We start from the raw sequence: 116,541 nt of genomic DNA, 5'->3' as shown, positions 1-116,541 counted from the left end.
GCGCCTTTCTTCCTAGTGGAGTGCGCCTTTGGCGTAATAGGTAGATCTCTTTTTGCTTTGATATAGCAGGTCTGAATACATTTCACTATCCATCTGGCAATGCCTTGTTTGGATATTGGATTTCCTGCATGAGGTTTTTGGAAGGCTACAAACAATTGTTTTGTTTTGCGAAATTGCTTTGTTCTATCAGTGTAATACATTAGTGCTCTTTTAATGTCTAATGTATGTAAGGCTCTTTCAGCTACTGAGTCTGGTTGTGGAAAAATGACTGGGAGTTCCACTGTTTGGTTTAGGTGGAACGGTGATATAACTTTTGGTAAGAATTTGGGATTTGTACGGAGAACCACTTTATGTTTATGTATTTGTATAAAGGGTTCTTGTATAGTAAATGCTTGTATTTCACTTACTCTTCTAAGAGATGTGATAGCTATTAGGAAGGCTACTTTCCAGGTTAAGTACTGTATCTCACAGGAGTGAATGGGTTCAAATGGTGGACCCATGAGTCGTGTCAATACAATATTGAGGTTCCACGAGGGGACTGGTGGTGTTCTCGGGGGTATGATTCTTTTTAAACCCTCCATAAATGCTTTGATGACTGGAATTCTAAAAAGTGATGTTGAATGTGTAATCTGCAGATAGGCAGATATTGCTGTGAGATGTATTTTGATAGAAGAAAATGCTAGTTTAGATTTTTGTAAGTGTAATAAATAGCTTACAATGTTTTTTGCGGAAGCATATAGTGGTTGAATTTGATTATTATGGCAGTAATAAACAAATCTTTTCCATTTGTTTGCGTAACAATGTCTTGTAGTAGGTTTTCTAGCTTGCTTAATGACCTCCATACATTCTTGTGTAAGGTCTAAATGTCCAAATTCTAAGACTTCAGGAGCCAGATTGCTAGATTGAGCGATGCTGGATTCGGGTGTCTGATCTGTTGTTTGTGTTGAGTTAACAGATCTGGTCTGTTTGGTAGTTTGATATGAGGTACTACTGACAGGTCCAGTAGTGTTGTGTACCACGGTTGGCGAGCCCAGGTTGGTGCTATTAGTATTAGTTTGAGTCTGTTTTGACTCAATTTGTTTACCAGATAAGGAAGGAGTGGGAGAGGGGGAAAAGCGTAAGCAAATATCCCTGACCAACTCATCCATAACGCATTGCCCCTGGACTGAGGGTGTGTATACCTGGACGCAAAGTCTTGGCATTTTGCGTTTTCTTTTGTTGCGAATAGGTCTATTTCCGGTGTTCCCCAGCGTAGAAAGTAGTTTTGTAGTACTTGGGGATGAATCTCCCATTCGTGTGTTTGTCGGTGATCTCGACTGAGATTGTCGGCTAACTGGTTTTGAATCCCTGGGATATACTGTGCTATTAGGCGAATGTGATTGTGAATTGCCCAATGCCAAATCTTTTGTGCTAAGAGACACAGTTGTGATGAGTGTGTCCCTCCTTGTTTGTTTAGGTAATACATTGTTGTCATGCTGTCTGTTTTGACAAGAATGTGTTTGTGGGCTATCAGTGGTTGAAATGCTTTCAATGCTAGAAACACTGCTAATAGTTCTAACTGATTTATGTGCAGTTGTTTTTGGTGAACTTCCCATTGTCCCTGTATACTGTGCTGGTTGAGGTGTGCTCCCCACCCCATCATGGAAGCATCTGTTATGATCACGTATTGTGGCACTGGGTCTTGGAAGGGCCACCCTTGGTTTAAATTTATAGGATTCCACCATTGAAGCGAGAAGTGTGTCTGGTGGTCTATCAGCACTAGATCTTGCAGTTGACCCTGTGCTTGTGTCCATTGTGTTGCTAGGCACTGTTGTAAGGGCCGCATGTGTAGTCTTGCGTTTGGGACAATGGCTATGCATGAAGACATCATGCCTATGAGTTTCATTACAAACCTCACTTGATAGTGTTGGTTTGGGTACATGTTTAAAATTACGTTTTGGAAGGCTTGTACCCTTTGTGGACTTGGAGTGGCAATCCCCTTTTGTGTGTTGATTGTTGCTCCTAAGTATTGTTGTATTTGGCACGGTTGTAGATGTGACTTCTGGTAGTTTAGGGAGAACCCTAGTTTGTGTAGTGTCTCTATGACGTATTGTGTGTGTAGAAGACACTGTTGCTGAGTGCTGGTTTTTATTAACCAGTCGTCTAAGTAAGGGAATACATGTATATGCTGTCTCCTGATGTGAGCAGCTACTACTGCAAGGCATTTTGTAAATACCCTTGGGGCTGTTCTTATGCCGAATGGTAATACTTTGAATTGGTAATGCATGCCTTGGATTACAAACCTTAAGTATTTCCTGTGTGAAGGATGTATGGGTATGTGAAAATAAGCATCCTTGAGATCTAATGTTGACACGTAGTCCTGTTGTTTGAGCAAGGGAATCACGTCTTGAAGAGTCACGATGTGAAAATGATCTGATTTGATGTAATGATTCAGTGTTCTGAGGTCTAATATGGGTCTCAGTGTTTTGTCCTTTTTTGGAATGAGAAAATACAGGGAATAGACACCTGTTCCTTTTTGATGGTTGGGTACTAGTTCTATTGCTTCTTTTTGTAACAATGCTTGGACTTCTAGTTGTAACAGGTTTAAGTGTTGTTTGGACATATTGTGTGGTCTTGGAGGCACATCTGGTGGCAGTTGTAGGAATTCTATGCAATAACCATGATGGATAATGGTTAGGACCCATTTGTCTGTTGTTATGTGTTCCCAGTTGTGGTAATATGTGGTAAGTCTCCCCCCCACTGGTGTTGTGTGGTGGGGGTTTGTGACATTGAAGTCACTGTTTGGTTTGTGGGATTTTTGGGCTCTGGAATTTCCCTCTTGCTTTAGGGAACTGTCCACCTCTATATTGTCCCTGAAACCCTCCTCTTTGATACTGGCCCTGATATGTGGGTCTGACTTGCGAGGTGGAAGGCTCTGTGGTTTGGGCACGAACCCCCCCTCTAAAGTGCGGCTTCCTAAAAGTGCCTCTGCTCTGTGGGGAGTAGAGCGCGCCCATGGCTTTGGCCGTGTCTGTGTCTTTTTTCAGTTTTTCTATTGCCGTATCAACCTCCGGCCCAAACCATTGTTGTTCGTTGAAAGGCATATTCAGCACAGCCTGCTGGATTTCTGGCTTAAATCCGGAGGTCCGTAACCATGTGTGTCTACGAATGGTTACTGCCGTGTTCACTGTCCTTGCCGGCGTGTCTGCTGAGTCCATAGCCGACCTTATTTGGTTGTTAGAGATAGTTTGGCCCTCCTCAACAACCTGTTGGGAACGTTTCTGGAACTCTTTGGGAAGGTGTTGAATGAGATGTTGCATTTCATCCCAATGTGCCCTGTCGTATCGTGCGAGTAGAGCTTGAGAATTGGCAATCCGCCATTGATTGGCTGCCTGTGCTGCCACCCTCTTGCCTGCTGCATCATATTTCCAACTTTCCTTGTTGGGCGGTGGTGCGTCTCCTGAGGTTTGGGAGTTTGCCCTTTTCTGGGCTGCTCCCACTACCACCAAATCAGGAGTTAATTGTTGTGTGATATATACAGGGTCAGTAGGGGGAGGTTTATATTTCTTCTCCACCCTAGGCGTGATGACTCTGCCTTTTATTGGGTCCTGAAACACTTGTTTGGCGTGTTTTAACATGCCTGGCAGCATTGGCAAGCTTTGGTATTGGCTGTGAGTAGATGACAGGGTGTTGAATAAAAAGTCATCCTCAATGGGCTCTGCATGCAATGCTACATTATGGAATGTAGCTGCCCTTGAAACCACTTGCATGTATGCAGTGCTGTCCTCAGTTGGTGACGGCCTTGCCGGGTAGCAATCAGGACTATTGTCTGAGACCGGTGCATCATACAAATCCCATGCATCCGGGTCACCTTGGGTCATCCCTGTGTGTGTCAGTTGCTACCGGGGACAGATGTGGCGAATGTGCTGGCGATTGCTGTGGTGAGAACCGTGGTGGTGTCTTTTCTTTAGCCACTTTCGCTTTTGGCTGCATTTCAATTTCTTGGAATGCGAGCTTGCGCTTCATCTTTATTGGAGGAAGAGTTCGGATTCTCCTCGTGTCTTTTTGTATATGCAACCTCCTTTGGGTATGATCTGGCTCTCCCATGCCCAGTTCTTGTTCAAATCTGTGCCCTTGTAATTGAGTTGAAAGGCCTTGTTCTTCTGTATAGGAGCCTGTTTTCGGCTCCGAGGCCGGATGTTTCGGCACCAAAAATTTTTCAACAGTCTTTTTCGGCTCCGACGAAACCTTTTTGACTTTCGGGGTGCCGAACTCTCGGTGTCGAGTTTGTTCGGAGCCGGTATCTCGACCGGAGTCAGATGTCTTCGGCTGCTGGGAGGCCTTTTTCAGTGCCAATGTTTGGTCACCGTGTTTTCGGGTTAAGCCATGGCCTGTTGACGGTGGCGTCCCCTTGGCCTTCATTATGTTTGAGTGAGTTTTGGCTGGTTTACTCACGGTTTGCTGTGTCTTCTGCTGCTCACTCTCGGACTCGTCCGAGTCCGAATCTCGAATGGAGAATCTCTCCTCTTCTTCGACGTCGATGTGTCCGGCCGGTGTCGACGCCATCTGGAGTCTTCGAGCTCTTCGATCCCACAGTGTTTTCTTGGATCGAAATGCCCGACAGGCCTCGCAAGTATCCTCTTTGTGTTCAGGAGACAAACACAGATTACAGACCAAGTGTTGGTCTGTATAAGGATACTTTGCGTGGCAGTTGGGGCAGAAGCGGAAGGGGGTCCGGTCCATGAGGTTTAAAGATGGACGCGGTCGGGCCGACCAGGCCCCGCTGAGGAGTGGAAGCCCCGAAGGGCTGCCGGAGCGCTTCTTTCTTCGGTGTCGATGTGCTAGCACTAACCCGGTACCGAGAGCAAACAATACCGCAAATTTTCCGATAACCAACTAACTTTTCTGAACTGAAATACGGAGCGAAGAGGAACACGTCCGAACCCGATGGCGGAAAGAAAACAATCTAGGATGGAGTCGACGCCCATGCGCAATGGAGCCGAAAGGGAGGAGTCCCTCGGTCTCGTGACTCGAAAAGACTTCTTCGAAGAAAAACAACTTGTAACACTCCGAGCCCAACACTAGATGGCAGGATAATGCACAGCATGTGTATCTGCAGCTACACATGCCATCGAACATATATATATATATATATATATATATATATATATATATATATATATATATATATATATATAGAGAGAGAGAGAGAGAGAGAGAGAGAGAGAGAGAGAGAGAGAGAGAGAGAGAGAGAGAGAGAGAGAGAGAGAGAGAGAGAGAGAGAGAGAGAGAGAGAGAGAGAGAGAGAGAGAGAGAGAGAGAGAGAGAGATCTGGTGGCAATAGCACCAGAGTAGTCAGAGTTAAGTCAGAGTTCCATAGGAAAGGATTTTTTTGTTTTCTTAACTACTTTGGCCTGTTCTACGAATCTGGTCAAAACTTTCTGAAGCAAAAGCTCATCTACTATGGCTCATTTATTAAAAGCTTTGTGTTGATCTGTCATGCATTTTTTTAAAAACGGGGCACCCTAAAACATTGATTTCCCCTTTTAATTCCGATAGGAACGTTAGCTCTATAATATTGAACTACACCAAATTTGGCACAATAATAGAACCTTACTCAGAAAGCATGCTTTTCATTATTTGGTGTAAATCTGTTTAGTAGTTTTCAAGAAATTTGTGTCTAAAAAGGTGTTTGTAATGAAGGGGTTAATACCATGGAAAATGTAAAGATCCGTGGGACCAGATTTGCTCACGTTTCAAGCAATGCATCACAGCAAAATGTAACTTGCTACGCTGACTTGTCTAAAACAGGGAGAGCAGAAATTCACCATAGCTGCTAAGATATGACCCAGCTCCGCTCCATCCTAGCGCTTTCTTTATAAAGTCACAAAGGACAACACAAGACCTTAGTAAATATGTCTCTGTACCATTGTTTGTCCAGAAATGTTCTGATTGGCCAACAGTTCCAGAACTCAAGGACATGATCCCTGCAACCTGAAAATTAATTAAAATAAAAAATATATGATGGCAGGGAGAGCACACCCAGGAGTCACAAGTCATGTAATATGTGAGGTCATACAAAGTGGATGATGGGGAGGCAAGTTATAGTTAGTTCACTAAACTATAACAGACATGTTTGAGTGGTTTTGGATATTTAACATCACCTTGTGCCTATAATGTCACTTCACACAGTGATGCCATTAATGATGTCATTTCAGATGTCATGAGTGATGTTATCAATGATGTCATCAAACACGTCATAAGTGATTAAATATGTGAGGTCATTAGCAGTGTATGGCGAAGGGGCGAGTAGCAGTTACTTCGCTTAACTAAAACTGGTGAATTTCAGTACTTTGTAGTTTAAAATGTTACATTAAACCTGAAATTTTCACCTAACTAAAGCGTCACTTTAACCTTCTTTCTTTCTGTGAATTTCCAAGTTAAAAAAAAATGTAAAGTAAGATAGTATTACCATACCTGACTGTAATGTCACTTTAATCTATTGTTTGATCAGTCAAATGCTAGGGTGTTTTTAAGTGTAAAAGTAACATTTATTACAGCTGTGTGCGGTGCGGGGTTGGCTGCCAACCCCCTGCCATGCATAACCTTTAACTGTGAGCATCATGGGTTAGTCACAGGGCCAACCACCCGTATGTGTCCAATTCAGCACAGACACACTCCCCCTCCCTCTTTTTTTTAATGGTTATCTGATCTTGCAGGAGCCAGCGTGGGTCCCTGTGCTCCCATGGGCTGCCAGTAGTTTATCATGTTGGTTCCCATGGAGAGATCGGCAGCCCATTTCTTTTTTTAATTTGGACACAGTGGACCCCCGGGGGACCCTCTCCGCAAGATCTAGGGGTCAGGGTACCGTAACCATGCCCTCTTCCTTATAACTTAATATATATATTTTTTTTTCAGGACACGGGACGCAGTCCCCGTGTCCTGTAACGGCAGCTGCAACATTTTTGTTCTCATGTTAGGGCCAGCGGATCAGAGCACGAGCTCCCATAGGACTAGTGGGAGCCTCTCACTCCCACAAGAGCGACATGGCTGACAGGAAAATAGCCCCCTTGGTCAATCAGATCACTCTCTATGTTGTATATCCGCAGAACTCCCATGTACCCAACCATCCAGATGTCTATACACCTTAATTTCTCGTAAACTACTGAATAGATTTACACCAAATCACAAAAGCAGGCTTTCTGGGTAACGATCTAGCTTTCTGACAAATTTGGCGTAATTCAGTTCAGCCGCTTTGGCAGTAGTGCTGTTCAAAAATCCCTATGGAAATTGCATGGGGCAATGTGTTTTGAGATCCCCCCTTTTTCCGAACCACCTGCTTGATGGATCACCCCGAGAGTTTCCAGAAAGGAGGAGAGGTGGATCAACTGTTTTTTTTTTTTAATTTGTCCAAAGGCACCAAAGCTCTTGGCAAACCAAAAAAAAACATTTTCTATGGTAACTAGGTCCTACAAAAACTATACAGTGGTGACCACCACCAACACTGTTTATTATTTTTATATATCTCTATATATATGTATCTATATATATTTCCCAAAAAAAAGCCACAAAGTTCCAATGCTGGCACTCCAAACAACTGATATGTTTATTTAAACCAAACAATCCCTTTCAAATTTCAGATTTGACTACAAAAACAGGGCAACGCGTTTCAACCATTATGTTCTTCTTCATCAGTCCAAAGTAAAATTCAAAATCACCATGGCCCCTCCTCCATTAAGTATATATACCCTTACTCATCAAAGACATAGAAGAAATATTGAATAGATCCTGTGATCATTCACTATTTAGTGCTAGTAAATTTATAAAAGTACATAAAAAATATAACAACAACTAATATCATTCTGTAAATTAATCACAGTCTGTCAACCTAAAAAACATGATAGTGAAATTCCAAAGAAAACAAAACATACACTAATCATACGATGACAGGATTCCCAAATAGAGAACTATAATCTGAATCATGTTATATCAACATTTCCATTCAAATTTCAAATTAAATAACTACATAACAGTATCCCTTTTCCCATGGGAGGGCCAAAGACGTAATGAAAATTAATTTGCTAAAGCCCCAACAACTCAAACAACAATGTCCATTATCTCTTAGACCAAAACAATATGTGCTAGTCAATGTGCACAAAAAGTTCCTCGTCCATATTCAGGCCCCAGGGGTGTCGGCTATTGAGACGAATGATGTATTCGGATTCCAACTTTCTCAATTTTCTCTCTCTGTCACCCCACCCTTGGGGGGGATGGCACCCTGTCTATTCCAAAAAACGTAATTTTGTCGTTCATACCTGCATGTACCAAATTACAATGACGAGCCACCGGATAGGTGACATCATTATTTCTGATGGCTCGGCAATGTTCCATTATCCGTTTCTTCTTTGGAAAGATGGTGCTACCCACATATTGTAACCCACAGGGGCAGGAAATCACATAAATCGCAAAGTCCGAGTTACAGCTAAGGAATTTTTTGATTCTCTCTTTCCTCCCTGTTGGTAGCACATAGTCTTTACGATTCACACTATACCTACAAGCCTTACATTTCGCACATTTGTATAAACCTTGTTGTTTATCTAGGAAAGTCTCTCTCTTTTTGAACGAATAACTGCCTACTAGCATGTCCTGTAAGGAACTGCTTTTTCTATAGGTTATCCTCGGCTGAGGGCTGACCATCTGACCAATCACCTTATCTGCCTTTATCAGAGGCCAATATTTAATCAAAATTTTCCTCACTTCAGACGAATACGCTTTAAAAGTAGTTATAAATCTCAAGTTATTTGTATTGATTACCTTATTTTTTAAAATCAACAAATCATCTCTCTGAACTCCTGCTATCTTACGACATGCATCCTTGATTACTTTATTCGGGTACCCCCTGGATCTGAACCTATGAATCATGATTTCTTGTTCCCTTTCAAACTTTGGGACATACTACAATTCCTTTTCGCTCTAAGTAGTTCCCCATAGGGTATGCTCCATTTCAGACTCGGCGGATGATGACTATCAGCAAGCAAAATGCTGTTTCCCGCCGTACTCTTTCTGAACAATCTAGTATGGAGGGTACCTGATTCCACCCTGATCTCAACATCTAAAAATTCCATAACCTGTCTGAGTCTGAAATGGAGCATACCCTATGGGGAACTAGTTAGAGTGAAAAGGAATTGTAGTACATCTCAAAGTTTCGAAAGGGAACAAGAAATCATGATTCATAGGTTCAGATCCAGGGGGTACCCGAACAAAGTCATCAAGGATGCATGTCGTAAGATAGCGGGAGTTCAGAGAGATCATTTGTTGATTTTAAAAAATAAGGTAACCAATACAAATACCTTGAGATTTATAACTACTTTTAACGCATATTCGTCTAAAGTGAGGAAAATTTTGATTAAATATTGGCATCTGATAAAGGCAGATAAAGTGATTGGTCAGATAGTTAGCCGAGGATAACCTATAGAAAAAGCAGTTCCTTACAGGACATGCTAGTAGGCAGTTATTCGTTTAAAAGGAGAGAGACTTTCCTAGATAAACAACAAGGTTTTTACAAATGTGTGAAATGTAAGGCTTGTAGGCATAGTGTGAATCGTAAAGACTATGTGCTACCAACAGGGAAGAAAGAGAGAATCAAAATATTCCTTAGCTGTAACTCGGACTTTGCGATTTATGTGATTCCCTGCCCCTGTGGGTTACAATATGTGGGTAACACTATCTTACCAATGAAGAAATGGATATTGGAACATTGGCGAGCCATCAGAAATAATGATGTCACCTATCCGGTGGCTCGTCATTGTAATTTGGTACATGCAGGTATAACAGACAAAATGACGTTTTTTGGAATAGACTTGGTGCCATCCACCCCAAGGGGGGGTGACAGAGAGAGGAAATTGAGAAAGTTGGAATCCGAATACATCATTCGTCTCAATAGCTGACACCCCTGGGGCCTGAATAAGGACGAGGAAGTTTTTGTGCACATTGACTAGCACATATTGTTTTGGTCTAAGAGATAATGGACATTGGTTGTTTGAGTTTTTGGGGCTTTAGCAAATTAATTTTCATTACGTCTTTGGCCCTCCCATGGGAAAAGGGATACTGTTATGTAGTTATTTAATTTGAATGGAAATTTTGATAGAGCATGATTCAGATTATAGTTCTCTATTTGGGAATCCTGTCATCGTATGATTAGTGTATGTTTTGTTTTCTTTGGAATTTCACTATCATGTTTTTTAGGTTGACAGATTGTGATTAATTTACAGAATGACATTATTTGTTATTATATTTTTTATGTACTTTTATAAATTTACTAGCACTAAATAGTGAATGATCACAGGATCTATTCAAGATTTCTTCTATGTCTATGACGAGGGAGGGTATATATGCTTAACGGAGGAGGGGCCATGGTGATTTAGAATTTTACTTTGAGCTGATGAAGAAGAACGTAATGGCTGAAACGCGTTGCCCTGTTTTTGTAGTCAAATCTGAAATTTGAAAGGGATTGTTTGGTTTAAATAAACATATCAGTTGTTTGGAGTGCCAGCATTGGAACATTTTTGTTTTTGGAAATATATATATGGATCCTGCGCCCATAATTGTGCACCAACCTCATGAGGCGAGCACAGGACAACAGCAGGAGCTTTTCATATCTATCTATCTATCTATCTATCTATCTATCTATCTATCTATCTATCTATCTATCTATCTATCTATCTATATATATATATATATATATTGATACATATTCCCTTTTTACTCAAGGTATTCTGTTATTTCACAGCTATTCCTAATTGCTAAAGCCCTCACTGCTCATCCAAAGACATGGCTGTTCAGGCATATAACATTAACAACGCTGAATTTATCATTGTAGGTTGCTTGTTACCAGGCTTGAAAATGCAGGACTTGTGACAACGCTCACCAGGCTTCACCTAATACGAAGACATAGGCAACACAAGGCTGTACGCCTTCGACCATAAGCCAATTAGCCAGTCCATCTCAAGCACCAAGACCATCCATAGTTAGGCCCAGTGGTTGAAGGAGCAACGACCCATCAAAGCCATGTCAGATGTGAAAGTTAGGCTTGATGCCATCTGGCTCGATTGGGCTGGAATTCCAGAAATAAACAAGATATTTGCTCTTGGCCTGGTCTAAAGTGCATCTGGCTGAAGCGCATGCCAACGGGCAGACTCCACGTGACCTCGACTGCACATTTCCTTCCAGTGAAGGACTCCGGCATCAGGGGCACCCACTCCAATCTGCACACGGCCCAAAACTGTGCTGCGCTTGTAGATTCGGCCCTGGGAACAAAACAGAGAAATTACTTGCGCTGAACAAGCAAGATATTGCAGATAAGTCAAACATGGCTACTGGCTTCATGTCCTGGAAATCACTTTCAACTGCAACTGCTTTCACAGTCAATATCAACTCCTGTGCTTTGTTTTTTTACATAATATACATGGACTATCATGGAAACTTATGTAAGCGAAAAGGACAGGACTAGCTAAAGGTGACATCCATGACATTCGGAACCCTGGCAGTCATGATAAAGCGTTTCTCATCAGACTTAGGAAAAGATCCTGGTCTCATAATAAAGGGTGGTAACATACTGCCAGGCAGTAAGCCTGGTTTCTGATCCATAGTAGCTATTGCCACTTAGACAAAGGTGGGTTGTATCTCTTGTAGTGCTCTGAGAAAGAATTGGATGGGTAAAAATGCAGAACTGGATAGGTAGAAAAGCTATTTTTACCACTGGCCCAGACATAGATACCTTTTTATGAGTTAGAATTTCAAATATAATGCAAGATTTATTGACTTTGAAGCTTTTTCTGAGTCCATTCTATGCTCAGGTTGCCTGACTGGTATTAGTATAAATTCAACTTTTACTTTTATTTTCTTAGATTGGAAAAATGGAAGAAAATTAAATAGCAAGAATACTCTATTATTCCCTTCCATGTCTTGAATAGAAGTCTGTCCGCTTCGTGACAGTTTCTTGGATTGTAATGGGAGATCGGCCTAGGTGTGGACTAACAATTGTCTGTGCAAAGGGAGTGGTAGTAGACCAAGGACAATAAACCTATTAGAATGGCAGTCTGTTGCAATGAGCCGTCCTTCTGGAAGACAAAGAATACCTGTCACACCAGCACTCACCTGCATCACTGTGAACTCTAAGCAGAGGTGCTGCTCCTGGATGTTCCCCAGTGGCATGTCAAAGAGGAATGGTGAATTCCACACCGGACTGTATCCTGCTGCAGACTTTGTCTCCTTCGTTTCTCGTACCCGGCCATCCTGGTACAGGTTAATGACAACATAGTGATCTGGAAACAGAATCGGGGTTGCAAAAAGAGGACGTAAAAACATAGAAAAGACCAGAAAACACATCATCGCATGATGCCCTGATTCCATACCCAGAGTATCATCTCCTAGCAAGCCTGTCTGTGGGTTGACTTATGGAAAAGTAAACCTTAAACCTCACTCAGTTAAGGTTTGGTTTGAATCTGAACTGGTGACAAAAAGTACAGAAATTAACCATAAAAGTGTGGCCTAAACCAGTAGTCAAATCTTTATTACGAAGATGAACATTTGCTGAAGTACGAATACATTCACAGAAAGAAAAATAAAATGAATGACATTCCAGTACACTATGGCCCATATTTATACTGCAATTGCGCCAAATTTGCATCATTTTATCAACGCAAATGTGGCGCAAACCTAACTCCATATTTATATTTTGATGTTAGAGACGTCTAGCCTCAAAATCTAGGAGTTTGCACCATTTTTTGGATGTGTGCACCGACCTTGCGTCAATGAGATGCAAGGTAGGAGTTCCCATCTAAAAAATGGTGCTATCCTCATAGCCCCATATTTATCCCCCAATGCTAAAATGACACACTGGTGGGAGGAGGTGCTAAATAATGGTAGAAAGCTTACTTTGCACCATTATTTAACGCCTGGGTCAGACCAGGCGTTAGGGGACCTGTGGACCCATTTCCATGGTTAAACGACATGGAATGGGCCCACAGGTGCCCACCCCAAGCCCCAGGAACACCTCCACCAGAGGGACACCGGAGGATAGGGGACCCCATCCCAGGTAAGTAGGGTTAAGTATTTTTTTTCTTTTTTGCCATCGGGGACCCTAACTTGGGGCCCCCTGCATAGCACAGGGTGCAATGGCCATGCCCAGGGGACACTTGTCCCCTGTGCTGGCCATTGGGGTGGTGGTCATGACTCCTGTCTTTCCTAAGATAGGAGTCATGTTTTCGATGGTTGTGCACAAGGAAATTTGGCTAGTCTGGTTAGAGGCATTTTGTTTGCCTCTAACCAGGCTAGCTTCATTTTTTGACACACAACCCCTTCCTTCCTTACCGCCACCCCCACCCAGCTAGCGTCTTTTTTAAAAGATGCTAGCCCAAGTTTAGCGTCGGCTTGCGCCATTCCTTTGATATGGCACCCGGCTGGCACTGTGGAATGGCGCAAGCCGGCACTATACTTTTTGCCGCAAAACTGCGTTTGCGCTGTTTTGTGGCAAAAAGTATAAATCTGGCCCTAGGTCCACAAAAGGATGTCTCTCCCTTGCTGTTTTACACCCTTTGTTTGTCTATCTGACAAAAAGAATTGCCTGCATTCCAAGACTCCATGTGAAGCCACCTGTACAGTGTATTTTATGTACACTACTTTTAAGAGACTAACATCACAAGAGAGAGGAAAATGCATTCCTTTTGGCATACCCATGGGCTTGAGGAGTTAGTCTGTGGAGAAGAGCAGACATGCAGGGGTCTCACTCAGCCAACCTTTGGTGAATTCACAGAATGGGTCAGTATATAGAGCGGCAGAGGTCATAGCAGGGGCTTTTATGGTGGGTCACCCACTTTAGTTCTGAGAAGTCAAGGAACACAACAATATGGTATTTCCAAACTATATGAACTGACTACTCTAATGTAGCAACCATAGTCACCTGCATCACTGTGAACTCTAAGCAGAGGTGCTGCTCCTGGATGTTCCCCAGTGGCATGTCAAAGACCGGACTTTTCTTGCCAATTAAATTGAAAATTAAAAGTAAAACAGTTTTACATAAGCCAGCTGATTCACAGCACCACAGCCGCCATGAGCATTAGCGCGAAGAGACACACAAAAGGAAAAAGAAGTTCGCTTGCAGTCAAACTTATCAGCAAAAGTGCAATTAGCCGTGTAACAGGGACGATAGCCAAGGCCGTAACAAAACCTTCCAAAGGAGGGACAAACGAAAGCATTTAAAAATGTCATTGAAGATTTTTGGAAGGGCAAGCCCATGAACAAGTGGTAGTGATGGGCATGATGTGGGCGCTGTTAAAAGCCCAGATACATTCCAGCACATTTGAAAAGCAGCACTTTGGCGCCACTATGCTCGACCTAAGAATAACAATATTGCATATATATCAATTTAAATTACTATACATTAATTAAATATATATATACATAGATAAAGATCTAGATATAGAAAAATATATTTAAAATATTGTAACAAACATGCTCAATTGGAGGAGGCTTCACTATCATTTGTGCATCACTTAATGATTAAATAGCATGCTTTCAGAATAGCAGAGGTCAAAGCATGCTGTGGTGTAATCTTAAAACATAACAATCACGTCAGTACGAATTTGTACACCACCATCACATAGACAGCAGAGCTGTTGATCATGGCGTAGGCCCACATAAGCCCCAGTTACAATTCTTAATGGGAGACCACCTGATCTTCACAAAAATATCACTTCTCAAGCAATAGCTCTACATAAGGTTGCATTCTTTTAAATGAGGATTTGGACAACAAAGATGTAAACAGTTTCAATTCTGAGCAGGGTTGAATGCCCTGTTTAAAACTCACTTTTCAGTGCCATTTTCAGCAGGACATTAGATCAGCCCTATCAACACTCCTTGGGCATTTCTTAAAGCTGTACAGCATAATAAGAATTCTTTAAAAAGTATGGTTCCAATGACTAGAAAAAAGTTACTTTTTCAGAAACTGCCTCAGTGAACCCACCTTAGCAAAGATGAGGCGAAAATTCCAGTGGATCACAGCAACTTGGGAGGGCCTAAGCCGGAGTGTTTAGTAAATTCAAAAAACATTGTCTGGGTCATTAACCTTTGATAAATGATTTATTAAATTTAAAAGAGGAAGTGAATTGGCTTTACCTAAAGCAAAAAGCATTTGATAAAATCATGTTTACACAATTTTGAAAAAATGCAAGGCATGAAAATTCGAATGCATTTCAGGTTTTATTAACGTATGGTCTGAGTTGGTGTATTTTTTTATAAACTGAAACAAACTGTGATCATATACTTGATAATAATAATTTCACATATGGCCTTCTGTTCCTTATATTTAGATACCTAATGATGCCATTTAGGTTAAGAGAAAATTCCTTACCTTTGGTAAAGCTCTTTCTGGTGTATGCCCTACCTAACCAGAGGTTCTCACCTTTAGAATATTCCCAGGCACTGGAAATTTTCTCAGCATTACACATGCATGCAGGTTGGTGGAACAGTGTAGCTTTGCATTGGCTTTATTCTGCCAAGAAAGTGACAGAGCAGAGCCGCATATAAGTGCCACCCCTGTGCTCAGATGTTCATTTCTCGCTTGGTGATCTTAATGCAGAGGGTTATCCACCTAGATAGAATCCTTTTCTGCACTGTCTTGCAAAAAAACTGACCTTCCACCCAATGGTCTTTGGTGGGATCTAGCCAATTTCTTTCAAGGCATAACGCAGGGCAAAGAATGCTGGAAAATGATGGCTTGTCCAACGTAAAAATGATCATGACTGTTGGCATGGAGGAAGTCTGGGTCCTCAGCACCAGTTTGTCTGGAAAAAGGGTGGAATAGGGCAGTTATATCGAAAAAGCATGGAGTTCACTCATGCAAATGGCTGAAGCGATTGCAATGAGGACGATAGTCATGAGTGTAAGAAGACGCCAGGCACAGATATGTATTGGGTTGAAGGGGGTGCACATGAGGAACAACAGGACACATTTAAAGTCAAAATTCATAACTCAAATATCAGCTTTGAATATATTTTGCAAATGTATCCATTGTTGTCCAAATATCAGCATATGAGTCCTGTAAATACACTCATTTTCATCTTGTATACACGCTTTTCAATTTTAGTATACATATATTAATTCAAAAACTAAGGTGTCCTCATGTGAAAGCACACTCCCAACAGGTTATATAAACGGGAAGAAAAAGCAAAGCCAGCAACTCACAGTGAATTCTTTAAGCAGTTTCATTATTCCAGGCCTTAAGTTGTAAAATCATCTCTGGACATGTGTTTCAAGGTCAATCCTTTCTTCAGCAGAGAAAAATATAAAAGTGTTTCACCCTCGTAGGTGCAGCCAGTGCTGGAGGTGTTCCAGGCATCTCTTTCTTACTGAAAAGACCGGCATGGCTTCAGCTTGTCTAATTACAGACACCTGATTAGTCTCTTTAAATACTAGCCCGCCCCAGTGGGCCTCTCAAGTGAGCAGTGCATGCTGGTTGTGGTGGTTCTGCAATTTTTTCATTTTGCCCCAAGTGGGTTGCTGGAGCCAAATGAAATAATGACCCAAAGTGCAAAACCTTTGTAAGCGAATCCAAAGTAAAATTGTCAGATTTGCTGTGAATAACCCAACCTGATTGCTCTTATGTGACAATCCATTTTTAGTCACACAGACCTGCTTCGATGTGCAGTGGTGCTGCCTTCCCGGCTGGACAGGCCGGTTAATTATCAAAAACAAAGTTGTCCTCATGTGAAAGCGCACTCCCAACAGGTTATATAAACGGGAAGAAAAAGCAAAGCCAGCAACTCACAGTGAATTCTTTAAGCAGTTTCATTATTCCAGGCCTTAAGTTATAAAATCATCTCTGGACACGTGTTTCAAGGTCAATCCTTTCTTCAGCAGAGAAAAATATAAAAGTGTTTCACCCTCGTAGGTGCAGCCAGTGCTGGAGGTGTTCCAGGCATTTCTTTCTTACTGAAAAGACCGGCATGGCTTCAGCTTGTCTAATTACAGGCACCTGATTAGTCTCTTTAAATACTAGTCCGCCCCAGTGGGCCTCTCAAGTGAGCAGTGCATGCTGGTTGTGGTGGTCCTGCAATTTTTTCATTTTGCCCCAAGTGGGTTGCTGGAGCCAAACGAAATAATGAACCAAAGTGCAAAACCTTTGTAGGCGAATCCAAAGTAAAATTGTCAGATTTTCTGTGAATAACCCAACCTGACTGCTCTTATGTGACAATCCATTTTTAGTCACACAGACCTGCTTCGAGTGCAGTGGTGCTGCCTTCCCGGCTGGACAGGCCGGTGAATTATCAAAAACGAAGTTGTCCTCATGTGAAAGCGCACTCCCAACTGGTTATGTAACCGGGAAGAAAAAGCAAGGCCAGCAACTCACAGTGAATTCTTTAAGCAGTTTCATTATTCCAGGCCTTAAGTTATAAAATCATCTCTGGACACGTGTTACAAGGTCAATCCTTTCTTCAGCAGAGAAGCCTGCAGCCTGTGCACTTGCGGTAACCAGTATTCCATCACATTATTTTCCTCTGTATGCATCAGTAGAAAGTTTGTTAGTGCTGTTTTCTCAGCTTTTTCTGAATTAATAAAAGAGAGCTATTATTGTGAGCAAATTACCACGAAGGCTGAGATATAAGGGAATAGTGAGGGAAAAAAGAGGCATCCATTGTGATTTTTAAAAAATATTTCCAGCAACACAAAATGTATGACATCTTGGAGCTTCTATTGGGTGGTACAATTGTTTTCTATGAAATCCCTTGACATAGGTTTTCAGTTGATGCTTGCCCCAGATGTAGCTGACTTCTGCACAGATATGCTGCATTTCACGTATAAAAATACATTCTGATAAAATCAAAAATGTTTTATTTCATACGGTGAGTGAAGTAGGCAGTTCTAAAATAAACTAGTATTAAATAAACATACCTAATATGTATGTGTAAAAGCTTTTTGGGAGTTGATGTCTATCAAGAACTCCCAAAATATATTCAGCTGCTTATGTATGACAAATATTTTACGAACCGATTTAGAGTTTGGTGGACGGGGTTTTACTCCGTCAGGGAGATGGAGTAAAGTACTCCATTGCCCTGATGGAGTCCACACCTGCCAAATTCTGAGATGTCTGCTGGCGAGCGAATATCTCTAGCATTGGTGGAAACCACTGCCACGGTGGTTCCAGTCAATGTATTGTAAGTGGGATTTTGTTTTGGAAAATAAAAAAAACAAAGCACCCCCCCTTCCCATGCAGATGATGCATTATTTCCTTAATAGCTAGAGAAGTGTGGGCAGGGGGAAGGTAAATTATTATAGATGAAGTATGTAGAGGTACGTTGTCTTCCTTCATTGCAGACGATTGAAGGAATGCTAACATACACTGTAAGACGTCTGGATTGTGAGCATTGAGAGGGCTGGAAAACAAACAACTCTGGATTGAAGGGTCAATATAAGATGTGCCAAGCGCACACTCTTTCTACAATCTAATTACCCAATCTGCAAAGTTGGAGAATGATTACTCCTATGTCTGAACAAAAGTCTCACTTTATTGGAACTAACAGAAATGTTTAGGAAAACTCCTGGGAAGCTGTATCTGTTGCAGTATCCCATGAGTAACCCATATTCAGGAATGTACCAAGTATACTTTTCCATTGGGAAAACTAATTTCCCCCTGCCACTACACCCACAGCAATTTTGGGAGTGTTCCCCTTACGTTTCCCACCATGAGCACATATTTACTCCTGCCCTTTTCAGGAATGAACCTCCGTCCATTTTCAGGGAATAGACTTCTTGGAAACGTTTTGTGAAAAGTCAGCAATTTGCGAGTTTGTTGGTGTTCGTTGGTGTTCACTAGCCTTTTGTAATACCTTTTTAGTGGCATTTAACATTAGCATCAACATCAATAGAAAAACAGGAACATCAATAACTCCCCACCCCTAAATATGTAGCCCCCCCTATACTCCACCTCCTCCTGCCCCCCAACAATGTTGCTACCACTGTTTGATGACTCTTTGTACAGGCCTCTTAAGGTCTTCCAGTCTTGAGATGGAATCGCACCATGTTTGTGTAAGCCCATAGAATAATAATCACCCAGTTTAGAGTGATATAGAATCTTTATCATGTGAAGCCTCTTGGGCATGAAAGTTCCTTGTAGTCCATGCTAAAGTAGTCACGAAGCCGGTGCCATTGTTTAGTGAACTTATTTTTTTTGCTGCTCTTGATAGCTTTTCCATTCCAACTGTCCACCACAGTTTTTCAGGCCATTTGTGTTCAGAAGGAAACACCATTTGTCCCCAAATAGATTGAATCATTTCTTGACAGCCATTAATAAATGGGATATGAGCTAGCCAAGGTTGCCATTTAATGGGTGTCTGGCTTGATGGCCTTGTAGTATCACTTCTGGGCACCTAGCCAATTCTGGTCCGTGATCTGCTCAATAGTTGCCACTGTTAATTTCTTTAAGTTTGAAGGGCCAAAGGATGTGTGTCAAGGATCAATGTTTTAAGGGTGTTGTGGTCACACATATCCCTGAGTGTCTTGCAACCCCACTCTAACCAGCTTTGGTAGGAGGCCCTATTGAGTCTGGTAGGAGGCCCTACTCAGTCTGGGAGTAAATGTTGTATTGCCCCAGAGTAGGGCAAAAGGCAGTAAACAGGCTCCTGTTTACTGCAATCTTGTCTCGTACCTCTAGGGTAGCCCTTGTAATTGGGGATTTGTAGAATGTATTGGTATATTGTGCTTTTGTCTGCCAAGGGACCTTCCACAGTGGCCCCGCTGCCACTGTGTGGTCAGTTATACACCATCCTTTGTCAGTCTCCCTTTTTGCCAACGGATTAAATATTACAGGTGGGTAGCAGCAGAAAAGTGAAAAATATTGGGGACTTCCAACCCCCATTTTGCGGTTGCAGGGAGTTGGCCTCTTGCAATTCTCTTTGCTTTGCTCTCCCAGATATGAGTAGCCCATTGCTTGTAAATCATGAATACACTCCCTCGAAATACGAAGGGTTAGTGTTTGGAAAATTCAGTAAGTCCTAAGTAGGATTACTATCTTGTACACCAATATGCTGCCCAAAAGTAATAGAGTCTTGTGCTTCCAGCTGTCCAACCCCAATTGAGGAGATTGATTTCTTTAGTTTTAGGTAGGAGACGGCGAGACTCATGTGGCCCCCATCTCACCGGCATCAACTGCTGCAGTTTTTCGACCATGGGTTTGGGGGCTGATGTATTATGAATCTCCTACTTGGTGACATTGATTTTGAACCCCTGTATCTTCTGATATTCCCTGAGTTCAGCCACAATGTGGGTGAGGAGGGGTGAGGGTCTGTCAACAATATCAGGATATCATCCACAAAGTTAGTTATATGTCCTGTGTGCCAAATGTAATGTCCTTAATTTGTGGGTTGACCTGGATATGTTGGGCCAGATGATCTAGTGTTGGGGCACCCCTGCCTCATACTCCTATTTATGGGCATCCACTGTGAACTTTGGTCTTGACCTGAGCCCTTGGTCTGTGATAGCCTGCCATTAGCCAATTCAGAAAGTTGTCACCCAGTTCCACGGCTTTGTGTCAGTCATAAAATCCTAGTTGACCCTATCAAACTCTTTTTTAGCATCCAGAGTCACCAGAATGAATTGCTGTTCACTAACTTTTGCAGATATAATCCCACCTGAAATGCCCGGAACCCGCTCCTGTCAAGATTTTTCAACCATAGATAAAATTACATAAAAATGGTGTAGTTTCACCTATGAATGCATTTATTTATGGGTACAAATTGTGTGTGTATAAGAAATTTGATCTCAATAATGCACATACGTATCACTTAGGTGCGTAAACAGCTTTGTCAATCAGACCCATGTCCACCTCAGTTCCATTTCATTGTGAATTCAGCGTGAAGCAGTGCCAAACAGCATTAGGGAAGAGGGCCAATATGGAATTAGTCTTCATATGTAAATTATTATTATTATTACCTCAGACAAAATAATTAATTTCAAATATGTTTTAATAAATAGCTGTTGTAGCTCACGGCAAACAGAAGTGGCGGGGCGGCACACGGGGGCTAATAATAAAAAAAACACTTACCTGAACGCCGCGTGCCGCTCTGCTCCTCTGTCTCCTAGCTGTACACACAGGCTCCCAGCCTGCCCTGCAGACAATCCTGACGCTGCTCAAAGCAGCATCAGGATTGGCTGGGAGCGCCCAGCCAGCACACTCCCAGCAGACTGGGAGCCTGTGCAGGCTTTCTCCAGCCCAGCAACACGCATGTGTGTTTGGCCGGCCCGCGATGGCCAGCCAAACACACATGCACTCTGAGGGGGAGTGCTGAGCACTCCTCTTCACTGCTCGTAACCCCTGTGGCACCGCCCTTTTACCAAAAAGGGATAATAACACAGTTTGGTAAAAGGTTTGCAGCTGCCGCTGCTGACGGCTGGGCAACATTCCTCCGCTCTAATGGAGGAGCTGCCTCTGATAAATAGCCTGATAACCAAGAATTACTTCACCCTAAAATGAGGCCACAGAAAGCATTTGGAAAGGCTGTACAAACACTGAAATAACAGAACCAGTTTTTTTTTTATTCAGCCGACACTTAGGCCCAGGTTTATGGGCTTTTGACACAGAGCAGTGCAGCAAGTCACCTTGCTGTGTTGCTCTGCGTCAAAGGGAAGGGGCAGAAATGCACTGTATTGGTGCAATACAGCACGTCCCTGTTCTTCCCCACTGCACTGGTGCCATAGTGGCTACCTGGCGACAACACAAGCTCCCTTGCACCATGTTGCAAGGGTGGGTGTCTGCACTGGAGACAGGATTGTTTTTGTGCGGAAAGGAGCACCGTCCTGTACAAAAACAATCCTGGAAGGCAGCACGCATATAGAAAGAGGAAAAAAGGAGTAGAAATATATTTCTCCTTGTTGTACCTTTTCTGGGGAGGTGTAAGGTTTGACACATCCCCACAAAGTGTGTTTACATGGCCTTGTAAATCTGGGAATGCATCAAAATCCATGGGTGTTGCGTGGGAACACCCACCTCAGCGCTCATGAAACGCCTCACTAACAGAGTACGGCAATGCAGCAATTTGAACTGCCTTGCCTTACTCCATATCTATGAGGCCATGCAAATCCACACAAATTGGCTTGGGGTGCCCTCATAGATGTGGTTGAAAGATTTGTGCTGGTGTTGCATCAGAAAAAGTGATGCAACAGCGGCCCAAACCTCTCATAAATATGCCCCTTAGCATGTAGTCTCAGATGCATCACCAGAAATCTGAAAAGGAAACCTTGTGAAGTTGCTTTTTCCTGTACGCATTCTTGATATCATATATACCATGCTGCTTTTGATTCCCATGCTTAGGTTTGCTGCTTTTATTGTTTGGTTGAATAGCAGAGTAGCCTTCATGTTGTTAAAGCATTTGCCGGTATGTACAAAAGTAATAATCATTAGGCTTTAGATTTGTCAGAGTGTACGCTTCAAATGTCGAAGGGCGTGGCCTAAGATGAAAGCTGGGACAGCATGCAGGCTTGCAGCCTAGAGAATGGGTACTCGCAACCATTTGTCCACAGGCCGCAAAGTGTGATCTGTGGTGTGCCCGAGGGACAAACTGCTGCCAGCATGGTGGGAGTGAAGTTTGTGAGGGGAGGGGCTAAAGTGGGTGTTAACACTAGCTTGGAAGATTCAAGTGTAAAAAGGAAGTAGCTTGATTATTGAGTTAGAATGAAATAGAATTGCACAATGTTAAATGAGAAAACTGGCGATCAATCCTGGATTCCTCACTAGACCAAATTGTGTGATCCTAGACAGTTGTCTAATTTCACTTTGCCTCCTTTTTGTACATTATGACATATAAGAGCACCTTGAAATAAATGAGTTGGTGATATGCTCTTTACAAAACTTCTATTTAATAAATTATAATGTTGTCTACGTATAACAACAACCTAGACCACCCAGAAGGTCCTATGTGACAGCTGACTTTCCTCCTACTTCACTATTGGCCTTGCTGTCAGGGTGGGCAGAGGCATGAATGTGTCTACATTCATTTTTAAAACTATCAGTTTTAAAAATACTTCTGAATGCACTGATATAATCTGTTATACTAAGGTGAAACGCATCTGCATCTTAATGAAATGCACTTTTTTGAACTTCAAATAGTATTCATCTTTTCTTTCCACCTTTCTTGTAAAATGTCTTAAAAAAACAATGCATTCCTAAAGTTAAGTGGTGCAGGGCACCTTATTTGCTTATTCTCTTCTACTTCAGTTAGTTTAACTAAACGCTTGCAGTTTATTTAACATGTTTCTGAATGTGTCTGCTCGATCAAGTAAACACCAGCCAAGTGCAGTCGTTGTGCTGGGGGCCGCATGTGAAGGTACGGAGGGCCGCATGCGACCCCCAGGCCGTACTTTGAGGATCACAGGCCTAGAGGGAACTATAGCTGCAACTATTCAGCAGTTAAAGAGGTACTCAGGTGGTCCTTGGTGCCAACAGAGTGCCACTCCCTGAGGGCCCTGCCACCACTGGTAGTGCCAAACCTATTGCCTCAGTCCACGTTGCCGCCGTAGCCTCCTCTGTTTCTGGCTTCTTTTAGTAAGATGTGCCAGCTCTCCTCACTCCCCACAGCCGAGATGTAGTGGGAAAGAAGAAAAGTCCCAATAAGAGAGTGGAACTTACAGATCCTCCTCACACTACTCAGCCGTGCTCTGTCAATGTGCTTGTGAACGAGCACCATTCGTACCTACTCTGACCTCAGTGCTTAATTTGTGCTTGTTGTTTCCGGTGCTGAGCACCGACACTTATTTTTGAGGGTCGGGCTTATTCTTATGCCTCAAGCATTTGCTGCGACCAAAAGACACATATGTGAAAGACGGAAGAAGGAAAAACTAAAAAGCGTCATAAAGGGAGAAAGTAGAAAGTTGCAGGATGAGCTGAAGGGGCAGGGGTGGCCGTTAATGGATTGAAGAGGCCCGAGGTGGCTTCAGGATTACGCTGCCTCAGTATTTAGTGCTTGCAGATTTAATTACAGCAGCCTCATGTTTAAGAGAAGGGCTTGGAGCATGACCTCCCCATCACACACCCCTGGGTAGCTGCTTTTTCCCATTTGCAGCCATCTCGTGGCCTGTTCTTTGTTTGCACTGTATTGATAAAGATTTTGCTCCTCTCTCACGCCAGGCCTCGGCTGATGCGACGGTGTGCCCAGAAGCAAAAAAAACTGCAGTCTTATGTGCCTCCTCTGAGCCACTGCAAGTGGCAGCCATTTTGTAGGGCCGCTCCGGCATTTCAGTACCACATGTGAAGAGCCTTCTGTTGCCTTCATGTTCTTAAAGCTAGTGCACCCGTTTCAGTTGCTGCAAAAGAAGAACTTGTAAGTATTTAGACAGGACAAAACTGACTGTAACTCCCTTCACAATGATCAGCGATCTAGTGTGGTGGGCACTGGGGTAGCATTTATACAGATGGACGCCTAATGTCACAGCTGCTCTTGTCCAACTGGTGCCCCCACTCCATCTGATGGGTGCTGAAGGTAACCTCGGTGCCACATTACAGAAAGGTATTCTCCTTACATTGATCAGTGCCCTCATTTTCATTCAAGTGCCCAGCAGTGTGCCTGTAGCACAGTGGGGGTCTCTAGTGCTAGTTGGAGGTTGTCTACTCCCCTAAAGTGCCTGACTAGGCCCTCATATTTGTTTCTTCCGTGTACCACTCAATGAAAAATGTGTAACTCCGCAATACTCTTGTGGGCTCTTCCAACATTTAAAATGCTGCAAAGAAGCAAACGGCTGAAAACGGACAACTAAAGGCAACTACGTGCTGAAGGAGCCTAGTCTAAAGCCCCTTCCTGTGTATTATGTTGTTATGAGCTCATGGAGACAGCAAGCTTTCTCTAAGCAGACTTAAACAGGCATTGGCAAAGCCAATTGGCCTCGGCCCTTCGGGATGTAGTGGCATTGTCAATGGTATTGTCTTTTAGACATGTGTTATGGAGTGACTAACGGGTGCATAAGTGACCAACGGGTGACAAAGTGATGATTGAACGGGTAACACCATGGCAAGTTCCCTGCGTTTGATCTTTCAAACCCCACAACAGGCCAGTCTCCTAACCCATGCCATATTTTTCTGTCCTGTGGACTACAAGGTTGCTGGTTTGAATGAAGATAAGTAAGCAAGATGCAGTTGTTTTGACACCAAAACTCTCATCTTCCTGGGGCAGTAAGTTGATCCTGCTGAGCCTGCCATTCTGCGCACCACACACAGATGCTGTCACACAGGTACAGATGGAGAATGGAAGGGACACGAGCAATAGAAAATGACTAGAATGCTGACTTGCACTCAGTTTGAGTCTTTTGTTTCCCTCTATATACTTATATGTACTAGTGCTGTGTGCACACTTGCATCAGGCACTGCAGCTGTATTTTATATATACACACCAAATTTTACTATCTAGTCAGTGAAAGTGGATGATGGAGACGTAATACAAGCCAGAACTCACAACTATAGCCCCAGGCGAATACACAGGAATTATGAAAAAAAATAAAGAAAAACAAAACAGGGCGGTATAAAAAGAATGTTTTCACAGAAAGCCAGCACAATCGAGATGCCTCTTAGTTTCAGGAAAGACACCACTGAACTGTGATGGAGACAGTCATGGGCCTTGGAGAGTAAATGCGGCTGGGTAGGGGCAGCATGGGTGGTTGGCGGTACAAAGGAAGAGCTGGGGGCAGCTGTAAAGATTAACTGAGAAAACAAGCACAGGAGCTGAGGCAACAACAGGGAGTTAGAGGAACAACAGAGGAGCTGGGTGGAATGTGGGCTGTAAAGATTACAAACAAGCAGTGGCAGCAAAATGCCAGCACAATTGATATGAAACCCAACAAAGAAAATAACCTTTGCCAGGCCTCGAAAACCCTAAATAGGATTTAAACATTGGAAATTGTATCCTTTGGCAGAATGCAATAACATGGAATTGTGTGTGAGATGGACGCTTTAATTATGTTGTTTTCATAACTATCCCACTATAGTGATCTGCATTTGCCCACATGCCAATAATTCAGTAATAAATGCAGTTAAACTTGTACAAATGATTCACGCAATAGGTTGAATATGGTTGATTCATTAATGCATGCATGCTTTGTAAACCTTCCAGAAACATCGGTTGACTGAGTAATGGCGCCCACGAAGGCACAACTTGTTTTCATGCATGTCTGTGGACAAAAATATAATGAGGGGCATGTAAAAACCCAACAATACCTCCAGCAATGCATGTGCAGTAAATTGCATCGCGATCCAACAAACCCCATTTCTGCACTTTGGAATTTCCTTAAGGAAAACTAAACAGCACATGTGTCACGAGTAACATAAACATTGGTCATGCAAGTCACAGTGAACACAAGACAATACCTGATAATGTGCCACAGTCGTGAAGCCTCATGTCAGTCTCTGCACTCAACAAAAAAACACACACGCACACTAACACATTTCAGCAATTACACTCCAACCACGGAAGCCGTTCACAGTGAAATAAACAAGTTAAAGGAACTGTGAAAGTGAACGAGAGAGATGAAATGGAGACAGACATGATGCACAGATCCCTTCATCTGACAAGGCACTTCAGAAAGAAGTAGGGTCATATTCTCAAATCCCAAAGAAAGGTCCCTTGCCTCAGTGGGTTTTCTCCTTTTAGGTCTGAATACAATATTGATGAAAATAGACCATTAACTTTAATGCCCTAAGATTTGTAAACATTATGATAAAGCAATGAATAGAGCCATGGTGCATTGTAGAAGACTCCCCGCTGAAAACAAGATAACTATCAAATGAAAACTGTTGGGATATGTGAGAAACCACATTATGCTATGAGACTTTAAGACAGCCCTCTTTAAGCAGTAAAAGCTGATGAAGCAGGCATACGCTAACAAGTCATCAACCTTCATTTAAATTTAAGAATATGAAAGGGCTGAGATCCTGGTTTGCTTGTCTCTGGGATGAAGGATATCACACAGGTTTGAGCAATAGCACAAAAGTCGTGAACAGAGGGACGGCATTAATATCATTTGCTCAGACCTGACACGATTACCACGCCGGGTTCATGCTGATTGCTTAACAGCTTTACAAATGAAAATGTATCATTTAATCAGCTAAACTTGTCACTTTTCCCAGTCTGGTGCACACAGATTAATTTGTGTTTGCAGAAAATAAGACTTACCCTGAGTGTCTGTGAGTCTGGAGAGAGCTGAACAGTCACCAAATACAGACAAACAGTATCTGTCATTTGATCTCGGTCTTTGAATGCACACCAAATGTGACGAGATAAGAATAAGATTTACCGGCCTATTTACAGAAGAGTTCAATGGGAGTGAAAACTGGACACATCGCGTCAATTGGTTTGGTCAGATGCTAAAATGGTGACCATTGGATTGATATAGTACTTGGTCCCTGCTCTCGGGAAGGGCTAAACACAGCAAGAGGCATGACAAATGCCTATTGATGTGCTGGAGCCCACAACGTATTTACAACATGTCTCAAAGAGGCAGCGCAAGCACTGTCTACTTGAGACCTAAAAAGGCCCACTGATTCCTTCATGCCTAGGAATAGCTACATACTTAAAATGTAAGGCCTCTGCCTGCCTATCCACGTGCATGCTTTCCGCTAACCCAATATTCTTAAAATTGCAATTTGCTAATGATCACTTCCTTTGACTCCATGACAGAAGAGACAAAGCTCTTCCCATTTTGGAGTCTTCACCTCTTGAATACAAAATTAAAACAATGATTGAAGATGCTGCAAATGTGCACTGGTTCAAGCAGAATAAGTTACAGAAACCGGGCACATTCATACAAAATGTGCCAAGACACTAAATAGCGCTTCATAGCAAGTTAGCACTATTTGGGCAACTCACATAATGCAGTCCACATTTCCATAGTATGATTACAGGCAGCAAGAGTTTTTCTATGCCGTATTTCTTATTGAAATGTCTAACCCACTCATCAAACTCCTCCCCTGGAAAGATTGGTAAGTGAATTAGGCCCTAGCAGTTTCCCAGGTAATTTCTCTGAGAAAATTAGCTGTGTGCACTTCAGTTGCTGTCAGCAGCGAGGCTACCTGTTGTTGCATTAGAGTGCCTTAAAGATATCCTTAATGCTAACCTACATAGGTTTACCATGATGCATGTGGTATTTTCATAGCCTGAATTTTGCCAATAGGCAGGGGAATCTTATTCATAACCAGAGCCAGTTATTGGATGGGTAGCTGGGTTCTAACAGTAGAGATGGACTGCTACTGTGTATCCCACGACTGTGTCAGAGTTCATTGTATCATGAGATCATCTGCCAAAGTTAAAACAATATGCTGTGTGTGTTTTGCAGGTTGTATGTTTAGCTAGCTCACTCTGTCTCTTCTTTGCGGTTTGTAGTATGTGAAATATAGATTTGTTTTATGCGCACATTCTGGTGTCAGCAAAGTCACGCCATTCTAAAGGAAATATCGCCCGACACTGGTGATCTGACAAGGCTCCAGTAAGCACTACATAAATGTGGCTATACAGTACAATAAAAGAATGGACAAATGGCATGGATTGATGCATTAAAGCAGAGGAATATGTTTACAAACCAAGAGGCAGCCCCCAAAAGCATACCAAAGTATCATCTAAATGTCAGAAACCAATTTCTGGCCGGCGTTTAGCAGGTATGGCATCAAATCCTAACAGATTTTTTGTTCCAGTAGGGCTGATAGATGGAATAGAGGATTTTGCTTTGACTCTACTGGGTGGTTTGCATGATCAGATTTACAATGATACAGACATAGTTGAGTGTTTGAATTTGTAGGACTTGCAGGTAGTCTATCAGTTTCCCCTTTTTGTGAAATTTGACTCCTTATTTATGTCACATTCGCAGAGCAGGACATGTTCATGCTGTGATTTAACCCAGATTTGACTATGGATTTGCAGTCTCTTCGGGATCCCCTTGAAAGCTGCACATTCTGTGCAACTCATACAGAACAACGTGGTGCAATGCAAATTTGAATAAGAGAATTACTATATTGTCTCCACTCTCTTACAAATATTCTGTTGTAAATATAGGTGGGTCATCATCCAGTGAGTTCTCTTTTTTTATCCCTTTGTATAAACCCTACCCTCTTCTGACCTGGGAGTTGATTTGTTTATACAAGGCCTCTCCAATGAGTAGCTTGTGAGCTACTGGTAGCTGTCCATCTACCTGCAAGTAGCTCTCCACCTACCGTAAGTAGTTTTCCTGTGTGCATTCCAGTTTACTAAATGTGAAGCTTGTTGAATTAATATATCAAAAACAGAGTTTTCCTCATGTGAAAGCGCACTCCCAACAGGCTGATAGGAAGAAAGAGAGGGGACCCAGCCTGGAGATATGTGGAATGACTGGAGCTTGTGTTGTTTGTATTGCAAGTACGGAGTTGCCCGGCTATTGCTGGACCAGCATCTCCAAAACACAGAAAAGCACTGTTCCCCCTTTTCTATCCATATGATTGGTCAGTGTTACAAGTGTTTGCACCAGGCATCTACATTACACTTGCTCTGACTGCTTCTACATTTCCTAGTGTGTTATATCTCGCCTGCCAGACAGCACGAGCTGTCTTTTTGCAAAGAATTATTATTGTGGACTTACAGTGGCTTAATGCCTGCCTATTGCTAACCATTGGTTGGCTTTATTGTCAGTCTCATGTGCTCATTTCTGATTCGATTGCTTGCCTTCCTCTTCCTGCATTTGTCCTTCCCCTGGACAATCCCTCTGTAGGATTGACTTGTAGCCTTCCACTGCTCACTTTTAGGGAACTCATTTTTTTCTGTCTGGCTAAGCACTCGAAGAAGGTCCATTTGCTTTTCCAGCCCTGTCCCTCGTGCCCTTTGGCCCCATTTTCTCATACTCGTGTTGCTTTCATGAGCTCCCCCATGTTGCTCTATTCCTTGTGCAATTCTTCTCTAGCCCCTTATGTTGCTCTCTCCCTAGAGATCATCTCCCCTCGCCCACTGTGTTGCTCTTTCCCTCTTGTGCTACTTTTCCTCCCCTAATGGAGTTTTATTTATGTTTTATTCTACCACACCCTCCCTAGTCACATCCCTGCTGGCCCCCCTACCCGCGGTCCTTTTTAAAAAAAATTTTTAGTTTTTTTAGGAGGGTACCCACACCTTTAAAAAAGTGCTTTTGTGCTACCGCAATTTAATTTTTCTTAATTTACAGATTCCTCTTCGGTAAATAAAAAAAATGGCATCTGCACCATTTCGTAGGCACACCTGTACGTGATCAAGCATGCGTACTCCTACCTTTTATATTTCTTCTTTTGCATTTTGACCACACTGCACAGCATCTTTGCATCACTGTACATTATCGCTAAAAGACATTGGCAAACCAATAGGTCCCAAAGACAAGCCTTATTGGCTTTGCCCTTGTCTTATGTTAACCCTATTTTCACCACCCCGCATCTCCCTTCATATGCATTGCCTGCAAAATCAGTGTGATTGCCTCGTTCAGTTTAAAGAGTCTGATGGATTGAGCTTAATGGCTGCATCGTGAAGCCCTCATATGAGCACTCCTTCCCAGAACAAAGCTGAGACCAGCCAGCATATTTCACCAGGCACTCTAAGAAAGCACAAGCTGCAGAGGACATTCAAGCTACTCTATCAAGGCTCACAGGTCCGAGGCATATCATACTGACTCAATGAGATCCAGTTTCGTTTATTAATCGGGCCACTAGATGCCTCTTACAAAACTTATATATCAACTGTTTTCTCTTTTGAGGAGAGAGTTCTTTGGACAGTAGTGTCTAAGTTATACTATTGGCACAGATGTATTTCCTTTCAAGTTCCTCTACTCAGAATCAAGATATCTCTCACACCACACATGGACATAAAAGTAAAAGTATCATAAGTTTCCCAGATATATATATATATGGAAAATGTCACTTACCCAGTGTACATCTGTTCGTGGCATGAGACGCTGCAGATTCACATGCTGTGCATATCCCGCCATCTAGTGTTGGGCTCGGAGTGTTACAAGTTGTTTTTCTTCGAAGAAGTCTTTTTGAGTCACGAGATCGAGGGACTCCTCCCATTTCAGCTCCATTGCGCATGGGCGTCGACTCCATCTTAGATTGTTTTCCCCGCAGAGGGTGAGGTAGGAGTTGCGTATATAGTAATAGTGCCCATGCAATGGAGTAAGTATGTATGTACATAATGTGATTAAAAGTGTTATATTTACAAATTTACAAATGTCCAAGTTTATTTTTATCAACTTATAACGGCTACAGGCTCCCGGGGAGGTGGGAGGGCGCATGTGAATCTGCAGCGTCTCATGCCACGAACAGATGTACACTGGGTAAGTGACATTTTCCGTTCGATGGCATGTGTAGCTGCAGATACACATGCTGTGCATAGACTAGTAAGCAGTTATCTCCCCAAAAGCGGTGGTTTAGCCTGTAGGAGTTAAAGTTGTTTGAAATAATGTTCTTAATACTGCTTGTCCTACTGTGGCTTGTTGTGTTGTTAACACATCCACGCAGTAATGTTTAGTGAATGTATGAGGCGTAGACCATGTGGCTGCCTTACAGATTTCTGTCATTGGTATATTTCCTAGAAAGGCCATGGTGGCGCCTTTCTTTCTAGTGGAGTGTGCCTTCGGTGTAATAGGCAGTTCTCTCTTTGCTTTTATATAACAGGTTTGAATACACTTAACTATCCATCTGGCAATGCCTTGTTTGGATATTGGATTCCCTGCATGAGGTTTTTGGAAGGCTACAAACAATTGTTTTGTTTTGCAAATTTGTTTGGTTCTATCAATGTAATACATTAGTGCTCTTTTTATGTCTAATGTATGTAATGCTCTTTCAGCTACAGAGTCTGGTTCTGGAAAGAACACTGGGAGTTCCACTGTTTGATTTAAGTGGAACGGTGATATGACTTTTGGCAAACATTTGGGATTTGTGCGTAGAACCACTTTATGTTTGTGTATTTGTATAAAGGGTTCTTGTATGGTAAAGGCTTGTATTTCACTTACTCTTCTGAGAGATGTGATAGCTATTAGGAAGGCTACTTTCCAGGTTAAGTATTGTATCTCACAAGAGTGCATGGGTTCAAATGGTGGGCCCATGAGTCGTGTTAACACAATATTGAGGTTCCACAAAGGAACTGGTGGTGTTCTTGGTGGAATGATCCTTTTTAGACCCACCATAAATGCTTTTATGACTGGGATTCTGAATAGTGAAGTTGAATGTGTAATTTGCAGATAGGCAGAAATTGCTGTGAGATGTATTTTAATGGATGAAAAAGCTAACTTAGACTTTTGTAAGTGTAGTAAGTAGCTTACAATGTTTTTCGCGGATGCATGTAATGGTTGAATTTGATTATTATGACAGTAATAAACAAATCTTTTCCGTTTATTTGCGTAGCAATGTCTTGTAGTAGGTTTTCTAGCCTGTTTGATGACCTCCATACATTCTTGTGTAAGGTCTAGATGTCCGAACTCTAAGACTTCAGATTGCTAGATTGAGCGATGCTGGATTCGGGTGTCTGATCTGTTGTTTGTGTTGAGTTAACAGATCTGGTCTGTTTGGTAGTTTGATATGAGGCACTACTGACAGGTCTAGTAGTGTTGTGTACCAAGGCTGTCATGCCCAAGTTGGTGCTATTAGTATTAGTTTGAACTTGTTTTGACTCAATTTGTTTACGACATACGGAAGGAGTGGGAGAGGGGGAAAAGCGTAAGCAAATATCCCTGACCAACTCATCCATAACGCATTGCCCTTGGAGTGAGGCTGTGGGTACCTGGATGCGAAGTTCTGGCATTTTGCGTTTTCATTTGTTGCGAATAGGTCTATTTGCGGTGTTCCCCAGGTTTGGAAGTAGGTTTGTAGTATCTGGGGATGAATTTCCCATTCGTGGACCTGTTGGTGATCCCGACTGAGATTGTCGGCTAACTGGTTTTGAATTCCTGGTATGTATTGCGCTATTAGGCGAATGTGATTGTGAATCGCCCAATGCCAAATCTTTTGTGCTAAGAGACACAACTGTGTTGAGTGTGTCCCTCCCTGTTTGTTTAGGTAATACATTGTTGTCATGTTGTCTGTTTTGACAAGAATGTGTTTGTGGGCTATTAGTGGTTGAAATGCTTTCAACGCTAGAAACACTGCTAGTAGTTCTAACGGATTTATATGAAGTTGTTTCTGCTGAGTGTCCCATTGTCCCAGGATGCTGTGTTGGTTGAGGTGTGCTCCCCACCCTACCATGGAAGCATCTGTTGTGATCACGTATTGAGGCACTGGGTCTTGGAAAGGCCGCCCTTGGTTTAAATTTATAGGATTCCACCATTGAAGCGAGGTGTATGTTTGGCGGTCTATCAACACTAGATCTTGAAGTTGACCCTGTGCTTGTGACCATTGTGTTGCTAGGCACTGTTGTAAGGGCCGCATGTGTAATTTTGCGTTTGGGACAATGGCTATGCATGAGGACATCATCCCTAGTAGTTTCATCACTAATTTTACCTGAAACCTTTGGTTTGGGTGCATGCATTTCATTACGTTTTGGAATGCTTGTACCCTTTGTGGACTTGGAGTGGCAATCCCTTTGTTTGTGTTGATTGTTGCTCCTAAGTATTGTTGTATTTGACACAGCTGTAAGTGTGATTTTTGGTAGTTTAGTGAGAACCCTAGTTTGTGAAGGGTTTCTATGACGTATTTTGTGTGTTGAAGACACTGTTCCTGCGTGTTGGTTTTGATTAACCAATCGTCTAGATACGGGAATACGTGTATGTGCTGTCTTCTGATATGGACTGCTACTACTGCAAGGCATTTTGTAAATACCCTTGGTGCTGTTGTTATCCCGAATGGTAACACTTTGAATTGGTAATGTACCCCTTGGATTACAAACCTTAAGTATTTTCTGTGTGAAGGATGTATGGGTATATGGAAGTACGTATCCTTGAGATCTAATGTTAACATGTAGTCTTGTTGTTTGAGCAAGGGGATTACGTCTTGAAGTGTCACCATGTGAAAGTGATCTGATTTGATGTAAAGATTTAGTGTTCTGAGATCTAAGATGGGTCTCAGAGTTTTGTCCTTTTGGGGTATTAGAAAATACAGGGAATAAACACCTGTTCCTTTTTGATGATTGGGTACCAGTTCTATTGCATCTTTTTGCAACAACGCTTGGACTTCTAGTTGTAATAGATCCAAGTGCTGTTTGGACAAATTGTGTGTTCTTGGAGGCACATTTGGTGGTAATTGTAGGAATTCTATGCAATAACCATGTTGGATAATGGCTAGGACCCATGAGTCTGTTGTTATTTCTTCCCAGTTTTGGTAAAAATCTGTGAGTCTCCCCCCCACTGGTGTTATGTGTTGGGGATTTGTGACACTGAAGTCACTGTTTATTTTGAGGTGTTTTTGGGCTTTGGAACTTTCCTCTAGTTTTAGGGAACTGTCCACCTCTATATTGTCCCCGAAAACCTCCTCTCTGATACTGGCTGTGGTATGTGGGTCTGGATTGTGAAGTTGAGGGTTCTGTGCTTTGGGCCCGAAACCCCCCTCTAAATTGTGTCTTCCTAAATGTGCCTCTGCTCTGTGGGGAGTAGAGCGCGCCCATGGCTTTGGCCGTATCTGTGTCTTTTTTCAGCTTTTCTATAGCTGTGTCCACCTCCGGCCCAAACAACTGCTGTCCATTAAAAGGCATATTAAGCACAGCCTGTTGGATTTCGGGCTTAAATCCGGAGGTGCGTAACCATGCATGTCTTCGAATGGTGACTGCTGTATTCACAGTTCTTGCGGCTGTGTCCGCTGCATCCATTGCCGATCGTATCTGGTTGTTCGAGATATTTTGGCCCTCTTCCACCACTTGTTGTGCACGCTTTTGGAACTCTTTGGGCAGATGTTCTATAAAGTGCTGCATTTCATCCCAATGAGCCCTGTCATATCTTGCCAATAAAGCCTGTGAATTGACAATGCGCCATTGATTGGCTGCCTGTGCTGCAATTCTTTTCCCCACTGCATCAAACTTTCGACTTGCTTTGTCGGGTGGTGGTGCATCCCCAGAAGTCTGTGAGTTTGCCCTTTTGCGTGCTGTGCCTACTACCACTGAGTTAGGTGTTAGTTGTTGCGTGATGTACACAGGGTCTGTAGGGGGAGGCTTGTACTTTTTTTTCACCCTAGGTGTAATGGCTCTGCATTTGACGGGGTCTTGAAACACTTGTTTTGCGTGTTTTAACATCCCTGGTAACATCGGCAGACTCTGGTACTGGCTGTGTGTTGACGACAAAGTATTAAATAGAAAGTCATCTTCAATAGGTTCAGCATGCAGTGCTACATTGTGAAAAGTAGCCGCTCTGGACACCACCTGCATGTAAGCAGTACTGTCTTCAGGTGGTGACGGCCTTGCTGGGTAGCAGTCTGGGCTATTGTCAGATACTGGTGCATCATATAGATCCCATGCATCTGGGTCATCCTGGGTCATCCCTGTGTGCGTTGGAGATTGCATCATAGGGGGTGTTGTAATTGGTGACAGTTGCGGTGAGTGGTGTGATGATGGTTGTGGCGAAGAGTGGGGTGGAGTTACTGCTTTTGCCACTTTTGCTTGTGGTTGTCTTTCTTTGTCTTGGATAGCAAGCTTCCTTTTCATCCTTATAGGAGGGAGAGTTCTTATTTTCCCTGTATCCTTTTGAATATGGAGCCTTCTTTGTGTATAATCTGGCTCCCCTGCTTCTAGCTCTTGTCCAAATTTGTGGCCTTGTAGTTGTTCTGAAAGGCCTTGTTCTTCGGAGTAGGAGCTTGTTTTAGGCTCCGAAGCTGGGTGTTTCGGTACCAAAACTTTTTCTACCGTCTTTTATGGCTCCGAAGCCACTTTTTTAGGTTTTGGTGTGCCGATCTCTCGGTGCCGACTTATCTCGGAGCCGGTCTCTCGATGTCGAGTCTGGTCTGAGCCATGTTCTCAGAGTATGCTCTGTGCCGGGATCTCGACCGGAGTCGGATGACTTCGACACGTGTGTGCCCTTTTTCGGTGCCGATGGATGGTCACCGATTTTACGGGTTAAGCCATGGCCTGCTGGCGGTGGCGTCCCCTGGGCCTTCATGATTTTTGCGTGAGTTTTGGCCGGGGCTGGTTTACTCACGGTTTTAGGCACCTGCTCTGTTTCGGTCTCGTCCGAGTCCGAGTCAGCGATGGAGAAAGTCTCCTCTTCCTCGACATCGTGGTGTCCTGACGGCGCCAACGCCATTTGAAGCCTTCGTGCTCTCCGGTCCCGTAGCGTTTTCTTCGACCGAAATGCCCGACAGGCCTCGCAGGTATCCTCTTTGTGTTCGGGGGACAAACACAAATTACAGACCAGATGTTGATCTGTGTAAGGATACTTGTTGTGGCATTCGGGGCAGAAGCGGAATGGGGTCCGTTCCATTAGCCTTGAAGACGCACGTGGTCAGGCCGACAAGGCCCCGCTGGGGAATATAAGCCCCGAAGGGCTACCGGAGCTCTTCTTGATTCGGTGTCAATCTGCGTTAACTAACCCGATACCGAACGCCAACAATACCGTTGAATTTTTCAGAGATTTAACTAACTTTCCGAACCGAAACACGGAGCGAAGAGGAACACGTCCGAACCCGATAGCGGAAAGGAAACAATCTAAGATGGAGTCGACGCCCATGCGCAATGGAGCTGAAATGGGAGGAGTCCCTCGATCTCGTGACTCGAAAAGACTTCTTCGAAGAAAAACAACTTGTAACACTCCGAGCCCAACATTAGATGGCGGGATATGCACAGCATGTGTATCTTCAGCTACACATGCCATCGAACATATATATATATATACACCCACTTAGTGGTGGTTGCCACTAGGTAGCTATAGTTAGGACCATGTTTTCATAGAAAAAGTGATTTTTGACTTGCCTATGTCTTTGGCATTGTTTGACGAATCTTCAGGAAATGTTCCCCAAAAAGTGGCCTGGTGATTCTTGGTGTGCATGGGAAGTTTCGGAGTGATCCGTCAAGCGGCGGCCAAGAAAAAGTGGGCTCAAAAAACTTTGCATTTCCCCTGTTAATCCCCATAGGATCTGTCAACATGTCTACAGCCCGAAAGGCTGGGCGGAATTACAGCAAATCTGGCAGAAAGCTATCTGTTGGTACGCAGATTGTGCTTTTTCTTAATTGGTGTAAATCCGTTCAGTAGTTTTTGAGAAATTTAGGGATATTCAAATTTGTATCTCTCTGGCCGCGAAGTATTCGCGAACAAAGACGCCCTCGTGCAGGGAAATGCACAGCTCTGATTGGCCGCCAGTGTAATAAAAGGAGTCAGGGTAGAAACACCCTGATGCCTTAGCTCTGATGGGAAGGACACCCCAAAGCAAAATTTTAGTAAAATATTTATTTTCTGCGAATTCGCAAGATTTGCGAACTTCCTTCAAATTTTCTTTAAAAAAACCAGCACGGGCTACTGTGCTTGCTTTTTTAAAACCCCTGGGTTGGCCACGTCCCGGAGGCATTAACATTTTGTGTGGGGGGACTTCTGGGCTCCTCCACAGCCCCAGGGATCAACACCTCCGTGGAGCTTTCATTTTTTTCAGATGCGGGGGGCTGTGACCCCCCATGCCCTGGGGACAACCATCCCCCTGGGGCTTCTATTAAACTATATGCAGGGGCAGCAGCCCCCCACCCCAGGGATCCCCACCCCCAGGGCTTTGTTTAAAATATATGTGGGGGCCCCTCACTCCCCTTACTCTGGGGATCAGCACCCCCTGGGCAAAGACAAAAAAATAGTGAAGGGCGTCTGTTTCGGACCCTGTACTGCCATTTGGCTTAGTTTTGTTTTGACCAATGACTTTGTGTTTCACCACTGCGCATATTAGTTGCTCAATGTTCACCAGTAGCACATGGTATGTTTTGTTCAGTTTAGCCGCCTATGGGCTTTGACATGGCATTAGCCATTGCTTTCTGTATTCAGTTTAGCCGCCTATGGGCTTTGACATTGCATTAGTCATTACATTCTGTATTCTGCCTATTGGCTTTGACATGCTGTATCCAGTCTAGCCGCCTATTGACTTTGACATTGCATTCCGATTGACTTTGACATGATGTATTCAGTTTAGCTGCCTATTGACTTTGACATGCTATTAGATATTCTGCCTATTGGCTTTGACATGATATTATATATTGCATTTTGTATTCAGCTTAACTGCCTATTGGCTTTGACATGATATTATACATTACATTTTGTATTCAGCTCCGCTGCCTATTAGCTTTGACATGATATTATACATTGCATTTTATATTCAGCTCAGCTGCCTATTGGCTTTGACATGATATTATACATTGCATTTTGTATTCAGCTCAGCTGCCTATGGGCTTTGACATGATATAAGACATTGCATTTTGTATTCAGCTTACATGCTTATTGGCTTTGACATGACACTAGACATTGCATTTGATATTTAGGTTAGCTGCCTATTGCCTTTAACATGACATTGCATTTGATATCTAGGTTAGCTGCCTATTGCCTTTAACGTGGAGTTAGACATTGCAGTTGAGAATCCAAGCTGTATTTTTCCAAGCTGTGTTTTTGCACCAGAGAACCAAGATGTTTTTCTCACAGTAGACTAGACCTGATAAGAGAGGGTACATGGGTGTTGTTTTTCTTCGCTTGAGCTTGGGAACAGGAGTAGTCTTGGAGACCTGGCCAGTCTCCAAAAGGCTTGCTCAGTTTCCCAGGTCTGAGAGGAGGGGGCACACCTTTGTAACGAATGTAACAGGCTGCAGAGAGTCAGATTCGAATCTGCCGGACCTCGTGCTGGAGCTTGGCGCCAGCTGCCAGCAATCCCGTGTGGGTAGATGAATCTCTTTCTCGCGGCTGACAGGGGTCATCAGCTTGCAGACCTTAGAAAGATGAAGCTGTAAATAGTTTCCCACACAGTGAAGTATTTGTTTTGCTTTGCATTCAATATCTTATAAATATAACCTGCTGTGTATATTGCAAACTGATATATTTTGTTTGATTAACGCGGGCTTGAAAGCTACTAATTCGTCATACATAAAAATTGTCGTTGGGGAAGAATTAACAACAAGAAAAGTCTTCTTTGAACTCAGAAGTGCATTTCTGGTGTTTTATGTATGTGCTTAAAAACTAGATAAGAGGAAAGCACTACAATTGGTACCAGAAGTGGGGTGTCGGTCATTAAGAGGTGATTAAGAGGGTGTTGACGAGTTGGTAGATTTCTAAGTGCACACTTTAAAAGTGTAATTGTTTTTGTTGTTTGGAGAATTACAGAAATTGTTTTTTTTTTGGAGAATCACAGTAGCACGGCAGACCATGTCTGAGAATGCATGTGTTGTTAAACTGCCCGATGGTGCTAAGAAAAACTGTGAATTGTTTTTTGTCTGGAGAATCACAGTAGCACGGCAGACCATGTCTGAGAATGCATGTGTTGGTAAACTGCCCGATGGTGCTCGGAAAAACTGTGAATTGTTTTCTGTTTGGGGAATTACAGATAGTGTTTTGAGAAATAATTTCTGTTGTACATATGTAGAAAAAGTGTCTTTTGGAAGTAATGATGACAGAAAGGTCTGGATACCTTTATCTGCTTACAGAGAAATGCAGGAGAAATGTAGGAAGTTGGAACATGAAAATAGGAATTTACGTGAGCAAATTAGCCCGACTGAAAGTTATAAAAAGGCTGTTTTAGAAGAATCTTTCTTGTCCCATTCCAGTAATGAGGGGGTTAAGACAGCTCCGAGCTGCACTGAGTTTTCGTGTGAGCCAGGGTTTTTGGCAGCCAAAATGCATTCCTTAACTGATAACATGGACGAGAGAGACCAGAATGTGATTTACGAGTTACCGTTGCAAAATGCACAAGTAAAACCAAAGATTTTAGAGCAAGAGCCGACTTTCATTAGCTTGTTTTATTTTTGGAAAAAGAATAGCCCTCATTTGAGAGAAATCCTAACACTTTTGTATATGGTCACTGTGAAAAATTATATGCAGTTGCGCGCTTGTGATTTGGCAAATGAAATAATGCAGACTTTAGGTTTCTGCGCAGTGCAAGAAGGAAATACTTATGTACATGTAATTCAAGAACAAGGGAAGAAAATAGTGCCCCTAGCTAGAATCATACAATGGATCTGGTACTTGCAAGACAGGGCTAGAGTACCACAGGTAAAAGAGTTACCAATGAAGTTGAGTGCACCATTTGAACTCGTGTCCACTGAAGATAAAAAGCATGTTTGTTTTACTAATGATTCATTGACTGAAATGTTGTTTTCTGGCACAGGAGAAGGAATGGAGTTGTATAATGTGTGTCAGATTTTAAAGCAAGAGCTACGTGAGATGTGTCATTTTTACGCTGATTTTTGGTTCATTGCTAATGTTTTACCACCTAACTGGTTCAATTACCTTGCAGATGTTAATGAGAAAAATTCAGAGAGAGAAGTGTTCACCCAGAATTCTGCCTTAGTGGGGATGGCTAAGTGGGTGCCCCAGAAATGTGAACAGCTGAGAGAAAAAGCCACTTACAGGTGGGCAGAGATGAGAGAGATGCATATTCCCCTAGATTTGATAAAAACTGTGCAGCACGCACAAAAGCAATCTGTCATGCAAGCAGTCACAGAGCAGTTGGGGAGAGGAAAGTTACCAGGACAGAAATGGCAAATTGATCAGGTTTTAGGGAGAGTGATTGCTGCAAATTACCAAGGAAAAATCGAAATTATGCTGATACCTAGAAAAGAATCTGATTCATTCAAACAAATTGGAGACAGAATGGCCCAAATTGGCAAAAGTGCAGTGAATGGAGGTTTGGTAAAGAAGGAGTCTGCCCCAGCCCTTCTGACAGTGCAAGAAAAGGGAAGCTGTGGTGCAGCAGATAAAAACCTCAGTGCTGGTGTGTGGGTTGAAGACCCAAGTGACCCTCCAGAACCTGCAGAAAATATAACAAAGGGCCTCAAAAACGTCCTGCTGATAATAAAACAGGGAAAGAAAGAGGAAGGGTGCAGTTTAAATGAAAAATGTTATTTGCAAGAAAAGTCATACTTGTTTCTTTTGCAGATCCGACCACGTTTCGCCACTGTCCCTGAGTGTGCTGTGTGGTTCCCCTTCCGGTGTGTGCGTGTGGGGTCGGGGAAGGGACCGAATCCCCAACCTGAACCTGGCTGAGTAAAGTGCCAGCACCATGGATCCATTTTGCGCAAACTGCGCCTTCAGTTCAAGTTCAACTTGTTTGATTGCATTCTTCCACTGGAACTAAGCTGTGTGTTTTTTTTTTTTCCCTCTCGTATGGAACTCTGACTTTTGCTTATCTTCCAGCAAACCTTTCAGGTGGACCGTGCCCCTCTACATGAGTAGAACTCATGCCACATCAAATTGCTAACACTGTTGAATTAGAGACTCATTCAGAGTATAAAAATTGCCCAGTCTTTTCTATGTAGATGTATCTGATGTGAAAGGTTATGAGATCAATGTGTTAATTCACTTCTATTGCTTTACAGGGATTGCTTTGATCATTCAAATCTGATTTGCTGATAATGTTTTTTTTGTGCTGATGTTTTTTTTGTTTTTGTTTGAAACAAGAGATATGTGAAACAAAAATGCATTGGTCAAAGGGCGGAATGTACTGCCATTTGGCTTAGTTTTGTTTTGACCAATGACTTTGTGTTTCACCACTGTGCATATTAGTTGCTCAATGTTCACCAGTAGCACATGGTATGTTTTGTTCAGTTTAGCCGCCTATGGGCTTTGACATGGCATTAGCCATTGCTTTCTGTATTCAGTTTAGCCGCCTATGGGCTTTGACATTGCATTAGTCATTACATTCTGTATTCTGCCTATTGGCTTTGACATGCTGTATCCAGTCTAGCCGCCTATTGGCTTTGACATTGCATTCCGATTGACTTTGACATGATGTATTCAGTTTAGCTGCCTATTGACTTTGACATGCTATTAGATATTCTGCCTATTGGCTTTGACATGATATTATATATTGCATTTTGTATTCAGCTTAACTGCCTATTGGCTTTGACATGATATTATACATTACATTTTGTATTCAGCTCCGCTGCCTATTGGCTTTGACATGATATTATACATTGCATTTTATATTCAGCTCAGCTGCCTATTGGCTTTGACATGATATTATACATTGCATTTTGTATTCAGCTCAGCTGCCTATGGGCTTTGACATGATATAAGACATTGCATTTTGTATTCAGCTTAGATGCTTATTGGCTTTGACATGACACTAGACATTGCATTTGATATTTAGGTTAGCTGCCTATTGCCTTTAACATGACATTGCATTTGATATCTAGGTTAGCTGCCTATTGCCTTTAACGTGGAGTTAGACATTGCAGTTGAGAATCCAAGCTGTATTTTTCCAAGCTGTGTTTTTGCACCAGAGAACCAAGATGTTTTTCTCACAGTAGACTAGACCTGATAAGAGAGGGTACATGGGTGTTGTTTTTCTTCGATTGAGCTTGGGAACAGGAGTAGTCTTGGAGACCTGGCCAGTCTCCAAAAGGCTTGCTCAGTTTCCCAGGTCTGAGAGGAGGGGGCACACCTTTGTAACGAATGTAACAGGCTGCAGAGAGTCAGATTCGAATCTGCCGGACCTCGTGCTGGAGCTTGGCGCCAGCTGCCAGCAATCCCGTGTGGGTAGATGAATCTCTTTCTCGCGGCTGACAGGGGTCATCAGCTTGCAGACCTTAGAAAGATGAAGCTGTAAATAGTTTCCCACACGGTGAAGTATTTGTTTTGCTTTGCATTCAATATCTTATAAATATAACCTGCTGTGTATATTGCAAACTGATATATTTTGTTTGATTAACGCGGGCTTGAAAGCTACTAATTCGTCATACATAAAAATTGTGGTTGGGGAAGAATTAACAACAAGAAAAGTCTTCTTTGAACTCAGAAGTGCATTTCTGGTGTTTTATGTATGTGCTTAAAAACTAGATAAGAGGAAAGCACTACAATTGGTACCAGAAGTGGGGTGTCGGTCATTAAGAGGTGATTAAGAGGGTGTTGACGAGTTGGTAGATTTCTAAGTGCACACTTTAAAAGTGTAATTGTTTTTGTTGTTTGGAGAATTACAGAAATTGTTTTTTTTTTGGAGAATCACAGTAGCACGGCAGACCATGTCTGAGAATGCATGTGTTGTTAAACTGCCCGATGGTGCTAAGAAAAACTGTGAATTGTTTTTTGTCTGGAGAATCACAGTAGCACGGCAGACCATGTCTGAGAATGCATGTGTTGGTAAACTGCCCAATGGTGCTCGGAAAAACTGTGAATTGTTTTCTGTTTGGGGAATTACAGATAGTGTTTTGAGAAATAATTTCTGTTGTACATATGTAGAAAAAGTGTCTTTTGGAAGTAATGATGACAGAAAGGTCTGGATACCTTTATCTGCTTACAGAGAAATGCAGGAGAAATGTAGGAAGTTGGAACATGAAAATAGGAATTTACGTGAGCAAATTAGCCCGACTGAAAGTTATAAAAAGGCTGTTTTAGAAGAATCTTTCTTGTCCCATTCCAGTAATGAGGGGGTTAAGACAGCTCCGAGCTGCACTGAGTTTTCGTGTGAGCCAGGGTTTTTGGCAGCCAAAATGCATTCCTTAACTGATAACATGGACGAGAGAGACCAGAATGTGATTTACGAGTTACCGTTGCAAAATGCACAAGTAAAACCAAAGATTTTAGAGCAAGAGCCGACTTTCATTAGCTTGTTTGATTTTTGGAAAAAGAATAGCCCTCATTTGAGAGAAATCCTAACACTTTTGTATATGGTCACTGTGAAAAATTATATGCAGTTGCGCGCTTGTGATTTGGCAAATGAAATAATGCAGACTTTAGGTTTCTGCGCAGTGCAAGAAGGAAATACTTATGTACATGTAATTCAAGAACAAGGGAAGAAAATAGTGCCCCTAGCTAGAATCATACAATGGATCTGGTACTTGCAAGACAGGGCTAGAGTACCACAGGTAAAAGAGTTACCAATGAAGTTGAGTGCACCATTTGAACTCGTGTCCACTGAAGATAAAAAGCATGTTTGTTTTACTAATGATTCATTGACTGAAATGTTGTTTTCTGGCACAGGAGAAGGAATGGAGTTGTATAATGTGTGTCAGATTTTAAAGCAAGAGCTACGTGAGATGTGTCATTTTTACGCTGATTTTTGGTTCATTGCTAATGTTTTACCACCTAACTGGTTCAATTACCTTGCAGATGTTAATGAGAAAAATTCAGAGAGAGAAGTGTTCACCCAGAATTCTGCCTTAGTGGGGATGGCTAAGTGGGTGCCCCAGAAATGTGAACAGCTGAGAGAAAAAGCCACTTACAGGTGGGCAGAGATGAGAGAGATGCACATTCCCCTAGATTTGATAAAAACTGTGCAGCACGCACAAAAGCAATCTGTCATGCAAGCAGTCACAGAGCAGTTGGGGAGAGGAAAGTTACCAGGACAGAAATGGCAAATTGATCAGGTTTTAGGGAGAGTGATTGCTGCAAATTACCAAGGAAAAATCGAAATTATGCTGATACCTAGAAAAGAATCTGATTCATTCAAACAAATTGGAGACAGAATGGCCCAAATTGGCAAAAGTGCAGTGAATGGAGGTTTGGTAAAGAAGGAGTCTGCCCCAGCCCTTCTGACAGTGCAAGAAAAGGGAAGCTGTGGTGCAGCAGATAAAAACCTCAGTGCTGGTGTGTGGGTTGAAGACCCAAGTGACCCTCCAGAACCTGCAGAAAATATAACAAAGGGCCTCAAAAACGTCCTGCTGATAATAAAACAGGGAAAGAAAGAGGAAGGGTGCAGTTTAAATGAAAAATGTTATTTGCAAGAAAAGTCATACTTGTTTCTTTTGCAGATCCGACCACGTTTCGCCACTGTCCCTGAGTGTGCTTGTCCACCCACAGAATGCTGACTGCAGCGGGGTTGGAAATTAAGCACATCATAAAAAAATAAGCTCTCTGAAAACACAGTTAAAAAAATGAGGTATAGTTCTGTCTCAAATGCATAAAACCCTTCAAATCTAACAGTTATCAACACACACCATAATGTGCGATGCCCTCAAGGCTGAAAGCACTAGTTTGCCTACGTCACATAAAGAAAAAAGAGCTATCAAGAAAGTAACATAGTAGGCAGCGTGAAGTGTGAGTTATGGAGTGTGGTGTATGCGTTGATGATCATCACAGGCAAATATCAGTGGCTTTATGTATTTCAGCCAAAGGCATAATTCAGTTTTGACTGTGTGTGCTCAGTAACAAATGTGTGTGTGTGTTGATATATGTGTGTCCATCTGTGTGTGTGTGTGTGTGTTGCAAGTGTGTACAAATGTTTTTTAGTAGGGTGTCTCTAGGTCATGGAAGGTATATCTGACAGGTGCCAGTTAGTTTCTACCCACGTGTAAGCTGTAGGACCACAATTTCTAGGGAACTTTTTATTATGAAGATTAATGGAGGTGAAAGTGTATAGAAATGCTAAAGGAGGTTGTGAGAATTTTTAATCAAACTTGTGATGAAAAATAATTGAGGAGTGTTCATCCCTTTGAAAATGTAAAGAAATCCGCTAGGTAAAAAAAAAAAACACTTGTAGGAAGGGCTTTAGCCATCTGCCTGAACAAAGCCAAGAGCTCTTGCTGTAATGTGATAACATATGCAGGCTCACGCATGCGTGCATGTAATTTTCAAGCAATACACATTAAAGCAAGAACTGCTGTCTTTGGCAAAGCTTCTTTTAAAATGATTTGTTTTTATTGACTGTGGTGTTCTAGAAGATTGCCAGGAGGTGGCAGCAGTCTTATGTACAAGGATTTCGTGTCATCAAGTCTAGAATTTATGAATGTAGCAAATACCGTTGCCTGTTTTTCATTCGGAGATGCAGCTTAGTATACAAAATAGAGGGAGGTTTTTATTACAGTCATTGAGCTGCATCGCACCACATTTTTGACCGGCGCTATTGCATAACCTTGTGGGTAAGTTAAGCCGGTGCTGGAAGCACGCACTCTTTCCCTCTAATTTGTTTTCACTGTGTGCAGCAGTGTAAGGTCTCTGTGCGCTGCAGCCAAGGACACGTGTGCCAAGAAATGACCATTCAGGTGAGCGCAGCCCATGACTACCAAGATCATTGGCATTTGCCGCTCCCTACCTTTGTTTTACCACTAAAGCAAAAAAGGGATATTTTTATAACCATTGCTCCATGTAGTACGGCATTAACACAGTTTTGTGACCTGGTGCAACACCCCAAGGACATGACCTGTTAAGTACCACCTACGCCAGAGTCTTTAAGAAAGAAAACAATTGCTATGCCATCTTAACTTCTGTGCACAAGTTATTACAAGCAGAAGGGGTAAAACACAACCAGGGAAATAAAGCATGAGTGACATTGTAAGAATGGAGAGACATCATCCCCTCCTCCTTCTGGTGACTTTTCCCAATTGGGATAGTGGAAGTGAAAAAAAAAAAAGTGGGGGGACTAACCAAGTGGGGCAGTATACAAGTGACATCATGGTGAATTACATCACAGCTTGTTGTTTTCGGGTGCTGAAAGGGGCTATATCACACATTTGTGTTAGCACTGCACTAAGCAAATGCCAATACATAAGATTAAGGGCATGTAAGCAAATAATACATTATGTTTTTATGTGTGCTATTGTGGACTTGAAATATAAATAGGATACATAACACTGAGAAATAATCTGTTGCAAAGTAAAAGGACTGTGCCATTGTTCACTTAAAGGATTAAAAGGTTGAAGGCCAAATGTAATATTGTATTAGTTGCCAAAATTGGTCACAAATTATACATCAACTTTTTGCGACCAGTATCTGATTTTGTAAACTAACCCACAGACTATTAGGTTAAATTGCAAAAACACAATTTGCACAGCAGAAAAGCTGCCTGATAAATACTAATAAGACATGTTGCAATTCGTGATCCTCAGGGACAGCTGGCCACCATCCTGATGTTTGCACTTTCAAATACGTTCCCATAAAGAAGACGGCACTGATTTAAAGAGGAACGTTTTACTTTTTGTTTCTGGTGCAGAGCACCGATACTTATTTTTGTGGGCGAATGCTTATTTTTCTTACTCAAGCATTTACTGCGAGCAAAAGACACATATGGGAAAGACGGAGGAAGAGAAAAACAAAAAAGCAGCACAATGGGGGAAAACAGAAAGCTGCAAGAGTGAGCTGAAGAGACAGGGACTGGCTTTAAATGGATTGAAGAGGCCCGAGATGGCTTCAGGATTATGCTGCCTTAGTATTCTGTGTTCGCACTTTTAATTGCAGCAGCCGCAAGTTTAAGAAGAGGGCTTTGGGCACCGAAACCGTTTTATTTACAAATTACGCACTGAAGAGAACACAATGCCCTCAGTGACAAAATAAACATTTTATCTAGCAAGCGATCACCCTAGCTGTATAAGCTAGCCGGCCTGCTGGTAAGCATGATTTATTGCCCTGAATGCTGCCCGGTGCCCTAGAGCCAGACACAGCTAATTCAACTCCATGACCTGCTGTAACTCCTGAAAAACCACAAACCTTATTAAGGGTGATTTCTCCTCTGGATGGACTGCCGCTGCTTGTCCTGCGCTGCTGCAAAGAGAGAGTATTTTCACGCTGCTTGTTTTAAAATGCAGTACTAACGAATGGCTTCACGCTCTCGCGTGATGCAGGCAGTGACGTAGTAGGAAAGTGCCCGCTTTGTAAACGTGTCTGCGCGGTGGGGAAAGGCATTGTGCGTGCACGCACACCTTAAAGGGAACATTGACCACCATAATACGGAATCAAGTACCTGGAGGTGGCAACGTGTAACAAAGAATGTTTGTTGCATATTTGTTGTGTGATAGTTTGTTGTCTCAGTGATATTTTCTGTTGGTTTTTGTGCTACAGTATTTTTTGCTACATTATTGCTCTGCGATGTTGTATTGGGCTGTGGTTGCTGTGTTGTGCTCCGTTTTTTGTGTTTACTTTAGTTATGTTAGCGAAATACCTCTATATGTCAAGACAAAAGCAGCACATGTATTTAAAGTTCTCCCGACAAGCATCCATTTTCTGCCAAAGTTGCCAAGTTTTCCACGTCCATGCGTGATGAGCTGTTCCAGTACAGTTTTTCTGCTTGAATTCTGGGACCCATAGTCCTGGTTTTATAACTTAATAAACAAGACTACAAGTCCCAGAATTCAAAGAAAAGACCCGGAATGGAGCAGCTCATCACACAATGCATGGAACTGGGAAACTTGGCAGCTACTTACCACTTTGTATCAGTGCTTGATTTGAGATGGTGGTTGCAGGTGGAGCCACTGCCACTGACACATTTCTGGGAACCAGGACTTATTTTTCACTTTCTAACTTTGACCAAGAGCCATAGAAAGAAGACCAAAAAAGGGGAGGAGGAGGAGGAGAAAGATGGAAAAACAGTGTCAAAGGGAGAAAGCAGGGATGATAGAGAACCTGCAAGAGTGAGATAAAGGGGCAGAGAATGTCTGGTAGTGGATGAAAGAAGCATGAGATGGAATCAAGGCTACACAGCCCTGGTAATCAGCCAATCATTTGGTGGAGCTGGCCCAGTAGCGTAAGAAAGCCCCCTGCAGCCCTTGCAGTGCAGGGGAGGGGGGCCCACGCTCCAGGGGACCCCCTCAGCACATCACCTGGCCTGAGTGAGTCCGGAGGGGCCCCCCTCCATGTTCTTTGCAGGGGACCCCCTCCAGTTTCGTTATGCCACTGAGCTGGCAGCGGCCTCTGAGTAAAAAGTTAGGTCCCACCACTTATTATTTTCCAAATTAGGCACCAAGGTGGTAAACAATTGCTGCTCCACTTCTTCCACTCTTTAGGATATCGGTCAGGTCAAAACTGTGGCAGAGACTGTGTCTTAGATTAGCACTTCCAGGCTCATATTATACGGCGGCCCATTGAGTGCTGCCAGCCCCCAAACATTCACCATGCTTTGGTGCAATAGCTTTTAAGCATCATAAGCTCTGATCTCGTTAGAGGGTCTGTCCCTCATTTCATCCTAATATTTAATCAAACAAGGACCGTTATCATGTACTAACCCTTTCAAAATACATTCATTCAGTCGCATGCATGTTATGTATATACTCATCTGTTTTTTATTTCTACGTTTCCATAGAATTGACTATACCCAAGGGTGAGAAACTGTTTCCCATAAGAACAAGCTTTGGTTTAACAGTTTACAGAAGTAAAATAAGAAAATATCAAAACATCCTGGGTATGCAGGTGAACCGTAAATACATTTGTACAAAGCATTAGCTTGATACATAAGCCTAGCTGAAATGGTCTTCTCAAACACAATAAATGCAATAATACTAAATCTGTAGATTTATGCTTATTTTAATAACCAGAAAATATAGGTAGATATAGGATCAAATAAAATATAAACATATAGGCAATGCATGGTAATGTGTATTTATGTAACTGTTGTGTTATGCTTAGTTCTGCACCCATGCCCCCTATCCACATGCAGCTATTCCATTGCATTCAATATTCCATTCTGTCTGAATGCTGGTGTCACATTCTATCTTCAGAGTTCTAGGTTTGTTTGGATTCCAATGCATTGCTTTCTTTGTTAGGTAGCTGGTCTCCTACTTACCTGGCACACGCAGCGTGTGGCCTCCTAATAAAAGGACACATTAGATTTATTCCTCTGTCGTATCCTCTTTCATCACATATGGCGACAAGTTCTTGGAGGCCGCACCCTCCCCTGGTACACTGCAATGTTTTATGCTGTTCTAAATGCCAGCACCACCTTAGACCCGATTGCATCGAACCTGGTTGCTTCTCCTAGAACCCTATTGCCTCAAACCTATATGGTGTTAATATGCTGACACTAACGATGATAAATGGCAAAGTGAGTAAACAAGTTTTTGCCAAATTTTTGCGATATTAGGCTTCTCTGCCCCACGTGTGACTCATTCTGTCTCATGGAATCAGGGGCACACCAGCAGAGTGTCATGACTTCACCATACAACGAGTCAGCTTGGAACACATGCTTGTCACATTGGAGTACTTTCAAGTTCTAGCGCCTCTTGTGATGTAAAGCTTTTATGCTGGCAATACTACAAAGAATCTTTCATTGTACTAACAATTTATTGCTCTAACCCCTTCGCTGCCAGGCCTTTTCCCCCCTCAGGTGCCAGGCCTTTTTATTTGGCTATTTGGGGAAGTTCGCGCTTAGGCCCTCAACTTTTTGTCCACATAAGCTACCCACGCCAAATTTGTGTCCTTTTTTTCCAACATCCTAGGGATTCTAGAGGTACCCACAGTGTGTGGGTTCCCCTGAAGGAGACCAAGAAATTAGCCAAAATACAGCAAAAAAAATCGTTTTTTTCAAAGAAATGGGAAAAAAATGGCTGCAGATGAAGGCTTGTGATTTTTTCCCTGAAAATGGCATCAACCAGGGTTTGCGCTGCTAACATCACCATCTTCCCAGATTTCAGGAACAGGCAGACTTGAATCAGAAAACCCATTGTTTTAAACACAATTATGGCATTTTACTGGACATACCCCATTTTTACTATTTTTTGTGCTTTCAGCCTCCTTCCAGTTAGTGACAGAAATGGGTGTGAAACCAATGCTGGATACCAGAAAGCTAAATATTTCTCAAAAGTGGGCACAATTCTGAATTCAGCAAGGGGTAATTTGTGTAGATCCTACAAGGTTTTCCTACAGAAAATAATAGCTGAAATAAAAAAATATTGAAATTGAGGTGAAAAAAACAGCCATTTTTCTCCACATTTTACTCTGTAACTTTTTCCTACAATGTTGGATTTTTTAAAGCAATATACCGTTACGTCTGCTGGACTCTTCTCGCTGCGGGGATATATAGGGCTTATAGGTTCATCAAGAACCCTAGGTACCCAGAGCCAATAAATAAGCTGCACCTTGCAATAGGTTTTCATTCCATACCGGGTATACAGCAATTCATTTGCTGAAATATAAAAAGTAAAAAATAGGTATCAAGAAAAACTTTGGCCCATATTTATACTTTTTTAGCACTGCATTTGTACCGCATTTTTACGCAAAAACGGCACAAACTAACAAAATACAATTGTATTTTGTACGTTTGCGCCGATTTTGCGTCAAAAAATGACGCAAATGCGGCGCTACAAAAGTATAAATATGGGCCTTTGTATTTTCAAAATGGGCACAAAATAAGGTGTTGAGAAGCAGTGGTTATTTGCACATCTCTGAATTCCGGGGTGCCCATACTAGCATGTGAATTACAGGGCATTTCTCAAACGGACTTCTTTTTTACACACTGTCTTACATTTGGAAGGACAAAATGTAGAGAAAGACAAGGGACAATAACACTTGTTTTGCTATTCTGTGTTCCCGATAAAAATGGTACCTCACTTGCATGGGCCTAATGCTCGTGACAGGAAACGCAACATGGACACATCACATTTTGACATTGAAATCTGACGTGTTTTTTGTAAAGTCCCTAGCGGTAGATTTTGGCCTCTAGCTCAGCCAGCACCTAGGGAAACCTACCAAACCTGTGCATTTTTTAAAACTAGACACCTAGGGAAATCCAGGATGGGGTGACTTGTGGGGCTCTCATCAGGTTCTGTTACCCAGAATCCTTTACAAACCTCAAAATGTGCCCAAGAAACACTTTTTCCTCACATTTTGGTGACAGAAAGTTCTGGAATCTGAGAGAAGCCACAAATTTCCTTGCACCCAGCATTCCTCCAAGTCTCACGATAAAAATGGTACCTCACTTGTGTGGGTAGGCCTAGTGCCCGTGAAAGGAAATTCCCCAAAACACTATCTGGACACATCAAAATTATCAAATACAAAACTACCAGTTTTTGAGAGGGGCACCTGCGTTTTTGGTCCTGGGCTCAGCAGCCATACAGGGAAACCTACCAAACACAGACATTTCTGAAAACAAGACAACCGAGGGAGTCCAGGGAGGTGCGACTTGCGTGGATCCCACAGTGTTTGCTTACCCAGAATTCTCAGCAAACCTCAAATTTAGCTGAAAAATCAAATTGTTCCCACATTTCTGTGTGGGATCACCTCACTGGGACAGATTTCCTGCAACCCAACATTCTCCTCAGTCTCCCGGTAAAAATGATACCTCACTTGTGCGGCCAAGTGCCCGTGACAGGAAAGAGCCAAAAACATGTTGAAATTGAGGGGGAACCAAAGCGGAGCAGAATTTTTATCGGTATAGAGAAAATGCTGGGTGGTAGGAATTTTGTGGATTCCTGCAGATTCCGGGAGGTTCCATCACAAAATTGTTGAAAAAATGTGTGATTTCCAGCAAAGTTGGAGGTTTGCAGGGCATTGTGGGTAAGAAAATGGTGCGGGGTGCATGTGAAGCACACCACCATGGACTCACCCAGATGTTTAGTTTTTTTTTGTGGATTTTTCTACATGGCAAAGTCCAAAAAGTGCAGCCCTCACCGTTCCAAGTGGGACGATTTTGAGAGTTAGCCAAGCTCCCATGGCCCAAATGTAAAACCAAAACCCAAAATAATCATATGTCCTCTTGCTTGCCATGGGATACAATGTTTTAGTGTGCGGGGGGAGAGCTGAAAGACTGTTACCCCCTTCAATTGGGGTGGGGGCATAACCATGCCCATACTGGTTGGTAGTCACCATCACACTATTTTTTTTTTTTTAATTCCCTGGCATCTAGTAGACTTTCTGCCCCCCCGGTGTGTGGATTGGGGGTGATTGCCCCATCTGCCCACTGGTGGGCAGAACAACTTTGGCCCCATTTATTTGGGGTGGGGGTATGGCCATACACCACCCTCTTATTTAAAAAAAAAAAATCTTCCCTGGTCTCTGGTGGGCTTTCTGCCCCAGATGGGCCTTGCAAAAGTAGGCTGATCTGCCTACAAGGGGGGTAGATATGGCCAACAGTAATGTGCCCCCATGGGGAGCGACCTTTGCCCAAAGCAAAACACACACATCCACACACACCAATCCCTGGTGCCTATGTGGTTTCTGCCCTCCCCCCCCCCACCCCCCGGGGCAGATCGGCCTAATAGAAATAGGGCGATCTGCCCCCAGGGGGAGCAGAAATGGCCTAAAATAAATTTGCCCCTCCAGGGGAGCAACCTTTGCCTAAGGGGTCGCTCCCTTTGCGTGAAAGTGGCGCACAAAAAAAATCCCTGGTGCCTAGTGGTTTCTGCTCTCCTTGGGGGCAGATCGGCCTAATAAAAATAGGCTGATCTGCCCCCAAGGGGGCAGAAATGGCCTAAATACAATTTGCCCCCCGAGGTCGCTCCCCATTTATATAAAATAAAAGTAAACAAAAAAATATATATATCCCTGGTGTCTAGGGTTTTCTGCCCCGGGGGCAGATCGGCCTAATTATAATAGGCTGATCTGCCCCATAGGGGCAGAAAAGGCCTACAAATATTTTGCCCCCCTTAGGCAAGGGCCGCTCCCCTCATTCAATAATATAAAAATAAATCTGTGGTGGCTAGTGGTTTCTGCCCCCGTGGGGGTAGATTGGCCTAATAGAAATAGGCCGATATGCCCCCAAATGGCCTAAAAGTAATATTTCCCCCCGGGGAGCACCCCTTGCCTAAGGGGTCGCTCCCCACATATAAAAAAATATATATATCTCTGGTGTCTAGGTGTTTCTGCCCCTTCCCCCCAGGGGCAGATTGGCCTAATTATAATAGGGCCTTTCCTTTCCTTTGATCCCTCTCTCGGCCCCTCCACGTGATCGAGGAGAAACGCTTTTGCATTTCTCCTCCGATAGGCGCTGGAAGCTGAGCTTCCAGTGTGGAGGGGCAGGCCTCTGATGAGGTCAGCACGCGATTGCGCACTGATGTCATCAGATGCAGCAGGGGGGCAGTGGTGGAAGGGGAAGCAATTCCCCTTCCATCCCTGCCCAGGGGAGGGGATGCGAGGCCCCCAGGGGGAGTGCTAGTGCTTCACCCGCGGGTTCCTACTTCGACGTAACAGTTACGTCCTGGGCGGTGCTGCCCAGGACGTAACCTTTACGTCCAGGGCACCCAACGGGTTAATATTTAGTAATAATCAGAATGAAAGCCAATGTTAGATGTACTCTAAGTAACTCTTTGTTGTGCTGTGTGATTTTATTAGATTGTGAAACAATCTTAATTAACACTACCAAATCAATATTTTGGGCACAATTTTCTCATCAATAATAGTATTACAAATGTTGCAGTGATATTATTAATGATGTCATAGAAGAAGTCATGACTGATGTAATATCTAGTGTAATTAGCAGTGCACGGTGAGGGTGTGGGTTATAGTGTCCTTAGAGCATGAGTTTCTTGGGATAACTATAAATACACCTGCTGAATTTCTACGGTTTTGTATGTGTAAAGTCTGAACCTAACCATACCAGCCCTGTAACCTTTGGTGTTTTAGTGAATTTCGAAGGTTTTTTTAAATTCTATTTCCTTACTATAACGCCCCTGTAACCTTTGTTTTTTTCAGGGAATAATAGTTTTTTTTTCAAAGTAATATAATATTTAATTACCATACTTTAATCCAACCGCTGTCACGCATGGCCGAATCCATGCAGTTCAGAGCCTATGGCCGTGTGCGGCAGGAGGTTGGCTGCAGGGCCAGGCCTGCAGCCAGGTCCTGCAGCCAACCCCATGCTGTGGGTCTGTGAGTGGGTGTGTGAATGGCTGTATGGGTGTGTGACTGAGCGTGTGTGTGGCTTTGTGGGTGTGTAAGTGGGTGTGTGAGTGTATGAGTCGGCTTGTGAGTGCATCTGTGAGTGTCTGTGTGGGTTTGTGAGTGGGTGTGTGAGTAGTTTTGTTGGTCTCTGATTGGGTGTGTGAGTGTCTGTATAACTGTGTAAGTGAGTGTGTGAGTGGCTGGGTGAGTCTTTGAGCGGGTGTGTGAGTATCTGCATGGGTGTGTAAGTGGGCGTGTGAGTGGGTGTGTGAATGAGTATGTTACTGTATGTGTGAGTGGCTGAGTCTGTGATTGGATGTGTGAGTGGTTCTGTGGATCTCTGAGTGGGTGTGTGAGTGGCAATGTGGGTGTGTGAGTGGTCGTATGGCTGTATGAGCGAGTGTATGAGTGGTTGTGTGGGTCTGTGAGTGGGTGTGTGAGTGGTTGTGTGGGTATGTAGGTGGGTGTGTGAGTGGTTGTGTGGATCTGTGAGTGAGTGTGTTGATCTGTGAGGGAGTGTGTGAGTAGTTTTGTAGGTGCGTAAGTGGCTGTATGGGAGTGCGAGTGGGAGAGTGAGTTGGTGCATGTTTTTTTTAATTATGGTCTGAAATCACAGATCCGACGCGGATTCATACGGTGGGGCCGCACTGAGCACTGCAGAGGATCCACGGATATTTTCATGCCCCAATTAAACCTTTTGGGCAATTTCTTGCCCATATGGGGTCACTCAGAGACCCCTCCCTCAGTCCCATCGGCTCAAGATACCTCTATCCTGAACCCTTATATCCTATTTAATCTTAATTTCCCCAGCACAGGAATCATGTCCCAATTCAGAAAAATGCAGCCGAAACTTTTCTCTCAGGTTGCGGCCAGCCAATCACGGCACTGCTGTTGGTGCGTGGATCCACCGATTCACTGCTGTGGATCTGTGGTGAATCCATGTCTCTAGATATAAATACATCTTTTTTCTTAATAACTCCAAAACTACTGAACAGATTTACACCAAATTACAAAAAGAGATCTTTCTGGACCAAGATCTAGCTTTCTGCCAAATTTGACGTAATTCTGTTTAGCGGTTCGAGCTGTATTAATGTCTCAATTCCCCATAGGAAATTGCATGGGGAAAACGCGTATTGGGAACCCACTTTTTTCTCTGTCCCTGCTTGACGGAATCTTTCCAGACAGCAACTGAAGTGACTGGCACCCTAGTTTTGAAAAATTCATAGAGAATTGTCAAACGGTGCCAAAGACAAAAACTGCATTTCCTATGGAAACTAGGGGCCTTATTTAGATCTTGACGGAGGGGAATACTTCGCCACGAATATGACGGATATCCCATCCGTAGTATTGTGATCCCATAATATCCTATGGAAATTGTAATACTTCAGATGGTATATCCGTCACATTTGTAACGGAGTAACCCCTCTGCCAAGATCGAAATATAACAACAAATACCTGAAATAAATATATATGTGTGTGTATATATATATATATATATATATATGTGCATTATATATTTATATATGTTAGAAATGGGGTCTTTAGAGGTGTATACCCTTGTCCAAGTAGGGACCACAATCCTATTCAGGGTGAGCCACACACAATCCAAATTATCCTGTTGCGCCGCGTGGTGCGGCGCGAGCCGAGCATTCAGCTCGCGCCGCGCAGCGCGTTCTCAGGACGCGGCGCGCCCCGAGTCGTCTTTGTACAGCGCGAGGCCCCAGATATTATTTTGGGCCTCGCTCTGCCTTCTGTGGTGTCCCTGTTCTCCCCTGACCCCTCCTTACCTGTTTCTTTTTCTTTCTTCTTCTTCTTTTTCTTCTTTACTTTTTCGAGGCATTTTCTGTCCTTTCTTTATGTCTTTCCCCCTTCCCATGTTACCTTTTTCTTCCCAGCATTCCTTGGTCCCTATTTTCTATGGTTCCTGTTCTATTCTATCCTATGTACTTTTTCCCTATCTAAAATGGTGTCTTTTTACTTCCTGTTGGTCACTTCCTGTTTCTTGGTATATAAGGGCTCTGTTTTCTCCCTTTCCTTGCGCTGCATCACTTTCTGCTCAGATTGTGTCTTCGCTCCTGATTCTTAGCCTTCGGTTCTGAATCTTTTCAATTTTGCATTTACCTGCATTTTGTTCCTGTTTGATTCCTGGTTTTGTTTTCGTTTCAGGAATCCATTTTTTGGAGGTTTTTTCCCCTTTATTGGGGTTTTTTCCCTCTGGCACTAATTCTAAAGGGCACGGTCTGTTCTTGGCGTTTCCACTGCCTGCAGCACCGTGGCTACTAGAAAGAGTCGCCCCTTTCTGGGCCAAAGCCGAACCCTCAAGACCTACGCCACTAGATCTGCGGTTTCCAGGCGCCAGCAGCACGTGAGTCGTGACATATCCTGTGCCCACCCTCTGGTAGCTTGGCACTGAGCAGTCAGGGTTAACTTAGAATGCAATGTGTAAAGTATTTGTGCAATAAATCATACAGTGATTCATACAATCATACATAACACAGTGAAAACACCACAAAAATACACCACACAGGTTTAGAGAAATAGATAATATTTATCTGAATAAAATAAGGTAAAAATGACAAAGATTTAGTAAGCACAAGTTGAAATATCAGTTTTAGAAGGTTTAAAATCTTAATTCTTTGAAATAAACAACTGTCTCTTTGTTACACACAGTACCTGGTATGTGCAAAAAATAATGACTCACAGAGACTGCAGAGGAGGAGATGCGTGGAAAAATAAGGTGGCACGTCGAATTCTCTGATGCGGCACAGACGATGTGTCATTTCTTTCCATGCTACAGCGGGTTTGCGTTGTTTTTCGGCACGCAGTCTTGGTTCCTTGCTGCTATGGGGGGTATTTTGAAGCCCAGGGACGATGTGGGGAAAAATCCTTGAGACGCTGGAAGGAGGCACGGGCGCTGTGTCGATCCGGTAGGCGATGCGTAGAATTTTCCTTTGCAAGGCAGGCGCTGAGTTGAATTTCCACTCGTGAAGTCGGGCTGAGTCTTTCTGGTTGGCTGTGTGGCGATTCCTCGGTCACAATGCAGACTTCACATCAATTTCGGCAGGCGGCGCATCGATTTTCGAAGCACAAGGAGTTGCCTGAAGAGATGAAGTCTTTTTGGTCCTGAGACTTCAGAAAACAGGAGGCAAGTTCAATCCAAGCTCTTGGAGAGCACGTTTGAGGAAGGCCGAGTCCTTCTCAGCAAAGTCAGAGGACAGCAGGGCAGCAGGGCAACAGAAGGGCAGCAGTCCAAATTAGCAAAGCAGTCCAAATGAGTCCTTTGGGATGCCAGGCAGTTCCTCTTGACAGGATGCAGTGTAGATCCAGAACTGTCTGAGTTGGTGGGGTCAGAGACCCAGTTTATATACCCAAAAATGCCTTTGAAGTGGGAGAGACTTCAGAGTGGTTTTGAAGTGGCCAAGTTCCCCGTTTTATTCAGCCCTGTCTGCCAGGATCCCAGTAGGGAGTTTGGAAGTCCACTGTGTGAGGGCAGGCCACTAGCATTTGGAATATAAGTGTCAGGCCCTCCACCCTTCCAGCCCAGGAAGATCCATTCAATATGCAGATGAATGCAGATGGAGACTGAGTATCCTGTGTTTGTGGTTGTCTGGGTGAAATGCACAAGGGTGGCTGTAAACCAGCCCAGATGTTGATTGGAGGCAGATTTTTAAGTGGAGAGAATGCTCAGTCTCTGAAAGTGGCATTTCTAAAATAGTAATATAAATTTCAACCTCACCAATAAATAGGATTTTCATTTACCATTCTGGCCATACTAAATATGACCTAGTTACTCATTTCAGTTCAGAAACTACCACTCAAAAAGTATACGAGGGCAGTCATTATGCTAGTCTATTTAAGGAGCAGGCCTCACAATAGTGGAAAACGAAGTTAGGAGTTTTTCACTACCAGGACATATAAAACACATATGTACCTGCCCTGCCTTTTACCTACATTGCACCCTGCCCTACGGGTTACCTTACCTAGGGCCTACCTTAGGGGTGACATATGTAGAAAAAGGGGAGCTTAAGGCTTGGCAAGTACTTTTAAATGCCAAGTCGAAGTGGCAGTGAAACTGCACACACAGGCCTTGCAATGGCAGGCCTGAAACATGGTTAAGGGGCTACTTTTGTGGCCCAATAGTAGCATTTAATTTACAGGGCCTGGGCACCTGTAGTGCACTTTACTAAGGACTTATAAGTAAATTAAATATGCCAATTGGGGATGAACCAATGTTACCATGTTTAAGGGAGAGAGCATATGCACTTTAGCACTCGTAAAGTGCACAGAGTCCTAAAACCAGCAACAACAGGGAGGGAGGCAGGCAAAAGTTGGGGCATGATCACCCTATCAAAGTGATCTATTAAGCAGAAAAAGGTGTTCCCAAAACACATTTTCCCTTACAATTTACCTAAGGAAAAATTAGACAGAGCTACAGCCAAAACGGCTGAACTAAATTACCCAAAATTTGGCAGAAAGCTAGATCTTGATCCAGAAAGCTTGTAAATCCATTCAGTAGTTTTGGAGAAATTAAGGTTAAAAAATAATTCCATATTTACACCATGGAGGATCCATTGATCTGACACCTCAAAAAGTATGATGTGATTAGCTTCCACCACAAAGATGAAGAGGCAGTCATTTTAGAACTTGGGGACTCAGTCCTCTCTCCGGCATAAAAAAAGGAACAAAACATATAGATGGCAGTGTACGATACCATGCACCCCTAGGCCTAGTGCCAATTTTTTATTATTGCAGCAGGTCCGCAAAGGATTTGCAGATCAATGACTCTGATTTAAAAAAAACAGGGCTCCTGCCCATTCTCAAAGTGAGCTCCTTGGGTGGGTAAAGGCCTGGGACGTGGGCAGTTTTATATTTTTACGGCAGGGTGGGGCTTTTGGAGCCTTGTTTAGGCCCTGGGAACCCCATCCCCAGGTACGTCTATCTATCTCTATCTCTCTCTATATATACATCAATTTGAATTTAACAGATTTGGTGGTAAAGCAAAAAGGTGGGCCAGGACATATAGAGCTGGGGCACAGGCACCATCGCCCCAGAGACATTTTAAGGCATGGGCAACGTGGGATCTGGCCCCGGGCCCCAGCCTTTCAGGGGAGCCATTGATAGAGCCAGCACTGTTCTGCAAAGAATTTTGCCATGATGACCTTGAATAATTCCTGAATAGATTGTTTTAAATACTGTTTTCCTTTAATTTATTTTTAATGTGGGTGATGTTGCAGAGTCTATTACAAGCATTTTTCAGAGAAAGGTGTTATATTTCATGCAACATCCATAAAAAAGTTTATTTTAGATCAAAACAGTACCTCACATATGAGAAATTTGAGGGTCTAACAGATTATTTGCGGTAATATTAGCAAGCTGTTCTTGTGTTACAATTTTGGAAATACACGTTACTATCCCTGAATATTGGATGTAAACACATCTAGAATTTGGAGGAGTGGTCAGTAACCTGTCCAAAAAGGGCATGAAAGAGCTGAAATTGAATTATAAATTCAGAGCTTTTCCATACGGGGGCCCTCAAAATACGTTTGGCCCAGGACCCCCAAAATCCTTAAGATGTCCCTGCATCTGCCCCACTCTAGCAACGACACTGCATCCTGGAGAAATTGTAAAATACAGAATGGACAAAGAACTCTAGGAGGCTACAGTGTAGCCGACACATACCTGGAAACCAACCCTCCTAAAGAAGACTCTACACCCCGTTTCTTTCTGTAGACTACCAATTCTGTCTGACACACATTGACACTGTGTGAGTTGGAAGGTCGGGGCTCACATCCCACTAGCTAGCCACTGATTATTCCTCTGTGTGACTTATCATGAAATCCCAGCCAATCATAAGGTCCATTACATTACCACCACTTACATCATCCCTCCTTTGGAAGAAGGTGTAATGTTAGCTTACTCCAAGGACTCAAAACAGATGCTTTCCTTGCACTCAGCTAAACAATGCACCTGCTGCAGTCACACAGCTCCGTCTACACTCGCAAAACTTCTGTAGAAAGTGGTTCAAAATCAGGATTGGCAGGACTTTGGCCTTGATCTATAGACATCTTGCCAGACCTGAGGGCCTTTCATGAACTTTTATTTTATCATTCCTAAGTGAATGTCTCAGCCTTGATTTTCCTGTAGTAGACCAGTACTTTTGCCACTTTTCCGCCAGGTAAATTCACAGCCTTGTTTTACAGGCCTCCTGGAGTAGATTGGTTAGTAGATTTTAATGGTTCCTGGTTTAGGCCACTCACGCATGGCAAGAAAAGCGTAAACGGAAAATACCCCGGTTTAATCCAAGTTACATTCAGTAAGAATAAAAAGCACGTATGTAATTACAGCAGGCCCAATTATGTTTCAATCAGTGTTCAGTGGCAATCACTAAAAAAGAGTCTTCCGGGAAGAGAGACCGAAGGGAATACTAGCCAATTTTAGATACATTCAATAAGCGGGTGTTAAAGTGTAAATGAAAATGTGCCCTATGTACTGTGTAACCCCTTAGGCACTTCTGGCTTTTTAACTAATAGCACTTAGAATTCTGGGTCTAGCGTTGGTGTTCACTTTACAAACAGGAGTATGCCAAGTTGCAAAGATGAGTATCTCATAACCTTGAGCGTTGTTTTTAAAACCTTTGTCTGTTTTGCAAAGTGTAAAGGGGTGGCTTATACTAAAAGGGCGTGGAGAAGCCCTGCATGCAATGTGAAACCTCCCACCTGTTGCTCAAGGCTGCACACTGACTGGCACTCGGTAGCAATGCACTAGTTTTCTACTGCCGCCTGAAGTTCTACCATGACGGGAGGGACTTCTGGGTGCTAGGATTATACAATGGCCATCTTTTGTATCGTGGTAGCATCAAGTGAAGTAGAAATAAGTAAGAACGCCATTTTAGAAGGATTCAGGAACAACTTTTCATATCTCCAATGCTGATAAAGTGAGTATTCATTAGAAAGGGTGATAATAAGACCCAATGTTTCCAGTGCTGCCTAACTGTAAGATGGTGGTGAAAACTAAACTCAAACATTAAAGCAATAGATTATACCAGGTCACACTGTGACCAGGTTTTACACTGTGTAAAATTAAAATTTCTCAGTAGCGGAATGATTAAACTTTTCTTCATTATCGCATAAAAATCACAAAAAATATCATGTTTAAAGTGGTTGGTTCTGAATACTCTTCACAATGGCAAACAGGGAAATAAATAAAGGTGCTATTTATATCTTTAAAAGCTGCTACAAAGTGTGCTAAACTGAGATAAAAACAAGCCAATAAGAAAATATGATGCATGTTTGAAATGGGGTCTCTAGTTGGCAGTGGTTTGCACCCTGTCCAAGTAGGGACCCTCACTCTAGTCTGGGTAGCAGGGTCACACAGCTAAGATAACCAGACAGCTAAGATAACCTCTGCTCACCCCCTTGGTAGCTTGGTTCAAGCAGTTAGGCTTATCTCAGAGGCAAGGTGTATTTGTACACACACATTAACACAGTGAAAATACCACACACATACTCCACACCAGTTTAGAAAATAGCTAATATTTATCTGAGTAAAACAAGAACAAAACAACAAAAATCCAACATACACAAGTAAAGATACAAATTTTCAAAGATTGAATCTTAGTAAAGCTCTAAGGGCCAGATGTAGCAAAGGTTTTGAACGTGCAAAACCCACATTGCGAGGCCCAATTCCCGTTTTGCGAGTCGGTAACCTGGTTACCGACTCGCAAAACGGGACTGCGAGTCGCAAATAGGAAGGGGTGTTCTCCTTCCTATTTGCGAGTCGCAGAGCAATGCTGCATTGCTTTGTGACCGCGAACGCGGTCGCAAAGCAATCACAGTTACCACCAGTGTCACACTGGTGGTAACCCATTCGCAAAAGGGAAGGGGTCTCTATGGGACCCCTTCCCCTTTGTGAATGCCCTGGAAAACACTTTTTCAGAGCAAGCAGTGGTCCTATGGACCACTGCCTGCTCTGAAAAAATGAAACTGAAACGTTTAATTTTTTCATTTTGTAATGCATCTCGTTTTCCTTTAAGGAAAACGGGCTGCATTACGAAAAAAAAAAACTGGTTTATTTAAAAGCAGTCACAGACATGGTGGTCTGCTGTCTCCAGCAGGCCACCATTCCTGTGAGTGCTGCGAGTCGCAAGGGGGTCGCAAATTGCGACCCACCTCATTAATATTATTGAGGTGGGCCTTTGCGACCCCCTTGCGACACCATCCTGCATCCTGAATTGCGACTCGCGAATTGCGAGTCATAATTCAGGACATACCTACATCTGGCCCTAAGAAAACACATTAGCTCTAACTGGGGCTATCACGTCTCCTGCATCCTGAATTGCGACTCGCAAATTGCGAGTCATAATTCAGGACATACCTACATCTGGCCCTAAGAAAACACATTAGCTCTAACTGGGGCTATCACGTCATCTTGACTGAGTCGCTTCTAGCAGTTCGATGAGGCAGTGTGGGCCTGTCACATAGTCGTATGGACCCCAGGTACAGTATCTTGAAAAACGACAAAGAAACAAAGATGTTACATAGAACTGAGGAGGTGTTTCCGGGAAGGTGAGGCGTCGGTTCCTTAATGCTAGGCAGGGGAGGTGAGGAGTCGGTTTCTTACAGTTGCAGGGGAGGTGATGAGGGGTCGGGTTGCGAGGCATACGGTTCCTTATGACCAGAGCCTAATTTGTAAATAAAAAGGTCCCAGTGCCCAAAACTCTCATCTTAAACACAGGGCTGCTGTATTTAAATGTGGGAACACAGAGTACTGAGGCAGTGTAATCCTGAAGCCTTCTCGGGCCTCTTTAATCCATTTAAAGCCACTTCCCTGCCCCTTCAGCTCACTGTTGCAGCTTTCTACTTTCTCCTATTGTGACGCTTTTTCGTTTTTTCTCTTCCTCTGTCTTTCCCATATGTGTCTTTTGCTCGCAGCAAATGCTTGAGGCTGAAGAATAAGCCCCGGCCCTAAAAAATAAGTGCCGGTGCTCAGCATCAGAAACAACAAGCACAAATTAAGCACTGCTTATGACCCAGCAGGATTGATGAATTCAGCAGAGGCGTCAACTTTGCGGTGTCGCGATCACACTGGGGGGCCACAGGTGATGCGTCGGAGTCGGGTGTCCCGGACGTCTGGGACATGGCACACGGGACTCATGTTGTGGCAGGACTTCGTAGGCGCTGCAGCAGCATCGGGCCTGTGTTGCATGTCATAGTTGTTGCACTCAGTGAGGACCACAGCTGCATTGCAGGCAGCGGCACGGAATCGGACAGCGGTGCCGGTTTCCGGAGTTGCTCTGCAATCAATGTACTTGGTTTCTTCTTGCTTGCAACAGAGCTCACTTCCAAGTGCCCAGCAACTGGATTTGGCCCCACTTGGCAAGAAAGGACTCTTAGCAAGAGAGTCGAGGCGCTGGCATGTGAAGTCTTTGATGACCATGAGACTTCTTAACATGAAGACAAGCTCAGTTCAAGCCCTTGGAGAACCTTGGAAAGCAGGATGTAGAAAGCTAGTTCATGTCCTTTCACTCCCAGGACAGAAGTAGCATGCAGCAGACCAACACAACAAAGCAACAGGCAGAGTGGCAGTCTCTCCTACAGCTCCCAGCTCTTCCTGGCAGAATGTCCTCAGTCCAGAAGTGTTCTAACTATGTGGGGTCAGTGGTCTAGTACTTATATCCATTTCTGTCTTTGAAGTAGTCAAACTTCAAAGAGGAGTCTTTGGAGTGCCTGAGAGCCTGCCCTTCCCTGCCCTGGCCCCAGACACAATCCAGAGGGTTGGAGACCGCTTTGTGTGAGGACGGACACAATCCTATTCAGGTGCAGGTGTCAGCTCCTCCCACCACTCTAGTTCAGGAAGACCCATCGGCCTGGTGATGGTCCATCAGGATATGCAGGGCACACCTCAGCTCCATCTGTGTGACTGTCTAGAGTGAATGCGCAAACTGCCAACTGTCATCCTGACCCAGATGTATATTCATCAGACCGGCAAAGGCTCAGAATGGTTAAGCAAGAACATGCCAACTTTCTAAAAGGGACATTTTCAAACTTACAATTTAAAAACTAACTTCACCAAAAGATGTATTTTTAAACTGTGAGTTCAGAGACCCCCAAACTCCATATCTCTATCTACTCTCAATGGGAAATTACACTTAAAAGATATTTTAAGGCAATCCTCATGTTATCCTATGGGAGAGACAGGCCTTGCAATAGTGAAAAACAAATGTGACAGTATTTCACTATCCCAACATGTAAAACACAACTATACATCTTCTACCTTTTAAATACATTGCACCCTGGCCATGGAGCTGCCTTGGGCCTACTCTGGGGGGTGTAGGAGGCTGGACTGGCTTGTAGTGAGTACCAAGGGGTACTTACACCTTGCACCAGGCCCAGGTATCCCTTATTAGTGTATAGGGGTGTCTAGCAGCTTAGGCTGATAGAAAAGGTAGCTTAGCAGAGCAGCTTAGGCTGAACTAGGAGACGAGTGAAGCTCCTACAGTACCACTAGTGTCATATGCACAATATCATAAGAAAACACAATACACAGATATACTAAAAATAAAGGTACTTTATTTTTATGACAATATGCCAAAAGTATCTCAGTGAGTACACTCAGTATGAGGATAGCAAATATACACAAGATATATGTACACAATACCAAAAATATGCAGTATAGTATTAGAGAACAGTGCAAACAATGTATAGTTACAATAGGATGCAATGGGGACACATAGGGATAGGGGCAACACAAACCATATACTCCAAAAGTGGAATGCGAACCACGAATGGACCCCAAACCTATGTGACCTTGTAGAGGGTCGCTGGGACTGTAAGAAAACAGTGAGGGTTAGAAAAATAGCCCACCCCAAGACCCTGAAAAGTGAGTGCAAAGTGCACTAAAGTTCCCCAAAGAGCACAGAAGTCGTGATAGGGGAATTCTGCAGGAAAGACCAAAACCAGCAATGCAACAACAATGGATTTCCAGACGAGGGTACCTGTGGAACAAGGGGACCAAGTCCAAAAGTCACGATCAAGTCGAGAGTGGGCAGATGCCCAGGAAATGCCAGCTGTGGGTGCAAAGAAGCTGCTACTGGACAGTAGAAGCTGAGGATTCTGCAAGAACGACAAGGGCTAGAAACTTCCCCTTTGGAGGATAGATGTCCCACGCCGTGGAGAGTCGTGCAGAAGTATTTTCCTGCAGAAAGACCATAACCAAGCCCTGCTAGCTGCAAACCTTCCGGTTGGGGTTTTTGGGTGCTGCTGTGGCCCAGGAGGGACCAGGATGTCGCCAATTGCGTCAGGGGACAGAGGGGGCGTCCAGCAAGACTAGGAGCCCTCTCAGAAGCAGGCATCACCTGCAGAAGTGCTGGAACAGGCACTACGAAGTGGAGTGAAACGGTGCTCACCCGAAGTTGCACAAAGGAGTCCCACGCCGCCGGAGGACAACTCAGGAGGTCGTGCAATGCAGGTTAGAGTGCCGTGGACCCAGGCTTGGCTGTGCACAAAGGATTCCCTCGGAAAGTGCACAGGAGCCGGAGTAGCTGCAAAACATGCGGTTCCCAGCAATGCAGTCTGGCGTGGGGAGGCAAGGACTTACCTCCACCAAACTTTGACTGAAGAGTCACTGGACTGTGGTAGTCATTTGGACAGAGTTGCTGGATTCAAGGGACCTCGCTCGTCATGCTGAGAGGAGACCCAGAGGACCGGTGATGCAGTTCTTTGGTGCCTGCGGTTGCAGGGGGACGATTCCGTCGACCCACGGGAGATTTCTTCAGAGCTTCTAGTGCAGAGAGGAGGCAGACTACCCCCACAGCATGCACCACCAGGAAAACAGTCGAGAATGCGGCAGGATCAGCGTTACAGAGTTGCAGTAGTCGTCTTCGCTACTTTGTTGCAGTTTTGCAGGCTTCCAGCGCGGTCAGCAGTCGATTCCTTGGCAGAAGGTGAAGAGAGAGATGCAGAGGAACTCGGATGAGCTCCTGCATTCGTTATCTAAGGAAATCCCCAAAGCAGAGACCCTAAATAGCCGGAAAAGAGGGTTTGGCTACTTAGGAGAGAGGATAGGCTAGCAACACCTGAAGGAGCCTATCAGAAGTAGTCTCTGACGTCACCTGCTGGCCCTGGCCACTCAGAGCAGTCCAGTGTGCCAGCAGCACCTCTGTTTCCAAAATGGCAGAGGTCTGGAGCACACTGGAGGAGCTCTGGGCACCTCCCTGGGGAGGTGCAGGTCAGGGGAGTGGTCACTCCCCTTTCCTTTGTCCAGTTTCGCGCCAGAGCAGGGCTGAGGGGTCCCTGAACCGGTGTAGACTGGCTTATGCAGAAATGGGCACCATCTGTGCCCATGAAAGCATTTCCAGAGGCTGGGGGAGGCTACTCCTCCCCTGCCTTAACACCTTATTCCAAAGGGAGAGGGTGTAACACCCTCTCTCTGAGGAAGTCCTTTGTTCTGCCTTCCTGGGCAAAGCCTGGCTGGACCCCAGGAGGGCAGAAACCTGTCTGAGGGGTTGGCAGCAGCAGCAGCTGCAGTGAAACCCCTGAAAAGGCAGTTTGCCAGTACCCGGGTCTGTGCTAGAGACCCGTGGGATCATGGGATTGTGCCAACAATGCCAGGATGGCATAGAGGGGGCAATTCCATGATCATAGACATGTTACATGGCCATATTCGGAGTTACCATTGTGAAGCTACACATAGGTAGTGACCTATATGTAGTGCGCGTGTGTAATGGTGTCCCCGCACTCACAAAGTCCGGGGAATTGGCCCTGAACAATGTGGGGGCACCTTGGCTAGTGCTAGGGTGCCCACACACTAAGTAACTTAGCACCCAACCTTTACCAGGTAAAGGTTAGACATATAGGTGACTTATAAGTTACTTAAGTGTAGTGAAAAATGACTGAAATAACGTGGACGTTATTTCACTCAGGCTGCAGTGGCAGGCCTGTGTAAGAATTGTCAGATCTCCCTATGGGTGGCAAAAGAAATGCTGCAGCCCATAGGGATCTCCTGGAACCCCAATACCGGAACACATACAGGGCACACTTATGAGCACTGGGTCCTTGGCTGGCAGGGTCCCAGTGACACATAGACTAAAACAACATATATACAGTGAAATATGGGGGTAACATGCCAGGCAAGATGGTACTTTCCTACAGGGGGGGTTGGCTTACATATAGTAAAGGGGAAGGTTTGGGCCTGGCAAGTGGGTGCATTTGCCAGGTCGAAGTGGTGGTTTAAAACTGCACATACAGACACTGCAGTAGCAGGTCTCAAACATGTTTGCAGGGCTACCCGTGTGGGTGGCGCAATCAGTGCTGCAGGCCCACCAGTAGCATTAGATTTACAGGGACTTACTAGTAAATCAAATATGCCTATCATGGAGAAACCAATCACCAATACAATTTACACAGGGAGCACTTGCACTTTAGCACTGGTCAGCAAAAGCGAAATTCAGCACAGGATCAAAAAAACAGGAGGTCATAAGCAAAAAGACAAGGAAAACAGTGCCAAGAGCTGGCAGGTCTAACAATGCATATTTGTCACACTGTCAGTATAAGGCTGAATTGCTGAATTGCGGGGTGGGCGTGTGTTGCCACTGTGTTTTTTTTAATTCTCTCTACACCTGACTCTCTGACCTACTCACAATTAGCAGCATTTTTAAATCAGTTTTTCTGTATTCTCCCATGGGTTCTGGGTCATCAAAATATCTGGGATTTCCCATGCTTACACAAGATTTATTTTTAAAAGATAACCAGGTTATTTGATTCACACTATCAAGGCACATACAGTGTCCTATAATCTCACTATTAAACACAGTAGCCAGTTTTGCTCAAATAGCATGCCATATTAAGAGAGGAGCTAACTCAATCTGTTTTCTAAATATGGCATGCCCAATTCACCATGCCAGATATAATTAACACAATTCAAAGGGACCACAAGCATTCTTTTTAGGCACATGCTTTCCAATTTCTAGAGAGTGTCTGCATTTGAATTCTCCCAAATGACTGCACCATAACAACCCCCTGACCTGCATTTGCTAGACTATAAGGACAACATTTCCGTCTGTGTCTTCATACCTAACCTGGTTGCACATGTAATCACGGCAGCAACAGCCTTTTCAAAGTATGTCCTGCAGGTTTCCAACAAAGAACGCCAATTATTTCAAGTATTAAAAGGAGGCTTAGATACGAAAAAGTGTCAGTAGTTTAAATCCATTAAGAACATGAGAAGGAGGCTTCTTCTTTGGTGGGCCAGTTATCATGGGACACGTCTTACCACTATTTACCTTAGGACCCATTTTATCCATACAAATTGTAAAATTATCAAGACGCCACTGAACGCCACTCCCCGTGAGAGCCATCAAGATGGAGCTGTATGTATAAAGTAAGATGGGCAAAGGTCGCAGGCCTATCTGGGGCCTATTACAGGTCCTGTCCACTAGAAATGTCTCTATATTGATTATGTAGAAGATAAAGAGGAACGGAGCCAGCATACACTCCTGCCTTACTCCTCTACGCATATTGACTTAACCAGAGTATTTGCCATTTTTACCATAGCGCACAGAGGCTGTGGTTTCTCCAAACAGTTGTCTTAAAAACTATAGTATCCCTTCCTCCGCAGCCATATCAGTCAGAAGACCTCAAAGTATGGACTAACTTACACAGTCCAACACACTCAACAAGTCCATGAAGGCCAAATAAAACAAATCATTTTTGACTTGAGTATACTTACTAATTAAAAGATTTAAACTTAAGCATTGTTCGACAGTGTCTATCTCCTTACGAAATCCCTATTGGACATCACACACCTTTTGTTTCTTCTGCTCAGCATTCTAATTTGGCCAAAAGCATCATTCTAACTTCCTTAAGAATGGAACATAAGAGAGAAATGGGCCTATAACAAATAGGGTCAGCTTTATTCCCTCTTTTTTAAAACTGGAACAATCACCGACTGCATCCAGATGGGAAGAGGTCCAGATTTCAATACTGCAGTCAACACATAAGCAACCATCGGGCACCACAGATTGATATTTTCTTTGAACAAATCTAACGGACCCCATTTGGGCACGGAGCTTTCCCTTTTCTACCATTACTAATCACATGAATTATTCCCTCTAGTTCAAAGACAAGGGGACAAGGTGATGTCAAAACTTCCCCTTCCGAACGCTTCAGTGCACACAAACCCACCTCAATGGAACCTGGTGAGTAAATAGAAGAGAAATCCTTTACCCAGTCCTCAGGTGGTATAGCCATCACCACCAATGGTCTTGAATACTCCCTAAAATAGGAAGCATTTCTGACCTTCCAGAAGGCTGCGTTGTCCAACTGTTTGCTGACTACTCTTAGGCCTTCCCATATTTCTTCTGTAATTATCCATTCCAGCTAGTGTATGTTTATAATACTTCTTACTTTACTCACTCCATAGCTCGTGAAAAAATCTTTAAAGCCTTTTTAGGGCAGTATGGGCTATTGTGCAGGCTCTATGAAACAGCCCATGCATTTTCGTAGGCTACTTCCGTGAACGCCTAATCAGGGCCTCTCGGATGTTAATCGTTAATGACACAAACACTTAAGTAACGGAAACTGCTGGATCTGTATTATCAAGGCACAATATACCATGCTCACACTGAGGGCCTAATTTTTTTTTCCGACCTTGGCGGAGGGGATTATTTGTCCCAAACGTCACAGATATGCCGTCCGCCATATTACAAGTTCCATTATATTCTATGGAACTTGTAAAACGACGGGTGGGATATCCGTCATGTTTGGGACGAGTAATCCCCTCCGCCAAAGTCGTAATCAGGTCCTAATTTCGTGTCACATTAGAGAAAAGCCTACTTGTGTCCACGTTATTCCATTTTATTGCCAACCCCCTCCGGCTCCCCACCTATAGACCCTGACATAACAATGTGGGCTTAGGTCTGACATGAGCCAGCCTGAAAGCTAACCTAAGCAGATTTTGATCACTCATACATGATGGGAGAATCAAGAAATCTGCTCTACAGGATTTAAGATTCTCTGTAACTTGAATAAAATCAATTCAACTTGGGTTACCCTTGCCCTTACATTGTGGACAGCCCTTACGTATGAGGCACCAAAATCACTAGCAAACAGTAAAATGTCCTTAATTATAAAATGAGTTAATGCCTCCCATAGGTAGTATGAATAAAATGTGCCAGGTCCTCTCCATCTATATTAGTAAGACCACAAGCCTCCCTGGCATTTAAAGCACACATATGAATATTAAAGTCAGTTGCCCAAATAATAAAAATATAATTCTTAATGTGCTCAGTAAACTAATTCAGGTCTTTTTCAAGAGACATGACCATATTAACAATGGAATAATCAAAAATCTTGTTATAATACTTGATTATCAAAAGGTCCCATCCTTCCTTAAATTCAAATCTCACAAATTTATAATGAGACACTAAAATGTATTTCCCACTATACTTAGTAAATATGTAGTGATTACAGTCCCCAAGACACCCTTAGCCCTGGCTGCAGGTGAGTAGAAGGAGACATATCCTTCTAAGTGAAAGGGATTAATCTATCCAGATTCTTGGAAACACAATATGGGATAAGCCTGAACGGATTTTCTCCAATCAGGGTTACTCAGTTTAGACCTTGCCCTTGTGATATTTCTACTCAAAAGCTTCACAGACTCTTCAGTATCAACTGAGTTATCAACCATTTACTACATTCACTATCACCACCTTATCTCCTTCAGCCGGATGAGGGATTGTAGGCTAGGCCCTGCCATCAGTTGCCTGAACACGAGACAACCCAAGCAATTGTCTAATCCTGGTCAAATAACAAACTCAGAGGTGTAAACGGTTCTGAGCACAAACTGGTGGCTAAAAGGTGTGGGGATAGCATGTGTTCTCCTGAGGTTGCCTAGGAACCGAAACCCTTTCCCTCCTAAAGCCACTAGCTAGTGCTGATGGAATGTAAAAGAACCCTAAAAGAAGCACCAAAATATTACTTCCAGTGAGTGAGTGGGTCTTCAATTACGTTAAAACTCTTTCTGCAAATTAAGCTAAGTGCAAATTAACCACCACACAATCTTCAATATATGTTCTGGGACCTCTCCCAATCCAAGGTACACGCCTAATCATAGTGATGCCATCCAACAAGTACTTTGACCTTCCTATCCTCATACCTAACCAATGCCTCACTTTGTTATTTAGCTTCTCCCACCCTTTACATTGCTCCGGGCTGAGCATTTCTATCCTGAGTCAACCTCAGAGGATGATTCTCACAACCTTGACACTTACACCATGCCTGTACATTTGGTAAATTCTTCTCAGCACCACTGCTATTAAACCCAAGCAGGGGTATTTGCTCCCCTTGGTAAGGAGCATTAAAAGACTGAACTCCTCTGCCTTTTTTTGCCCTCTCCAGTGACAACTGTTTGATCAGATCTAAAAATGTAGCCGCGGTGGCCTCCAAAGAGTCAATCCTTTTCAAAACAGTATTAAACAAGCCCTTCAAAACAGACTCCAAGGAATATAAATTACTTTCCATGATTAATACTTAGAACATCCACTGCCTCCCAGGCCGAGCCTTTTGGCCCATGAGCATCCTTCTATATGTCCACACTTGCTGGGTGAAAAGCTGAATTGGCCTTTAACTTAAGAAATTGGCAGCGTGTGACCCCTTTAAATTTCTTGGCCTGAGGTAACGCCATGTGCTCAGTTGGTGAAGCCAACTCAGTGCGCAGGGAATCATTTGTGACACAAGCATTACTCTGACTTGTAATATGAACTTCTGACTCTGCCACCATCCAGCCATTATCAGCTGGACTAGCAAAATCCTACGTTCTGGCCACTTCCTTAGCATCCTGACGTATGAGTCCAGCATGTGCAATCACAGAACCTCCTCCTCTTCCTATTAACTGCAAATATTATTTCAGAAAGTCCATGGCTCTGTTTCATCACAGACTTTCACAAGAAGTGCTAGCTGGATTATGGAATCACAATCTTCCGGCAAGCCTAAAGCTCTGATTGTGCCTATTTAAGGAACATGATTACTTTCCTAGAATCATGCACCTTCGGTTTGCAAAAAATACATATACTAAACAGGTGCCTACACTCATCTTCAACCGATTTGGCGTGTATGGCCAAGTTCAGGAAATCCAGACAAGGAGGTCGGACCTTTACAATTGGCGCAGTCAGACTTTGGAATCAACTCCCGGCCTCCTTCAGATCTTTAACCCACCTTCTATAGTTTAGAAAAGCTCTCAAGACCTGGATTTTCCCGAAGTAATCCGAGTGTATGTCTTGGTACAGCTTGTCTGTACCTATTAGCAGAAGTCTTGTGTTTCCCCCGTTAGTGGCTAGCGCCAGGATACCAGTTGGTGGCAGAGCGCTTTACACATGCTATAAATTAATAAATAAATACATCAATAAATAATTCTATTTCGACCATTCCTGCAAACGACCTCACAAACAAAAAAAGTTTCAATCTACTGTCCCCTGGTTGAGAGAACCCCAAGAATGAGAATGCTGATGTTCATGCCTGATTTTTCTACATGAACAGTAAAGTCATAATTTCATTTTAGACATTGAGTTAAATATTAGCCTGCTTCTACCTTTTCAAGCCAAGGTGAAAATACTAGTCTCCCTTGTTTTTTTCTGTTTATCAATTTTTTCACATTCTTTTCTAGCTCCAACTTTGACAAATTGTGACCCCATCTAAAGAGAATAGGATTCCAATCAAATGGGAAGTAGCTCTGTTATACCTGCAAGTTACATTTTTCCTTTCCTACAAGACATGTTGACTTCCTTTTATGTAAGACACGTTAACTTCTTTGCTTACACCAAGAAAATAACTTTTACTGTTGAAATTTATTGTATTCTTCTTGGCTGATTTTCTTTCTGGAGCTCATGGGTAGGGTATGTTTTTTAACTCACTGCTTTGAAAAAGACAATAGGTCCTTCCATGCTTCAATCATATCAGGGCTTTAATTTACTTTATACTAAGGAAAATATGCCTTTCATAAAGAGGGGGACACAATACCTGGGGCTCCAGGCATACGAGTCAGTCGGCCAAGGTTCTCTGCCTTTCGCACCATCACCTTAATGCGATTGGCCAGAGACTGGTACTGCAGCACGAGGAAGAGTTGGCCAAGTGCTTGGGGCTCTGAAGGTGCAGCACTGGAAACATCTTGGGTACTCAGGCACTGAAAGCAGAGGGAAAGAAACATTAGTACTCAGAAAGCGCAGTCAGTTTTGTGTATCCAATACTCTGGTTCACTAGGCGTCTCACTAAAGTTTCCTGAAAGTCTAAAATGTCTATGCTGTTCGAGAATGAGATGCTCCAGTATTCTATAAGCAGTCACAAAAGTTTATTCAATGGCTAGGTATACCTTGTGCCCAGTGCTTAGTTTGTAAATAAAAACGTGCCAGTGCCCAAAGCTATTCTCTGAAACATGCGACTGCTGCAAATAAATGTATAAGCACGGAATACTGAGGCAGCTACATCCTGAAGCCATCTCGGGTCTCTTTAATCCATTTACAGCCACTCCTTGCCCCTTCACCTCACTGTTGCAGCATTCTGCTTTCTCCTTTTGTGACGCTTTTTTGTTTTTCTCTTCCTCTGTTTTTCCCATATGTGTCTTTTGCTTGCAGTAAATGCTTGAGGCAGAAAAATAAGTGCCGGTGCCCGCACTGGAAACCACCGGCTCAAATTAAGCACTGCTTGTACCTTCAAATTCAGGAGTAAGTCAGTAGTAATTTCCAACTACTCACAAAACAAACTCTATTAACCATTTTGTGAGAATGTGCCCAATGTGAGTTCCCATGGGTGTCTCTGCTACGGGAGAATAAGGCACATTTGAGTTCTCAACTTGTCTCTCTCCTCTCTGAGAATGAGATTATTTAATTCCCTGTGTATCAAGGAGTGGAACAAATGAGACCTGTGTATCAAGGAGCTGAACAAATGAGACAGACCCAGGTTCCCCTCTTATTTATGCTTTGTAAGTATGAGATCCTCTCGTTCCATGTGTCTCTCTGCTATGAGTGAATGAGATTCTCTGGTTTCCTATGTACCTCTGCTCTAATGGGATGAGCTTCTCTACATCTCTCTGCTCTGTAAGAATGAACTTTTCCAGTTCCCTAAGTATCTATGCTCTGTAAGGAAGAGGCACAGGTAAGATCCTTGCTTATCTCTGCTTTGTGAGAGTGAGATTCTCCGGTTCCCTATTGCGCTCTTCTGCAAGGGTATGAGGTTATTTTGTTCACTTGGGGCCAGATATATAAAGCTTTTTCGCAGTCGCAAACAGTCCGATTTGCAGAATCAGGCCGTTTGCGACCGCCAAAAAGCTTTTTGGCATGTACCAGTGCAAAATTGTGATTCAGTTTTCCGAATCACAATTTGGCTTTGCGATTCGGTATTAGGAAAAGGTGTGTTTAGGACGTCCCTTTCTAATATCGAATAGTACTAGTATGTGTGAATGGTTTGTGACCCAAATACGGTTGCAAAACATTCGCAGGTTACCACCATTTTCAGGTTGGTGGTAACCCATTTGCAAATGGGAAAGGGTCCCCAAGGGACCAATTCTCCTTTGTGAATGTCTGCAAAAGCCTTTTTTAAAGGCAGGCAGTGGTCCCACAGACCACTGACTGCTCTTAAAAAAATGAAAAGAAAACTTTTCATTTTCTCTTTTAAACTCATCACGTTTTCCTTTAAGGAAAACAGACAGCATTTAAAAAAAAGATTGCTTTATTGAAAAACAATCACAGACATGGTGGTTCGCTGATCTCAGCAGGCCACCAGCCCTATGATTTTTGCGATTCCCAGTGGGTCGCAAAGTGAGTCCTTCCTCATGAATATTAATCAAGTAGGTCTATTTTCGACCCATTGCAAATCAATCAATCAATCAAACATTTACAGAGTGTGGCAAATCACCTGTGAGGGTCTTGAGGCGCTGGAGCTGTATGGTGCTGTGTTGGGATATGATAATTCAAACATCCAGGTCACTAGTTCTCTTCTGAATCGCTGGAGTAATGGTGCGGTTCTGAGGTGCAGGGTGAGGTTGTTCCAAGCCTTGGCTGGCAGGTGCAAGAAGTAGCATCCTCCACTGTGGGCTTGATGGATCTGTGGGGTGTCTCTTGGGGAGAGAGACGCTTATTGGAGGCATCTGGTCAGTTGGTGGAAGGTCAGGTGTTTGTTGATAGATGCTGGTTTTTCAATGTGCAGGGGCTCGTAGGCGTGGGTCAGCATCTTGAACTGGCATCTCTTATGAATCGGGAGCCAGTTTAGTTTATTGAGATGGGGTATGATGTGGGTCCTTCTTGGGAGGTCAAGTACAAGACTTGCCACTGAGTTCTGTATTGTCTGGAGTCTCTTCAGGAGGTATGCTGGGATTCCTACAGTGTGTTTTTGTAGTCCAGTCTGCTGGTGATGAGGACCTGCATGACGGTCCTTCTGGTATTTGCTGGGAGCCACCTGAAGATCTTGAGGAGCATGTGAAGGTTGTAGAAGCAGGCGGATGAGTCTGCGTCCACTTGTTTCTTAATGGATAGCTTGCTATCTAGGATGAAGCCAAAGATGTGGATGTGGTCTGTTGGGGTGTGAGGTGTGGTGAGCTCTGCGGGCCACCAAGTGTCAGTCCATGGAGAGGTGTTGTTCCCAAAGAGGAGGACTCCAGTTTTTTTGGTGTTGAGTTTGAGACAGCTGTCCTTCATTCCATCCACTACATTCATCATGTATCTGTGGAAGTTAGATTTTGTTGTGGAGAGATCTTCGGACAGTGAAAAGATGAGCTGTGTGTCATCAGCATAGGAGATGATGTTGAGTCCGTGTGATATGAAGGTGACAGCCAAGGCAGTCATGTAGGTGCTGAAGAGGGTTGGGGTGAGGGATGATCCTTGGGGAACTGCACAGATGATCTTCTTGGTGTCTACGATGAACAGTGGGAGATGGATCCTTTGGGTTTGGCCAGTGAGGTACAAGCCAATCCATTTGAGGGTGTTTCCTTGAAACCTGATGTGGTGGAGTCTCTTGATCACAATATGGTGGGAAACGGTTTCAAACGTGACAGACAAGTCCAGGAGGATGAGGGCTATGTTTTCCCACAGTCCTGGAGGGCTCTGATGTCATCTGTGGCTGCAATCAGGGCTGTCTCTGTGCCATGCCTTAGCTTTAAATCCGGATTGGGAGGTGTCCAGGAGATTGTGGTATTCTAGGTGTTAGGTGAGTTGCTGGTTGATCGCTTTCTCAAGGACTTTTGCTAGATAAGGGACCAGAGAGTTGGGATGGTAGTTCTTCAGTTCAGCTGGGTCAGTGGATGTTTTTTTTCAGGAGGGGCCTCACTTCAGTGTGTTTCCCGACCTTCTGGAAGGAGGCCACAGTGATGGAGGTACTCAGGACCTTCCTGAGCTTGTTGCTGATTGTCTTGCTTCCGAGGTTAAAGACATGGTGGGGGCAGGCAAGGGTCCGTGGGTGCTCCAGAGTGTACGGAGTTCATGATGGAGATAGAGTCTTGCGTGGTGAGTTCTCAGTAGGTGAGAAGGTGTTTGGGGTTCGCGTTTGTGCATGTGAGCTGGTTGATGTTGTCTGTGGGTGAAGGTTGATGTTTACCGTTTTTGTAGATGGCTGATATATTTTTGTGGAAGAAGTCTGCGAGGTTGTCACACAGTTCCTAGTAGGGAGTGATGTCATTCTCTGCCGCTGCAGGATTAGTGAACTCCTTCACAGTGGTGAAGTGTTCTTTGCTGTGGTTTCTGCTGGCATTGATGCAGTCTGCTAGTGCATTTTTCTTGGTTTCTTTCAGGAACTGGTGGTACTGGTTGAGAGTGGTCCTAAAGGCGGAGCAATCTTCTGTTTTCTTGCTCATGCACAACTTCTTTTCAAGTTGTCAGCAGTTGCATTTGGTGGTGTGCAGATCCTCGGTGGCCCAGCTTACTCTTTTGCTTTGTTCTTTGACCTTGGCTGTCTTGGCGGGGGCTATGGCGTCTGCACATTCTGTGATCCAGTGGGATAAGTTATTTGCTGCTTGTTCAGGGTTGTGTGTAAAGTCTGGGAGGAGGAGGCAGAGAGTGTTGTTTCACTGGTCTTCTGATACTTCTTTCCAGTTTCTTGGTGTGGATCTGGGGGACTAGGTGCCGGGTTATGGGTCCTGAGATGGTGAAGTGTATGCTGTGGTGGTCGGACCACGTGAGTGGTGTGGATGTGCCTGACTCTGACACTGGCGGTGAAGATGCGGCTGAGCGTGTGTTCTGCGATGTGGGTAGGGTTGGTGATGAGCTGCTTGTGGCTGATGTTGGTCAAGCTTTCCAGGAGGTGAGTGGAGTTGGCGTCAGGGGGTCGTCGAGGTGGAAGTTGAGGTCCCCTAGGAATATGTAGTGCTTGGAGTTAATTGTTTGCGGGGCAATGATTTCCGGGTTGGTGTTGCAGAAGCTGGGGAGTGGTCTTGACGGTCTGTAGGCAAGGGTGTCTCTGATGGTGCTTTTTCTGTCTGTGTGGAGTTGGAAGTTGAGGTGTTCCATTACCTATGTCAGGTCATCAGGGGATGTCATACAGTGGGTGATGACGATTCTGCCTCAGTGCTTGTTGGTTCTGTCCTAGTGTGTTATCTTGTAACTTGTAACTTTCGGGGATGGAGGTGGCGATGTATGGTGTGGAGGCGGGGTTGAGGCAGGTTTCTGTGAGGAAGATGATGTCTGGGGCGAGGAAGGAGATCATGTTCCAGACCTCGGTGGCATGTTTAACTAGTGAACATGCATTAAGTAGGATGCACTGGAGTGTTGTGTTGTGGGGGTCTCGGTAGATGTGTCGGGTGCATTGGTTGCTTTGGTGCTGAAGGTGAGGCGGCAGTGTCAGCAGGAGAATGGTCCTCTGGTGGTAGGTGCATCCGAGAGCCCCGGCTCGGGGGCCAGCGGCGGTGTATCTTCCTAGGGTGGAAGAGCCAGGGGTCCTGGCACGAGGCACGGTCCAGGCAAGGAGGACTACGGACGGGCTTGCCTTTGGCGTGTCTTTGGTGTGACTGCTGTGTGTGGCCCACATTATGTAGGTCCTGGGAGGAGAGGGTGGCACTGGGAGGTGGCGGGCAGGAGGTGGGAAAAAGGATGGCAAGCAGGAGCGGAAAAGGGGAACAAAAGGAATGAACAGTGAGAAAAAGGATGGAGAAAGCATCAAAAACAAGGCAAAAAAAAGAGAAAGCACTCAGAAAAATGGGGGGAGGAGGAGAAAGCAGTGAAAATGAGGCAGAAAGCAGGAGAAAGCACTCAGAAAAACAGGGGGAGAGGAGGAGAAGGCAGTGAGAACGAGACAGAAAACAGGAGAAAGCGATGTAGCAGCAGGGAAGTGCCTGCTCAATAGGGTTGCGTTGGGCCTCCATTAAGTAGGTCCTCGGAGGAGGAAGGGGCATGGGTAGGAGCGGGCGGGGCTAGGTTGGAGGCATGAGGATGGGTGGCAGCCAGAAGTGGCAATGGGGAAGAAAAAAGGAATGAACAGTGAGAAAAAGGAGGTCAAAAGCAGGAGAAAGCACTCAGAAAAATGGAGGGAAAGGAGGAAGAAAGCAGCAAAAACAAGGCAAAAAGAAAGATAAAGCACTCAGATATATGGGGGAAGAAAGAAGAAAGCAGTGAGAATGATACAGAAACAGGAGAGTGCACTCAGAAAAACAGAGGGAGACGAGGGGAAGGCGGTCATAACGAGGCAAAAAAAAGGAGAAAGCACTCAGAAAAAAGGGGAAAGGAAGGAGAAAGGAGGGAGAAAGCAGCAAACACGAGGCAAAACCAATGAGAAAGCGCTCAGAAAAACAGGGAGAAAGGAGGGAGAAAGCAGTGAAAATGAAACTGAAAGCAGGAGAGAGCACTCAGAAAAATAGAGGAGGAGAAGGTAGTAAAATGAGTCAAAAAGGAGAAAGCACTCTGAAAAATGGGGGAGACGAAGAAGAAAGCACTCAGAAAAACAGGGGGAGTGGAGGAGAAGGCAGTGAGAACGAGGCAGAAAACAGAAAAGAGCGATGCGGCAGCAGAGGAGAGCTTGCTCCAAATGAAACTCCATAGTTTCGTACATTTGAAACTGTGATTTCTTAATTGCATAGAATAACAATTAGGAACTCACAAATTCTAACATACGTACATGTGGTCCTAAGTCTCTCTTGCTCTGTGGGAGTAGAATTCTCCTATGTTGCAGCACTGAGAGAATGGTATTTTCTAGTTCCCTGTGTCTGTGTTCTGTAAGAATGAAACAGATTCTGGTTCCCTGCATATCTATGCTTTGTGAGAACAAGATATTTGGTTCATTCTGTTAATTTCCTCTTTAGGAAAGAAATACTCTAGTTCCCTTTATCTCTAGGCTTTGCTGGAATGTGATTCTCTTGTTCTCTGTGCTTCTCTGCGCCGAGGGAATGAGATCCTATGGTTAACTATGTATCTCTGCTCCTTGGGAATGAAGTTCTCTGTGTACACTTTGTATCTCTGCTCTTTAGAAATGAGGCACACAAAAGATCACTGGTTGTCTCTGCTTTTGATATATGGGATTCTAAGGTTCCCTAAGTCTCCCTGCTCTGGGAGAACAAGACTCGTTGGTTCCTTGCCTACCTCTGGTGTGTAAGAATAAAACACACACAGGTTCCCTGCCTGTATTCACTTTTTGAGAAAGGTTTCCTAGGTCTCCCTGCTCTATGAACATGAGATTATCTGGTTTCCCGTGCTTACGACTCTGAGGGAATGAGATTCTCTGGTTCCCTGTGTCGCTCTGCTCTGAGAGGATTATATTCTCTGGGTCCCTGTGTATTTCTGTGCTGTAGAAGTGAAACACACACAACTTCCCTGATTGTCTCAACTTAATCAGAACAATATTTTCTGGTTGCCTACTTGTCTCTGCTCTGCAAGAATGAGATTCTCTTGTCTATTTCTCTCTGCTCTGAGGGAATGAGGTTCTCTGGTTCCCTGTGGTCTCTCTGCTCGGAGGGAATGAAAATCTATGGTTCCTTTTGCCTCTCTGCTCTGAGGGAATGAGAATATATGGATCCCTGTGTCTCTCTGCTCTCAGGGAATGAAATTCTCTGTTTCAATGTGTCCCTCTGCTCTGAAAGAATTAGATTTTCTCATTGCCTGTGTCTCTCTGCTGTGAGAAAATTAGATGTTCAGGTTCCATATGTCTCTCTGCTGTGAGGGAATGAGATTCTCTGGTTGTGTATGTCTCTATGAGAGAGTGAGGTTTTCTGGTTCTGTACATCTCTCTGTTGTGAGGGAATGAGACTGCCTGGTCCCCTATGTATATTTGCTCTGTGTGAATGAAACACTTATTCCTTCTGTGTTTCTGCTTTGAAAGAATAAAACGCATCCACGTTCCCTCCTTATTTGTGCTTTGTAAGAAATCAATTATCTAGTTCCGTATGCCTCTCTGCTCTCTGATAATGAGATTCTCTGTTCTGCGTGTCTGTTTGTGAGAATGAAATGCACACAAATCTCTTCCTTTTAGGTCTCCATTACTGCTCTATGAGAAAAGGATCTTCTGGTAATGTGTATATCACTCACCTATGGTACTCCCTGGGAAGCTCCGGTACAGTGCATACCTTTGCTTTCTGGTAATCACAGTTTCTGCTGTGTGAGAAGCTCTGGTACTATATGTATCTCTGCCCTTGGATGCATTCTGCCTCTAATGTGTGAGTATGAAAGGCCCTGGTGCTGGGTGTATTGGTGCTCTTCTGGTACTCTCTGTCTCTACTCTGTGAGAATAGGAAGCTCTGATACTGTGTATCGCAGCTTTCCGATGCTCTCTGTCTCTGCTGTGAGAATATAGGAAGTTCTATTACTCTGTGTATCTTTGCCCTCCAGTACTCTCTGTCTAGGTTGTGTGAGTATGTGATGTGGGTATCTCTGCGCTCTGGTGCTCTCAGATGTGTGAGAATAGAAAGCTCTGGTACTACTTGTATCTCAGCCCTCTGCAACTCTGCCTCTACTGAAGGAGTATGAAAAGCACTTTGGGACTCCCAGGCTGAGTATGAGAAACGCTGGTACTCTGTGTATGCCTGGCCTCTGTTACTCTTTGTTTTAGCTGTGTGATAATAGGAAGCGTCGATACTGTGTGTTTCTGCCCTCTGTTATACTCTGCCTCTGCTGTGTGAGAATGTGAAACTTTAGTAATTTGTGTGTTTCTGCCCTCTGGTATTCTCAGTCTCTGCTGTGTGAGAATAGAAAGCTCTGGTAATGTGCGTGTTTCTGCCCTCTGGTACTCTATGTCCCTGCTGTGTGAGAATAGGAAGCTCTGGTACTGTGTATCTCTGCCCTCTGGTACTCTCTGGCTCTGCTGTTTGAGACTAGAATGCTCTGCTAATGTGTGTGTTTCTGCCCTCTCGTACTCCATGTCTCTCCTGTGTGAGAATAGGAAGCTCTGGTACTGTGTGTATCTCTGCTCTCTGGCTCTGCTGTGTGAGAATAGGAAGGTCTGGTGATGTGTGTGTTTCTGCCGTCTGGCACTCTATGTCCCTGCTGTGTGAGAATAGGAAGCTCTAGTACTGTGTGTATCTCTGCCCTCTGTTATTCTGTGTCCCTGCTGTGTGAGAATAGGAAGCTCTGGTACTGTGTATCTCTGCCCTCTGGTACTCTCTGGCTCTGCTGTGTGAGACTAGGATGCTCTGGTAATGTGTGTGTTTCTGCCCTCTCGTACTCCATGTCTCTGCTGTGTGAGAATAGGAAGCTCTGGTACTGTGTGTATCTCTGCTCTCTGGTACTCTCTGGCTCTGCTGTGTGAGAATCGGAAGCTCTGGTACTGTGTGTATCTCTGCCCTCTGGTACTCTCTGGCTCTGCTGTGTGAGACTAGAATGCTCTGGTAATGTGTGTGTTTCTGCCCTCTGGTACTATATGTCCCTGGAGGAGCTCTGGGCACCGCCCCTATGGTGGTGATGGACAGGGGAGTGGCTACTCTCCTTTCCTTTGTCCAGTTTCACACCAGAGCAGGGCTGGGGGTTCCCTGAACTGGTGTTGACTGGTTTATGCAAGGAGGACACCATCTGTGCACTTCAAAGCATTCCCAGAGGCAAGGAGAGGCTACTCCTTTCAGGCCCTTAACACCTATTTCCAAAGGGAGATGGTGTAACACCCTCTCTCAGAGGAAATCCTTTGTTCTGCTTTCCTGGGACTGGGCTGCCCAGACCTCAGGAGGGCAGAAGCCTGTCTGTGGGTTGGCAGGAGCGGTAGCTGCAGGGAAAACCCCAAAGAGCTGGTTTGGCAGTACCCGGGGTCCATGCTGGAGCCCCGGGGATGCATGGGATTGGCACCCCAATACCAGATTTGTCATGGGGGGGACAATTCCATGATCTTAGATATGTTGCATGGCCATATTCGGAGTTACCATTGTGAAGCTACACATAGTACCTTTATTTTTAGTAACTCTTGAGTATTGTGATTCTTATGATATAGTGCTTTATGATATAAGTGGTATAAGTGGTATAGTAAGACAAAAATATTCTAGGAACCTGCACAAAATTGTCCCCCCTTACAAGGAGGGGGATGACATCAACAAGTAGTTTGCTGCACTTGAGAGGGCCTGTATGGTACAGTTGGTCCCTCAAAGGCAGTGGGCTACTATCTTGTGGTTATCATTCACTGGAAAGGGTAGGGATAGGCTCCTTACTGTTAGAGAAAGTGCTGCCAATAACTACAAAGTTTTGAAAGATGTACTCTTAGATGGATTTGGCTTAACCACTGAACAATACAGGATAAAGTTCAGAGATACCAGAAAAGAGTCCTCTCAAGACTGGACAGACTTTGTAGACTGTTCAGTGAAGGCCTTGGACGGATGGTTACATGGAAGTAAGGTGACTGGCCATGAAAGCCTATATAATATAATCCTGAGAGAGCATATTTTGAATAATTGTGTGTCTGACTTGTTGCATCAGTATTTGGTAGACTCAGATCTGACCTCTCCCCAAGAATTGGGAAAGAAGGCAGACAAATGGGTCAGAACAAGAGTGAACAGAAAAGTTAATACAGGTGGTGACAAGCATGGCAAGAAGAAGGATGGTAAGTCTTCTGACAAGGGTGGGGACAAGGATAAAAAGCATTCTGAGTCTTCATCAGGCCCACAAAAATCCTCTGCAGGTGGTGGGTCCAAGTCCTCTTCTAACAATCAGAGGAAGCCATGGTGTTATTTATGTAAAAGTAAAGGCCATTGGGCAAGTGATTCAACCTACCCAAGGAAAAACACCAAGGCTCCCACTACCAGAACCCCAACTTCGTCCTCTAGTGCCCCTAGTAATAGCAGTGGTAGTGGGAAGTCTACTACAAATAGCATAACAACACTCTCTCTTAGCCACCCCATGGCTGTTGTGAATCTCAACTGGGGGTTGGGGGGGGGGGGGGGGCGGGTACTGGTCCAAAGAAAGTTGTGGTAGCCACTGATTTACCTGTAGACTGCTTACTAGGCAATGGTTTGGAGACATCAGCTTGGGCTGAAGTGGAGTTGGAGGCTAATGCAGCAATGCTGGCCATTCCAGGGCATATCTTTGCCCTCACAAGGGCTCAGGCCCAGAAGCAAAGAGGACAGGGAAGCTTGGATCATGGAATAATGGACCAAGTGATCCCAAAAGCTAGGTGTAGAAAGGGTAAATCCTTGCCCACTATCCCTCCCTCTCCAGAAGATTCCCGTTTTGAGGAAGAGGAATCCTCTCCCTGTACAGAATCTACACCAGATGAGCTGAGAACATACACTGCTGAGCTTTTGGGTGCAGGGGGGCTGCTAGGGAAGAGCTGAGTGTGGCAGAGCAGACCTGTCCACACTAGAGGGTTTAAGACAGCAAGCTGTCAAACAGCAGAATGGGGATATCACTGATAGCCATAAGGTCTATTAGGAAGATAACCTCCTTTATACTGAGTCAAGGGACCCTAAACCTGGAGCTGCCAGGAGATTGGTCATCCCTTTGCAGTACAGGGAGTTCCTTTTGACCTTGGCACATGATATTCCTTTGGCTGGGCATTTGGGCCAGAGTAAAACTTGGGACAGACTTGTTCCATTGTTTCACTGGCCTCACATGTCAGAGGACACTAAGGAGTTTTGTCGCTCCTGTGTGACCTGCCAAGCCAGTGGCAAGACTGGTGGCACACCTAAGGCCCCCATAATTCCACTTCCTGTGGTTGGGGTGCCCTTTGAAAGGGTAGGGGTTGACATAGTTGGCCCCCTTGACCCTCCAAGAGCTTCAGGCAATAGATTCATCCTTGCAGTAGTGGACCATGCCACTAGGTATCCTGAAGCAATCCCCTTAAGGACTACTACAGCCCCTGCAGTGGCAAAAGCCCTCTTAGGAATCTTTTCCAGAGTGGGTTTCCCTAAGGAAGTGGTGTCAGACAGAGGTAGTAACTTCATGTCTGCATACCTCAAACCTTTGTGGAAGGAGTGTGGTGTAACTTATAAGTTCACTATTCCTTATCATCCATAGACAAATGGTCTAGTTGAGAGGTTTAATAAAACTCTCAAAGGTATGATTATGGGACTCCCTGAAAAACTCAGAAGGAGATGGGATGTCCTGTTGCCATGCCTACTTTTTGCTTACAGGGAGGTACCCCAAAAAGGAGTGGGCTTTAGCCCTTTTGAACTCCTCTTTGGGCACCCTGTAAGAGGTCCCTTTGCACTTGTGAAGGAGGGTTGGGAACAACCTTTAAAAGCTCCATAGCAAGACACTGTGGACTATGTACTTGGCCTAAGATCCAGAATGGCTGAGAACATGTAAAAGCCCCGTAAAAACCTTCAGGCCAGCCAAAAGCTCCAAAAGCAATGGCATGACCAGAAGGCTGTCCTGACCCAGTACCACCCAGGACAGAAGGTGTGGGTATTGGAGCCCGTGTCCCCAAGAGCACTCCAGGACAAATGGAGTGGACCCAATCTCATTGTAGAAAAGAAGGGTGAGGTCACCTACTTGGTAGACCTGGGCACTGCCAGGAGTCCCAGGAGTCCGCTTAGAGTGCTCCATGTCAATCGCCTAAAACCTTACTATGACAGGGCTGACTTAACCCTGCTCATGGCAACTGATGAGGGGCAGGAAGAAGAGAGTGACCCTCTCCCTGACCTCTTCTCCACCACTGAAGCTGATGGCTTAGTGGAGGGAGTGGTGCTTGCAGATTGCCTTACTGCTGAGCAGAAGGACAACTGTATAAATCTCCTAGGCCAATTCTCTGACCTCTTCTCACTAATACCAGGTACCACTACATGGTGTGAGCACACAATCAACACTGGAGACAGTTTACCTGTCAAAAGTAAGATTTATAGGCAGCCTGACCATGTCAGGGATTGCATAAAACAAGAGGTACAGAAAATGCTGGACCTAGGAGTGATTGAGCCTTCAGAGAGCCCATGGGCTAGCCCAGTGGTGCTTGTCCCAAAACCTCACAGTAAAGATGGTAAGATAGAAATGAGGTTTTGTGTTGACTACAGAGGTCTCAATCAAGTAACCAAAACTGATGCTCACCCTATACCCAGGGCAGACGAGCTAATAGATACACAAACTTCTGCCAAGTATCTAAGCACTTTTGACTTAACTGCAGGGTATTGGCAGATTAAGTTGTCAGAAGATGCTAAACCTAAAACTGCATTTTCCACCATTGGAGGGCATTATCAGTTCACTGTTATGCCCTTTGGTTTGAAAAATGCACACGCCACTTTTCAGAGGTTGGTGAACACAGTCCTGCAAGGTTTGGAAGCTTTTAGTGCAGCATATCTAGATGATATAGCTGTCTTTAGCTCCACCTGGGATGAGCAGCTGGTCCACCTATGGAAAGTTTTGGAGGCCTTCCAAAGGCAGGCCTCACTATCGAGGCTTCAAAGTGCCAGATAGGGCAGGGGAAAGTGGTTTATCTGGGCCACCTGGTAGGTGGGGAACAGATTGCACCACTGCAGGGGAAGATCCAGACCATTATGGAAAGGGCTCTCCCTACAACTCAAACCCAGGTGAGAGCCTTCCTAGGCATCAAAGAGTACTATAGGAGGTTCATTAAAAAATATGGCTCCACTGCAGCTCCTCTTAATTACCTCACTAGTAAGAAGATGCCTGAATGTGTGTTCTCTGTGTAGTGCCTAACTGTGTCACTGTGGCTCTGCTAATCAGAACCTCAGTGCTTATGCTCTCTCTGCCTTTAAAATTGTCACTGCAGGCTACTGACCATTTTTATCAATTCTAATTGGCACACTGGAGCCCCCTTACAATACCCTAGTATATGGTACCTAGGTACCAAGGGTATTGGGGTTCCAGGAGATCCCTATGGGCTGCAGCATTTCGTTTGCCACCCATAGGGAGCTCAGACCAATATTACACAGGACTGCCACTGCACCCTGAGTGAAATAACGTCTACGTTATTTCACAGCCATTTTTCACTGCACTTAAGTAACTTATAAGTCACCTATATGTCTAACCCTCACTTGGTGATGGTTAGGTGCAAAGTTACTAAGTGTGAGGGCACCATGGCACTAGCCAATGTGTCCCCACATAGTTCAGGACAATTTCCCCAGACTTTGTGAGTGCGGGGACACCATTACACACGTGCGCTACATATATGTCAATACCTATGTGTAGCTTCACAATGGTAACTCCGAATATGGCCCTGTAACATGACTAAGATCATGGCATTGTCCCCCCATGCCAAATCTGGTATTGGGGTGCCAATCCCATGCATCCCCGGGGCTCCAGCATGGACCCCGGGTACTGCCAAAGCATCTCTGTGGGGTTTTCACTGCAACTAGCCCTGCTGCCAACCCACAGACAGGCTTCTGCCCTCCTCAGGTCTGGGCAGCCCAGTCCCAGGAAGGCAGAACAAAGGATTTCCTCTGAGAGAGGGTGTTACACCCTCCCCCTTTGGAAATAGGTGTTAAGGGCCTGAGAGGAGTAGCCTCTCCTGGCCTCTGGGAATGCTTTGAAGGGCACAGATGGTGCCCTCCTTGCATAAACCAGTCTACACTGGTTCAGGGAACCCCCAGCCCTGCTCTTGCGCGAAACTGGACAAAGGAAAGGGGAGTGACCACTCCCCTGTCCATCACCAGCCCAGGGGTGGTGCCCAGAGCTCCTCCAGTGTGTCCCAGACCTCTGCCATCTTGAATCCAGAGGTGTGAGGGCACAATGGAGGCCTCTGAGTGGCCAGTGCCAGCAGGTGACGTCGGAGACCCCTCCTGATAGGTGCTTACCTGACTAGGTGGCGAGTCCTCCTCTGAGAGCTATTTAGGGTCTCTCCTGTGGGCTTTTCCTCCGATAACGAATGCAAGAGCTCACCAGAGTTACTCTGCATCTCCCTCTTCGACTTCTGCCAAGGATCGACCGCTGACTGCTCCAGGACACCTGCAAAACTGCAACAAAGTAGCAAGAAGACTACCAACAACATTGTAGCGCCTAATCCTGATGGCTTTCTCGACTGTTTCCTGGTGGTGCATGCTCTCGGGGCTGTCTGCCTTCACCCTGCACTGGAAGTCAAGAAGAAATCTCCAGTGGGTCGACAGAATCTTTCCCCTACTAACGCAGGCACCAAACCTCTGCTTCACCAGTCCTCTGGGTCCCCTCTCACTCAGGGTCACTTGGATCCAGCACCTGGAACACAGGTGCTGGATCCAAGTGACCCTGAAAGTCCAGTGGTCCATCTGTCCAAATTTGGCGGAGGTAAGTCCTTGCCTCCCCTCGCCAGACAGCAATCCTGTGTACTGCATGAACTGCAGCTGCTAGGGCTTCTGTGCACTTTTGCAAGGAATCCTTCATGCACAGCACAGCCCAGGTCCCCAGCACTCTGTGCTGTATTGCTCAACTCGCTGAGTTGACCACCGGCTTCGTGGGACCCTCCTTTGTAGTGTTGAGATGACCAACATGCTCAGTTTTCTTGAACCCATGTCCAAGTACTTCTGCGGGTGCTTCCTTCTTCTGCATGCGCTCTCTGTATTGCTGAGGGCCCCTTCTGTCTCCTCTTCCAAGTGGCGACCTCCTGGTCCTTCCTGGGCCTGGGGAGCATCCATTAACTTCAACCGCAACATTTGCAGCTAGCAAGGCTTGTTTGCAGTCTTTCTCCAAAGAAACAACTCTGCATCCTCCAGCATTCTGTGGGACATCTTCTGTGCACAGGAGAAGTTCCTGGCATCTTCCGTTGTTGCAGAATCTTCAGTTTCTTCCACCCGGAGGCAGCCATTTTGCACCTTCATCCAGGGTTTAGTGGGCTCCTGCCCCCCTGGACACTTTCGTGACTCTTGGACTTGGTCCCCTTCCTTTGCAGGTCTGCAGGTCCAGGAATCCGTCTTCAGTGCTTTGCAGTCAGTTGTGGTCTTTGAAGAATCTCCTTCACGACTTTAGTGCGTTTCTGGGGAAGTAGGGTAACTTTACTCCTACTTTTCAGGGTCTTGGGATGGGGTATCTTGGATACCCTTAGTGTTTTCTTACACTCCCAGCGACCCTCTACACACTACACTAGGCCTGGGGTCCCTACGTGGTTCGCATTCCACTTTCTTAGTATATGGTTTGTGGTTAGGCCTATGCATCCTATTGTATTCTACAGTGTTTGACTACTTTTCTAACTGTTTATTTACCTGATTTTGGTTTGTGGGTATATTTTGTGTATTTTACTTACCTCCTAAGGAAGTATATCCTCAGAGATATTTTCTGACATATTGTGACTAAAATAAAATACCTTTATTTTTAGTAACTCTGAGTATTGTGAGTCTTATGATTTAGTGCAATATGATATAAGTGATATAGTAGGAGCTTTGCATGTCTCCTAGTTCAGCCTAAGCTGCTCTGCTATAGCTACCTCTATCAGCCTAAGCTGCTAGAACACTACTAGTCTACTAATAAGGGATAACTGGACCTGGCACAAGGTACCATCAGGTACCCACTATAAGCCAGGCCAACATCCTACATGGTGCCCTACTGTTAATAGTTTAAGCTTCAGCTTTGCAACCACCCCCTCCCAGAACCCAAAGCTTTTGGTTTCTCAGAAGCAGCTCAGTGAGTCATGGGATTAACACCGCTGGGTCACTAGCCAGCATAGTTTATGATCAGAAATATGACTGTATCTGATTGTTTTCAAACCTTCGATTTTCATTCTTGATTAATGAAAACATTCTTGGCAAATTCTTTTGCTTTGGTTTGTATTGCACCGGTCCAAGAATTTCACCTCTTATGGCAGAATACAAATGCCCCCAACCGCCCCTCTTAATCAAGGCCCCAGTTCTGAAAACCAACAAAATAGAACCAAAATTCTATTTGATTATTCAAAGCTGAAGTATTCAGGTGGCCAGTCTGCTTTGAAAACACAATTTTTTTTTACTTATTTCACACCACCAGGACACTCTGTCAAGAGCATCAAAGAGGCACCTAAAGGCAGGGGACTGGGACAGGAGATAGCTTGCCTCGCAGCATCTCCCCAGCTTGATCCCAAGATCCAACTATAAGCTTTTAACTGTAGAAACTGTAATATACATTATTAAAATTGGAATTATTGGGGCTCCCGGCATCAGACTTGCCTTTCAATATATCCTCGTTAAAGCATTTAAATTGTACTTATTCCATTTACATGGCTTCGAAGGACTCCTGTATTGTTATTTTTTGTCACTACCGCCCCAAATTTATAGTAGATAATTTGCGCAGGTACCAACTTCCTTGGATGTAGTAGCTGTTTCTTAGGCTTCCTTTCTGGAATCCAACCCCATTTGTCCATTACCCCTGATCATCATGATAGGCTCAGAAAATACCATTGAAGGTTGATAGGGTAGACATTTGATTGTGTTGCCACTGTTACAGGGACCTGTGATCAGTCCAAGGTTAGCTAGAGTCACTAAAGAAGCCAGGCGGGCCTGGATTGGTCTTGGTCTGATAACTGCATGCATAACGGGATATCAGCACTCATTGACATGTATTAGCGCTAGAATTAAGTGACAGATGGAGCGACTAAAGGAACCATAACTGATTTAATGAGCTATATGCAATTTCACTGTACCATAATTGCTCTCACTGCATTTGCTCTTGCATGGATTAATCTTTGAGACAAGGATATGCCACTGGCAGGATCAACCAGGTAGCCGCACTTGATGCACAAAGGAAGAGCCTCGCACCCAAACCAGACCAACCCTCGGGAGTCTGCTGAACTAGCTCCTACTTGCCTGCATGGGATGGGCTGGACAAGACAGTCAAATGGGCAATGGTGGGCCCAGCGGGCTACACACTGAAGGAAAGGAGAGGCAGGCCGAGGTGCAGCTGAGCAAGACACAGGGACCCTGTCCTGGGCAGCCAGGACACCCCATGGAATGGTTGTTTCGAACTGCTGTGGAAATGTACTGGGTGGAAAAGGGCAATGGCATGGCTTGCATGGCCTGGTTCACCAAGCAGCATCAGGGACTAGCACCACCTGACCCCCATCCACTCTAGTCAGACCACTAGGGACACAAGTTGCCAGGCTGCTTGGCCTTCACTTTGCTGGTTGTGACCATGAAAGGAAGACCCTCATACAGTACAAGTGGAGTGGAAAACTCTTTGCTCAAAACAATAGCTGAGGCTGGCTAAGCAGTCCATTCCTAAATAGACTGAGGGTGCCCAATCTCCTGGGCCTGGCTAGAGCTTCTTAATTGGACCAAGCAGGAGGGCTGTCCCGGTGCCTGCGGGACCCCTTTCAGGGCACTTTGCAACACAGCAGTCTGGCGAATAGAGCCAAGGAGCGGAGGATTCCACCTATGAGCCAGCTGGAGCTCCGCCCTAGGGTCCGCTCAGAGCTTCCTAACCAGGCCATGCAGGGCTATAATTCATACAGTGGGCTGGGGTAGAGAGCCCAGGGCTGGGGGCTTCCACCCCAGGGCCAGCTGAACCTCTGGCCCAGGGTCTGCTCAGAGCTTTTTTACCCAGCCAAGCAGGGAAGCCCTCCCACTGGCCTGTGGTGCCCCTTCAAGGGCACTTTGTGACACAGTGGGCCAGAAAATGGAGTCCAGGGATGGAGGCTTTCACCCACAACCCAGCTGGAGCTCTGACCCATGTCCCTGGTCAAAACTTCTTAAGCTGCCCAAGCTGGGAAGCCCTCTCAGTGTCTGCAGGACCCCATCCCAAGCACCGGGTAACAGAGTCCACAACCAGGGATTCTACCTCACGGCCAACCAGAGCTCTGACCCAGGGCCCTGTCAGAGCTTTTTTCACCAGTTCACGCAGGGCAGCCCTCTCATTGCCTGCAGGACCCCTGTTAGGACATTTTGCGAGAGAGGGAGCCAGATAATGGAGCCCACAACAGGGGCTTCTACCCAGGAGCCAATTGGTCAAGCAGGGGAGCCTTCCCAGTGCTTGCAGGACCTTGTTTCAGGCACTCTGTAAGACGGCAGGCCAGTGTATGGACCCTTGGTTTTGTTTAAGTTCAAAATGTCAACAGTGACATTGGCATGGCACATTTTGCACCACCCATATAGGGGTGGTAAATGTCTCAGGTGTAATTTTACACACCATTAATTATAATTTCGTACAGTTCTAGTGAGGAGGGTAATGGCCCCTCATTGTCATACTATTCAGAGAGAGGAAGACTTGACAGTCCAGATCCTGGGGGTTGCATGGCAAAAAGGAAGGAGCTGATGAAGGGGAATCCAGTCTATTTTTCCTGGACACTTCTCGCATGACAGAGAAAAGGAGAAAGGAACTTATGCCACTTAGCAGAAAATTGGGATCAAAAGGCACTCAAGCAAGAACTCTGAGAAATTCAGTGTGGTGATGAGTAGTAACAAACATCTCTTATGGCATATAAATGATGTTTGCAACCGCCTGGATGCACTGTGGAGGGAACTGCTTTCCTTTCTAAGATCTGCTGGCATTGCTGCCCTGTTTGTGTAGTGAAGGTGTTGCGTAGACAGTGCCTTTCTGAGGGACCAATATCGGGCTCTGGCTTGAAGTGACTTGAAGGGCTGTCCCAGGCTTTAGTAGGCATTTGTTAAAATGGTTGCATTTCATTGAGTTGCAGAGACCTAACCCCACTTGGGTCTGCAAGCCTATTCAAAGATTTTGAACCCCTAGGCCAGATGTACTATGAAAGTGGTCACAACAAGCGGTTGCAAATTGCATACTGACGGTTTGAGACCACTACTCTACTTTGTAAATCAACCTAAGCACTAATATGTCAGTTTACAAAATAATAAATGATATGGGGTCATAAAATGACTTGCCTAGTTAAAACTTAATATACAGGTCGTAATTTGCAGCCCTTGGCGACCGGCTACAACAACAGGGATGGCGGCCTGTACATTACAGAAGGCCACCATCAATGTGATTACATTCCGAAATGAAAAATCTTGTTTTTTATAAGGAGCCTGAGTTTGCTAAAGGAACCAATGCTGCTTAAAAAAATATGTGTTTGAAAACGTCTGAGACAGGAGGCAGGATCTGCCTACCGCCATTAAAGCTGCCACCCCAATTCCCAAAGGGGGAGAGGTCAAAAAGGCACCTTCTCCTTTGCGAATCAGTTACCACCCTAACTTGAGAATCAATAACTTATCTATGGTTTCCAAATGGAATTATTGTTGCAAACCATTATTACATAGGTTATAAAATCACAGTTTGGAAGGAAGGCCCTCAACACACGCGTTCCAAATTGCGATTTGGTAATCATTTCTAAAACTATTTTGCAATTCGGAAGACTTTTCCTGAATCAGAAAATGAGGTTAGTACATATGTAAAGGGGCTTTGCACCCACAACTCCTGTGTGTTACCAAATGGAGGGTTTCCAACCTAAAATGTCTTTGTACATCTGGCCCTTTGTTGCCTTTTCACTTTCTTTTCCTTCTTCATCACCCCTCTGCACCCCCTGTTAACAATTTCCCTTCTATCTGCAACCTCCCGCTTCTCCCTTCACCTTATGTTTTTTTCTGTTAATTAGTGACTCTGGAGTCACTTATGGGTGTCTAGTCAAGGCATCCTTTGTCAACATCTGCTATGAGGCATATTATGAGTAGTGGGACCATGGATTCCACACTAGAGGATTACAATGACGAGATGAGGTTAACTAGAATGACTCTTCTAGTACAGACATTACCCCTTATTTATAATAGCATTGAGAAGCCCTTGTGCCACCCAAGGGGGTGCAGGGGCAACTCAACACTAAAGTCATATTTATCAAGCCACACAAGGCCACCTTTCGTTACTCTGCCCAGAGAGGCGTTTCATGGGTGAAGCGTGGGTGCTCCTAGGCATCCACCCATGGACTTTGGTGCATTCCAGGATTTACCATTGTTGGTAGACTTGGGGATGCATCAAATGCGGCCTAACAAGGAGAAATATTTTTATTTCTTCTTGTCTTTCCTCTTTACAGATAGAAAGAGGGAAATGTCTTGCAGGACTTTTTTTGGTGCAGGAAGGTGTCCTTCCCTGCACAAAAAATCCTGCTTACAGCTCAGGCACCCTTGCATCATGGTGCAAGGGTACCTGCAATGGCACTAGGCTGCCGAAATTGCACCAGTACAAGGAAAGGACAGGAATGTGCCATCTGATGTTAAATATGGAGCATTCTTGCCCTTTTCTGTTCACGCAGCGCAGATCTGCAAGGTGGCTTGCTGCCTTGCACTCTGTGAGAAAGTATGCTAAATATACTCCATAGTTTTTGTGTCCAGGGTAAGCTACCCACTCAGTGCACATATATTTGTTTGGTTATGGAACATGTCAAGCGGTCATTGCTGGATAGGATGATACTGTAATACTTACTTTTAATAGACATGTGTTACAGTGATATCCACTGATTCCCTGTCTCTCCCTGCTCGACAAGAATGAGATTCTTTCTCTGCATGAACAAGGCTCTCTGAATTGCCCGCATGTCTCCTCTGTGAAAATGAGACCCTTAGTTACCTTCGTTTCTGCAGGGCCGGCCTGGCCATTTATTCAATCGGACATTTTCCCAGTGGGCTGGAGCCCCCCGAGACTGCGTTTTTAAAAGCAGTGCTTCATCTGAGCTGGTGGTTGCAGACAAGTCCGGAGCAAGGGAGAGAAAGTCACACAGGGGGAAGGAGAAAGATGGAAAGGAGAAAGAGGCCCTGTGAGACTGAGAGGCAGGGAGTGGCCGGTGATGGATTAAAGAGGCAACCGGTGGAATCAAGACTAAGCCATCTGAGCATTTGCCACCCCGACCTTCGATAGCGCCGGCTGCCTGCTTCAGAGTGAAACCTTTGGCACCGGTTCCCTTCCTTTTACAAATTAAGCACTGCACTGCCTCCACCTCTACCACTTTCTCCATCCTCGCAGGTAACTACGGCAGGTACAATGGGCGCTCCAGGCGAGAGATGAAGGAGAGCGAGATACAAGAGAGGTGGGTGAGCTTGAATAGTTTCACTAGAGCTGCTTTTAGTTCCCAGTCCCGCCTACTCTGTCACTGTTCAGTAAGAATGCGCTGATCTACTTCTGTTTATCTCTACTCTGCAAGAATGAGATGCTGGAAGTGCCCACGTGTCTTTCTGAGCTCTGAAAATGAGACCCTCTCGGCCTTTCTTTGTGTTTCTCTACTTAGGATTGGACGCCTGGGTTTCCTGTGAGCCTCCGTGCCTCAGTGAGACACAGATTCTTAGGACATGACACTCAGGGAATGTGGAACTCGGTTTCCTAGTGTCAATCTGTCTATTCTGTGGAAATGAGACACTCTGGTTTCTCGTGTCTATTTCTACTCCGCAGAATGAGACAGCCTGGTTAGTATCTCTTTTGCTCTCTCTGTGAGTGGGATGTTCCCTTCCTCCCCCATGCCTCTTTTGTTAAGGATAGGTGGTCTGGTACCCTGTGTTTTTATTCTGAGAATTAGATGCAAGTGTTGCGTGTTTCTATAGCTCTAGCTCCATGCATGCCTAGCTGTTGAGAGAGCAACTAACGCCCTTGATCCCGAGGTGGGTCACAGCTTTGTGAAAAGAAAATGCTCGTTTCCTGGGTTTTCTCTGTGCACATGCTTATAAGAATTAGATGATTTAATTCTGTTTTTGAGTAATTTTTATTTGACTCACTAGTCAGTTAGGATATTTGATTACTCTATTTAAGGAATAGTGGGGCAGGACCTTTTCTCACTGTTTAAAGTACATGTCATTCAGCCATTGCTTAATTTGTAAATAAAAACGTGCCGATGCCCAAAGCCCTCCTCTCAAACAATGCGGCTGCTGCAATTAAATGTGGGAACATGGAATACTGAGGCGGCGTAATCCTGAAACCCTCTCGGGCCTCTTCAATCCAAATAAAGCCATTCCCTGCCCCTCAGCTCACTCTAGAAGCTTTCTACTTTCTCTCTTTGGGACGCTTTTTCGTAATTTCCCTCCCTCCGTCTGTCCATATGGGTCTTTTTCTCACAGTAAATGCCTGAGGCAGAAGAATAAGCCCCGGCCCTCAAAAATAAGTGCTGGTGCTCAGCACCGGAAACAGCAAGCACAAATTAAGCACTGCAGGCAGCCTAGATTCTTCCACTGATAAACTGCTGGGGTTGCTGCAGGACAATGTCTCATGGAGATAATTAGAATGTAAAGTAGTGAGTCTGAGGCTGGCAGAGTTGATTAATGAGATATGCAAACCTTCGGGTTGGAGGGTAACATTAGGGCTCTGCCTAGCCAACTACCAGCCAAGAGCACCAGAAGATTCACATATACCATAAGGAGATAGGAGGAGGAAGCCTATATTGACATGAACCAGGCTTCTCCAACCAGTAGCATATGAGCTACTATGTAACTAGCTCTCCTGTGTGCAGGCCAGCCTACTATATTAGAATATTTTGCTTGGTTAAGGTACCTATACCAAAATTGAGAGTGTGAATTGGAGATGAAAAAGCTTGCATTATCAGCACTCACACATTGAGATTCAGAGAAAAATGGCTGAATTTCCAAAATATATTTAAAAGGGATATTTGAGTGGCAAATCATGTGGCATTTGGGAGACCTTTTACTAGCATTATTACTTTGGCGCTTGGGGCATTGGAGAGATGGCTGTTATGCACTGTCGATGTAGAGGCATTTCACATTGACAAAGCCTTTTTACATTACTGTTGGCAGCCATGCCTGATGCACTGGAGTGATCACTGCTGGTAATCTTGCAGATGTTGGCCGCTAACGTAATATTGCTTGATATGGGCGCTATTACAGTACAAATAATATTAGTTCTCAGGATGACTTTCATTGTACATAAGTAGCTCTTATTACTGAATGGTTGGACACCCGGAACGAACATTCCCTCAGGTGTTAGAACCACTAATACTACAATTACGTGGCACTGAACCCAACTTCAACCCATAAGATCAGTTTCATCATTACCCATTGCTCCTCTATGCTCACTGACCAGTGAGTGCTTCTAGAGTGCAGACATCCTAAAATCCATCTTTGCATAGCACCACAGTGAAATGTAAACACTTCAAAATTAATAGTATGGCCAACTTGTGTCTATAGTTTTAATGTTGTTTAGCATTTCTATCAGAACTTACAAAGAAAAAAGACAAGTCCTGGCAAAGTGGCAACCACATGTGTTTTTATGATGGTTGGAAGGTGAAAAGGTCTGCAATGTTTCTGTTACCCTGGGAGGTATATCAGACTATGGCCTGCCCCAGCAAATACTACACTGCACATCAAAACCAGGCAAGAGGGAGAATTCCCGGTAAGGTAGATGGAGACCTAGCCTATGGGATAGAACTAGGCATTCCTCTGCACAAGGGCCAGAATCTAGAGAGCTGGAACTGCATCAAATTATTGTGGACACATGTAGTGCACATAGGTCAAATTAGGTTTTTAGAAGCATCATGTGAAGCATCAGAAAATAACATCTCATTTAGAGTTTGGTGGGATGGGAGCGCTGCTAAAGATTGGCATTAGAAGTTTGTGTAAAACAAAAAAGAATAAATGCCAGGCGTGCAAAAAAACGCCTATAGAGAATACGGTGCACCAATGAATGAATGTACTCTAGACAGAGAAAGATCCCTGCCAGGCAGTTGTGGAAGTCTATATAAGGCAGGTGTTCTTTTGCCAGGGGGACGATGGATAGGGGCATCTGCTTACCTTGCCGGCCCCCCTGACATAACATACATGAGGTCATCAGTCTGATGTAGGTTTGGATAGAATGCACTGAAAATTAACATCCACCCTACAGTTGTTGCTCGGACATTGTTGTCCTCCACGTTATTTCCCTCTAATTTTACTGCTCTGAAGTTTCCTGCAGTGGAAGGTCTTAAACATAAGACCTAATGGGGTATATTTTGCTGTGCCTGAACCAATATTTTTCCAGTTCTCAGACAAATCACAAGTGGAGTGATACCTCAAGGTTTGTTAGAAAAAACCCTCTGTGGGAGGCAGTTTTTATGCAGAAATCGCAAGTAATGGATAATCAACAGAGACAATGCTAAGTCCAGGAAACTCATTGTACTAATACTTATACTGATCAGCAGGCACGGTCATAATTTAAATCTTCCCAGGTAAGCAAGAGATAAATGCTAGAAACGGTATACAGAGAGTGTGTGTTTATACAAAATAATGGAAAAAAAAGTGTGTGGACAAAATAGAGTGTCAAAAATCTCGAGTACAAAAATATTGTAAAGGTAAGTTTCTAAGATAAGCAAACCTTTACTATATACAACTCCATATATATGTACCTTGATGATAATCATATTGTCAAGGTACATAAATGTGGAGTTAAGAATAGTAAGCCTACACTTACCTATTTGCATTTACCTTCTCGATATTTTGGTCCTTAAAACCTTTGACATGATATTCTGTCCACACAATATTTTTGTAACAAATATTCTGTCAGTGATCCGCCAAAGTGGCTACAGTCATGCAGGGAGGAAAAAGGCCACCCGTTGGGTGGCGCACACTAGATTTGTCACTAGTCTTTTATTGACCCTTATGGTGTTGATTCATGTTGTGCCATACTGTTTACCTACTAGTTTATCTGAAAAGAAAAGAGAAATTACATCTTATACTGACTTCTTGCATTGTCTGTTTGTTGCCTTTTTCACATTGCACCCTCCATCCAGCCCTTCAGGAAACACCTTGCCAACATTCACACTTCAAAAAGTTACTTGACCCGGCACAAATCCTCACCTTCTTGAGTTTAGTTTTTCTGCTGGACAGTTCCCTGGTGTAGCCTGATGGTTCTTCAGGGTTCCAGATGCCCTGCGAGCAGGGGAAGACCACCTCTCCGATGTAGGAGTCCCTCAGACTGTGGAACTCCCGGACATAGACAGCAAGGCGGACAGCAAATCCTTGCAGCTCCTCCATGCTGTAAGCCCCAAAGTGAAATGTCTCTCTAAATTCAGGGTTCAGGCTCTTGCGCCTCAGGGCCGTCTGTCGGGGCTCGATGAACTTCGGCAACAAGTAGACCTTGACATAAGAGTCACAGGAGTTGCGCATTCGCTTGGGTAAGCTGGACACACCAATGACCGTCACAGTGAGCGTAGCCTCAGCATGTGAGTAGAATAGTGTGAAATGGAGCAAAGGACGCTGCTTGGGCTTCATGCCCGAGAGATTGTTCGGCAGCGTGTTTGAGTGGGACACCTGAGATCCAAACTGAGAGCTCACCAACTGGCTGTGCTCGTTGTACAACAGACTGTCTCCAGAGACAGTGCATCTGCGCTCCAGCACTCTCTTGGTCTTGGAATACAGGCTGGGTTTAGGAGAAGGGGACAGACTTGAGAGGGAGCTTCGCCCATGAAAGTTTCTTTGGCCAGGGCTAAGAAATCCAGGCCCAGGACTAGGGGAACCAATTTCTACTGTCGACATCCCTTCCAGTACCCCTCCATCCATTTCTTGGTACTGTACTCTGATAGGTATAGGGGTCGTCTTTGGGGGCACAGCCAGTGCCACGTCCACCGCTGTGGCTTCAGGTCCACGGCATGTTTTACAGTCGCTGGACTTGCGTCTCTTCACATGACGCCAACACATAGCACAACCAAGAAGGAGACAGCAGCAGAGGAGGGCCAGCCCGGCTCCCAGGAGTACCTGCAAGTGCACTGAAAAGAAAAGACTCAGTTAGAGGAGATTCTAACCTCCTTCCTCACTTTGTTAGTCATTTGCACAAGCACTTGTTTCACGTCACATACATTACATAAAGTGTACTGTTTACAAGGTTGGCCCTCTGGGTGTTTAATTGACTGTGTATGCTTTCCTTGTGACTAAGGGGTGTGTCATTATGGTAAATCCTTTGGAGACAGTGAACGAGCAAAAACTGAAATATGACAGCGCTGCATCCTGTCCATCTTGCACTGCAAACACGACTCAACTCTGTACTGGAGGGCAAACACTCAGTCCAGAACCTTACAAGTCCAACCACTGGCTCACTCTAAGATGACTAGCTGAGTGAAAAGAAAGGAAACTGTGCTACTTTTGTTTCATGGTGTTTGTAGTTTACTAGTTGTATTTATACTGAATAGCATGTAATTAGGTGTGTAGCCAAGTGCTTACATGGGAGATGGGCGTGTTTGTGGATGATACACGAGGTGTTCAGTAAGTAATGTTGGGCTGTGGTTTGTTAGATGCAAAACAACATAGTAGTAGGAAAGTATGGAATCCTTATGTGTTTGCACTCCTAGATCACTTGGTTCCAAGGTAAATCCTGTGTATTAAATTATTGTAAAACTCATACAATTCAGGGTTTCCTTCTTGTGGTTTGGATCTTGCCCGATGGTCCAGGTATATATGGCAGAGTGACGTTTCTCAAAAGTTTGCATAGTTCCATGTTATTTTTCAGGTAATGTGGGTGATATCTGAAGAACAGATCGATGTGGGTCCACATGGGAATTCCTAGGTAAAAGTCTATCATCCTATCATGATGTGTTCTCCCCCTATTATATTTCAACTTATACGAGGAGCCCCTGAAAATCCTACTGGCTAAAAGGACATTAACATTTAGCAATATACAGATGATACTCTACTCTACCTGAGGGTCTCACCAGGCCACAACAGAGCTCACCCGTACTGCCTCGTAACCATTCAAGCCAAGATGTTCAATTCCTATGTCAAGTTAACCCCCAACCTAGAGTTCAACATTATTCTCAATAGCAGCAAGTAATATCTGATTCAGAATGGCTGGAGAACGTGTATATGGATCACTTCACACCACAGCTCACTGTCAGCATCAAATCCACAGGCTTCCTAACTTTATTTCAACCTCAGCTTCAGAAAGCACATTACACAAAGGTTTAACATCAACCAAACCTGCTCCAAAGAGTGCAGCTGTTCCCACCAGAAGATGGCTTCAGAACAACTATCCAGTGACACTCTAAAGGCTCACATATCCAAGATTTATTTCACAAGAGCGTTTTTCCTGCTGCAAACTCGACTGGTCTCTCTACCTAACACAATGTTCTTGAAGGCAAGTTTAATTATGTATAATGCAGCAAATGATAACATCCAACTGTATCATTATGAAATGGAGTCACAGATGCCGGCACTGGGACAATGTGATGCAGACCTAGCAACCATGGTCATGACATCCGGAAGACTTTGCAAGACTATTACTAGCATGTTGCTGGGCTTTAATCCATGGATGCAGGAAGGAAAGATCCAGCCATCAGCACTACTCTGTTATGTCTGAGTGTATGGAACCACCTACATATCTACTTCAGAAGAGAGCTCAAACACTTAACTTTAGGATATGCCTCGATGTACTGTGACTGTCGGGTTATGGAGCCCATTGTATATGTACCTCAACTAAACCCTCCGGAGCAATCAGATGCCTCCTCTGCCAGCACATCTCTCGGCCTATTCCAGACCTACTGCCAGGAGCCTCCCATGCTCCCTCCCTGACTGCATCTTGCCCTCCTGCATCAATCCCTTACTCCTAACCTTTATCTGTTTCTACCCTCATCTTCAGCATCCCAGTTCTTTGTAGCCGGGCTGCACTATAGAATTCCACATGCATGCAATCATACTATTTCAGTTGACAGAATTATGCTATTGACTAAGTACAGAATGGGATAGTTCCTGTATACATTTCTGTAAATACTATTCTGAGGGGACTAAACTAACATTGCAAAACAGTCAGTGCCTTCCAGAACCAAACCTCACCAGAAACAAAAAATAAGAAAATATAACAATCTGGGATTACCACATTTGACATTGTTTTTCTGTCATATTGGGCTATGTGGAGACTGGGAAACTAAATACTTCCCAGTGCATGTGCTCTACCCCTACTATACTGGGATAATTTGGCTACCTCCAATTAGCATGTTTGACTTTTTAGGTACATCCAAAGTGAAGTCAACATAACATCAAAGTCAGTTGCCACCTGTCAGTTGCAGTCTGGCTTTACACCACCCACATGGGATACTTTAAAAACATGACATGAAAGCAGCCAAACCAGACCATCCTAATCATTAAACCAGTCACCTGTAAAATGTGCCTTCACACCTACAAGGCCCAGGTGTTTGATGTTTAAGTGTCTGATATTTAAAAATGAGGCATGCAGCATATGTTAATATGAATGTTTCTGCAGCACTATAATAACAATAGTTACGGCACAAGTTAGAAAAGAATGCTTTTGTAGAGATGACCCAGGAGCGCAGGTTAGTTTAGCAATATTTTTATTCCGATGCAAACACAGCAGGAATAACACGACAGACCAGGCAAAGAACCAGCTCCAACTGCTGTCTCCTGAGCCAGCCCATTCTAACAATAACATCATCTTCTCCTGAATCTTTTTATTGTTAGTTTTTTTTTACAATCTGCTCCCTGAATGTCTCCTCCTCATATGTTGCATAACTACGTGTGGCAGCCAAAATTCTCAATGCTCCAACGTAGGATTCGATTGATTCCCCTAGTAGCTGTTGCTTGTTATAAAATCTATGCCTTTCCATTGTAGTATATATATATATTTTTAATCAGTATCTAAAGCTTTAGTGGCAGTTGCATATTCACCTACCCTATCATCCTCCCCCATTGCATGAACACTTGGAAGATGTTGAAATACTTTCTTACCTTCTGAACCTAGGGAATGTCTTAAAATGGCATACTTCCTTTTTTGCGTAAATAACTCTTCTTCTATAGGCTCCAGATAAGCCTCAAAGCATTCTTTCCATTATTCCCATTCAATTTGGGAAGACCCTGAGGTTGACAAAAAGGCAGGAGGAGGGTCAATATTCTACTGCATTTTTAGGATGTTGTGAATAACCGAAAATCTCAGTACACGCACAATTTCAGGACATGCACAAAAGCATTATGATGTCCGAATCATCGTGATGCAGCAAATTAAAACTACATTTTGTTGAAGGCTATCGAAGTTGTGCAACTCACCATAATTCGCCTTAAATATTTGTACACAAACTAATATTTTGTTGATAAATTCTCCAAGGTGCGCAAATTTCTCCAAATCACCTTAAATAATTGTACATTCTGTGGTTGAAAAACAAACAGAAATTAGTGAAGGAATCACCATGAGCCATGTTTGTGCACACTCTCTCTTTTTTCCTCAAGATAAGCCACCCAGAGGCACAATATAGCGAAAGGTGAGCGAATCACCGCATCCACACTAATGATGCTTCCTTGATTGAAAAGGCTGCAGCACTCCAAAAGTGAATTTACGATGAAAGTGTCTCGTTGTCAAAGAACCACGTACATCTTATTGTGAAGCCTAGATGTGACATACAGGACACGTCATGTGCGCGCTGAAGGAAGTATGAGCTCTAGCCAAATATGCTGCTTTGCCAATCCTGCAGCCATACTGGGGCTCTGCCTGAGCGGAAGAGGTAGAGAATGGCCCCTGCCAATGCAGGCAGCAGGACTCGCCATCAGGATTCACCAGGCAATCTTGACCGTGGAATCCACCGATCCAACCCACCGATAAAAGCTGCTGAAGATGCCGACTGCAGAACCCAAAATACAGCGCTCTGGTTGGTTGTGGACAGAGTTCCTGTCCGTCCTCATGGTAGAGATGACCCAGGAATGAAGGTTAGTTTAGAAAAGTTTTATTCTGGTGCAAACGCAGTAGGAATAACATGACGGACCAGGCAAAAACCAGCTCCAACTGTCCTCTCCTGCCCTGGCCCATTCTAACAATAACATTCTAAGAACTATATTATTGATTCTAATACCAGAATCAACCCAACACTAATAAATTATGTCTTATGTTTCAAACCACCATTTTCTTCGTTTAGGGACAACCTAGAAAATTAACCTTTCTGGACATTTTGCTAAATCTCTACTAAAAATCTAAACATGTACTGAAAACCTAGCAAAATGTGTTTTAATCTCAGCCTAAAGCCATAACTGACCCTACATGAGGATGTATTGTAGGCATTGAGATCCCTGCCAGGTAAGTAGGAATCACAAAATATGGCAGTCTGTCCTTACACAGGAAACACAGGCCATGGCGTGCACTGACGTGGCATTCTGGTGGGCAAACCACCAAGGTCTGAATGGCCCCATAGTTCAAAATGTAAACCTGATGAATGTGTCTGTTTGTGTCCCTGTGTTTTTGTGCTTCATTATTACAATGTGATTTTGTTGTGTTGTACAGTGGTTGCTCTGTCATGTTGATTATTTTGTTGTTTGTGGCATGTTTTGCTTTGTGTTGTAATGCTGTTTTGGGTATGTTATTGTGATATGTCCTGTTTTTACTTTAGATGTGTGTTGCATCCTCTCCCTCTTTCCCTTAGAATGTTGAGGGTTCTGTAACAAAGACTCCACTGTGACAATTGGGCACAGACAAGGGATGGCTGTGAAGCAGGAAGGCCATGCTTGGTATCCTTTGACAATCTTGGTATGCTTTGACAATCGCATGACCTAGCTGGTCTTCAGTTTCCATTCAACAATGTGTCAGCAAATGCTGGTAAATTTCCAGCCAAATACAGCACTTGCTTTTAAGGTTTCCCTGACGAGTAATCATTTACCACTGTTTAAGGTGGTAAAAAAACACCCTGCTGCAGGTCCTGTACTATTTAAGATAACAGTCACCCCAAAACTGCGACAGACTCTGTGCGCTCTTAGTCAGAACTACCAGATGATGAGAAGAGGGCGGGGGTAACGCCATCTGTATGGTGAAGTACTTTACTACTGCTATACCAAGGGTCCTCCTCTGGCCAAATTTAGAGTTGTCCACAAGCCCTGGGTCATTGCAATATTTTCACTGTCCCATACCGCCAGGTTTTTCATGGCAATAAGGGAGAGCACAAATTGGCCATTCAACTGCCCATTCTATGTCTGGCAAGTGGTTGATTGACCAAACCTCTGCCAGCTCTTACTCCCTTGTGCCGTTGGAGGAGTATGCCAGCGATGGAGACATAGAAGTCTCTGTCGCTGGCATACTTAAGATATTCTCATTTATAAATTGAAAGGATGGGCCTTCAGTTTGGAGGAGAAGATACTCTGTCGTGGTTGAATGGGGTACTGTCTCCAAAAAACTCTAATTCAGCCCCTTCATCACAGATTCATTCAGACGAAAATGCCAACAGCACAATTTCTAAACAAGTAAATGACATTGAATATAGACACATGGGGCATGAGTCACAAAGGTAAACAAACTTTAATACAAGTTTACAATTTCTTGCAAAGTATCTTTACGACCGCAGAATCTCTGCACTTGTGGCAGAGACTCCATATATAAAAAGCCAGGCAGTCGTAAAGATGCTACTCGTAAAATTGATTTGTGAATTGCAAAAAATCATGCACTTAAACAAAAGTGGAAGTTTATCTTTGTGAATGAGGCCTATGGTATTTAACAAATAATACTTTGCTATGAAAATATAGCTTTAGCATTGGCAACATTATTTAGAAGGTTACGGTTGTCTAACTGGACAGAGTCAACAAAACAAGGCAAACACGACACCTACCACTCAATAACTGACCTCTGCCACCTCCAAACCTAACTACATTACTTAGGTGGTACTGACCCCAAGGTATGGTGCTACCTGCCCAGGATTGATTGAACCATTCACAGTTGGGCTGATGTGCTCTCTTCCTAGGAAAAGCCACCTGTATGATGTTCGAGTCTGGAGAAATCTTTGTTCTAGTTAAAGGTACAACTTGTCCCTTTGGGACACATAGTGTGCTTGGATCTAATTAAATCATGCTAAAGCTTTGGTAGTACCTCACTGGGGCAGAAGGGTGAACTCTTGGGAAGAAAGGGCACTGACCCTCAGCATGAGTTCTGATGCAGCAGCACGCTGGTACCCGCACCCACGTCTGGTGCAATACCTAGGACGGGAAGGATCAGAGGTAGGACCAGAGCAGCTGCTCTGATACCTGCGTCACTTACACACCAAGCAATGGAAAACTCGCTGCTCAGAGGTTACACAAAGCCCTCGGCCTTGTCCAGGCAGATTACAGCAATGGAAAATCTCTAATCAGTGTTAACATAGTTGACGCAATTTCTGATAACATTTTTGAGCTTTTTGGAAACATTGAAGGAGGTCCGGCACAAATAGGTACGCGGTCTGTGAAACAGTGTTCTACCGAAGCCCTTTGTTTACAGGCTGCACCTTATCACCACTGCTGTTGTCAATTGCTCTGCACATTAAAGATCTCCTACCCTTCAAAAACCTCTCATGTATTTATTGTAATAAAGACCTCCCACACTTCTGTGGAGACGCATGCATTCTGCACATTACTGACCTATTACACCTCAATAGCATTTGCTTATTCCCTATGCTATTGTCCTCTTACCCTTCAATAGAAACACACTTATACAGTTCATTACTGACCACCAACACTTCAACAACGCCCAACTTATTCTGTTCATTACTGACTTCCGACACTTCAATAGCATATCACTTATTCTATACATTACTGACCTCCTACACTTCAATAGCATCTCACCTATTCTATACATTACTGACCTCCTACACTTCAATGGCATCTCACTTATTCTATACATTACTGACCTCCTACACTTCAATAGCATCTCACCTATTCTATACATTACTGACCTCCTACACTTCAATAGCATCTCACCTATTCTATACATTACTGACCTCCTACACTTCAATAGCACCCAACTTATTCTATACATTACTGACTTCCTACACTTCAATAGTGTCCAACTTTTTCTATACATTACTAGCCTCCTACACTTCAACAGCATCTCTCCTATTCCATACATTACTGACCTCCTAGACTTCAAACATATCTAACTTATTTCATACACTGCGGTCATTACTGACCTTGTGATTTTTCACCTATGCCATATATGACTGATCTCCTACACTTCAATGGCGTCTCACTTATTCTAGACATTTACTGACCTCCTACCCTTCAATAGTGTCACTTATTCTGTTCATTTTTGACCTTCTCTCTTCAATAGTGGCTGACCTGTTGCATACTTAGTGCCCTCCTGCACTTCAATAATGCCCAACCTACTTGTTCACTTGTTCCATACATTACTGCCCTCCTATATTTCAATAGTGCCTCACTTACTCCATTCATTATTGAGCTCCTACATGTCAACAGCATCTCACATTTGCAGTTTGTTACTTACCTCCTACACTACAATAAACCCCCACTTGTTTCATACACTACGGCCCCTGCATGCGTTAGTGGTGCTTCGCTTATTGCCCCATACCAATGGCCTTTTAGAGTGTCATATAATCACCACAGAATGACCTTGTATATCTTCTGGAAGCTTAATCATTTCTCACATCCCACGCACCAGCCACCCTACTGAAGTGGTGTCTCTCATCCACCTTGATTTTCGCACAATGACCACACCACTGGACACTAGCAGTCTCCACACCAGTGTCTCTATAACACGTAAGAGATTTTCCCACAATCCCCCATCACTGATGCCTTACATCTGGATGGAGTATTGTCAATCCTCAAATAACTTGCCTTCAGCTCAATGGGTTTCCCCACAGCGCCGAACCACTGTTGGTCACGTGGTTCATCTGCCTTGTTAACAGAATTTCTACTCATTCCCACTTCTATGGCCACCTAATTTTGTAAATGTTCCCTATACTAAAGCTCATTCAGCAAATCTTTAACTCCCTAGCGCACCAATAGAGATTACCGCATTCCCTTCATGCTCACTGGTCATAAAATGTAACTATGATCTGTGATGGAATATGGGAAGACTTTTTCAGTTTGTCTGTAACACTTATTGTTACTGACGCCTCAAAAGCCCCACAGAGTTGGCTTTGACTTCACCCAGAGCAGTATTACTATTACATCTCATGCTACTAGGCATTTAGGGGCATATTTAAGAAAAGTGGCTTTGCACTCTGTGCAGCGCCACTCTTCTTGCACCCTTTACCGACCCCTACCGCCACCACGTGTGCGCCGTATTTAACATACGGCGCACCATGGCACAGGGTACGGGACAATACTGTCATTTTTCATAACGCTATTGATGTACTCTGCAGGAGCAGCACCAAAATATTAGCGCTACTCCTTCATAGTACATAGGGGCCCATTTTAAATGATGAAAGCCCCTTTTTAACGCCTGCTCTGAGCAGCATTAAAAGTGCCGAAAACAATGGTGCAATTTTTTCGGCCCCCTTAATGGGGGAACGCCCCCTTTGCATACACTGTGCCTGGTGCAGGCGTAATGTAGCCCAAAGGGTTATATAAATGTGGCGTGAAAATTTTGGCTTCATTGGCCACATTAGAGCAAAAGAAATGGTGCTAATGTGGCGCAAGGTGACGCTAGGGGCTTATAAATATGTCCCTCGGTGTATCATTCCACCTCCTATTGAGTGCTTCCATTGTAATGCATCTGGGACTATTATACACTTAAACGTACACTGAAACTTCTCATAAAAATTATGGGCCAGATTTACTAAAAAGTGGCGCAGCACAGTGCTGCGCCAAAATTTGCAGCGCCGCGCTGTGTCACTTTAGAAATGCAAGGATGCGCCATATTAACTAAAATATGCCACTGTAGGAGGCTGGCCTGGCTTGTAGTGGGTACCAGAGGTACTTACACCTTGTGCCAGGTCCAGTTATCCCTTATTAGTGTAGAAGAGGTGTTTCTAGCAGCTTAGGCTGATAGAAGGTAGTTATAGCAGAGCAGCTTAGGCTGAACTAGGAGACATGCAAAGCTCCTACTATACCACTGGTGTCATATGCACAATATCATAAGAAAACACAATACACAGATATACTAAAAATAAAGGTACTTTATTTTTATGACAATATGCCAAAAGTATCTCAGTGAGTACCCTCAGTATGAGGATGCCAAATATACACAAGATATATGTACACAATACCAAAAATATGCAGTAATAGCAAAAGGAAGTAATGCAAGCAGATTAAAGTTACAATAGATTGCAATAGGAGCACATAGGTATAGGGGCAACACAAACCATATACTCCAAAAGTGGAATGCGAACCACGAATGGACCCCAAACCTATGTGAGCTTGTAGAGGGTCACTGGGACTGTAAGAAAACAGTGAGGGTTAGAAAAATAGCCCACCCCAAGACCCTGTAGGGTAGGTGTAAAGTGAACCTACAACCCCCAGAGAGCACAGAAGTCGTTATAGGGGGATTCTGCAAGGAAAATGAACACCAGCAATGCAACAACAGTGGATTTCCGGACCTGAGTACCTGTAAAACAAGGGGACCAAGTCCAAGAGTCGCGACAGTGTTGAGAGTGGGCAGAAGCCCAGGAAATGCCAGCTGAGGGTGCAAGGAAGCTGCCACCTGTTGGAAGAAGCTTGCTGTTCTGCAAGAACGAAGAGGACTAGGAACTTCCCCTTTGGAGGATGGATGTCCCACGTCGTGAAGAAGCTTGCAGAGGTGTTCCCACGCAGAAAGACCACAAACAAGCCTTGCTAGCTGCAAGGTTTGCGGTTAGGATTTTTGGATGCTGCTGTGGCCCAGGAGGGACCAGGATGTCGCCACTTGGATGAGGAGACAGAGGGGGCGCCCAGCAAGTCAGGAGCCCTCACAGAAGCAGGCAGCACCCGCAGAAGTACCGGAACATGCACTTAGAAGAGGTGTGAACCGGAGTCCACCCGAAGTCAGAAAAGGGAGTCCCACGACGCCGGAGGACAACTCAGAAGGTTGTGCACTGCAGGTTAGAGTGCCGGGGACCCAGGCTTGGCTGTGCACGAAGGAAATCCTGGAAGAGTGCACAGGAGCAGCTGCAAATCACGCAGTACCCAGTAATGCAGTCTAGCGTGGGGAGGCAAGGACTTACCTCCACCAAACTTGGACTGAAGAGTCATTGGACTGTGGGAGTCACTTGGACAGAGTTGCTGAGTTCCAGGGACCACGCTCGTCGTGCTGAGAGGGGACCCAGAGGACCGGTGATGCAGTCTTTTGTTGCCTGCGGTTGCAGGGGGAAGATTCCGTCGACCCACGGGAGATTTCTTCAGAGCTCCTGGTGCAAGAAGGAGGCAGGCTACCCCCAGAGCATGCACCACCAGGAAACAGGCGAGAAAGCCGGCAGGATGAAGCGATACAAGGTTGCAGTAGTCGTCTTTGCTACTTTGTTGCAGTTTTGCAGGCGTCCTGAGCAGTCAGCGGTCGATCCTTTGGCAGAAGGTGAAGAGGGAGATGCAGAGGAACTCTGTTGAGCTCTTGCATTCGGTATCGGAAGAATTCCCCAAAGCAGAGACCCTAAATAGCCAGAAAAGGAGGTTTGGCTACCTAGGAAGGAGGATAGGCTAGTAAGAAAGGTAAGAGCCTATCAGAAGGAGTCTCAGACGTCACCTGCTGGCACTGGCCACTCAGAGCAGTCCAGTGTGCCAGCAACACCTCTGAATCCAAGATGGCAGCGGTCTGGGGCACACTGGAGGAGCTCTGGGCACCTCCCCTGGGAGGTGCAGGTCAGGGGAGTGGTCACTCCCCTTTCTTTTGTCCAGTATCGCGCCAGACCAGGGCCGGGGGATCCCTGAACCTGTGTAGACTGGCTTATGCAGAGATGGGCACCATCTGTGCCCATCAAAGCATTTCCAGAGGCTGGGGGAGGCTACTCCTCCCCAGCCCTGACACCTATTTCCAAAGGGAGAGGGTGTAACACCCTCTCTCAGAGGAAGTCCTTTGTTCTGCCTTCCTGGGCCAGGCCTGCCTGGACCCCAGGAGGGCAGAAACCTGTCTGAGGGGTTGGCAGCAGCAGCAGCTGCAGTGAAAACCCCAGAAAAGCAGTTTGTCAGTACCCGGGTTCTGTGCTAGAGACCCGGGGGATCATGGAATTGTCCCCCCAATGCCAGAATGGCATTGGGGTGACAATTCCATGATCCTAGACATATTACATGGCCATGTTCGGAGTTACCATTGTGACGCTGTACATAGGTAGAGACCTATGTACAGTGCACGTGTGTAATGGTGTCCTCGCACTCACAAAGTCTGGGGAATTTGCCCTGAACGATGTGGGGGCACCTTGGCTAGTGCCAGGGTGCCCTCACACTAAGTAACTTTGCACCCAACCTTCACCAGGTGAAGGTTAGACATATAGGGGACTTATTTTAAGTGCGGTGGTAAATGGCTGTGAAACAACGTGGACGTTATTTCACTCAGGCTGCACTGGCAGGCCTGTGTAAGAATTGTCAAAGCTCCCTATGGGTGGCAAAAGAAATGCTGCAGCCCATAGGGATCTCCTGGAACCCCAATACCCTGGGTACCTCAGTACCATATACTAGGGAATTATATGGGTGTTCCAGTATGCCAATGTGAATTGGTGAAATTGGTCATTAGCCTGTTAGTGACAATTTGGAAAGCAGAGAGAGCATAACCACTGAGGTTCTGGTTACCAGAGCCTCAGTGAGACAGTTAGGCATCACACAGGGAACACATACATATATGCCACAATCTTATGAGCACTGGGATCCTGGCTAGCAGGGTCCCAGTGACACATAACAAACATACTGACAACATAGGGTTTTCACTATGAGCACTGGGCCCTGGCTAGCAGGATCCCAGTGAGACAGTGAAAACACCCTGACATATACTCACAAACAGGCCAAAAGTGGGGGTAACAATGCTAGAAAGAGGCTACTTTCTCCCCCTGTGCTAAATTTAGCTGCCAATGCAGACACCCTTGCACCATAATGCAGGGGTGCCTGCATTGAGGGGATTGATTGTTTATGTGTAGCAAGGTGTCTTTCCTACACATAATCTACAATGGTGATTTGGCACTTCTATTGCAGCACCCATAGAAGTGGCAAATCGTCATTTTTTAATGATTGTTTATGTGCAGGAACGGACACCTTCCTGCACATAAACATTCATTCATGGCCTTTTGCTCTTTCTATGTGTGCTGCAGAATGCATCACGTGTGAAAAGAGCAAAAACGAGGAGGAATAAAAATATTCCTCATCGTTGTGCCATGCTAACGTCACCCCTAGGGTGGCATTAGTTTCTGTCGCTGCCACAGATTTATGCCTTCTTGCAAATCTGAGGCAGCGTCAAAAGCAATGGGTGTTTCAGTGAAACGCCCACAGCAACTCCCATTGCACGGAAAACTGCGTCGGAGGGGTCCATATTTACAGTGGCGTTATGCCACAAAAAGTGGCTTAGCACCACCTTGTAAATGTGGCGCACTGCACCACCAGAGCATCAGAAAAAGTGATGCTCCGTGGCGCTAGGGCCTTGTAAATCTGGCCCTATGTATCTAACATGGTGCAGAAGGTAGGCAATATTTTGTGTGCATTTTATTCACTGCAGCAGGCTTTTCTACTCAGGACTTAAAATACAAGCCAGATCTATTTGGATTGCCAATGCTTGTCATAAAAACTCTTAAAATGGTAAATTAGAATGTGAATGCTCCAGGGAAATCCCAACGCAGCAGCACATCTCACACTGCTTTGTAGTTCCACCAGTCGCCATGAAGACCGGGCCACAGGCTGGGCATGCATAGAAATAAGCACGGAAGGGTTTTTATTATGCACCCTCATGTATTATTTACTAGGAAGGATGGACTCTTGGGTGCGAAGCTGTGAGCATCAGTGGTGTGTTAGTAACTGTGAGCCAGTGATGAGTGTGCGACTTCCGCGATGTACGACAGAAACGGAGGGAATAGCTACTTCTCGTACACATGCATCTAAAACAAGCCGGCAATTTTCACAACATGCCCTTTGAGGGAAAGAAACTAAAGATATTTAAAAAAAAGTGAGATACTTAAAAAAGGCTCAAACGGGGATAAAGGGGAAAACAGGCGAAGGTGAAGCAAGGGGGAGAGAAAATGGAGGAAAAGAAGATTAGTGGATTTAAACAGAAGGCGAGGAGGGGAAGATGGATGGGAGGTGAGGGGGGGGCGAAAGGAAGAAAGGGAAAATACGGAAGAAGCATGAAAGCTGCGTGGCGAGGGAGGATTGAAGGAAGGATGAAAAGTAGGAGGAAAGAGATGGTGGGAGGGAGGGTGACAAGAAAGGAAAGTGGAAAAGAAGGAAGGAAGTAGAGGAAGAACGAAAAGAAAGGAAAGAAAAAAATGAAATAAAGGACATGAAAGAAGGAAAAAAGGTGAACAAAAAGAAGAAAGGTTAAACGAAAGGAAGGAAGAAAGAAAGGAAAGAGGGGAGGAGGAGGAAGAAAAGAAGGGAGGGGTGGAAGGAAGGGAGTGAGGGAGAGTGGAAGGAAGTGAAGGAGGGACGGAGGAAGAAAGGAAGGAGGTGCACGAGGAAGGCAGCGAGAACTGAAGAATGAGAAGGTAGAAAAATAAGAGGGACAATGAAAGACGAATGAAGGCTACTAAACGCAAGAATTTGAGGAAGACTTATAACAGAGATATTGTAAGAAGACGTGTAAAGAGAAAAGACCCCACCTTCCTGTTGCTTGTTGAGCAGGACCTGGACGAGGAGCCAGATGAACAGAATGACCACGATGCCCTCGATCATCCCTTTGCAGCAGAAAAAGAAGACGGAGCGCATGAGAAGGAGCAGCGAGGACTCCCGCTCCTCGAGGTCAGGCATGCCTCCCGGAGACCGGTCCCCACAGGAGGTCTCCTCTCTTGGCCCGCTGGCTATTCTTTGGCTCTCCATCGGCAACGTGGTCTTCTAGCAGGCCCTTGGGCTGAGGTTCTGCCACAGACGGCATGCGCAGGGGACGGTCTTCATTCGTGATGAATCCCAGTCTGAAATCTCAATACCAGGTCCAGTGCTTTACGGGGTACACAGCACCGGCTCACCCTTCCAGTCAGTTTCCTCCTAGCCATGTCCAGTGGCATGCCCTTCGCAAGTAACATCTGCACAACAGAGAGCTCTCAATGTTTACCTCTACATTGAGGAAGAGGTCAGATGTTTGAAGTGGACATCTCAATGAAGTCCATTACAGTAATTATTTTATAAGATGGTGCAGATCTGAGATAGTGATTCAATCAAAGTCAAAGAGGGCTTTTGGCCTGTAATGAGCGTGCAAATGACTCCAGAAAGGGCCATGCCTTGGAAACGAAGGCGCGTTGAGAGGCATGACTTATGTGACCCTCGTCCCGTCAACAAAGCAGGGTCACTTTCCAGACTGAGGTTTCTGTTTATGCAGTTAAAATGACTTGCTGTCTCATCGACTGCAACCGACGCAGCCCATGTCTGTTGCTGATGATGCGGTCCTCAAGCGCCCGCCTCCCCGTAAATGATTCAAGAGCTGCTGAGCTGAAGCTGGAATTCCCAGCTAATCTCCCTGGCAGCGGTTCTTTCTATCAGCCTGGTCCAGCCACCCTACCACTCTTCTCTTCCCCCTCCTTCCACTGTCATTAGAAATCACAGTAATTTGAGCAGCCAAGCATGGCACACAGCTGCCTTCAAAGACCTACTTCAGGCTTTCTTCCTCCATACTGGCAACCACCCTCGTACCATACCGCTGTGCAGAGACTCCAGAAGCTGAAAACCCTGGAGAGGTAACCTCGTCTCTGCCAGTGTGTCACAAACGGATGTCACGAGGACCCAGGCCATATCATCTCCAGCATACATTTCTACCCATAAAACATTGGTTAATTTATTTTCTGTCCCAATTAGTCCACAACCTTTATAATTGGTTCCAATTGCTCCAACCTGGTTTCACCACACCCCAAACACTCAGAGACCACTGCCCACCCCACTGTCAAAGTCTAAGGGGGTTATTACAACTTTGGAGGAGGTGTTAATCCGTCCCAAAAGTGACGGTAAAGTGACGGATATACCACTAGCCGTATTACGAGTCCATTATATCCTATGGAACTCGTAATACGGCTGGTGGTATATCCGTCACTTTTGGGACGGATTAACACCTCCTCCAAAGTTGTAATAACCCCCTAAATGTCTAAACTAAGACTCTGTTGTCCATAACCAAAACCAGTTTTTCCTTGGTCCTTGAGACTCCTGCTCATGATCGTCTCTTGCTAACTCCTATAGATGTAACTCTGGAGTTCTGTTAACTCTCGTACACATATTAAAGGTATATTTGAGGTTCTCACCCTCCTCACTCCAACAGACTTTGAGTCTCTTATTCAGAAACAGCCTCACAGGGTAGACAAATTACAGGACTGTGGAGTAATCCCACACTTACCTCCAACCAGGGTGTGTACTATGAGTTGTGCATCACCAAGGCCAACTAACATTTTGCGGCTCCTTTTCGCTGGAAATGAAGCCACATTTCGTAATTGTAAGGTATATCTACTCAGGCTATAGTGTAGCACCATAAAATGTCCTAGAACTCACTCCACTGGCACCAGACAAACTCTTAGACTCCGGGACAGTCCCACACTAATCTCTAGCATATGGATCCTGGGATCCCTACCTATTCCCACCTTCGTTTTCCATATATACACCTTTAGACCTTTGTCCAGCCTCACAAGACATTAAAATGCTTGAAATAACTTCAGTCACTTGCAATCGGTCCCAAATAAGGCCGCATGGTGGGTAAAAATCTATGGATTTGGATGCAGCCCAAGCGATCACTGTGAATAGATTAATTCAAGCATTTCATCCATCACCTTGTGTTTAATGCCTTAAGTGTGACAGGTATGCCCAGACGTGAGTCCCGGACACACTTGGTCACTGGAACCAAGTATACCTGGCAGAAGAGCCCTATTAAGGGGGAAATTCATCTTGGGTTTGCCGAGTTCTGGTTCAGGGAGGACCTGGCCTGGCAGGCCAGGCTGGACTGCTCTCATTGGATCAGCGTATGGCTTGGTCCCAACTGAGGTGGCACGGAGGGCAAACAATGATGGACTAGGATGCAGCCCAAGCAATTGCGAGTGGTTAAGATTAATTCAAGCATTCCATCCACCACCTTGTTTTGATGTCTTAAGTGTGACAGATATTGCTCAGACTTGGGTCCCATGCTCACTGTGCCACTGGAACTAAGCTATGCCTGGTTGCTGATGAGCCCTGAAAACGGTGAAAATGGTCCCAGATTGCTTGTGTTCTGGTTCAGGGAGGACCTGGGCTGGCCGTTCAGGTTGGACTGATCCCATTGGGGCAGGGTGAAGACTGATTTGCAAATGGCTGGGCCCAAATTGAAGTGGCATTATGGGTGAAAAACAATGGATTAGGATGTGGTTTGTGCAACTGCCAGTGGCTGAGATTAACCAAAGCATCCCATCCATCATCTTATTTTTTATTCTCCTAAGTGTGACAGGTATGCCCATTCGTAGGTCCTGTGCACTCTGCCACTGGAACCAAGCTATACAAGGTTGATGAGCCCTAATGAAGGTGAAACCAGTCTTAGTTCATTGTGGTATGATTGACAAAAAACAATGGATTGGGACCCAAGAGACTGCCAGTGGCTGAGATTAATTGAAGCATTCCATCCATCACCTTGTTTCTGACAGCCTCACAAGACAGCACAAAAAGAAAAGAGGCCTTCAAATCAAATTGCGAGTATTTATAAATCAGTTGACCATGGACGAACCAAACAAAAGCAACAAGAGAGATTCAGGTTGAGCCTTAGCAAGAGTGTTAAAAATAGGGGGAAAATCCTTCTTTGTCCTAAATGCGGTGGTCACAATGTTTGCTGGATTAACTCCTAACATTTTTTTGAATCATTGGTCCTTATCAATAACAATGACGTCTAAGAAGCTATCAGACTTCAATACTTACCCAGATGAGGACCATCGCTAGTGAAGGATTGTTACTGACTTCAATAACCCCGCCTCACTTCACTATATGAACGTTAATAAATATTCATTTAATCCACATTCTCGCTTTGTACACTTCAATGATCATCAGTGGCTGACTCCTTTC

At 44.3% G+C, this 116,541-nt stretch overlaps 1 protein-coding gene across 1 annotated transcript; it reads right to left on the bottom strand.

The window, feature by feature from the left end:
- Window positions 1–10,826: 10,826 nt before the first annotated feature.
- On the bottom strand, window positions 10,827–113,364 carry LOC138283375 (synaptotagmin-7-like). Its single transcript, XM_069221358.1, has 5 exons — window positions 113,148–113,364; window positions 98,560–99,467; window positions 73,605–73,767; window positions 12,136–12,302; window positions 10,827–11,285 (listed from the first exon to the last, which is right to left on the bottom strand). Exons 1-5 carry the CDS (start codon window positions 113,362–113,364, stop codon window positions 11,136–11,138), a joined length of 1,605 nt encoding a protein of 534 aa, XP_069077459.1. The 3' UTR covers window positions 10,827–11,135.
- Window positions 113,365–116,541: the final 3,177 nt, after the last annotated feature.

This window comes from Pleurodeles waltl, chromosome 3_1 (assembly GCF_031143425.1).
Source record: "Pleurodeles waltl isolate 20211129_DDA chromosome 3_1, aPleWal1.hap1.20221129, whole genome shotgun sequence".
NCBI lineage: Eukaryota > Metazoa > Chordata > Amphibia > Caudata > Salamandridae > Pleurodeles > Pleurodeles waltl.
Note: the sequence above shows the minus strand (reverse complement) of the source record. Positions and strands in the feature narration are given on the sequence as shown.

Bases quoted from the DNA above. Each gene is read 5' to 3' on its own strand.
- LOC138283375 (XM_069221358.1), bottom strand. From the start codon at position 113,364: ATGGAGAGCCAAAGAATAGCCAGCGGGCCAAGAGAGGAGACCTCCTGT. The intron at 99,468-113,147 runs GTGGGGTCTTTT...TTTTCTTTTCAG, and splicing joins GCTCAACAAGCAACAGGAAG to TGCACTTGCAGGTACTCCTG. The intron at 73,768-98,559 runs GTGAGGATTTGT...CTCTGCTTTCAG, and splicing joins GAAAAACTAAACTCAAGAAG to TGCCTGAGTACCCAAGATGT.